Here is a 124,860-nt window from a genome sequence, read left to right as displayed (position 1 = left end):
CCTCAAGTTTGTAGTAGTCAGATGCTGTAAGAATATCACACATAAACAGGACTTTATAGATCTATACAGCATGGAAACTGGCCCTTCGGCACACTGAGTCCCCCACCAACCAGCGATCACCCTGTGCACAAGCACTATCCTAGAGACAATTCACAATTTTATAGAAGCTAATTAGCCTACAAACCTGTACGTCTTTGTAGTGTGGGAGAAAACCAAAACACCCGGTTAAAACCTGTGCGGTCATGGGAAGAATACTCAAACTGCAGATGCTGATTCACAAAATAGGACACAAAGTGCTGGAGTAACTCAGCGGATCAGGCAGCATCTCTAGAGAACATGGACAGGTGGTGTTTCGGGGGTGGGGGGCCTTTCTTCAGACCGATTCAGTGAGTAGTTAAAAGCCAGTGGTTCCAGGGACGCTGTTGATTTCACGAAAGATTATTGTGATTACGTTTTCTGTTTACAATCTTAGAATATCCAGAATCACTTAAACCACTGGATCTTAAACCAACAGTATTTTGTTCCATGCATTGAGGTTAATTATATACCATAAGAGAATGGATAATGTGAAATAATTCATGTTGTTCCAATTGATGGTACAACACAAGTTGTAATCATGTGTAGTTACATCCTTTTATTTTGATAAGATAGTCATTGTAGAATAATTTATGAGGATAGAAAACTGACACAAGATAGTTTCATTTGGACCATAAAAAATCTTTAATTTCTTTCAATCGCATATGTGAAACTATGTTTATATCATGGTTAATATTTTTCAAAAACTATTGTTCCAGGACTAATCTTTTGGACACATTGTGATATTTTTTGTTTAATTAAAGAGGGATCACATACCACGGGAAGTTTCACAACTCATGTTTGACAGGCTATTTAATTGGAGACACAAGAAACTGCAGATGCTGGAATCTTGAGCAAAACACAAATTGTTAGAGGAACAGCATGTCAGGCAACATCTGGGGAGGGAATGGACAGGAAATGTTTCAGGTCGAGACTCTTCTTCAATCTGAAGAAGGGTCCAGACCTGAAACATTGTTTGTCCGTTCCTTCCACAGATGCTGCCTGACCTGCTGAGTTCCACCAACACTTTGTGTTTGGATGGTAACTTAGTTATCTCATCAAAGATACGATCAAACAGGCAACACTTTGCATTGTTTCGAAAACTTTGGGATATTACAATTTATATAGTCTACCTGTGACCCCAGTTGTGCCAAAAGAGATGGTAGACTACAATATCACAAATCCCCAGAACTGAATTAAAGCTGGGTTTAGAATATTGTAATTTTTTTTCACAGTAACTGTATACTTGGTAGTATTTATCTGTTCAGTATTTATTATGAATGATGATGCAGACATTTGATGTATTTATTGTGGTTTGTTGCAACAGTATATTGCAAATTCAAATTTTACTGTATTTTTTTGTTGCTAGAACATTAGTGCTAATTGTTACAGCTGTACTGTATTATATGAGCTTTGGTTCTCTGATGTCTATTTGTTTGTATTCCAGCTATTGCAAGGTGCAGGCTTGATATTTGTCCAATTAACTTGCATCTTTGGGGCCTGTAAAAATTGGACAAAATGTATTGTTTCGGAAGTTTGTTGTCTTCTTTGCACAAACAGATGTTGCTTATAGATGGTCAGAATGTGAAAATTCTATGTTTTAATTATTCCACATTGCTGTAGGAAATGAGGCCAAAATACAGTACTGAATGAATTTCCATCATCCCCATCTGGTCTGGTGCTGTGCTTTTTTTTTTAACATTGATTTATGCACAAGCACATTCTCGGTGTTCATGGACATGTGTAGCATTGAAGCACAAGGAACTACAGATATTGGAGCCTTTGGCAAAACATAAGGGAACACAGTGGGTCAGGCCTGTGGATGTGGAGGGAAAGGACACGCAACATTTTGGGTCAGAATCTGAAGAAGGGTCCTGATCGGAAATGCCACCCGTCCATTTCTACCTCAGACGCTGGCTGACCTGCTAAGTTCTTCCAGCACCTTGTGTTTTGTACATGTAGATAATCTTAAGCTTTATATATTAAGGATGCAGCCAGTGCTCTCTCCTCTCTGAATTGCCTTCCACTAATGTTGTGAAATAGAGTTATAGAGTCATACAGCATGGAAACAGGCTCTCCATTCCAAATCATCCATGGCAACTAAGATGCCCCATTTAAACAATCCCCACTTGGCCCATATCACTCTAAACCTTTCCTATTTCCTATCCATGTACCTATCCATTTGTCTTTTAAATGTTGTTACAGTTCCTGCCTCAACTACCTCCTCTGGCAGTTCATCCCCAATAGCTGTGTTTAAAATTTTGCCCCTCGGGTTCCTATTAATCTTTCCCCTCTTCCTCTCACCTTAAACCTATATCCCCTGGTCTGGATTCCCCTACTCTGGGTAAAAGACTTTGTGCATTCGCCATGTCTATTCCCCTCATGATTTTATACACCTCTATAAGATCACCCCTCAGCCTCCTGCACTCCAAGAAATAAAGTCCCAGCCTGCCCAACCTCTCTCTCTCTATAGCTCAGCCCCTCGAGTCCTGGCAACATTCTCTGCACTCTTTTTAGCTTAATGGCATTCTCCCTATAGCAGGGTGACCAAAACTGAACACAATACTCCAAATGTAGCCTCAGTAAGATCTTGTACAACTAGAAAATGTCCCAACCTGAAACATCACCAATCCTTTTACCCCCAGAGATGCTGCTTGACCCGTTGTGTTACTCCAGGATTTTGTGTCTATCTTTTCTATACTCTATACCCCGACTGATGATGTCACATAACAATGTATCCATACAAATTCACCTTGACTTATCAAGTAGGTTTATTTTAAACACAAGAACCAGAGGTCTTTAACCTCTTATTGTTTTCCAGTATGTCATGAGTTTATAACTAATCTATAACCCAATTCCATAAATACAATTTTGCCTATTATTCCTATATTTTAATCACCAAAGACCTATCAATTTCAGTGACAGCATTATTTAGAGTGAAGAGGGGATTATATCAGTAAGCAATGTTATCTCCCAGAGGGAATCCAAAAGTCTGGAATCATTTGTATACAGAACTGTTTGGTTGCCCGAATCGTTTAAGGCCCAACTCTACTTTTTTGGGTAGGTTTAGTTCTGGTTGAGTTCAGAGGCACCTCACTCAGTGCCACCAATGCTTTACACAGTTATGAGTTTGGTTTAGTTTAGAGATACAGTGTGCAAACCAGGCCCTTCGGCCCACCATGTCCACACCAACCAGTGATCCCTGTACACTAGTTCTATCCTACACACCAGGGATAATTCACAGAAGCCAATTAACCTACAAACCTGCAAGATTTATGGCATGTGGGAGAATACTGGAGCACGTGGTCACGGGGGGAACGTACAAACTCTGTACAGACAACATTCCTAGTCAGGATCAAATCCAGGTCTCTGGCATTATGAGGTAGCAGCTCTGCGGCTGTGTCACTGTCCTGCCCAGTCTCAGGTCATTCAGTCCAAGACATCAAACATGGTTTCTCTCTACCGTATCAGTAGCATCTTCAGACTCAAAACGTTGATCAAATCAATCTATAGTCATAGACACAGCGCTGTACAGCACAGAAACAGGCCTATCGGCCCACCTTGTCCTTGCCGACCAAGTTGGCATGCTGGGCTAGTCCAATTTGCCTACATTTGGTCCATATAACTCTAAAACCTTCCCATCTAAGTGTATTTTAAAAGTTGTAATTGTATCCGTTTCTATAGCTTCCCATGGGCAGCTCATTCCAGATATGGACCACCCTCTGTGAAAAACTTGCCACTGAGATCCCTCTTAAATCTCTCCCCTCAAGCCTAAACCCTCTAGTTTTAGAACCCCTCTACCTGAAGATATTTGGTTATCTTCAACAAATAATTCAATTACAAACTGAAACTATTAATGAATCCTTGTTCATCCAAGAAAGGAACACTGAATAAAAATTAAGCCTATTTTTTAACATAACTTGTACATTTACCGACTGAAACAGTGCCAATAATTATGCCTTACTTCAGAAAAATCTTCACAAACAGAAATTAAGAACTTTTAAGTGATCATACACAAATTATCAAATTTGTATATAAAGCAATCAGTTTTAACCTCGAGTTCTTGGAATAACATTAATATAATACAGCAACTTTTAAACTGGGACACAGAGTGATGCAGCAGTAGAGTTGCTGCCTTAAAGCGTCACAGATCCGGGTTCAATCCTGACTACAGATGCTGTCTGTTTGAAGTTTGTATATTCTCTATGTGACCACATGGGTTTTCTCCAGGTGCTCTGGTTTCATCCCACACTCCAAAGACGTACAGGTTTGTAGGTTAATTGGCTTTGGTAAAATTATAAATTTTCTCTAGTGTGTAGGATAGTGCTAGTGTACTGGGTGATCGCTGGTCGGCATGGACTCGGTGGGCGGAACGGCAGGTTTCCACGTTATATCTCTGAAGCCTGCAAGGAACTGCAGATGCTGGAATCTTGCATGGTCTGAAAAGAACACCACCTATCTGTGTCCTCCAGAGATGCTGCCTGACCCGCTGAGTTACTCTAGCACTTGCTGTTCTAAGCTTTTATATGGGACCCACATTATAAAGGCATCAATGTGTTGCAGTGTGCAAATTAACATCACAGCACTTCCAAAACACAAATCCAGCACTTAGCTGAAAAAAAAACTTCCTTTGGATGTTAGTACCCGCTTGCGAGTTGAAAGACTTGCCTTCAACAACCAACTGCAAACATGGCGATCTACAAATTGGGGGGAAAGGGACAATATTATGTCTAGCTAGTTACAATTTTCAGAGCTTCGAATGATCTCTCAATCCCCACAAAAATAACAGCTATTTTTTGTAGCAATACAAGAAACTGCGGATGGTGGAATCTTGAGCAAAAGTGCTGGAGAAACATTAATGGGGCCACATTTGGAGTATTGTGTTCAGTTTTGGTAACCCTGCTATAGGAAGGATGCCATTAAGCTAGAAAGAGTGCAGAGAAGATTTACCTGGATGTAACCAGGACCTGAGCTATAGGGAGAAGTTGGGCAAGCTTGGACTTTATCTCTTGGAGCACAGGAGGCTGAGGGTGATATTATAGACATGTATAGGATCATGAGGGGAATGGATAAGGTGATTGCACCTGTAGTCAGGACCGTAGTAAGATATTTTACCTAAGGTAGGGGAACTGAGAACCAGAGGACACAGGTTTAAGCTGAGGGGAAAGATTTAATAGGAATCTGAAGGGCAACATTTTCACACAGTGGGTATATGCAACAAGCTGGAGGTGGAGGTAGCAGAGGCAGGTACTATAACAACGTTTAAAAGACATGTGGTCAGGAAAGGTTTAGTGGGATATTGGCAACTGTGACTAGTGTAGATGGGGGGGGCATCTTGGTTGGCATGGATGATTTGGGTCTACGGGCCTGTTTCCATGCTGTATATAACAGCAGGTCAGACAGCATCCATGCAAGGCATGTTTTAGGTTCTTTAGACTATTTTATATTATTCTCCTGTGAAGTTAGGGGCGACCGGCTGAATAGTTTTCTCGTTGGTACTGGTGGGATGTACAGATCATAAGTGGTTGCAGGATTGTATATTTGCAACACATTTGACAAGAATGTACGCAGAGAAAGAGTGCTTTTCAAAAGAAAATCAGTTATAACCATATAACAATTACAGCACGGAAACAGGCCATCTCGGCCCTACAAGTCCGTGCCGACACAACTTTCTTTCCCTTAGTCCCACCTGCCTGCACTCATACCATAACCCTCCATTCCCTTCTCATCCATATGCCTATCCAATTTATTTTTAAATGATACCAACGAATCTGCCTCCACCACTTCCACTGGAAGCTCATTCCACACCGCTACCACTCTCTGAGTAAAGAAGTTCCCCCTCATTTTACCCCTAAACTTCTGTCCCTTAATTCTGAAGTCATGTCCTCTTGTTTGAATCTTCCCTATTCTCAAAGGGAAAAGCTTGTCCACATCAACTCTGTCTATTCCTCTCATCATTTTAAAGACCTCTATCAAGTCCCCCCTTAACCTTCTGCGCTCCAGAGAATAAAGACCTAACTTATTCAACCTATCTCTGTAACTTAGTTGTTGAAACCCAGGCAACATTCTAGTAAATCTCCTCTGTACTCTCTCTATTTTGTTGACATCCTTCCTATAATTGGGCGACCAAAATTGTACACCATACTCCAGATTTGGTCTCACCAATGCCTTGTACAATTTTAACATTACATCCCAGCTTCTATACTCAATGCTCTGATTTATAAAGGCTAGCATACCAAAAGCTTTCTTTACCACCCTATCTATATGAGATTCCACCTTTCAAGGAACTATGCACGGTTATTCCCAGATCCCTCTGTTCAACTGTATTCTTCAATTCCCTACCATTTACCATGTACGTCCTATTTTGATTTGTCCTGCCAAGGTGTAGCACCTCACATTTATCAGCATTAAACTCCATCTGCCATCTTTCAGCCCATTTTTCCAAATGGCCCAAATCTGTAGACTTTGGAAATCCTCTTCATTATCCACAACACCCCCTATTTTGGAATATAGTTAGAAGCTGCTTTGTGCAGCAAGAGAGAAGTGGACCCATAAAGCTGGAGTAACTCAGCGGGCCAGGCAACATCTCTGGAGAGAAGGAATGGGTGACGTCTCAGGTCGAGACCCTTCAAACTAGTCAGGGGAAAGGGATACAAGATAAATAGACAGTGATGGGTATTAGTCAATCAGCAAATACTCAATTGGCTGCAGATCCAAAGGTAGGTTTCCCACAAATAGACATCCTCTTTTATCTCACCCCGTTTCCAGCGGGATCCGGCCAATTCTACAAATTCCATAAATAGCTCAATCACTTTGCAAAACGTTTATAAAACATAAGCAGTATTTTCTTCAATCCACAGAGATGGATGACCCATGAGAGAGAAAGAACTGCAGATGCTGGAATCTAGAACAAAACACAAAGTGCTGGAGGAACTCAGCGGGTCAGGCAGAATCTGGAGGGAATGGACAGACGACATTTTGGGTCTGATCCTTATTCAGTCTGGGAGAGGAGAAGTTTAAAAGCAGGCATACTTTGAGGAGGTTTCACGGTGGAGAAGTTGAGAAGATTTATTCAATACAAGTGAAGCTCCACAACAGTGTGAGTGATGGGGGTTATCGCCTCTCGGTAGCTTTTATTTTGCCTTTGGAAAGATGTACCAAAGCAAAATTAAACAGGTTATACAGTCAAAGAGCACGGAAACAAGCCCTTTGGACCAAGAGGGCCCATTTACGCTGGTCCCACCTGCCCCTGTTTGGCATATATTGTACTAAACCTTTATCTATTTACCTGTCCAAGTGTCTTTTAAATGGTCTCAGCAAATTGCACAAATCCCCAGGTCCATGCCTCTGCCAAGCCTTTGCCTGATCCTTGGTGCTGCCGCTAACTCACTGCATAGCAGTGGGACATTGATAGAACATGGAACAGTACAACACAGGAACAGGCCCTTAAGCCCACAATATATACGCCAAACACAATGCCAAGTTAGAAAGAAGGAGGAATTTCTTTAGTCGGAGGCTGGTGAATCTGTGGAATTAATTGTAGGCCACGCCAGGTATAGGTTGAAAGGTTATAGGGAGAAGGCAGGAGAATAGGGATGAGAGGGAAAGATAGATCAGCCATGGTTGAATGGCAGAGTAGACTCAATGGGCCGAAAGGCCCAATTCCTCTCGTATTACGAAGTAGAATTGATCTCATCTGCCTGAACATGATCCATATCCCTCTATTCCCTGCAATTCCATGTGCCTATCCAAAAGACTCTTAAACGCCACTATCCCATCTGCCTCCAACACCACCCTTGGCAGTGAAATCCAGGCACCCATCACTCTGTGTAAAAAGGACAGCCCTGAACATCTCCATTTAAACTTTCCCTCTCAGTTATCAGGTGAGAAGTGTGGCATATTCAGTGTCCGTGGATGATGTAAATCCATTTAACCAGCATTGTGAACTATCTTTAATCGGACTTTATTGGACTTTATCTTGCACTAAACATTATATCCTTTATCTATAGTGTCCTATATCTGAACACTGTGGGTGGCTTGATTGTAATTACGTATAGTATTTTCGCTGTCTGGATAGCACAAAACAAAAAGCTAACACTGACAATTACCAATTTTTATTGGAGCAGAGTTTGGAAAAATATTATAAATATGACTTGACATTACATGAAATTAATTTGATTACCCCTGCACAAAAGATCCTTAGAACCAAATTTCCTGACATATAAACACATTTCAATCTCAAAAATTGTCAAACTTCAAGATGAGATAGCAGCAATAAACCAACCCTTGGCACATATTAAAGAAATGTCGTCACAGCAATAAAGATGAAAAAATGGATGGTCTAAGAAAGTGAGATACCTCACAATCCTCTTTCTGTACTTTCTTTTTATAAATACAGCTCTTTGCAATTTTAATGAAAGGAAAAACAATCTTCCCAATACATGCCGAAATCACTCCCCAAAATATATACCACAGTAAAATCCTCAAGTAAATTATTCTTCAAAAATAAGCAGAATTTATTCTGCTGATCATTCACCCGTTAAAATGTTACCAGCATACACAATCACCAACTCTATAAAATAAAATCTCACGTACTCCAAATTCATCGTTGAGTATTGGAATAATACAAAATATAAATTGATTAAACAAACGTCCATTGCTGTAAGATATCGGAAGGTTACCTTAACACCGTCTAACACATTCAAGTGCAATTTGCTTTATTACAAACTTTAAAAATGTCTCAAAAATATTTCCATTGCATAAACTTGCATGTTTTTGGCCTTTCAAGACTGTGCAAAAAATTTCCTGATGCAATAATTTGGACTTGAGCTTCATTGCTTCAGGGCCGACGTTGCCTGTTAGCTAAAGATCCACTGTTGGTGTTGATCGGAAGGATCGCATGGAACCAAGTTGGGGTGTTTACCTCTTGCCGTTAAACACTTATTTGAAACTCGATTTACAAGATGCTTATCCTGTAACACAAAACAACGCGTGAAAGATAAACCTGCAATATCATTTTATTATTAATCGTGATAACTGTCTTTGGAAACCCAACACATTCTGAACCAATGTCCACGCAAGTACATCTTAGCGATTTTAATAGTGCCATCAGGAATGAATATTGAAATATTTTACTTTGTTAACTCATGCGGAATTAGACAATTCACAAGATATTTCAGTCGAGTATAGGCATTCCTATTGAAGAAGCGCGGTGGTGGAGGTGGTAGTGCCATTTAAGAGGCTTTTAGATAAACACATGGATGGTCATACACAGCATCTTCACCTGGCATTTCCACAAAGAGTCATGGCACTGGGACCACCGTCAATGTTGCTCCCAGTTTGATCTCTGGTCTCTCCCTTGTACACTGATCCCATAGATGAATGCCAGTCGTGCTTAGACTTCCATTCCTCAACTTCTCAGTCATTGAGTGTGGAAACATCCCCTTCGGGCCAACTTTGCCACGCCAACCAACATGCCCGATCTACTACTAGTCCCACCTGCCTGCATTGGGACCATATTCCTACAAACCTATCCTATGCATGTACCTATCCAGATGTTTCTTAAACATTGTGATAGTCCCTGCCTCAACTACCTCCTCCGGCAGCTCGTTCCACATACGCGTCACCCTTTGTGTAAAAAGGGTTCCCTTCAGGTTCCTACTAAATCTTTCCCCTCTCACCTTAAACCTATGTTTGGTTCTTGATCCCCCTCCTCTGGGCAAGAGACTGCATTCACCATATCTATTCCCATCATGATCTTATACACCTCTATAAGGTCACCCCTCAGCCTCCTGCACTCCAAGGAATAGAGTCACAGCCTTCTCAATCTCTCCCGATAGCTCAGACCCCCCCCCCCCCCCCCCCCCCCCCCCCCCCCCCCCCCCCCCCCAAGTCCTGGCCACATCCTCGTATATTTTCTCTGCACCTTTTACAACTTGCTTTCGAGATCCAATTGTTTCATGTTAATTCCAGCCTTAAATGTAAATAGCCTACACTTACACTTATCTAGGACATAAGAGAGAGTTAGATAGAGCTCCAGGGGCTAGTGGAGTCAAGGGATATGGGGAGAAGGCAGGCATGGGTTATTGATTGGGGACGATCAGCCATGATCACAATGAATGGCGGTGCTGGCTCGAAGGGCTGAATGGCCTCCTCCTGCATCTATTTTCTATGTTTCTATAAGCAGGGTTGTGGAGTCGGAGTCGTTGAGTCGGAGCGGTTTTGCTGCTGCTGGAGTCGGAGTCAGTAAAAAATTCCCAACTCCGACCTCAACATAAATTGCAGAGAATTACAATTTGTAATCATGTATTGTCTTTCTGCACACTGGTTAGCACGCAACAAAAGCTTTTCACTGTACCTTGGTACACATGACAATAAACTAAGTGGTGAAGGTGATCAATGCGAGTTCGGTAATGGATGTTGTCTACATGGATCTTATTAAGGCATTTGATAAGGTTTCCCATGGTAGACTGATCCAGAAGATTAAGATGCATAACATACTGACATGGTTGTAAGGAATCATAACTGGCTTATTGATAGAAGATAAAAGGTTGCGGTTGAAGAACAATATTCAGGCTGGGGTTTTGAGACCAGTGGAGTTCCACAGGGATCTGCACTGAGACCTCTGTAATATACAAAGGACTTGGACATTAATGTGGATGGTTAGTTAGTAGGTTTGCAGACGGCACCAAAGCTGATGAATTGATCAAGTGGGGTAGACCATCTAAGTATACAGTGGGACATGGATCAGCTACAGAAATTGGTGGATAAATGGCAGAGTATAATCTGAGCAAGTGTGAGGTGTTGAATGTAGGGAGATGGAATGTAAGGGGGATGACTTAATGACAAGATCCCCAACAACCCTGATGTATGGAGGGATCTTGGGGTCCAAGTTCTTTGGTTCTTGAAAGTGGCAATGCAGGTAGATTAGTAAAGAAGGCATATGGCAAATTGCCTTCATTGGTCAGGGCATTGAGTTTAAGAGTGGGGAAGTCATATTGCAGATTTATAGGACTTCAATTACTCCACATTTGAAGTATTGTCTGCAGTTCTGATCACCCATTACAGTAAGGGTATGATGCTTTGGAGAGGGTGCAGAAGTGGTTTACCAGATTGTTGCCTGGAACAGAAGGTAATAGCTATCAGGAGAGGTCGGGCAAACTTGGATTGTTTTCTCTGGAGCATCAGATGTTGAAGGGAGATCTCAAAGTATACAACGTTGAGAGACGTAGATAGGGTAGACAGTCAAACCCTTTTACTAGGGTACAAGCGTCAAATACATAAGCGTAAGATGAAACCAGGAAAGTTTGAAGGAGCCAAGTGGGGCAATGAATTTTTAGTGGGTACTAGTTTGCACTGCCAGTGGTGGCTGGCATTTGGTGGTATTTGAGAATTACAGATACACACATGGATAGGCAGGGGATGGAGGGATATGAATCACATGCAGGCAGAAATTTGTTTAACTTGACATCATGTTTGACATAGACATTGTGGGCTAAAGAGCTTTTTTCCTTTGCTGCACTATTTTATGTTCTGTGAAAAGAGGTCTTTGACTAAGCTTTGCCGAGTACTATGCAACCTCTGGGGCTACTCCAGTTTCTTCATTTTTGTTCTGGATTCTGTTTGCCTGCTTTTGTTCTATCTCGAGGAGTGGATTAATTGTTATCGTGCTTGACCTCTATGGTGATAGTTGTTTCTAGGAACTTTGTACAGAATTTTGTACATTGTGCACCAAACCACAACAGGCCAGTCATTTTAAACTTTTTTGTGGAAGCTATTAGTAATCATCCAAATTACTGCTAATTTTATCTGGGATAAATTTGGATTAGTTTAGAGATACAACATGCAAAAGGGGCACATCGTGCCACTGATTCCATGCCAATCATTGATTACTTAATCACACCATTCTGTTATCCCATGTGTCCATCCTACATGCTTGAGGCAATTTAGAACCCTATAAACCCACACCTCTTTTGGATGAGAGAGAAAACGCGTGGAGCCAGAGGAAACCCACACATTCACATGTAGAACGTGCGAACTCCACACCACATCTGACGTTAGGATTGAACCTGTGCCTCTGGCGCTGCGCCACTTTAAAGGAGTCAAAGTCATGGATGATTAAAGAGCGCACTTGATGTGGCGTAGACGAAAATGCTGGAGAAACTCAGAGGGTGAGGCAGCATCTATGGAGGGAAGGAAATAGGCAACGTTTCGTGTCAAAACCCTTCTTCAGACTGATATAACATGATGTGGCGTGTTGACGTTTAAGGTGCCAAATAAGAGCGTTGTACGCAAGCTTTAAGCATACCAAGTGAAATACAAAGTGGCAGTATAAATATATAATTGGTTCAAATGGAAAAAAATCATGCTGAACATTTGCAGTTGGATCTGAAGGAAGGTGGCTTGGCAGAATATAATTTAGAGTTAACATGGTGACAGAAAAGGACAACCCCAGGAATAAAAATTGAGATAAGACCTGTTTAGGCTGGTCCTGACGATTAATTCAAATGGGATCCATAGTGACTTGGTAAATTGGGTCCAATACCGACTTAGTCATTCGGCCCATCATGTCAACTCTGCCATTCAATCATGGCTGATATATCTCTCCCTCTGAACCCCATTCTTGGTTCTTCCCCTGCCTTCTCCCCATAACCTCTGTCACCCATTGTCTATTGTCACCCATATTAATCTATCTCTGCCTTAAATATATCCACTGACTTTGCATCCACAGACTCCTGTGGCAAATAATTCCACAGATTCACCACCCACTGACCTAAGAAATTCCTCCTCATCTCCTTCCTAAAATAATGTCCTTTAATTCTGAGGCTATGACCTCTAGCCCTAAACTTTCTCACTAATGGAAACATTCTCTCCACATCCACTCTATCCAAGCCTTTCACTATTCTATATGTTTCAATGAGGTCCCCCCCTCATTCTTCTAAACTCCAGTGAGTACAGGCCTAGTGCCATCAAACACTTATCATTTGTTAACCTACTCATTCCTGGGATCATTCATGTAAACCTCCTCTGGACCCTCTCCAGAGCCAGCATCCTTCCTCAGATATGGTGCCCAAAACAGCTCACAATATTCCAAATGTGGCCTGACCAGCGCCTTATAGAGCCTCAGCATTACATCCCTGTTTTGATAGAAGCCTTTCGAAATAAATGCCAGTATTGTGCTTTCTTTCTTCACTATCGATTCGACTTACAGATTAACATTTTGGGAATCCTGCACCAGCACTTCCAAGTCCCTTTGTACCTCTGAAGCTTCCCAAACCTCTGGCTTCCCACTAATTTTTACCATGTTCTCTTTTAATTTTATATACTGTCCTTGACATTTCTTGTCAGCCACGGTCGCCTCTTTCTCCCCCTGGAATCTTACTTCCTCTTTGGAATGAAAAGATACTGCATCTTCTGAATTATTCCCAGAAATTCCTGCCATTGCTGTTCCACCATCATCCCTGTTAGGGTCCCTTTCCAGTCAATTTTTGGCCAGCTCCTCTCTGAAGAAGGGTCGAAACCCTTCGTCAGACTGATTCAATAGTCCTCTTTGTTCAGCTGCAATACTGACATGAAATGAAATTGGTGGATTTTGAATTGAGGGGTGGTGCAAGGACAAAGCAGAATATAGATCAGTTACAGATATGGGTGGAGAAATGGCAGAGTGTGGGATATTGCATTTTGGGAGATCAAATACAAGGAATATAGTAAATGGCTGGGCTCTTTGGGACATTGATGTACAAAGGGATCTTTGGGTGCATGTCCATAGTTCAATGAAAATAGCAACGCTAGTAATGAATGAGGTAAAGAATACGGCATGCTTGCCTTCATCGGTCAGGGCATTGAGTATACAAGTTAGCAAATTGTGTAGCAGCTGTGCAAAACGTTTTGGTTCTGTAACATTTGGGGTATTCTGTCCAATTGTTGCCACAATATAGGCAAGGTGTAGAAATTTCAGAGAAGGTGCATAAGGGGTTTACCAGAATGTTTTTTGAAGAAAAAGACATGCAGTGATGAGTAACTAGGCAGATCAGACAGGATCCCCCCCACCCATATTTTCTACTGCTCGTTGACCACTTTCTTTCTTAGACTCACTGCTATGGCCACGTGTCCTTTGTCAAAAATATAATCATAATTTCCCTAGTCCTTGCCTTTCATTCCACTAGCTTCCACATTCAGCATACCCTTTATCTCTTCTGTCAACTACAACACAATCCCACAACCATCCACACACTTCTGCCCACCATTCTGCAGTGACTACTCTTTCCATAACTGCTTAACCTGTTCACCATCCTGTTGGTGCTTAACCTGTTCACCATCCTGTTGGCACTTTCTCTGCTGGAGGGCAACACTTATAACCATATAACCATATAACAATTACAGCACGGAAACAGGCCATCTCGGCCCTACAAGTCCGTGCCAAACAATTTTTTTTTTTCCCTTAGTCCCACCTGCCTGCACTCATACCATAACCCTCCATTCCCTTCTCATCCATATGTCTATCCAATTTAGTTTTAAATGATACCAATGAACCTGCCTCCACCACTTCCACTGGAAGCTCATTCCACACCGCTACCACTCTCTGAGTAAAGAAGTTCCCCCTCATATTACCCCTAAACTTCTGTCCCTTAATTCTGAAGTCATGTCCTCTTGTTTGAGGGAAAAGCTTGTCCACATCAACTCTGTCTATCCCTCTCATCATTTTAAAGACCTCTATCAAGTCCCCCCTTAACCTTCTGCGCTCCAGAGAATAAAGACCTAACTTATTCAACCTATCTCTGTAACTTAGTTGTTGAAACCCAGGCAACATTCTAGCAAATCTCCTCTGTACTCTCTCTATTTTGTTGACATCCTTCCTATAATTGGGCGGCCAAAATTGTACACCATACTCCAGATTTGGTCTCACCAATGCCTTGTACAATTTTAACATTACATCCCAGCTTCTATACTTGTTCCTAAATATCTTCCCTCATCACCTTTCAGGGACCAAAGCTGCTCTTCCAGGTTAGGTAAAGATTCACGTGCATCTCCTACACCCTTGAGCACTGCATCCAATGCTGTTGATGTAGCCTCCTCAAAGATTCCAAATGCAGCAGAGGCGACTGGTTTGCAGAGCATCTGAGCTCTGTCCACAATAGCAATCCTGAGATCCTGGCTACATGCTATTCCAACTTCCATTCTCATTTCCACACTGACTTGTCCGGCTTCAGCCTTTTTCACTACCAGAGTAAAGCTCAACACAAACTGAAAGAATAATACCTGGTGGAGGGAATTGAGATGGAGAGGGCATAGGTTTAAGGTAGGAGGGGAATGTTGAGGTAAATGAGGCAAGCCCAATAACACCATTTAAGGGACATTTCAAAAGATGGATAGGAAAGGTTTGGGAAGGATATGGAACATCTTGGTCAGTATGGATGAGTTGCACCGAATGGCCTGTTCCTGTGCTGCATGGTTCTGACTTACACAGTAGATTAGGTCATCTATTACCCAATAGTACAAACATTGAGTAAGGTAAACCTCACCGCTTGTTCCCCTCTCTCCTCTTGCTCCTCTCATTTTTATTCCCTTTCCCATTAAACCCCCCCTCATCTGCATGACAAATGTTCTTATCTCACCAACTCTAGTTTTAATCCATCTCCTACCGACAATCTCCACTCATAGAAACATAGAAAATAGGTGCAGGAGTATGCATTCTCACTTTGAGCCAGTACCGCCATTCAATAAGATCATAGCTGATCATCCAACATCAGAACCCTGTTCCTGCTTTCTTCCCATATCCCTGAATTCCGTTAGCCCGAAGAGCTACATCTAACTCACTACATCCAGTGAATTGGCCTGCAATGTCTTCTGTGGCAGAGAATTCCACAGATGCACAACTCTTGAGTGTAAAAGTTTTTCCTCATCTCCGTTCTAAATGGCCTACCCCTCATTCTTACTCACTGTGCCCCCTCCCCTATATGGCACCATGTACCCTTCATCTCTCCCTCAATAGTTCCCATTTATTACTATCCTTATCAGATTCTCAGATTTCGGCTTTTCTGTCCCCACTCATTGCCCTCCAGTCATTGTCTCCACCTTTACCTTCCCCTTCCCACACTTGGCTCCATCTATCTTCTTCCTTCTCTCCAGAGATGCTGCCTGTTAGTAACAGGGGTTATGGCTCCGCAGTCGGAGTCAGAGTTGGATACACAAGGAATCAAGGAGTCGGAGTCGGGTGCTTTGGGTATCGACTCCACACCCTGGACATGTTCATATGTTATAGGAGCAGAAGTAGGCCATTCAGCCCATCAAGTCTACTCAGCCATTCAATCATGGGTGATCTATCTTTCCCTCTCAACCCCATTCCCCTGCCTTCTCCCCATAACTGTGACACCCTAACTAATTAAGAGTCTGTCAATCTCCACTTTAATGATAACTAATGACGGCCTCCACCACCATCTGTGCCAATGAATTCCACAGATTCATCATAGGTTTGCTGCGTAATAATCTTCAACATCATTTAAAAGTACAGAACGTTTGAGTTACTGTGTGAGTTGATTACCTGGCTTTCCCAAATCTGCTCTTCTGAGGCAGCGCTGTTTGCACCTTTGTAAGTACATTGCTTAAGATAAGCAATGTTGTCTAAGTTATGAACACATAATTCCTTCCGGATATTATGACGAAGTTCATGCCATGAGCTATATTCAAAGTACTGAAAAGAATAACAAGTCAATGAGTGTACATTCATTAAGTAATTGAAGATAAGCTAAGCTATCTTGCAGCACCCGAGTCAGGATCGAACCCGTGTCTCTGGCTCTGTGAGGCAGCGGGTCTACCCACTGTGCTGTTCTTGGAAATCAAGCTTGATAATTGGCATAGGAATCACCAACATGGATGTGATTAATGGGGGAGCTCGGTTGATGGGATACATTTTGCTCAGGAGCAAAATAGAAGATGATGATCATCTTTGCTCTGCATTATAGGGCAGCACGGTGACGCAGTGGTAGAGATGCTGCCTTACTGTGCCTGAGACCTGGGTCCAATTCTGACTACTGGTGCTGTCTGTGAGGAGTTTGTATTCTCCCTGTGACTGCGTGGGTTGTCTCCGGGTGCTCCGGCTTCCTCCCACATCGTGAAGATGTGCAGGTTTGCAGTTTATTTGCATCTCTGTGAATTGCCCCTAGTGTACAGGGTAGGACAGGATAATGGTTGGTTGGCGCAGACTCTGTGGGCTGTGAAAGGTCAAATGGCAATCACAAAATAATAAAATGAAATCGAAAGGGTAAGAGGACGTGTTTATCTGCTGTGGGGTGGGATTGAGCTACGTTTCTGTTCATCTGTGTCTTTGGGAGGTGCGTGATTTATAATTTAATAATAAGACCATTCTGAAGAAGAAATAATGCTTAAGTGTTGCAACGGTAAACAACACATCATAGGGAGATTCTGTATATAAGGAACATATGACTCTTTGTTCAGTGAGCAATCTGCTAGATTGCTCCCAGCGATCACTGTATTTAAAACTTTTAAATAAATCTTGATTGTCTTGCCTGATCTTTGTTAGGTGTTTTCTTTAACAGCCAAGGGGCCTGTTTCAACACTGTAGCTCTAAAAACAAAGACTTAAATTAAATCTCTGGATCACCATCTCCTTCACGTTTTGGTTTCTAAGAATTTGTCTTTCCTCTAAAGGCTCATGATCTAATAACGCTGCATTACACTCTTTCACACTTTTCCTGCCCAACTGCCTTACTTCTTTTGCAGAAAGGAAAAAGCTTGAGAAAAAGGTTTCAAATCGAAATCGCAAAAATATCTGAACAACAAGCCCAGCATGATTGAGGCAAGTATAAAAATAAGATTTAAAAGAAACTTGGACATGGATAGGAGAGGTTGAGAGGGATATGGGCCAAATGCAGGCAGGTGGGACTAGTGTAGACGGAGCATGCTGGTTAGCGTGGATGTGTTAGGATGAGGGCTTGTTTCCATGCTGTGCTTCTAAAGATGTCTTGCAGTTTTATTCCCAGTCTCAAATGCATTACCAAAATTAGTATTATTATTTAAAATGTGAGTAATTTTGAGCATTGGGAATAGATGTAGTCACAGCTCAACTTGTCTCAGCACATTTCCAACTGGGAGTGTACCTTGAGATCATTTGAAAAGTAATCTGAAACAAATCTGAAACAAATTTGCAATTTGGCTGCCAAATTATTATTAACCTGATATTCTGGAGATTATCCAAATGTGGTTTTTCCAAAGCTACCCATCACTGAATCAATGCAAGCAAAAACACAAAGTGCTGGAAGAACTCAATGGGTCAGGCAGCATCTATGGAGGGAACGGACAGGCAACGGTTTGAGTCAGGACCTTTCTTCAAACTGAAGCAAAATATTCATCATTCAGTCTTGAAACATCACCTAGTGATCAGTTTCAAGAAGGGTCCCAATCCAAAACGTCACCTGTCCATGTGGAGTTACTCCAGCACTTTGTGTCTTGTTCTGTAAACCAGCATCTGCAGTTCCTTGTTTCTATATTAAACGGGCATGATGTTCTTACCTGGTTTCCACCAAGACCATGGCATGTGTACATTATTAGGGGCTCTGCACCCACGTTATTTTCCCCAACGTCAAGACAAGTCCCGGAACCAACATTTCTAATCTGAAATTGAAGGTGGGAAACAAGAAGTCAGTGTGGAACTGCGCTACATTTTGATCGACTGAACACATTTTGTAAAATAATTTTTAGATTAATAGAACAGGGCGTTTAATTCAAAAGGATAAATATTAACCATTTTAGAATATCTTAGATTTCAGTTGGACATTTAATTGAAATTATTGCAACTATAAAGCTAGGATGCAATTATGAGTGTACTGTAAAAGGTTTTCAAATTGGGAAGATGGAAATATTTGGTTTTGTTTAGAGATACAGCGTCGAAGCAGGCTCCTTGGCACACCAGTACACGCCAACCAGCGATAACCCATTCACACTAGTTGGCTATACTGCTACACACTAGGAACAATTTACAGAAGCCTATTAACCTGCAAACCTGCATGTCTTTGGAATATAGGAGAAAACTAAAGCACCCAGAGAAAACCTATGCGGTCACCAGGGAGTACGTGCAAATTCCATACAGACAGCACTCGAGGTCAGGATCGAACCAGGGTGTCTGGCACTGTGAGGTAGTAACTACCACTGCAATACTGTGCAATGATTTAAAGAAATTCCAATTCTCAGGTGTCCAAACTGCAAACAAACTGGCCAGAGTGATAATTGTTGTGGAATGGAACATTTATTTGCTGTATGTTTAGAATTACTATTACAACACAAATGACATGCTATAACACCAGAATAAGTTCTCAACCAAGAAAACCAAACCCAACGCCCAAAGTAGTATCGAAACTGCTTAGACACAGTTATGCAATGGGACAAAAACTAACTCCATATTCAGTAATAAGCGCTCTCCATGTTGACAAACACACAAACCAAATGTTTAACCATGAAACCCAATCCCAATGCCCATGAGAATCTAAAATGCCTTTATACACTTAAACCATGGGACAGCAAAAACTAGGCATGTAGGTGCCAGTATATCATTGTGGTTATCAAACCGGCAGTTTCATTCACTGGAGTTTCCGTGAGTTACACCCATGACACCTCGGGAAGGCTCAACAATTAGTTGTGGCGTCCCAGAATCACCCCCTCAATATATGGTCTCACCACCCATGCTTACCAGTATGCACTACTGAGCAGCTATGTAAATATCTACTCAGTAAAACAAATTATAGAGGATTGATTCAACACTCAAACAAATGCTAAACACCCGTGTCTTGTCTTACACTTAGCATAGAAAAAAGTACTTACTGCACCGAAGTGTTGAGGATATAACTCAGGGGTAAATACCTCTGGATAAACATTCGTGAGATACCAAGTGAAGTTCTTACATTGCAAACGTTGCTTCACCTCCAACCTTTTGGTAATGTCTCCGTAAGAATTCTGTTTAAAAATAATTAGATACTATGACCATTTTTACTCGTATCGCCATACCAATCTTCCCGCCTTGGCCCTCCTCCATTGCCAGGGTGAGGCTACACACCAACTGGGAGAACAGCACCTCATATTCCTCTTGAGTAGCTTATAACCCAGCGGTATGAACATTGAATTCTCCAATTTTAGGAAACCTCTAACTAGCTCACTTCACACCTCCCCCACTTGCTAACCCACAACCAACATAGACTCGGTGACAGTTTCACTGGACACTTACACATGGCCTGCTGGATCTCCCAATTGCCAACCATTGTAACTCCCCTTCTCATTCCCACACTGACCTTTCTGTCCTGGGCCTCCTCCATTGCCAGAACGAGGCCACATGCAAACTGGAGGAACAGCACCTCACATTCCGCTTGGATAGCTTACAAGCCAGCGGCATGAACGTTAAGCAAACAAACCCAACAAAGTGTTGTAGTAACTTAGCAGGCAGCAACTCTGGAGAACATGGGCAGATGATGTTTCAAATGCAGGTAGGTGGGGCTAGTGTAGATGGGGCATGTTGCTTGTTGTGGGTAAATTAGGCTGAAGGGCCTGTTTCCATGCTGTATGACTCCAACTATCAATCCCCCCTCTGGCTTCACATTTTACAATCCTTCTCATCACCAACTCCTCTCCCCCCCCCTACCTGTATCATCTTCTCACCAACCAGACTTTGTCCCACTGCCACCCCCTCCCCCGTCGCGCTTACAAAGCTCTCAATCGCACCTACCGCTTGAAATATATGCAGTGCCTCACGGTTGCGTCTGTAAAAGATCTGCTTGTACTCCCCCATCCACACCTCTGCCAGTCGCACCAGGTTGCGGGCAATCACTTGATTACCTTTGGGGAAGGAGTGGGGGCTTTTTGAGCGAAAGACATGACCCACGACAGCACACGGCAGTATCTCTAACTGCCCGCCACACAGCCAGACCTGTTATTGAAACAGAAATTGATAGGCACCCACATCTTTAGACTTCAGAGATACAGCGCGGAAACAGGCCCTTCGGCCCACCAAGTCTGAGCCAACCAGTGATCAACCCGTACATTAGCACTTTCCTACACACTAGGGACAATTTACAATTTTACCAAAACCAATTAATCTATAAACCTGTACGTGCTCACGCGGTCACAGGGAGAACATGCAATCTCATACAGATAGCACCTCTAGTGAGGATTGCACCTGGGTCTCTGGTGATATAGGGCAACAACTTTACCACTGCGCCACTACAAAATTATTATATATTAGATAAAAGATAGACACAAAGTGCTGGAGTAACTCAGCAGGTCAGGATGATTGAAAGATTGTGTGTGGATTACTTTGGGCCCATAAATGTACATTAATGAAGACGCAAGGAACAGCAGATACTGGAATCTTCAGCTATACAAAAAGTGCTGGAGTAACTCAGCGGGTCAGGAAGTACCTCTGGAGAACATGTATTGGTGACGTTTTGGGTCGGGACCCTTCAGACCTGAAGAGTCACCTATCCATGTTTCCTAGAGATGCTGCCTGACCCGTTGAGTTACTCAAGTATTTTATGTCTACCTTTGGCATAAACCAGCATCTGCAGTTCCCTTCAATTACTTTTGTATAAAGCTTAGTTGGATGTTCTCGATTAGTTAATGATAGTTCTCGACTAGTTAACCTTTGACTGACCAAGCAGAGTGGGTGAGTATGGAAAACACCACGTCATAAACGTAGAAGAGACACAATATTGAACAAGATTAAACAGTGAAGTGACAGAAACTCTTTCCAATCATCCATATAAAATGCCTGATTTTAAACGTCCATGTTCCCAGATTTACAGAAAGTACATAATACAGCAGCTATTTAAATGGAATGGCCTTACGAGGCTTCGAAATACTCCAACTTGGGTGTCATATGCATAACCAATTAACAAACATAAACCAATCACTTACCCTGAAAGACATTTCTATGTTCTCACCACCCCATATTTCCATCTGGTCATCGTAGGTGCCTAGATATTCAAAGTATTTCTTGGAGATGGCAAACAGCCCACCAGCAAATGTTGGCGATCTGTGGAGCGAGAGAAAGTAACAATATCAGTGCGAAGAATTGATGGGGCTGGGTTAATAAAATAAGGCCGTTAACTTCTGGGGAACAGGTCTGCTAAACACAGTGACAATGAACAGCTGTGAGCTCAAGGTTGCAACTGCAAGGGTGCTTGGTATGACCTAATCACCCTATGTAGATAAGGAAGCCTGTTGTTCAGCAGTGTGCTCTGTGTGAAAGTGTTAGTTGAATGTCCTGTGTCGTTTGCCTGCTAGTGATATTCAGTCTTTAGTCCTTTAGTTGTAACTGATAGTGTCTTCGTTTTGTTAGTTATGATATGCTCAGTTTTCAGTTCGGATCTGCAGGTATTTTACTGTTTTGCTCTGATGACTAAGCGGAAGCTCAGAGGGGACCGTGCCTTTGCTGTGTCGGCACCCAAATTATGGAACGATCTGCCTCTCCACATTAAACAGGCCTCTTCTCTGTCTGTTTTTAAATCATTTCTTAAAACCCATCTCTTCTCCATGGCCTTTGATACCCAGTAAGATGTTGACTTTATTTACTTGATTTAATTTCTTATTTTGATTGCTTTATTGCATGGTTATTATTTTTACTCATGTTTTATGTCTTTTAATTTATTGTTGTATTTCATATGTAATTTTTGCGCTTTATGTGAGCTGTTATGTTCTGTTATGTTGTCTGTTTATGATGTCTTCTTTATTCTTCTGTACAGCACTTTGATCAACATTGGTTGTCTTAAAGTGCTTAACAAATAAAGTTGGATTGGATTGATGTCGGCCGTATAACCATTGTGAGTAAAACGGTTTAAATGTTACTACTCAACCCGGCAAATCGTTAAGAATTCAGTGATCCTACGATATTGTATGTTTCACGTATCACAAAAAGAGTGATACAGCAGTGGCCTAAGGAGGCCAAGGGTCTAACTCAGGATGGCCTTGACCCAGTGGATTGGAACATGTTCAAGCCCAATTCAGTGAGCTGATCTTTATTAACCAAGGAATTGTACTTATGCATAATGATAGTCTTGCTGTGCTGTACGCAAAAAAAGTATTTCACTGTACCTTGATACACAGAGCATGGAAACAAGGCCCTTCGGCCCAACTTGCCCATACTGACCAACATGCCCCATCCACACTGGTCCCACCTGCCTGCATTGGACCATACCCCTCTAAACCTATCCTATCCTTGTACCCATCTAAATAGTTTTTTTAAACATGGTTAAAGTACCTGCCTCAACTACATCCTCCGGCAGGTAGTTCCATACACCCAGCACCCTTTGTGTAAAAAAAATTGCCCCTCAGATTCTTATTAGATCTTTCCCACCTTAAACGTATATCCTCTGGTTCACAATTCCCCTACTCTGGGCAAAAGATTCTGTACATTTACGTTATCTATTTCCCTCGTGATTTTATATAAACATCTATAAGATTACCCCTCAGCTTCTAGCACTCCAAGGAATGAAGTCCTAGCCTGCCCAACCTTACCCTATAGCTCAGGAGACTTTGAAGGTATGAGATGGGAATTTGCTCGGATAGGCTAGTAAATTATACTTAAAGGGTTGACGGTGGAGATGCAATGGCAAAGATTTAAAGACCGCATGGATGAACTCCAAAAATTGTTCATCCGTCTGGCGAAAAAATAAAGCGGGGAAGACGGCTCAACCGTGGATAACGAGGGAAATCAAGGATACGATAAGGCATATAAATTGGCCAGAGAGAGCAGCAAACCGGAGGACTGGGAGAAATTTAGAAGTCAACAGAGGAGGACAAAGGGGTTAATTAAGAGGGGGGGGGGGGGGAAGAGCATGAAAGAAAGCTTGCGGGGAATATAAAAACAGACTATAGAAGCTTCTTTAGATATGTAAAAAAGGAAAAGATTAGTGAAATCAAATGTAGGTCCCTTACAATTAGAGACAGGCAAATTTATAATGGGAAACAAGGAAATGGCAGAATAGTTAAACGAGTACTTTGGTTCTGTCTTCACTAAGGAAGACACAAACAATCTTCCAGAAATATTAGGGGACCGAGGATCTAGTAGGAGGGATGAACTGGAATCCACATTAGTCAGAAAATGGTGTTAGGTAAACTGTTGGGACTGAAAGCAAAGAAATCCCCAGGGTCCGATGGTCTGCATCAAGAGTACTCAAGGACATGGGCCTACAAATCGTGGAAGCATTGGTGATCATTTTCAAATGTTCTCTCAACTCTGGATCAGTTCCTGTGGACTGGAGGGTAGCCAATGTAACTCCACTATTTAAGAAAGGAGGGAGAGAGAAAACGGGGAATTATAGACCAGTTAACCATACATCGGTAATGGGGAAGATGCTTGGCAAGGTCCCACATAAGAGATTAGTGTGCAAAGTTAGAGCACATGGTATTGGGGGTATGGTATTGACATGGATAGAGAACTGGTTGGCAGACGGGAAACAAAGAGTAGGAATTAACGTGTCCTTTTCAGAATGGCAGGCAGTGACTAGTGGGGTGCCACAAGGCTCGGTGCTGGGACCCCAGCTGTTTACAATATATATTAACGATTTAGACGAGGGAATTAAATATGACATCTCCAAGTTTGCGGATGATGCAAAGTTGGATGGCAGTGTGAGCTGCGATGAGGATGTTATCTATGAGGCTGCAGGATGACTTGAGTAGGTTGGGTAAGTGGGCAGATGCATGGCAGATGCAGTACAATGTGGATAAATATGAGACTATCCACTTTTGTGGCAAGAACACGAAGGCAGATTATAATCTGAATGGTGTCAGATTAGGAGAAGGGGAGGTGCAATGAGACCTGGGTGCCTTTGTACATCAGTCACTGAAAGTTAGCATGCAGATACAGCGGGCAGTGAAGAAAGCTAATGGCTTGTTGGACTTCATAGCGAGGGGATTTGAGTTTAGGAGCAAAGAAGTCCTTCTGCAGTTGTACAGGGCCCTGGTGAGACCGCTCCTGGAGTATTGTGTGCAATTCTGGTCTCCTAATTTGAGGGTGGACATTATTGCTATTGAGGGAGTGCAGCATAGTTTCACCAGGTTAATTCCCAGGATGGCGGGACTGACATATGATGAAAGAATGGGTCGACTGGGCTTGTATTCACTGGAATATAGAAGGATGAGAGGGTATCTTATAGAAACATATAACATTCTTAAAGGATTTGACAGGCTAGATGCAGGAAAAATGTTCCCAATGTTGGGGGGAGTCCAGAACCAAGGGTCACAGTTTAAGAATAATGGGTAAACCATTTAGGATTGAGATGAGGAAACATTTCTTCACCCAGAGAGTTGTGAATCTGTGAAATTCTCTGCCGCAGAAGGCAGTGGAGCCAATTCACTAAATGTTTTCAAGAGAGATTTAGATTTAGCTCTTAGGGCGAAAGGAATCAAGGGATATTGGAAAAAACAGGAACAAGGTACTGATTTTAGACGATCAGCCATGATCAAATTATTTGGCTGGCTCAAAGGGCCGAATCACCTACTTCTGCACCTATTTTTTTCTGTTTCTAGGCCCTGGAGACCTGAATAAGGAAACCACTAAACCATTGAAAAGTAAATTGAGAAGATAAAATATGAGAAAGACAATGAAGACCCATTTCCATCTGGCTGTAACCAGTGGTATTGGTCTAAATAAATTGATAAAGTAGTAACAAAAACCCTCAGTCTATATTAGATCGGACTTTACTGGACTTTACCATGCACTAAACGTTACTCCCTTTACCCAGTATCTGTACACTGTGGATGACTCGATTGTAATCATGTAGTCTTTCTGCAACAAAAAGCGTCTCACTGCACCTCAGTACACGTGACAATAATAAACTAAACTAAACAACGTTCAAAATTAGGATTCTACCTGCATGGACATATCCATAACCTCCTTTATTTCAGAAATTGTTTGTCATGTAATTATTGCACTGTGCTCCTAGAATAAATTAAGATTGAAAAAAGGCACCAATCTGTTGGAATAACTAAGCAGGACGGGCAGCCTTCTGGAGTCAATCTAGAATTCCACAACTTCAGAAACACGGATCTGCAGATGCTGGTTAATAAAATAAAGACACAAAATGCTGGAGTAACTCAGCGGATCAGGCAGCATCTCTGGAGAACATGGATAGATCAAGACCTTTCTTCACACCGATTAAAGGGAATCATGTGAATAAAGTAAGAAATGCTGGAGTAGAGGTGTAGAAGAGTGGAGCGATTGTAATGGGTGATAGCAGATCTACTTCTGTGACTAGCACACAGGCTGCTGCCTTGCTTAGGTGCCATCTGGAAAATGGAAAATTTTGGAAAATGTAAACTTACTTTATTGGATATGTTTCATCTCTTCTCCGTTTTATCTCGTGGTCAGGAAGGCTTTCCCAGCCGAAGGACAAACTCCAATCAAAGTTACCCCTGACGTGATGGCTTCCATATGGATTGGGTTTTGATATCGCAAAAGTCTTCATATCAATGCTGGTGATATCAGGGCTTACCACAGCAGTGTGGTTCTCAGCAATCCTGCTCAGTAATGGCTCCAGCCAACCATTGAAGCATTCACCTGGGGGAAGAAACATCTTGAATAGAAAAAGGGGCAGCACCTTGGCGCAGCGGTAGTGTTGCTGCCTTACAGCACCAGAGATCCGGCTTCAATCCTGACTACAGGTGTCGTCATTACGGACCGCGTAGGTTTTCTCCGGGTGCTCCAGTTTCCTCCCTTATCCCAAGACATACAGGTTTGTAGGTTGAATGGCTTCGGTAAAAATAGAATATTATCAATGGGCTGAAGGGTCTTTCTCCGCTATGTATCTCCAGACTAACCCAAGCTAAGATAAACTAAAAACAAGGAATTAGTAATTGCTAATTTATACCAAAGAGAGATACAGCGTGAAAACAGGTCCTTCGGCCCACCAAGTCTATGCCGACCAACGATCACCCGCACATTAGGTCTATCCTACACACTAAGGACAATTTCCAGAAGGAAATTAACCTACAAACACACACATCTTTGGGATGTGGGAGAAAACCAGAGCATCCCAAGAAGCCCCACGGGGTCACAGGGAGAACGTGCAAACTCTGTACAGAAAGCACCAGTAGTCAGGATCAACCCCGCGTCTTGGGTGCTGCAAGGCAGCAACTCTATTACTGTGCCACTTGGCTGCCCTTTCAATAGCTTCCAAAAGCCGGTAAACTTACAGTGGGCATCCAAGAAGGTCAGGACCTCTCCCACGGCCACAGAGGCTCCCAGCAATCTTGCAGTGATTAACCCCTTCCTTTCCAATTGGCGAACAACTTTCACAATTTGAAATGGCTTCACATAGTTATCCAATTCTTCTTTTAAGTAATCTGCATACAGAAATATTTTGTTAACTTACAGTTCAACTGCAACTATTTCAATGAGCATCCGCTGGAATAAAAGCTAAGGAATTAGTGACAGTAAAAGTCATTTATTCTATCTGCAAAGTTGTACCTTTCTCAACCCAAGTACAATCAAATTAATTTAAATCAATATATTTCCAAGATATTATTCATTATGATATTGTTCATTGATTTAATTGCTCATTGTAATCAGAATAGTGACAGAATCATAGTTATAATGGGCTTCGGTAAAATTGTACCCCGTGTGCAGGATACGGGAGTTGCTGGTTGACGTGGACACGGTGTTTCTACACTGTATTGATTAATACTGACATGTCACAGAGAAAGTCTTTGTTTTGCAAATGCAAAATATGCAAGGAGTCACCACGAATAGGGCGTTGACAAAGCTACAAATGTGTTCATTATAGTCCCTAACAGTCCTTCTGTTCTCAAAGACCACATCACGCCAGATCTCTCTTTGTTCTCGACCGACCTCTGGCACTCACCACAGTGTATCACTAAAGTTGAAATAATTGGTAATAAAACTCGGACTCACCGTCTGTGCTTGCATCATCGACCAGTATTACCTCCTTTAGAAACTGAGCGGGCGATGTGTGCATGACACTAAAGACTGTTCGCAGTAGGGTCGACCAAGCCTCGTTGTGGAACACGATAATGACACTCGTGGTGGGCAAGGATGGGCATCGTGTGAACTTCTGCTCAATGCATCTGGGGAAGAAATAAAACACACCCAGAACGGATCTTACCGAGATGAAAAACTGGTATGTTCAAACTTTAGAGACTTTAAAGATACCAACATGAAAACTGGCCCTTCAGCCCACCAAGTCTGCGCCAACCAGAGATCACGAGCATTATCCTACACACCGGGGACAATTTGACAATTAACCTACAAAACATCTTTGGAGTGTGGGAGGAAACCAGAGCACCTGGAGAAAACCCACACGGTCACAGGGAGAGCATACAAACTCCATACAGACAACACTTGTGGTCAGAATCAAACCCGGGACTGGAGCTGTAAGGCAGCAACTCTACCAATGCGCTATTGTGCCACCAATGTTTGTTAAAGATGCACTAAGCAATTTTTTTAATTCTACACAGAGTGCGGTGGGTGCCAGGAATGCGCTACTAGGGGTGAGGGTGGAAGCAGATACAATAGTGGTGTTTAGGAGGCTTTTTGATAGACGCATAGATATTCCATCCTATCAACAAATAGAGAGCAGTTCAGAACTACTAGTCTAACTCATTGGAGATCCTCGGACTATCTGTAATCGGAATTTATCTTGCACTAAATGTTATGGCGTATCTAAATGGCGTCAGGTTGGGAAAAGGGGAAGTACAACGGGATCTGGAGGTCCATATTAATCAGTCAATAAAAGTAAGCATGCAGGTACAGCAGGCAATGAAGAAAGCGAATGGCATGTTGGCCTTTACAACAAGAGAAATCGAATATAGGAGCAAAGAGGTCCTTCTGCAGTTGTACCGAGCCCTAGTGAGACCACACCTGGAGTATTGTGTGCAGTTTTGGTCCCCTAATTTGAGGAAGGACATTCTTGCTATTGAGGGAGTGCAGCGTTGGTTTACAAGGTTAATTCCTGGGATGGCGGGACTGTCATATGCTGAGAGAATGGAGCAGCTGGGTTTGTACACTCTGGAGTTTAGAAGGATGAGAGCGGATCTCATTGAAACATATAAGATTGTTACCTAGAGGCAGGAAACGCGTTCCCGATGTTGGGGGTGTCCAGAACCAGGGGCCACAGTTTAAGAATAAGGAGTAAGCCATTTAGAACGGAGACGAGGAAACACTTTTTCTCACAGAGAGTGGTGAGTCTTGGAATTCTCTGCCTCAGAGGAGGCAGGTTCTCTGGATGCTTTCAAGAGAGAGTTAGATAGGGCTCTTAAAAATAGCGGAGTCAGGGGATATGGGGAGAAGGCAGGAACGGGGTACTGATTGGGGATGATCAGCCAAATGGCCTACTCCTGCACCGATTGTCTATTGTCTATTGTTATTCCCTTTATCATGCATCTGTACACTTTGGACAGCTTGATTGTAATTGTGTATAGTTTTTCTGCTAACTGGATAGCACACAAAAGCTTTTCACTGCACCTTGGTACACACGATAAAAAAACTAAATTAGAGTGATGCAGCACAGAAAGCGGGCCCTTCAGCCCAACTCGCCAATGCTGACCAAGATGGACCATTTAAGCTAGTTCCATGTGATAGACACAAAGTCCAGGAGTAACAGCGGGTCAGGCAGATTGATTAACCTCTGTAAATTCTCCCCTCCGTGTAGGGATGAGAACATGGGACAGCATAGAACAAGTGTGAACATGTGACCGATGGTCGGTGTGGACTTAGTGGGCTGAAGGGCCTATTCCCATGCTGAATTATTCAATCAAGCTGCCGACCAATCTTTACTCGCGGAAAATTTTTCAGCATGATGAGGCCGCAAGTATGCGGGAACTTCTCTCGAGCATGAAGTGTCGACCATGCTGCTAGTTTGTGGTGAGCGCAAACTATTTCTAAACTCGCAAATTAGGTCGCCATAGTGGGACAGGCCTTTAAGAGAGTTATTTTTGAATATTGGAAAAGTGGAGACTTCACTAGACTGAGTAAAGGAAAGCAAAACACAATGGACAAAGTAATCGTACTCAGGTGGCCGGGTGTCGGGTCCAAGGTCTCGGTGTAGGGAGATGCGGTCACTTGCAAACTGGTTGAAGCAGTGTTTGGTGTCTCCTCGATCCTTTTCCTTCTGCTCCTCTGGAGTCAGGTTGTCAGTGAGGTAGGGGTTGCCGCCGGCTCCCGGCTCGTTCGGGTCCTGGTGCGGCCGTTCCATGAACGGCTTCAGTTCTGCCACTGTGAAGTGGCCGGGCAAGCAGAGTTTGCCCAGGTGGGTGGGCATCTGCTCCCTGACCGGCGCTCCGATCTGCATTCGCGGGATTGCCTCCTTGATGTTATTGACTGCCCCCATCATGATGTCCAGCACCTTGTCTTTTCTCACCACCATCTCCCTCAGCCACGGCTCCTGGGTCGCCGTGCCCACCATCTCCCTTTGCATCAAAAATAAAAATGTGATGAACACCAGGGCTGCAAGAACCACCTTCCAGTACAAGGAGCGCCGTCGTAAAAGCTTTCGAATCGCACTCATCATTCCACTTTAAAATTCACTCCAAAATCCCAGCCTTAAGACTTAGACAAAAATCCAGCTGCCAGAGACGCGGAGTCCACAGAAATGTTCATGAAGCGATGAATGCTTCAAATCTGAAACATAAAACGTCAAAGCATATGACAGGCACAATTCATTCCCATTGACGGAAATCTGTTCCCTAATTTTACACTACAATGTTAAACTACAATGCAAGCCACAAATGCTGGAAATTCACTGGTGAAACAGACCAATGAAAAGGAGATGCAGGGAACTGCAGATGCCGGAGTCTTGAGCAAAACACAGAGTGCTGGAGGGCAGCACAGCGGTAGAGTTGCTGCCTTACAGCGCCAGAGACCCAGGTAGTGTCGGAGTTTGCACGTTCTCCCTGTGACCGTGTGGGTTTTCTCCATGTCCTCCAGTTTCCCAAAGTTGTACAGGGTTGAAGGTTAATTGGCCCACTTTAAATTGTCCCTAGTGTGTGGGATAGAACTAGTGTACAGGTAACTAAACCCAACTCAGCGGGTCAGGCAGCATTTGTGGAGAGAATAGACAAACGACGTTTCGGGTTGGGACACTTCTCCAGACTGATTGGTGGGAGGTCTGGAGCAGCTCATCAGTATCTGCAGAGTAAAAAACAAGGAACTGCAGATGCTGGTTTACAACAAAAAAGACAAAGTGCTGGAGTAACTCATCGGGACAGGCAGCATCTCTGGAGAAGATGGATAGTTGACTTTTCAGGTCGGGAGAGTGGCAGGCAGAGGCCCCAGCAAGGAAAGAGTTATTCAAGGGAGAGTTAGATTTAGTTCTTAGAGGAATCAAGGGATATGTGGAGAAAGCAGGAGCAGGTACTGATTCTGGATTATCAGCCATGAGTATATTGAATGGTGGTGCAGGCTCGAAGAGCCAAATGGCCTACTCCTGCACCTATTTTCTATGTTTCTTTGAAAGGGTGTCACTGGACCTGAAGTGACAGAAGAACAACATGTCAGGCAGGATTGATTCATATTGCTTCCTCCCCATAGAATACATAAAACAGTACAGCACAAGAAAAGACAACCCTCAACGTCTGTGCTAAACATGATACCATCTATTATGAACATAACATGAACATACTCCATATCCCTATATTCCCTGCATATCCAGGTGCCTATCCCAAAGTTTTTTTTAAACACCACCACCATCCCCACTACCCTCAGTGTAAAAATAAACTTACCCTGCACATCTCCTTTGAACTTTGCCCCTCACTCCTTAAAGCTGTGCTCGCTAGTCTTTGAACGGCACATTGCTGCCTGAGCTGCAAGAGATGTAGTATATTTGATAGGGTTCTCTAGTAAATGCAACAAAACTATTCTTAATTGTACTATTAAGATTCAATTTCTTTACGTATTCAATTCAATTACGTAAATACAGGTACCTGCATTGAAAAACAAAATCATAAATTTGGCACCAAACCCCCTACAAACTAAATGACCAGTGCATTTTCGCAATAAACATTTGACTAATGTGACTCCTGTTGCGTGTTCATTCATACATTATTTAAGGTAGAAAGCCAGTGGTGTTATACAGCAACAACGTAAATGCAACTTCACTCATGCTTTTAGAACGCACAACTTCTTCAGGCCAACTTGAAATGACATTCCCAAACAATAATGTGGAGATTGGTCAAGGGCAATCGTCATTCAGCCTGTATTGTTTTGATCAGGACAAAAGAAAAGTGTTAATTGTTCACACTATAACGTGAGGTTCTGGAACTCTAATACTTTGGGCGCAAGAATTCAACCAACAGGTCCTTTGCTTTGCTCATAGTGGCACTGGGCCTTTACTCACTGGCGATTAGATGGATGAAGAGAGGATATTTTCACTTGTGGTGGAATTTAGGACCAGAAAGCACCACCTCAGAATAAAAGGACATACCTTTAGAAAGGAGATGAAGAGAAATCTCTTCAGTCAGAGGGTGGAATTCATTGGCACAGACAGCTGTAGAGGCCAAGTAATTTCTAAGGTGGAGATTGAAAGATTCTTGATTAGTACAGAGAGGGGGTGCCAGAGGTTATGAGAAGGCAGGAGAATGGGGTTGAGAGGGAAAGATAGATCAGCCATGATTGAATGGCAGAGTAGACGAAGGGCCGAATGGCCCAAGTTGCTCCTATAACATGAATAATTGTACTGGACCAGATGTGCTGAAGGGCCTGTTTCCATGCTGTTCGATTCTATGAGAATTTAGTTTGATGTGGGAGGGAACGTATGGGAAGGAAAATCAAATGGGGCATGTAGCAAATTTATTCTTAGGTGAACAAGCAAATATAGTTAGCATTAGATTTTATGCAGAAACAAGGAAGTGCAGATGATGGTTTACAAACAAAAACCACACAAAGTGCTGAAGTCACTCAGCAGGTCAGGAGACACATCTGGAGAACACAGACAAGTGATGTTGCAGGTCGGAATCCTTCTTCAGACCGTCTAAAGAAGGGTCCCGATCCGAAACTTCATCTATCCATGTTCTCCAGAGATGTTGCCTGACCCGCTGACTCACCCCAGCTCTTTGTCTTTTTTTGTAAGACTTTAAATCCTATTATTTATTTGAAGCTGACATCTCTTAGTGCAGGTGCAAGCCCCCTCAAAGTTCAATTTTATATTTCTCCATTATTTCGAGAGGCTTTCTGAGTGCTTTGTTATATGAACAAAGTCCATATTGGAGATATAAATCTACAGCTCAACTTTCCTGTTTCTATATTCAGCCGACACACTCTTGACACAGCAGGCTGAGTTAAAATTCCAAGAACAAAGTTTGTTCATTGAACAAAAGAAGAAAAAAAAAGCTTCAAACTATCACATAAATCAAGTTGACACTATTTTTTTACACATTTATTCTGCTATGTACTTTCCTCCAAATTAAAGCACTACAAACATATCTTGGACAAATTGGCCGGTGTCTGGGACATGTTGGCCAGTCGGTGTGGGCAAACTCGGCCGAAGGGCCTGTTTTCACTGTATCACTCTATGACAACCTGCTTTGTACGTTCAATCTCAAATGAATTTTTCAGGGAATAAGTCTTTGATAAAAGTGTATACAAAAGTGTAAGTGATTCTGCATTTCTTATTGTGCGCTATGAAACATTTTGGAACACAGATGATGGTCTGCTGACTTTAGTGTGAGCAGCAGGAATTACACAAGTCAGGACAATTGTCTTGGATTGAATCAGAAATGAGTCATACAGTCTGGAGATAGAGCCATCAGCTCAACTCGCCCATGCAGACGCGGGCAACAGTACATGGTGCAGTGCACTGCTAGAAACAAGGAACTCCAGAAACTGGTTTACAAAATAAGGACACAAACTCAGCAGGCCAGGCAGCATCTCTGGAGAAAGACACAAAATACCAGAGTAACTCAGCAGGTCAGGCAGCATCTCTGAAGAAAAGGAGCAATTCATACATTCATAAGTTATAGGAGCAAAATTGGGCTATTCAGCCCATCAAATCCACACTGCCATTCAATCGTGGCTGATCTATTTTTCCCTCTCAACCCCATTCTTCTGCCTTCTTCCCATGACCAATAACTATAGGTGACATTTCTGGTTGGAATCCTTGTTCAGACTGTACAGTCCACAGGATAAAGTTTGTGTATACCAATGCTCTATGGTGTACAATATACTATTTGATGAAAGTTTCCAAATAGGAATGTCGGCTTAATTGAAAACCATTTTTGACAGATGAAAGACAATTGTCTAAAACACCTTAGTGGGAAACTCACCTGTCACATATGACCTCGGCTATCAGCACATCTCCCCACAACCCCACCACCCAAACCTCCCTACCACCCCAACCTCCCCACACCTCCCCACCACCCACCTCCCACACCACCCACAACACCTCCCCCAATGAGTGCTTGCAGGCACCAGAAGTCACCTCAACTGAAAAACCTTCACCAAAAATGGACACAAAGTGCTGGAGTAACTCAGCGGGTCAGGCAGCATCGCTGGAGAACATGGTCAGGTGACGTTTTGGGTCAGGACCTTTCTTCAATCTAATACTGATGCTGCCTTGATGTTGGAGCTACACTCCAACATAATCACTTATAACATCCACGTCCTAAACCTGGTGCAAGTGTAATCAATATCGTGGAGACACAAGGAACTGCAAATGGTGAAATCTTGAGCAAAACACAAAGTAGTGGAGGAACTCAGCGGGTCAGGCAGCATCTGTGGAAGGGACTGACTCTGAAGAAGGGTCCTAACCAAAAATTGTGTCATTACAGCATGGGAACTGGAACTTTGGCCCAAGTTGTTCATGGCGACCCAATTGGCATACTGGACTAGACCCATTTGCTTACATTTAGTCCATATCCCTCTAAACTTTTCCTACCCTCAGCTATATTTAAGAGGGAGTTAGATGTGGGCCTTGTGGCTAAGGGGATCAGGGGGTATGGAGAGAAGGCAGGCACGGGATACTGAGTTGGATGATCAGCCATGATCATATTGAATGGCGGTGCAGGCTCGAAGGGCCGAATGGCCTACTCCTGCACCTAATTTCTATGTTTCTATGTTTCTAATAAAAGAACATCTTTAGAATGGGGATGAGGAGGAACCTTTATCCAGAAGCTAGTGAATCATTGCCACCGACGGTAGTGGAGGCCAAGTCATCATATATATTTTAAGTGGAGATTGACCGTTCTTGATTAGCAAGGGCGCAAAAGTTATGGGGAGAAGGCAGGAGAATGGGGTTGAGACGGAAAGGTAGATCAACCATGTTTGAATGGCGGAGTAGACTTGATGGACTGAATAGCCTCATTCTGCTCCTATGACTTAAGAACATATCTATATATCCAAATGTCTTTTAAAAGTCATAATTGTATTGCTTCTAAAGCTACCTTTGGCAGCTCATTCGAGATAGGGAGTACCCTCCGAGTGAAAAAAGTGCCCCTGAGATCCTTCTTAAATCACTCCCCTCTCACCTTAAGCCTGTGCCCTCTGGCTTTAGAATCCTTTACCTTGGTTGGTTAAAAAAAAAAGATTAAGAGCGTGTTGACGTGTGCCCACTGATGCTGCCCTTTTCACCCACCGAGTTCCTCCAGCACTTTGCTTCTTTTTTACAGATCAACAGCACGCATGAAGTCGCTGAGTTAGCACACGCACGAAGTTTGCTTTAGTAAAACAGCAGTAAAAGGCAGCCTACCTGAGGTGCTGGGTGTCCGGAGTTGGCCGCAAGGGTTGGGATGAGGGTCAGTAATCCCCGGGCCAGACTCGCTGTCCGGACAATGGGATGAGCCCAGAAGGAACCCCCAGCGGGGTTTCAATGGGTCGCCGTGTGTTGCAACGCTGGGATTATCCCCGCCTAAAGCAGATCATGAGGGAATCAGGGTCTATGCATTCACCGAGTGCAGGGTGAATCATCAAGAGTGTAACGATTGCCCGGAGAGAGGGAGAGGGAGCGCAGCCTTGTCCCGGGAGAGAAAGAGAGAGAGAGAGACCGCACCATTGCCCCGGGACAGGTAGCGCAGTGTCGTCCCGGGAAGGGGAGAGACAGGGGGAGGGAGGGGGCGCAGTGTCGTCCCGGGAGAGACGGCGGGAGCACAGTGTCGTCCCGGGAGAGAGAGGGAGACGGAGGGAGAGCAGCAGCGTTGCCCCGGGAGAGAGAGAAGGAGCGCCCGCCACCTTGGTCCAGGACTGACCCCGCTGGCTGTCCCGGGCTCGCTGCCACGCTGGGCGCCGGCTTCCGCTTGGGTGGAACAGGTGTGTACACCAGGTGAGCACGCATGCCCCGTGCAGTGGGGCAGGGCAGGGCAGGACCGGGTCGGGCCAGGTAGGATAGGGCAGGGGCGGGCAGGGCCAGGGAGTTAAAGGCGCCGCCTCCACTCTCTGCATTTGTCATTTTGCAAATACCACGGTTGAGAGAGCGACTGCTCCCCGTGTGTAGAAGCGCACAGGGCTGGAGTGGAGCAGAAGACACAAGGTGATGCAGAAACTCAGCGGGTCGGGCAGCGTCTGAGGGGATGCTTGTTGGCCCATTGCAGGAGGCATGTGGAGAGTGCAGCTATATCTTGATCCAGGGATAGGTTAGTTGTCTGGAGAAGGGTTTCGGCCCGAAACGTTGCCTATTTCCTTCGCTCCATAGATGCTGCTGCACCCGCTGAGTTTCTGTGTTCTGTGTTCCGAGGTACAGTAAAAAACTTGATGTAACAAAAAGGAACTGCAGATACTGCAGAACTGGTTTATACCAAAGATGGACTCAAAGTGCTGGAGTAACATAGAAACATAGAAATTAGGTGCAGGAGTAGGCCATTCGGCCCTTCGAGCCTGCACCGCCATTCAATATGATCATGGCTGATCATCCAACTCAGTATCCCGTACCTGCCTTCTCTCCATACCCCCTTAGCCACAAGGGCCACATCTAACTCCCTCTTAAATATAGCCAATGAACTGGCCTCAACTACCCTCTGTGGCAGAGAGTTCCAGAGATTCACCACTCTCTGTGTGAAAAAAGTTCATGGCTGATCAGTACCCCGTTCCATCTTTTCCCCCATGTCCCTTGATTCCCTTAGCCCTAAGAGCTAAATCTAACTCTTGAGAACATCCAATGAATTGGCCTCCACTGCCTTCTGTGATAGAGAATTCCACAGATTCAGAACTCTGGGTGAAAACGTTTTCCTCATCTTAATCCTAAATGGCCTGCCCCTTATTCTTAAACTGTGACCCCTGGTTCTGGACTCCCCCAACATCGGGGACATTTTTCCTGCATCTACCCTGTCCAATCCTCTAAGAATGTTATATGTTTCTATGATTCCCTCTCATCCTCCTAAATTCTAGTGAATACAAGCCCAGTCGAAACATTCTTTCATCATATGTCAGTTCCGCCACCCCGGGAATTAACCTGGTGAACCTACGCTGCACTCCCTCAATAGCAATAATGTCCTTCCTCAAATTATGAGACCAAAATTGCACGCAATACTCCAGGTGCGGTCTCACCAGGGCCCTGTACAAATGCAGTAGGACCTCCTTGCTCCTAAACTCAAATTCTCTCACAATGAAGGCCAACATGCCATTAGCTTTCTTCACTGCCTGTTGTACCTGCATGCTTACTTTCAGTGACTGATGTACAAGCACACCCAGGTCTCGTTGCACCTCCCCTTCTCCTAATCTGACACCATTCAGATAATAATCTGCCTTCCTGTTCTTGCCGCCAAAGTGGATGACCTCACATTTACCCACGTTATACTGCATCTGCCATGCATCTGCCCACTCACCCAACCTATCCTAGTCACCCTGCAGCCACTTAGCATCCTCCTCACACTGCTCCCCAGGTTTGGTTCATCCGCAAAAATATATTACATTTAATTCCCTCATCTAAATCGTTAATATATATTGTAAACTGGGATGCCAGCACTGAGCCGTGCGGCACCCCACTAATCACCGCACACCGAGCCTTGCAGCACCCCACTAGTCACTAACTCAGCGGATGAGGCAGCATCTCTGGAGAACATGGATAGTTGACGTTTCCGATCAGTGGCCCTTATTCAGACTGACCAGTCTGATTAATGATCTGATCAATATCGGATATTAATATGTAAGACTGATTAATCAAATTCAAATCTTAGGAGTGTGGAAGGAAACCGAGCACCCGGCGAAAACCCATGTGGTCGCAGGGAGAACGTACAAACTCGTACAGACAGCATGTGTAGTCAGGATTGAACCCGGATCTCTGGATCACACAATATCAACACCATTGGCCGATAATCATTCTTATATTAGTAAAGACTAAAATAATGACCGAACAAATGTTAACTCAATCTCACCATGAAAAATAATTATTTAATGATTATGTCCTAATTATTTATTTTCCATTCATTCTTCCAACAAAGTGTCATCAAATTTGTAAATGTGATGAAATCATGAGATTATTTGAACATTATCTTCAAATAGTAATCAGTAATAGTATTATGTAAGGCATAATTCAAATAGTAATATGTTAAGCATAATTTGAATTGCATGTGAATAATGCAGTTCATGTTAAGAACAATTTGCCTCCATTGTATGTATAATATTATACAATAGTGCAATAAAGAGACAATAATATTTACTCAGTGGGCAGAGAAAAGACCATGTCCGTGGAAAATGAGACCTGGAGAAATCTGTGCTTTATTTTATGAACTCCCATGAGATGAAACAACTCTAGACTAAGGGATAAATGGATGAACTGCCAGGCATGATATTTGGTCAGTTGATAAATGGGGTACGACAGGAAGGTACAAAGCAGAATGGTTGAAGATTAACCAAACAGGATCCAGGAAACGGACATTTTAACTCCCCTTCCCACACTGACCTTTTGTCCTGGGCCTCCTCCATTGCTGGAATGAGCCCACGTGCAAAATGGAGGAATAGTACCTCATATTTTGCTTACAACCCAGCGATATGAAAATTGATTTATCTAATTTCAAGTAATGCTTGCATTCCCTCTGCCTCCATCCTTCCCACACCCTAGACGTCCTGCTAGTTTCACTGTCCGTATCCGTTCATTATCACCACCTCCACAGACAACAATGGACCATTGTGGGCTCCTTGACCATCAGTACCGACTCCGATTTGTTCTGTACCTTCTCATTCCTCTATTTTTCCTGTCCCCTGATTGAATCTGAAGAAGGGTCTCGACCTGAAACGTCACTTATTATTTTTCTCCAGAGATGCTCCTTGACCGGCTGAGTTACTCCAGCATTTGTGTCTACCTTCGGTGTAGACCAGCAACTAAAATATCTTCCTACACATTAATTACTGGAGGCTTATCTGAATTAGAAATTAATTCAGTCCAACGATCAGAGCTTCAGAATAATAATTAATTAATTGCAACTAACAACAATGCAAAAAAAGGCAAAACCTATTCAGGGTGTCGTATTTTAATTCCCCGGCCCCATAGGAGAAGTACCCACGTCACCACAGCTAATTCTAATACAATACAGCAACACACGTGACAGTAATAAGAATAAACTTAATAAACTAAACCTCCTCTGCACCCTCTCCAAAGCTTCCATGTCCTTCCTGTAATGAAGTGTACATACTACTCCCAAAGTTCGATGGGACACATCTACAGACCACAAGTGTGACCAAGTTACGATTCAATCATTCTGGGAATCCTTAAGATGGCAGGCACTGCACATGTTAAAACAGCAGTACCTCACAGAAATTGCTGGTTTTAAGTTCAGAAATATTAGCAGCGCTCCTTCGTAAGGTGAGAGGGGCAATGTGTGGAGCAAGTTTTTAGTACAGAGAGTGATAGGTGCCTGCAACGCGCTGCTGGGGGTGGTGGTGGAGGAGGCAGATACAATTAGTGGTATTTAAGAGGCTTTTGGATAGGCACTTGGATATGGAGGAATATGGATTATGTGCAGGTTGATAAGAGTTGTTCTGGGCATCATTTTCAGCATGGTCATTGTGGGCTGAAGGGCCTGTTCTTGTGCTGTACTGTTCTATGTTCTATATTAATAACAAATTTTGTGTTTGTGAAGTACCCATTTCAAACAGGCCGTCATTCCTGGCAGTGGAGATTAGTTAAACTTGGCATCATGTTCAACATGGACATTGTGAGCGAAAGGCCGTGCTCCACTGCTGTACTGTTCTATGTTCTTAAGGAGTGATAATAAGAAAGCTATCAATATTTTCAAGAACTTGCAGTGCCTGGAATTTCTGAGGCTGATTATGATAAACTGGTGGTATCACCCCCAAGACAGATCCAATTAAATACCTTTCCCTTTTGCATTTCAATTGTAACCACCAGATGTTGCCCAAGAATTTGGCTTTGGATTTTGTTGAACTGAATCTTTGTTAAGTAATTCTTGAAACAGATAAGTGTAACATCGTACTTTGTCATTTGCAAAGCATCAATTAAAAGTCAAGACTGTTTTACTGTCATATGTACCCAAATAAAACAATGAGAATGCCACTTGAAGTAGCAGAACCGGTCTGCAAACACAGTACTCAATCGACACTACAATAAACAATCATAAACAAAAGTTAAATAAACAAAAGACCCGATATAGTGCAAAAAAAAGGCCAAAGTCCCCAGTGCAACCAAGGCAGTTCGTAACAACTTAGATGACAGATAAAATAGTGTCCAATTCTAAATTAATTTTCAACAGCTAACATTTGAGAGTATCATTTTTGCTTTAAAAAAAAACACTAAGCACCAAGCAAATGTTCCAATGGTTCAGTGGTATTTTATTGTCACATGTACCTTGGGACAGTGAGTTTCCTTTTTTGTATATCTATATAACTAAAAGTCTCATCTTGACCACTTCCTGTCTGCGGTGTATATTAGATTTTAGAAAAGACTCTACCATATATTGCTATGATTTTTGGCCATCTTACTCACAGTCCTCCTCCGCTGAGGCAGTCCCGAGGATTTTTCCGATCGATGAAAAATAAAAAAGTTATGAGTGTTTAAAAAATCTTGAGATCAGCTGATTGGTCCTCTCGTCTGTCAATCACCACGATGAAGGTGGTGGGGTGGGCAGGACTATAAAACCTCGGATGCCCGGACGTGAGTCAGTCACTCTGGAAGATCATGAGGGAAAGTCCACAACTGTGATTCTAAGCTGTGAATCAACTGAACTGTGAGTGCAATGTACTTGCAATAAACGATTTGTTAGCCCTTAATGACAATGCAATGAGTTGTTTGGCAATTTGGTGGACTAAAATGATGTGAAATTGAGTTTGGTGGCCCGTACTCTGCCTGAAATGCTGTGAAATTGAGTTTGGTGGCATGCATGGACCACCAGGGGCGCCGGGGAAATGGCCTGCCCAGCCGGCAGTCTGTTCGTTTTTTCAACTTTTTATTTTTAGCGTTTGTTTAAAGTTTGTTTTTATGTTCTTCAGTTTGTTTAATGTGGGTGGTTGGGGGCGGGGGGGAGGGGATCGGGGGAAAACTTTTTTTTCAAGACCTTCCCTTCCCGGAGATGTGATCATTTTCGGATCACATTCTCTGGGCTCTGCGGCCTACCATCGCTGGAGCTGGGAGCCGCCTCGGACTGTCGTGAGCCCCATCATGGGGCGTGGACTTACCATCGGAGCGGATCCCTTGCCTGGGATCGCTCCCACCGCGGACTTACCAACAAGGGCTCGAAGTCTCGGGAGAGGCTGAGTTGGGAGCTCCAACGCCGCAGAAGGTTCGTCCAGCCCCGACACGAGGTTTGATCGCCCGGTGCGGGGTAGCTGACGACCCCCCGATGCGGGAACTGAACACCTCGACGCGGAGGTCCCGGTAGTCAATACCGTCCCGTCAATGGAGGGGCTCGAGGCCCCCGACCAAAGAAGTACAAAGGAAGAGATTGGAACTTTATTTCGCCTGCCATCACAGTGAGGAATGTGTAGGAGTCACTGTGGTGGATGTTCATTTTAAATATGTTTTTGAATCTATTGCTTTTAATTGTATGACTAACCTGGCCACTGAAATTCCTCGTATGTTGCAAAACATACTTGGTGAATAAAATCTGATTCTGCACTCTGCCTGAAGTGCAGTGAAATTGAGTTTTGTGGCCTGCACTCCGCCTGAAAAGCTGTGAAATTGAATTCAGTGGCCTGCACTCCGCCTGAAATGCTGTGAAATTGAGTTTGGTGGCCTGCACTCTGCCTGAAATGCTGTGAAATTGCGTTTGGTGGCCTGCATTCTGTTTGAAATGCTATGGAATTGAATTTGGATGCCTACACTATGCTTGCAATGGAATTTCAAGGAATAGCCATGAGTGAACTGCCAGCCCACCAGCCCTGGGTGTCTGAGTTGCCAGCCCACCAGCCCTGAGTGACTGAGCTGCCATCCCACCAGCCCTGAGTGACTGAGCTGCCAGCCCAAGAATCCATTCAGCCCACAATGTCCATACTAGCCCTCTGGAAACCAGTCCCTTCGGCCCACACCACCCATACTAGCGCTCCAGAAAGCCCCCCTCCCCCTCAAACGGGTCCCACTTAGTCTAGTAGTTCAGTAAAAATCTTCCCAGACACAGGCATAATCACACCAAGCAAAGTTTTGAAAATCCCATTCTTCTGCTTTCTCCTCATAACCTTTGACACCCTTACTAATCCTAACAATCTTTGCTTTAAAAATACCCAATGACTTGGCCTCCATAGCCATCTGTGCAAATGAATTCTGCAGATTCACCACCCACTGGCTAAGGAAATTCCTCCTCATCTCCTTTCTAAAGCTACGCCCATTTATTCTGAAGCTGTGACCTCTGGTCCTAGACTCTCCCGCTACTGAAAACATAATTTCCACATCCAGTCTATCCAGGTCTTTCATTATTCGGTAAATTTCAATGAGATATCCGCTCATCCTTCTAAACTCCAGCAAGTACAGGCCCAGTGCCATCAAACACTCCTCATATGTCCCCGTTCCGATTATTTGACTTCAATTAGCAGCAAGCAAGGGGGAAAACGGAGCATTGTCGGTGATTGTATCCAAGCAACGATTTGGTGAAAGGGATGAATGTACAAGTCGATGACACTTGCATTCTGACACGTTGCTCTTCGGACAAATAAGGGCAACTCTTCAGGGCAAGAATAGTTTTAGATTGAAGAACCATGGGAAGAAAGAGAAGGGAGAGAGATAAATAGGAAGGCAGGTAGGGTAAAGAAGGGCATCCGGTCTGAGTGCAGGTAGATGGGACTAGGTGAGAGTAACTGTTCGGCACGGACTAGAAGGGCCGAGATGGCCTGTTTCCGTGCTGTAATTGCTATATGGTTTTATTGTGGCTGGGGAGTGAATTAGCTCGGGTGGCTGCCGCAGCGCTCCGGGCACGGAAAGCAGAACTGGCCGCCACTTCCGAGGAAGGAAGCAGCTCGGGTGACTGTGTGCAGCCGCCGGGACCCGACAGCAGAACCGGCTGCCACTTCAGCCCCTTCTGCTGGTCCCCGCTCACCTCTGGCAGTGCTCTCCGTCTGAACATCTCTCACCTGCCGCTCGCCGGCCAGCTTCCCGCAAATCCTTAAATTCCGACAGCGCGTTCACCGGACCAGTTGAGGTTACATGGCTGGGAATTTAAGGATTTGCGGGACGCGTTTGACATGAGCAAAGCCGGCGAGCGGCAGGTGAGAGGTGTTCAGACGGAGAGCACTGCCAGAGGTGAGCGGGGACCAGCAGAAGGCGCTGAAGTGGCGGCCGCTCGCAGTCACCCGAGCTGCTTCCTTCCCCGGGAGTGGCGGCCGGTTCTGCTGTCCGTGCCCGGAGCGCTGCAGCAGCGGTGAGTGAGTCTGATATGATCTCCAACCCCCTCCTTCTCAACACTCCTGCCCTCCCCGTATCTTTAACCCCTGGCACAGACTCTCCACACGCTGTGAAAGGAACTCTCCCTCCAATTGGTCCCTTGAATTAGTATTGTCATTCAATAAGATGACAACTGATTCAACGTCCCGGTGTGCTCCAGTTTTTCCCACCATCTCTCCTCCTGCCTTCATCCTCCGTCCCCCACCCATTCAGTAATTAAAAATTGAAGGAGATTTTGAAGCCTTGGGAAAATTGAATTGTTACTTATTTTTAATTCTTTACGGAGAGAAAAATCTGCACATGCGCGGTTTAACTTTTTTTTAAAGCCGACTGACTGCCTACCCTGAGAAATTATTCACGGCACGTGCCTGACACACACACACACACACACACACACACACACACACACACACACACACACACACCACACACACACACACACACACGCATATAGATACACGTTAAAAAAACGAACATAACAATAATAGTGCAAAGATACAAAACCAATGCCCCCAAGTCTACGTAGTTCAGAGCTTATTTGGAGGCTGCATTGTTTAATAGCTTGATGGCTGCAGAGAAGAAGCTGCTCCTGAACTTGGATGTTACAGTTTTCAGGCTCCTATAACTTATTTCCTATGGCAGGAGTGAAATGATAGTGTGGCCAGGGTGGTGTGGGTATCTGGAAGAGGAAAAAGTGTTGTGATGCAGTTTCAAGAGAAAGAAAACGTGCAAAATCTTTGGATGAGGTTGGAATTTAGTTAGTATCATGCAGCACAGAAAAAGGCCCTTTGGCCTTCCGAGTCTGTGCTGACTATCAAACATCCATAGACACAGTGCTGGAGTAACTCAGCGGGTCAGGCTGGAGAAAAGGAAAAGGTGACATTTCGGGTTGAAACCCTTCTTCAGAGTGATAGTCAGGGGAGAGGGAAACTAGAGGTATGAATAGATACAGAAGAGATATCTTCCCCATTTCCAAATTTCCTGAAACATTTAACCTTGACTGTCTGAATATACTCTGCCTACCTGACCTTTAAAAGACATTGGAACAGTTATGCAGGTAGGAAGGGTTTAGAGATATATGGGCTAAATGCAGGCAAATGGGACTAATGCAGTATGCCAACTTGGTCGGCACGGACAAGGTGGGCCGAAGAACCATTTTCCGTGCTGCAAGGCTCTATGACTATCAATTAGTAAGTAATGTGGGTTTATTTTTTTTTAAAGAAAATGTATATGTATATGCTGTCAGAAATCTTAATTATATTTGATAAACTATCTTTTAAAAACTTTAAATGCCAGTTCTAGCAAAGATTCTTGAACAAAATTGCTTTATTCCCAGCGATATTTTTAGATATTTTCCAAGCAAATTCATACGATCACAAGTGATCCTCATATAAAGCATTTTGTACCAGGAATTGATTGCAGGGCTCCCTTATCAACAAAAAGTTACACAGTCAAATCACATGACAACAGTTTGCCAACAAATGCCTGTTTCACTCTCTCTATTATGCGATCAAGGATAAAACAAATATAATTGCCTGCTGGAAAAAATATTTTATAATCTTAAAAATATACACAATTTAAAAATATATATCAATAGATTCTCTTATTACATTGTAAATAATGCACTCTATTAATAATCACAGAATCCTCACAATCCTGTCCTCATATTAATATCACTGCAAAAAATGAACAGTGATATTGAGTAACACAGGCCACACATGCATTTTCATAAGTGATTTAATAAATTGTCAAGTGTTTAATTGTCATATGTACCAGCAATGGAATTATGACATATACTTGCTGCAGCTTAACAGACCCCTGAACATAACACAAACAGATAATATGTAATAATACAATAAATTAATAATCAGTAAAACCAGGGAACCATAATACAGTAAAACCAAGCTCCACAGTGCATCCCCAAAACAGTTTTAATGTATGTATATTCCTCACTAATGAAATAATATAAATTGTGAAATAGAATTTGTTATTAACCATATAACCACATAACAATTACAGCACGGAAACAGGCCATCTCGGCCCTACAAGTCCGTGCCGAACAACTTTTTTCCCTTAGTCCCACCTGCCTGCACTCATACCATAACCCTCCATTCCCTTCTCATCCATATGCCTATCCAATTTATTTTTAAATGATACCAACGAACCTGCATCCACCACTTCCACTGGAAGCTCATTCCACACCGCTACCACTCTCTGAGTAAAGAAGTTCCCCCTCATGTTACCCCTAAACTTCTGTCCCTTAATTCTGAAGTCATGTCAGTTATTACTGAATTAATAAAAAGCAATCACTTTTTCCTTATCATTCTCTATATATTCAGCACTGTTCGATGTGTTTGCGAACAAATACTTCTTTCTGTTTGCTTTTTATGTGCCTTAAAATTTGCTTAAAAGTCTTCTACATAAACCCAATTATTTTCAAAAATAACCCTATTGTGTTGCAGAAGATTAATTAAACAAAAAGTAGTTTTTAATAAGCTGCTTGGCTTTTTGTTTGTGTGAGATGCTGCCTCACATCACCTTATTTAAACAGATAATTAAAACACCATGCTGTACTTCAGTCTGACGTGTTACAAATACATTTAACTTTGACTAATTTCTCAGGTTTTCTACATACACTTGTGGAACAAAGAATATTTCAAAGACTTACCAAACGTCTCTGCTAACTGAAGCACAGGTCAAATGTGCACACATTGTCAGAGCCAAACCAAGTCCGAACAAGGAAGACGAGGGGTGTAAAGACTGGAATGAGGCCACAGTTTATTAGGAGTTCCTGTTACCATCCCGCCCACATGTCGAGTTAAATCAAGAATCAACAGTCCCAGTGACTACTGCATGCCTCTTCTCCTCTTAGTGACTGGATCAAATGCAACAGACAAGTGGACTGGAGATAAATGCTTTTGCTGCTGTGTTTATGTGTTTACCTAAAATGGTAAATGTTGAATTAAGTAATGTGTCAAGAAAATAAAAAGGTTGACATGGTTATATCCCAAGCAAACCCAGCCCCATAATTTTACTGAACAAATAAAGCAAAAGACACAATGTGCTGGAGTAACTCAGTGGGTTAGGCCGCACTTCTGAAGAACATGGATAGGTGACGTTTTGGGTCAGACTGGGAGAGAGGAGGAGAACTTCAAAGTAGGCATAGTTTGATCGGATTTCTCAGTGGAACAGTAAAATGTAGAAACAAGGAACTGCAGATGCTAGTTTATAAAAAGGTTGAAGAAGGGTCCCAGTCCAGGTACCCTTCACCTATCCGTATTCTCCAGAGATGCTGCCTGACCCGCACTTACTCCAGCACTTTGTGTCCTATGTTGTAGACCAGCATCTGCTGTACCTTGTTCATAAGTCATAGAAGCAGAAACATAGAAAATAGGTGCACGAGTACGCCATTCGACCCTTCAAGCCAGCACCGCCATTCAATATGATCATGGCTGATCATTCAAAATCTGTATCACGTTTCTGCTTTCCCCCCCATATCCCTTGAAGTAGGCCATTCGGACAATCAGACTTGAATTGTTTCCTCGAAGGTTATTCCTGGGAGAGCTGTTGGAAGTATATAAAATTATGAGGCATAGATATACTTTGAAGGGTCTGTTCTTATGCTGTACTGCTCCATGTTCTAATGTACCAGGTGTCACGTGTACCAGGTGTACGCGGGCATGCATTTTCTGGTTTAGAATCTGGCAATACTAACCATTATCAACTTTGATTGATGTTCAACTGTGACAGTATTGTAAAATTAATAGTTGAGAAACTGGCCCTTCGTCCCACCGAGTCCATGGCGATCATTGATCACCCTTTTACTGTTCTATGTTTTCCCACTTTCGCTTCCACTCCCTATACATTAGGGGCAATTTACAGACAGCAAACCCGCATGTCTTTGGGACGTGGGAGGAAGCCGGAGCACCTGGGAGGAAACATACATGATCACATGGGGAGCGTGCAAACTCCACACAGCCAGCACCCAAGGTCAGGATCGAACCTGGATCTCTGGCACTGAGGCAGAAGCTCGGCCAGCTGCCTCACTGTGCTGCTCTTGGTGAATCTGGTTTGAATTAGGGCTTCAATATGATTGATTTTAATTATTAAAAAAAGTTTATACATCTTTCATCTACTTTCAAATTATATGTTTAAGATGCATGAGTTTTCCTCATATACATAATACATATATAAATATATTTGCAATAAAATAACAGGTTGCACTCAAACATGTTTAATTGAATCCACTGCCATGAGCCAAAGAAGGGAGTATTCTGGTTAACACTTTCACCAGAATAGTTCACAACAATCACAAGATGACCTAAAGGTTGAACTGATCATTAAACTCATAACTTAAATCCTTGAATACTTCCATCGTTAATATTTACGTTGAGATTCAGGGTGGAATTACAAACTGATAAAATTTTGCTTTTTTAAATTGATAGCAAATTACTGAGATTGTTATTCTTATTTATTTCCTTATCACACGCTCCTTTTAATTGCTTATTTCCTATTTGAAACAGTAATTCATTTAATGGTATTTTAGAAGCAGTGTATTCAATTGTGTATGTGCAGTGTTAAGTTACAATTCTGCAATAAATCTTGTGTACTTGGACCTACCATTCAGAAACGCTCACATTTATGCATGCCCGGCTTTTAACATTTGCTGCCAGAGCAGCAACCTCTTGGCTTCTTGTAAAACTCTCCGATCTGGAATGCGTAAACAATTGCTCAATTTACAAGGCATTGTCTTCTAACCACTTTTCACAAAAAGCCAGATTCACTTTGACCAGTCCAATATTCACAGTTAAATCAGCACACTTGAACAACTATTGAGTTTGTGCACAATCCAACAGGAAATTGCTGAATAATTGAATGTCAAAAGTCAAACATTTAAACTGACACTTTCAGCTACGATTTACAAGGATGTTGCCAGGACTGGGGAGCCTGAGCTATGGGGAGAGGTTGAACGGACTAGGACTTTATTCCTTGAAGCGCAGGTGGATGAGGGGCGATCTTATAGAGGTGTACAAAATCATGAGAGGAAAAGATTGGATGATGTACAGAGTCTCTTGCCCACAGTAGGGGAATCGAGAACCAGGACAGGTTTAAGGTGAGGGGGTAAGATTTAATAGGAACCCGAGGGGCAACTTTTTCACACAAAAGGTTGACGGGGAGGTAGTTGAGGCAGGAACTATTACAATGTTTAAGAAATATTTAAACAGATACATGGATAGGATAGGTTCAGAAGGATATGGGCCAAGCACAGGTAGGTGGTAATAGTGCAGTTGGGGTACGTTGGTTGGTGTGGGCAAGTTTCTGCATTTACAAGGTGGGTCCAGATCAGTGTTGGATCAATGGGATGTTCTGGGTGAGGAAATTTGGCAATGGAAATGTAATTTGATAAAGAGAAGGTGAAAGTTAGAATCCTGTCTTGCTGACAGTAATTATTAGCCTTAACCAAACAATCAAGGCAATAAAACATGAGCACCAGAGATTGATCAATTAATGTGCGAGGTATATCAAATGTGATTAACAAATGCTGTTTACAGCCCCGTCTTTCTTTGTGTGGTGGTTTGTGCTGCTGCCTAACAGCGCCAGAGACCCGGGTTTGATCCGGACTACGAGTGCTGCCTGTACGGAGATTGTACGTTCGCCCTGTGACCGCGTGGGTTTTCTCCAGGTACTCCAGTTTCCTCTCAGGCTCCAAAGACATTTAGGTTTGTAGGTTAATTGGCTTCGGTAAAAATTGTAAACTGTTACAAGTATAGGATAGTAAGTGTAGTGGGTGATAGGTTGTTGGCACGGACTCGGTGGGCCGAAGGGCCTGTTTATGCACTGTATCTCCAAAGTATAATCCCATTTCAAGTTTGAGTTGTTTCATTTTAATTTTGCTAGAATTTCACGAAGCCACACTTGGCCAAATACTGCTCTACATGTAGATGTGTATGTGAAGGCTGTATAACCTCACCCTGGCAGAAGGCACAGATGCTTGAAATTGTGCACCACCAGACTCGGGAACTGCTCTTTCCCCTCTGTTAGCAGGCTTCTGAACTTCCTTCCATAAGCTGTCTGATTCACCACTACCACATTGTGGAGATTGCTTGTTCCATACACCCACCACCCTCTGAGTGAAAACATTGCCCCTCAGGTTCCTATTAAATCTTTTCCCTCTCACCTTAAACCTGTGTCCTCTTCTTGATTCCCCTATCCTCTGAAAAAGACTGTGCATTCACCCTAAATAGGTCATAATTAATAGAAGCAGAATTAGGCCATTCGGCCCATTCTCCCATTCAATCATGGCTGATCTATCTCTCCCTCCTAACCTCATTCTCCTGCCTTCTCCCCATAACCCTTGACACCCGTACTAATCAAGAATCTACCCAACTCTGCCTTAAAAATATCCATTGATCTCCTCAACAGCCTTCTGTGGCAAAGAATTCCACAGATTCACCACCCTCTGACTAAATAAATTCCTTCTAAAGGAATGTCCTTTAATTCTGAGGCAGTGACCTCTAGTCCTAGACTCTTCTACTAGTGGAAACATCCTCTCCACATCCACCTTATCCAAGCCGTTCACTATTTTATACGTTTCAATGCAGTCCCCCCTCGTTCTTCTAAACTCCAGCAAGTACAGGCCCAGTGCTGTCAAACGCTCATCATAAGTTAACCCAGTCATTCCTGGGATCATTCTTGTAAACCTCCTCTGGACCCTCACCAAGGCCACCACTCAGATATGGCGCCCAAAATTGCTCACAATACTCCAAATGTGGCCTGACCAGCGCCTTATAGAGACTCAGCATTACATTGCTGTTTTTGGATTCTAGCCCTCATGAAATAAATGCGAGCATTGCACGTGCATTCTTTACTACCGATTCGACTTGCAGATTAATTTTTTGGGAATCCTGCACCAACACTCCCTAGTCCCTTTGAACCTTCAATTTCTGGATTCTCCCCATTTAGAAAATAGTCTACGCTTTTATTCCTGCTACCAAAATGCACGACTCCACGCCTATATTCCATCTGCCACTTCTCTGCCCACTCTCCCAACCTGTTCAAGTCCTTCTGCAGAGTCCCTGCTTTCTCTGCATTACCTGCCCTTCCACCTATTTTCATATCATCAGCAAACCTGGCCAAAAAGCCTTCAATCCCCTCATCCAAATCGTTATATACAAATAGACCTCAATATAAATCACAACAACAACAATGTTAAACAGATAGTTTAGTTTTGTCTTGGATTTAACATTTATTTACAGTGATCCACTACAAACACACATTGGAAATTAACTTTTATTTTTTTTAATTTAAATTGTAGGGTCCCAACCCAAACCATCACCTATCCATGTTCTCCAGAGATGCTGCCTGATCTGCTAAGTTACTCCAGCAGTTTGTGTCTTTTTTTGCAAACCGGCATCTGCAGTTCATTATTTCTTCATTTTGGAATATAACTTTTTCAGAATAGATTGAACATTTACCAAAAGCTCAAAGTAATAAAACACTAACACTAGAGAATAATAATTGATACATTTGTGCTTGAGATATGTAAAATGTAATGAACTGAGTCAAACGCTGACACCAAATGCAGGGTCTTGTAAGATAACTCAATAAGAAAATTACCAAAAATGAATTGTGTATGATAGTTAGTGACTATGCATAATTTCTATAAATACTAACATCATTAGATAACATTACTGTAAAAAAATCAAAATACAATATAAATTATTTTTTGAATTATAAAACATTGAAAATCTAAATTTTTTAAATTGTGAATTAGGATTTGCACATAATATAAAATTAACATGGCCAACATATGCTCCTATGAGCATCTTTTGGAAATGTGGGCAACACTAAGAGCGCAGAGCTGCCCGTGATTTATCAAGAATGTCTTTCCTCATCTTTGGATATTTGGGATGAGCTCTCAATACCTGCCAATGAAAACAAAAAGAAACAAGAGTTGGGTTACTTTGGTTACTTGGGCGACACGGTGGCGCAGCTGCAGAGTTGATGCCTTACAGTCCCAGAGACCCGGGTTCGATCCTGACTACGGGTGCTGTCTGCACGGAGTTCGTACACTCTCTCCTGTGTGAGTTTTCTCCAGCTTCCTCCCACATTCCAAAGAAGTACAGGTTTGTAGGTTAATTGGCTTTGGTAAAATTGTAAGTTGTCCCTAGTGCGTAGGCTAGTGCAGGGCTTGTTGGTTGGCGTAGACTCTGGGCTGAAGAGCCTGCTTCCGCACTGTATCTCTAAAGTAAACTAAACGCTTAGACATTAATTAATTAATTTATCTCCCTTGGTTGCATCATATTATAATTGTCATCAGTATATTCTTTGTGACATTACATATTGGTACTAATGTACCGTGGGGCGGCACAGTGGTAGATTTTTAGTTTTAGTTTAGCGATACAGTGTGGTAAGAGGCCCTTTGGCCCACCGAGTCCACGCGAAGCAGCGATCACCCATACACTAATTCTATCCTACACACTACGGACAATTTACAGAAGCCAGTGAACTTCCAAACATGTATGTCTTTGGGATGTGGGAGGAAACCAGGGCACCTGGAGAAAACCCACACGGCCACAGAAAAAACATGCAAACTCCATGGAGACAGCGCCCAAAGTCAGGATCTAACCCGGGTCTCTGGTACTGTAAGGCAGCAGTTCTACCAGCTGCACGACTGTGCCATCAAATGATTCTAGCATTAAAAACATATTCAACCATTGTACATAGATGTAGGGGAGTGGAAAAGGAATGTTTTGTTTTAATTAGTTGGAGTTATGAGGCTGTGGAAATGCACTGCTAGAATCGGTGACTGATGGCAAGACTATGCCTACATTTAAGCTCAGTTGAACAAAACACAAAATGTTGAAGGAGTTCAGCGTGTCAGGTAGCATCTGTGCGGGGAATGGACAGACGACGTTTTGGGTCAGGGCCTTTCTTCAGTCCGAAGAAGCAACCCAACCTGAATCATTGTCTGTCCATTCCTGACCCACTGAGTTTTTAAAGCACTTTTTTTTTGTTTTAACACAGACGGGTTATATTTAATTTGTCAACATTTCTACATTAAACTTTGCATTTAAAAATGTTACCTTATGACAAATGTCAATAGCATCAACATATCGTTTTGCCTTCAAGTAGTTAAAAGCCAGCTTGTACCCTATAAATGAATGGTATCAGTTTTGAGTTTGTTACACAACTATGCATTTTAAAATACACAATGTCTGTTTATGGTATATATTAATAAATTAGATCTTACCTATGGTTGGATTTGTCTGGTTGCAGTATTTCCAAGCCATCTCATAATTAAAGGCCGCATCTTTATAAGATTGTTCTTTCTCCATAATGTAACCCATGTATTCATAGGCCTTGCAACAAGACTAAGAAAACAAACAGCTGTTAATTCAAGAGCATAGAGTGTTTAATCATCACACTCGCCAGCAACAAACAATCAACTCAGGGCACTTTTTTAAAAGCAAAAAAAAAAAAATCAGTCTGGAGAAAAGTCCTAAACCGACATGTCGTCTGTCCATTCTCTCCACAGATGCTGCTAGACCTGCTAAGAGTTCTTCCGGCACTTTGTGTTTTGCTCAGAATTGCAGCATCTGCACTTCCTTATAGAGTCATACTGCACAGAACCTGGCCCTTCTGCCCAACTCGTCCTTGCTGATCACAATGTCTATCTACGATAGTCCCCACTTGCCCGTGTTTGGCCCATGTCCCTCTAAACCGTTCCTATCCATGTATCTGTCCAAATGTATTTTAAATGTTGTTATTGTATCCGCCTCAACTCTGACAGTTTGTTCTATATACCACCACCCATTATGAAAAAGTTGTCCCTCACGTTCCTGTTAAATCTCACCTTAAACCTACGTCCACTGGTTCTTGATTTTCCTGAGAAAAATACTCTGCTATTTTCTTCATGATCTTATACACTAACATTAAAAGCCTGTCCCACGGTACGAGTTCATTCCAAGAGCTCTCCCGGGTTTTAAAAAAATCAAACTCGTGGTAAGCATGGAGAATGAACGTAGCGGGCACGTCGGAGCTCGGGGACGTCTCTTAGTGCTAACGGCAGGTACTCGGGAAGACTCGCAAACGGCAGGTAGCACGGGAAGACTCGTGAACATTTTTCAACATGATGAAAAATGTCCACGAGAGGCCCGTGTACCGACGAGCGGCCATTACCGTAAATCTCCGAGTTCGAATCAGGTCAAAGTCGGGAGAACTCTTGGAATTAACTCGTACCGTGGGACAGGGCTTTTACCCTTCAGCTTCCTGCGCTCCAAGGAACAAAGTCCAAACCGGCACCCAACCTTTCCCTAGTCCAGGCAACATCATCGTAAATCTTCTCTACACTCTTTCCGGCTTAACGACACAATTCCTATAGCAGGTTGACCAAAACTGAAACAACAAATGAGGCTATAAGTCTCCAAAGAAAACCATATGTTCCCAGTGAGATCTACCAAACCTGAAATAATTGGAGGTGTCCTCTGTTAAATGTCTGGCACTACACTGGCAGATGACACTACAGAATCTAGACAAGATCTACCTCATAGGAGACCTTTGAACTATCTTTAATCAGACTTCAACATTACATCTTGCACTAAATATTGTACCCGTTATTCTTTATCTGTGCACTCTGGTTAGCGTGATTGTAATCATGCATACATTTTTCATTGACTGGATAGCATGCAAACAAAAGCTTTTCACTGTACACATGATGGTAAATTAAACCAAATGAATGGACCTACCCAAGGATAGATACAAAGTGCTGGAGTAACTCAGCGGGTCAGGCAGCATTCTCTGGAGAAAAAGGAAGGGTCATGTTTCGGGTTGGGACCCTTCTTCAGACTGAGGAAGGGTTCCGATCCAAAACATTGCTTATCCATGTTCCCCAGAGATGCTGTTTTGGGTCTATCTTTGATATAAACCAGTTATTTGTTTCAAAAGAACGTTACTAACCTTATTGTGGCGCAGGCAGCGTTTGAGCAGTTCTAAAGCCATGTCAAACTTGCCAGACTGAATGTAAACATCTGCCAGGAGCAGCCAACTCTTTTCCAGCTCCTCAGCATCCATCGCATTCCAGTTTAACTTTGCAATGCGCTTCAGCTGGTTTCTTGCACGAGGAGTCTGCTTCAAAATCATGTAGGCTGTGGCCATTCCAAACAGCGCAGGGATGTGGTCCTTCTGAATGAAGAGTCACGAGTGGTTTATTGTCATATGTCCCGAAATGTAACAATGAAATTCTCACGCAGCAGCAACAGATATGGGATCATATTACTCTGTAAACACCATATAGCACACAGCAAAGTGTAGACGGAGTCATTGGTGGGGCTGTCTGGTCCATGGGATGGACTGGGCTACATTTAGAACTCTGCATTTTATTCATTTCTCTAATTAACCTATCTAGTGGCATGTGTTCAGATTCAGATTCAGATTCAGATTCAATTTAATTGTCATTGTCAGTGTACAGTACAGAGACAACGAAATGCATTGTCGGGATGTAGGAGGAAACCGGAGCACCAGGGAGGAAACTCTAGAGTGTTTAATTCTAATATGCGGTGACAAGGCAAGAATTAAATTGACACCGTCACAGGGAGATCGTGACAAACTCCATAAGGACAGCAGCCAGTCTGTAGCAGCATCTTGCACTGTGAGTCAGTGGTTCTACCGGCTGCAACACTGTGCCACTATAACAATGCAAGGAACCATCTCAAATTATACTAAAATGCACAAATTTAGAACATCAAAAATAGCTTTCACATGGGCTGCACAGTAGCGCAACGGTAACGTTGCTGCCTTATTGCAGCAGAGATCCCGGTTTGATCTTGTATCTATCCATAATTATCTTGGGTATATCACAGACTAACCTCAGCAGTTGCTATTTCTGTGAAGACATTGAGGGCCTGCTCCACATTAGCTTTCTGCTTTGTTGCCATGAGGCAGCAACTTTCCATGATACGGAGCTGGGTGTGACCTTGAATTGTCTGGGGTTTGAGTTCCTTCAGAAGCTTCTCTGCTGTCATGACAGCCAGCTGCTCCGACTCCTGTTTCTCAGTTGAGTTTCTATTAGCAACAGAAACATGTCAGAGTCACACAGCGTGGAAACAGGGATCTCCAGTCCAACGCCCACTCCGACCAACGTGTCCCATCTACAATAGTCCCACCAGCCTGCATTTGGCCCATATCCTTCCAAACCTGTCCTATCCATGTACCTGTCTAAATGCTGCTTACGCCTTGTAATGGTGCCTGCCTCAACTACTTCCTCCAGCAGCTTGTTCTTACACCCACCACCCTTGGTGTAAAAACATTAAAAAAAGTGTGTGAGACATCAGAAGCTTTCTCGTTCAATCTTAATTTCTTGTTCATGTCAGAATTTATCCTACTTCAGAGTTGCACAGCAATTTTGAATTTCAAATATTACTCCAATTATTTGTTTCTGGTTTGTATATGCAAGGTATCAAATGTATGCAAGGTACCATATCTTGGTAAATTATAGAGACCTCATATTCTGCTTGGGTATTTTATAATTCAACATTAATTTCTCTAATTTTAATTAATATCCCCATCCCCTTTTGCCACCTTCTCTTTCCTGTGCCCCCTCACCCTTTTCTCCTGTTATGCCCACCTCCTCTCCCCACCTTTTCAACCTATTTGCCTCCCTCAGGCTTTACATTTCACTCCCCATCTTCTCTCCTTATCTTCCACCCGTTTGTCTTTTTTCACTTCTAGTGTTTGTCACTTACTACACTGCCAAACACTCCCCTCTCCTCACTTGTATCACTGTTGCTGGCTTTGATCTGTCTTTTTGCATATCTTTCATTCATTTGTTTTATGTACCTTTTCTGTGTGATTATCTGTGGAATTCTCTACTTCAGATTAAAAGTAAATCGGATTAATCTCTAGTACCTCAACTACATTTAATCAGAATTATTCTCACCGCACATCTGCATCCAGGTTCTCGAAGACTTCTCCTCCTATGGTGTCATTATCTGGATTCATGCAAATCTCTATCATATTATAAACTGCATTTTGCCCCCAATCATTATCCTTACGAGCTTTATTGAAGCGTCGGAGTGCATCGTTTGGCTCCCCAGTGACCCTGGAAAAATTAAACATATTTAAAAATATCCCTTTCTTATGATGGCATATTTCATTATAACAGTGGGAGTGGATATGGAAGGCATGTTTACTTTACAACTGTACAACTTGTCCCCCTTCTGTTGTGGGGTAGACCGACTCCCCCTTCCCCCCTCTCCATTCCTGGAGTTTCCACTCGTCACTTTAATTTCATATTTCAAGTATCCTGTTGCGTTTTATGACTGTTGGAAGACCTATTTCCCACCTGGGATAAATAGTTCTATCGTATCGTATCATACAAATCTCAGCATACAATTATACTACCACTTTGTTCCTCAAAGCAAATTAATTCTAATTTAAGGTATACGTGAATAACTGCAGATGTAGGTTAATACACAAAAGGGCAGAAAGTGATGGAGTAACACAGCAAATCAGACAGCATCCTGTAGTAGGGTCTCAACTCAAAATGCCACCTATCCATGTTGAAGGGTCTTCATCTCTTGAAGGGTCTCGACCCGAAACGCTACCTTTTCCATGTTCTCTGGAGATGTTGCCCAATTAGCTTAGTTACTCCAGCACTTTGTGTCCAATTCTAATATAACATTGAGATATTGCATTAAATTATATCTTGTAGTACCAGCATGTTTGAAATTTGATTTGGATCATGTAGCTGTCACATCTTCAGTTTACAAATTGTTCCCACTTGATTTTGTACCTAAGAGGATCTCCCACAATAATTGGATTTAATATTATAAACTTTATAATTGTATAACTTCATTTTTTCCATAAGCATTCACAAAAAGGACGTGAAATTACTTTTTGTTCCCACAGGTTAAAAGGGATATCTATTGAAAGAGACAGCAAATCCTGAAGTTAAATTAAAAGAGTCATCAGAGAGTCAGGCAGCATTTGTGGAGGGAATGGGTTGGGACACTTCTTATACCAGTATCTGCCGTTTCCGATATCTCCACCAGAGGGTAGTGTTATGTCAGTTCCAGTCACACGTCAGTGTTATGGCCCTGTCCCACTGTACGAGCTAATTCAAGAACTCTCCCGAGTTTAAAAAAAATCAAACTCTTGGAAGCACGTAGAATGTACGTTGCGGGTACGTCTGTTAGCGGCACGTAACGCTAACGGCAGGTACTCGGGAAACACGGTAAGCTCGGGAAGACTCGTGAAGATTTTTCAACATGTTGAAAAATGTCCACGAAAGCCCCAAGTACCTACGAGCAGCTATTACCGTAACTCTCCGAGTTCGAATCAGAGGAAACTCGGGAGAACTCTTGAATTAGCTCGTACAGTGGGACAGCCCCATTAGGAAACTGATGGGGTGAAAGATTGCAACTTTCACGTGGTCTGCCCTGTTTCGACGAATGCAATCAACCCGTCGTGCACAATCAAATAGAACAAGTTGTCCGACATCTTTAGGCTGTGCACATCATAGGCAAGAAGAAGAAGGAAACTGATGAGGGTCTCGACCCAAAACATCACTTATTCCTTTTCTTCAGAGATGCTGCCTGGCCTGCTGAGTTACGTTAGCATTTTGTGTCCTATCTTTGATGCTGTACATTTACGCCTTGGCCTATGCAATCTCTCAGTTGCTAAACATTTCAACTCCCCTTTCCATTCCCATACTGACCTTTCTGTCCTAGGCCTCCTCCACTGTCAATGAGGCTACACAAATTGGAGGAACAGCACCATATTTTGCTTGGGTAACTTGCAGCCCAGCGGTATTAATGTTGATTTCTCTAATTTCAAGTAACTCTTGCATTCTATCCCCCCCCCCCACACACACACACTCTCTCTCTCTCTCCCTCCCTAGTTGTCCTACTAGGGCCACTGTTCGCAACTTTATGTCCCTGTCATTCGCACATCTTCCGCAGCCAGCAATGGGCCATTATGGACTCAACCCTTCCTGTGGTCATCTGTTGCTAGGTCTGTTTTGTCTGTCCTTCTCTATCTTTCAGCGTGAAGAAGAGTTCTGACCCGAAACGTCACCTATCCCTTTTCACCAGAGGCCCGCTGAGTTACTCTAGGATTTTGTATCTATTTTCAGTATAAACCAGCATCTGCACTTCTTTCTTACATGTCACAGTATTATGTATGACGAAGAGTCCTCACCTAAAACGTCACCTATCCATATTCTCCCGAGATGCTGCCTAACCCGCTGAGTTACTCCAGCACTTTGTGTCCTTATTTTGCAGTGTTAGATAAACTAGGATCAGGACAAAGAATATAATTTGTCCACTGCTAGCTCATCATTGGGGAGCAAAGGTGTCATAAATTTAGATATCCAGCTTCTACCCCAAGTATGATTGGTCAATGAATTAGGAATATATAACAATGATGAAAAACAATGAAAGAGTTGACACATAAGGCTGGAACCATGTTGTAAAACAGAGTGATATTTTAGTCAACTTTATAGACAATAGATAATAGACAATAGGTGCAGGAGTATGCCATTCGGCCCTTCGAGCCAGCACCGCCATTCAATGTGATCATGGCTGATCATCCACAATCAGTGCCCCGTTCCTGCCTTCTCTCCATATCCCTTAATTCCGCTATCCCTAAGAGCTCTATCTAACTCTTGAAAGCATCCAGAGAATCAGCCTCCACCGCCCTCTGAGGCACACACTCACAACTCTCTGTGTGAAAAAGTTTTTCTTCATCTCCATTCTAAATGGCTTACCACTTATTCTTAAACTATGGCCCCTGGTTCTGGACTCTCGCAATATTGGGACCATGTGTCCTGCCTCTAGCATGTCCAAACCCTTAATACTCCCTTGCTCTCCCTTGTCCATTATCCTGGTAACATCCTCAAAAAAATCCAGAAGATTAGCCAAGTATGATTTCCCCTTCGTAAATCCATGCTGACTCGGACCGATCTTGCTATTGCTATCAATAGACAAAAGGTGGACTTCCGTAGGATCATGCCAAGATGGCCTGTTTCCATGTGCTGTAATTGTCCCTTGATATCCAGGTTCCATATGCAGTTTCCACAGACTCACAACTCTCTGGTGACTCAAAATGGCTTACCTTCCTGTGGCCGCTCATCTCCAGCATTGCTAGGTCTGTTTTGTCTGTCCTTCTCTATCTTTCAGCGTGAAGAAGAGGTCTCCTCGCCCTCTGATGCAGAGAATTCCACAGACCTCTGACCCGAAACGTCACCTATCCCTTTTTCTAGAGCCATGTCACCAGAGGCCCAACTGAGTGAATCTCTTCAGGATTCCTCTGTATCTCAGGGAGATTTTGTGTTCAGTGAAACGGATCCAAAGCATCTGCAACTCATCTTTCTTGTTCCCCATGTCACAGTATCTTCATGGGTCCATTTGACCTTAGAGTTTTTTCCTCACATACCTAAAACGTCACCTCCTTTATCCATATTCTCCCCCGAGATTTTTAGCTTCTGTTGCTCTAAAAGTTACCCAATCCTCTGCTGATCTTTGCTTACTCCAGCACTTTGTCAGCCCACGGTCCTACTATTTTGCAATGTGTTGTAGATAAAAATACCTAGTTGTTTCCACCGACAGCCCTCCTAGGACAAAGAATCCTCCCTCATGGCTTCATAGTTTGTCCACTGCTAGATTAAAACTCATCATTGGGGAGCAAAGGTGTTGCATAACATTTAGATTCTCCACAAGCTGCTCTACCCACAGAGGCACTCCATTTTCTTGGGGTCCAGTTCCAACCCGATTTTCCCAGGAATAAAATATAACAACCATAGCATTATTCGAAACAACAATGAACTCTTGATTCAACTTGACACTATATCCAAGCTACTGTTTGGGAGCCTTTAGATACCCCATGTGGAGTTACCCTTACAATCCCTCAGTTCTATCCAAACTGACTCTATTCCTGATTCTATGTCAACTGAATTTAATAGACAATAGAGCTAATAGACAATAGGTATTCAGTTCCCAGCTCCTCTTGCAGCAGCAGTAATTGAACCCCTCACAACAAACTTTGCATACAACACTTTGACTTCGGTAGTATGCCATTCGGCCCTTCGAGCCAGCACCGCCATTCAATGTGATCATGGCTGATCATCCACAATCAGTTTGCCCCGTTACCTGCCTTCTCTCCAATATCCCTTAATTCCTTCTCGCTATCCCCCAAGGGAGCTTTTCTATCTAACTCTTCCCCTTTAGCATCCATCTTCATACTCAGCTTCCAATCCCTCCCCCACACTGAGGCACCCACATGTGTAGCACTCGCAACTCCCGCTGTGAGATCAAAAAATATTTTCCGTATTTATGATAAGAAACACTAAGTGCTGGAGTAACTCAGTGGGTCAGGCAGCATCTCTGGAGAATGTGAACAGGTGATGTTTAGAGTCAGGACCCTACTGCAGACTGAAGAAGTCTTATTGAGGTGTATAAAAATCACGAGTGAAATCGATTCAATGCCAGCATCTCTTACTGCGGATGAGGATGAAAAATATATATATATATATATATATTTTCCTCATGAGGGTTAATTTTTTACGGAGGGTGGTGAAACCTGGAAAAAGATTTCCCCTGTAACAACTTAACAACTTTTAAAGACATTTAGACAGGTTAAACAGAGGGATGTGGGCAACTTATAGAAACATAGAAAATAGGTGCAGGATTAGGCCATTCGGCCCTTAGAGCCTGACCGCCATTCAATATGATCATGGCTGATCATCCAACTCAGTATCCTGTACCTGCCTTCTCTCCATACCCCCTGATCCCTTTAGCCACAAGGGCCACATTTAACTCCCTCTTAAATATAGCATGGCCTAAACCTTCTGGGCACGAAGGACCCCACTCTCTGATTTTTCTGCGCTGTATGATTTCCCCCCTATAACTACCCCTTGATTTCCCAGCGGGAACAATCTTCCTGCCTAGCCTCCACTTGGATAAATGGGAAAAGGACCTGATTCTGCGCTGTATGATTCTATAACTACGATTTCAGCCTCTGCCTCACTTGTGAAAATAAAGCTCTAATTTGCTCTTTTGTCGGCAATGCACTAACTCAACACATTGAGATTCCCTGATCTTTCCAGAGTAATACCATAGGTGTTTTAAGGGCCTGTCCCACTTTCACGACCTCTGCGGAGTTTGCCCTTGACTCATACTCGCAGCATGGTCGTCACAAGGTCCTAGGAGGTCGTAGGTAGGTTGTGATGCTAGTCATAGGTACTCGTGGCATCAAGTAGGTCAGGGCTTTTTTCTAGCCTGATGAAAAATGTCCACGAGTAAAAAAGGTTGTGAATTAGGTCGTGAAAGTGGGACAGGCCCTTTAATCATCAAGCCTTCAGTAGTTACTTATTCTCTCATAATTCATATTATTAAAGGATAACTTACCAGAGGTACAATCCTTTGCAATAATTGAAGCCAGGCTCAGAGTTTGGTCTTGGAGTGTGTTTTTCAGCCATATCAAGGAACCTTGGAACATCTTCTAGTTTTCCAGCTCTCCGCAACAAATCAATCAAGCGTGCCAATGTGATAAAGTTATCTGTAAAAAAATTGCATGAATGCTATGTGTAGGCAGGGCCGGCCTTAGGAAGTGCGGGGCCCAATTGGGAAAAGTTTTCGTAGAAATATATACATAAATAATTATGATTGAGTCATGTGTCAGGAGTAACATGACAATTCGGGGAGAGTTCCTTTCACAGCGTGTGGGGAGTCTAGCCAGGGGCAAAGTTGAGGGAAGGAGCGATGAGAAGGAGGGGTTCTGGTTCATGCCAGTAACACTCACTCACCGCTACCGCGGCGTTCCGGGCGCCACCGCGTTGTGGCCGGGGAGAGAAGCAGCTTGCGTGGCTACGAGTGGCCTCCATGACCGGACAGCGGAACCGACCGCCATCTCAACGCCTTCTGCCGGCCCACTCACCTCTGGCAGTGCTCTCTGCCTGAACAGTGAGGGGACCAGCTCAAGAGCAAAGATCATAGAGTGGAGTGGGTCAGCGGGTGATGGATAACATCACAGCAGGCGGTGGAGCTTACTCCTGTGTCAGCGCGAACAAGGGATCAATTGAGGTTACATGCAGCGACTCTGGAGAGAAGACCCTTCTTTAGACTGAACTGAACTCTCGTCGATGAGAGTATTTGTGATTATCTGAAGAAGGGTCTCGACCCGAACCGCAACCCTCTCCCCAGAGCCCCTGCCTGTCCCGCTGAGCCACCACAGACAGGGAGTTGAAGGTAGACACAGGGGGGGTCCACCTTCAACTTCAGTGCCAAACAAAAAACACAGAGTGCTGGAGGAACTCAGCGGGTAAGGCAGCACCCGCGGAGGGAACACATCACATATTAGGAGCCGCCACGGGCCAGGACTCTCCCCCCCCCCCCCCCCCCCCCCCCCCCCCCCCCCCCCCCCACAGAAAGGAACCGCAGATGCAGCCATCACCGCAAAACGTCTAAGAATTAACTAGGTGCTGGAAAATCGAAAGTAGACAAAAATGCTAGAGTAACTCAGCGGGAGCGGGTGTGAGGCAGCATCTATGGAGCGAAGGAAATAGCCAACGTTTCGGGCCGGGTCTAAAGAAGGGTTTCGACCCGAAATGTTGCATATTTCCTTTGCTCCATAGAGAGGGGGAATGCAGGGAGTCTTCTCCACCAAGCAAGGCACACTACTCTCTCCCCTCCGCCCTCACCCCCCTTCCTTCCCTCATCCTCCCCCCCTCTCTAAAGAAGGAGGCAAGGGGAGGGGGAGGAAGGTAGGAAGAGGGAGATCTAAAGGGTAACTGGTTTTGGTCTCCAATCACCTCACAAAGGGCAGCCAACAGTGGTGGTGAAGCAGAAGGGAGAACTCTCTCTCTCCTGCCCCCTTCCCTGCACCCCCCTCTCTCTCTCCAACTCTCCCTCCTTCCTCTCTCTCTCTTCTCCAATATCCCCCTCTCTCTCCCCCCCATCTCTCTCTCCCCCTTCCTCTCTCTTCTCTCTCCAATTCTCTCTCTCTCTCTTCCTCTACCTCCCCCCTCCTCCCACTCCTCTCCCCCAGCCACGTTTATATCTACAGTTCACTCCACGAGTGTGTGTGTGTGAGAGCCGAGCAGTGTTTCTCATTCTTACTCTGCTCCGTGAGCTGCTCGTATTGACAGTGATCGTTTCCACCTCTTAACTGAAAACGAGTGGTTTGTAAACTGAAAATCCCCCCTCTGTCTCTCCACGCCCCCCCCCCACCCACACACACACACACACACACACACACACACACACACACACAGACACACACACACACAGCACACACACACACACACACAGATACACACACACACAGACACACAGAAACACACAGACATACACAGACACACAGAGTCACAGACACACAGACAGACAGACACCAATGTTAACACAGACTCAAACCTCCAACCAGGTCTGCTGTTGTACGGCACAGACAGACAACACAACCTTAACCCAGACCCCAAACCCACTGCAACCAGAGTTTCTGCTGTTCTGCACCCACTGAGTTTCGACAGCTTTTTTGTGTAACCCCAACCCCCCCCCCACTGCCCGCCTGCCCGTTTCTCCCGCTTTAGCGTTCACCATGCTGAGTTTCTCCAGCTCTGCACCTGCTGCTGAGTTTTCCAGTTTCTCCAGCTTTTTTGTTGTAGACTCCCACTTCCCCTCCCCCCCCCCCCGGGTCCCCGGCGGCACGGCGGCATCACACAATATAAACGCATTTACGGAGGACTACTTAGAAACATAGAAATTAGGTGCAGGAGTAGGCCATTCGGTCCTTCGAGCCTGCACCGCCATTCAATATGATCATGGCTGATCATCCAACTCAGTATCCCGTGCCTGCCTTCTTTCCATACCCCCTGATCCCCTTACCCACAAGGGCCACATCTAACTCCCTCTTAAATATAGCCACTGGCCTCAACTACCCCCTGTGGCAGAGAGTTCCAGAGATTCACCACTCTCTGTGTGAAAAAAGTTCTGCTCATCTCGGTTTTAAAGGATTTCCCCCTTATCCTTAAGCTGTGACCCCTTGTCCTGGACTTCCCTGACATCGGGAACAATCTTCCTGCATCTAGCCTGTCCAACCTCTTAAGAATTTTACTTGCTAACTACTGCCTGTTTACAAGTGTTACAGCAGCAGTTAACACATCGTTTGTTATCCATGTTCGTTTTGTAAAATAATCCGTATGGCGAATTAAAAAAAAATCTTTATTTAACATGGCAAATTTGTATTTCCATATGAAATACGGAAATTTAACGCGGTGCCCCCATTGGGCGCGGGGCCCAATTTGGAAAAATCGGTCCAATCGACCTAGGGCCAGCCCTGTGTGTAGGAAGGAACTGCAGATGCTGATTTATGCCCAAGATAGACACAAAGTGCTGAAATAACTCAGCAGGTCAGGAAACATCTCTGGAGAAAAAGGACAGGTGATGATTTCCGTTCAGGACATCTGAAGAAAGGTTCCGACCCAAAACGTCACCCATCATTTTTCCCCAGAGATGCTGCCTGACTCGCTGAGTTACTCCAGCTCTTACACAAATGCTAGTTGTCATATCTTGATACACTATCCCAATAGGAAAGAGTCAGACAGAAGTGATTTAAAATATAATCCGAGGAGTATTTGCTCAGAAAGCACAGTACCATTTGACAAGATGGTATCAGGGGCGGCACTGTAGCGCAACAGGTAGAGTTGCTGCCTCATAGCACCAGAGACCCAGGTTCGATCCTGATCTTGAGTGCTGTCTGTGTGGAGTTTGCATGTTCTTCCTGTGACTGCATGGGTTTCCTCTGGGTGCTTCGGTTTCCTCCCAAATCCTAAAGACGTGTGGGTTTGTTGGTAAATTGGCCCTCTGTAAATTGCCCCTAATCTGTAAGCAGTGGATGCGAAAGTGGGATAGCATAGAACTAGTGTCAACGGGTGATCGATGGTCAGCATGGATCTTATATTAGCTCGATCTTCCTTGGGATTAACTGAATGAGTATAGTTGCATCTGATCCATGAAATAAAGTGTTTCATTGTTACAGTCCTCAATACTGCCACTGTTCCATTTGGCACAGCCATAGCAATGATGACCAGACACTTAAAGTTGCATACTACTCCAAACTTGGAACATACATTAAGGAACATACAAAGTTCATTCCTACTCTTTGCCTCTATACCTACTTCCTTGGCCAAGTTTATGCTGGTTGGGTCAGAAATATTTGATCTCATACTGTGGCATTGGTTATGACGCCAGATCAGTAGGGTGAGCTCACCCGATTGGCTTTATTACCAGCGATAAACAAGAGGGTTTAGAATTATCTCCACAGCTTCCTCTCTCCTCTCTCCCCAGGTCCTTCAGGGTTTCTAAGGGGTAGGTCTGTCGGATTGGGTTAATTGGTCCAATAACTCTAATTGGACTTGGCTGTGGCTCGCTTGCCTGTGGCCGGGATCAGGAATGGTAAATAACGACTGTTTTGAAGATATATCCATTTTTAGCTAAATAATAATACTGACTTTACAAGAGGTAATCTATTCAGAATAGTAAACTGCAATATTTACCTGGTTTGCGCTCCAACAGTTGTTGAAAGTGAAATACTGCTTGGTCAAAATCCTGCTTTCTAAACATCAAATCAGCCATCATCTGCAACATGAACATGATTCAAATTAGAATAAATGTTACATAGGTATCTAACAAGACTGGCAATTAAATGTTTTAACACATTTGCCAGTAATTTCCTCAAATAGAATGATGACTGGACATTTCATGAAAATAGTACAGCTTTAAGACTTTACAGATATCATCTGTTGTTTTGATGCCAATTTCCTCTCTGTACCTCAGCAGTCATGAAACCAGATGTTCTCTCTTCAGAAAGATTTGCGTTTTTAGTTCAGAGAGGATTTATGATGTTAAGGGCTATAGGGATAGGTTAGGCAAGGATTTTATTCCTCAGAATAGATAGGGTGAGCAGAGTCAGACAAAAATGCTGGAAACTATGGAGTGAAGGTTTCGGGTCGAGATGTTCTTCAGACTGATGTGGGGGTGGGGGAGAAAAAGATTTGCGGAGACAGTGAGATTTTTAGTTCAGACTACCTGAAATTGGAGAATTGTAATTGTAATTGTAATTGTAAATCTTTATTGTCATTTCCTGAGTATTCGCATACCCAGGGATAGGTTGCTCAACCAGTGTCCATTCAGTTTGCAAGGAATTTGAAAAAATACATGTCGTGAACAAATTTAATACTCTACTAAACATTCAACAGCCGTTCCGAGGCAGCGGCACAACAGTGGCTCTGCATGTGGGGTTTGTGCGCGATACTTGGCAGGGGGCAAAGTCCATTTAACAGTCTTATAGCCTGTGGGAGAAGCTGAGGATATCCTGCTGGTTTTGCAGCTAATGTCCTGTACCTCTTCCCAGAGGGAGGATGGAGAAAATGTCATGCGATGGGTGGTAAGGGTCTTTGATGATGGAGATGGCTCTGTTGATACATCTCTTCTTGTATATGTCCCAGAAGGAAGGGGAGTGGAGCACCAATAATCACTATCTGTCCAGTTGGTGCCGTTCGTACGCCTTGCAGCTCCCGAACCAGGAAGTGATGCCGTTGTCGGTGCTCTCGACAGATAAAAAGTCCGTAGGTGTGTGGTGGGGAGGCTGCTTTACTAGTCTTCGGAGAGGGTGAAGTGTGGGGACCAGAGCTGGGGTTGGCCGTGGAGTCAGGTCATCAGACAGATGTAGTCCTAAGAACTTTATGCTGCTGACCCTTTCCACATCAGCTCCGTCGATGTGCAGAGGTGTATGGTGATGTTTCCCCGCCCTGCTGAAGTCAACCACCATCTCCTTAGTTTTTCCCACGTTAAGAATGAGGTTGTGGGATTTGCACCAACCTGTGAGCAGCTGTATCCTGTACGCCGAGCTGAGGAAGGGGAGGGATGAAGTTGATCTAGGAGTACAGTCGTGTGTCAGCAGACTAAACAGAAGGGGGGCTTAGCAAGGACTACCTGAAATTGGAGAAGTCATTTATCAGCAAACTACCGCTAGGGGTACAGTCGTGTAAACTACTAAACAGAAGCAAAATATGAGGTGCTGCTCCTCCAATTTGCGGTGCTCACCAATGGAGGAGGCCCAGGACAGAAAGGACTGTCGGATTTGGAAGAAAGGGAGGAGGAGTTGAAGTGCTGAGCATCAACCCCCAATCAGCTTGGTTTCTCCGAACTGTGCGGCGGGCGATTGGGCGAAAGCGATCGCCAAGCCTGCGCTTGGTCCTCACCGAGGTATAGATCGAGATGACACCTACGAGGTTCAGTGGATGCAATAGACTGCGGTTGATCGGTTGGCTCTGTAGGCGAACTGCAGTGGGTCTAGGTCGGCAGGTAGACTATTTTTGATGTGCTGCATAACTAGTCGCTCAAAACACTTCATTACAATGGACAGAAAGGTCGGATTCGGAATGGGAGGAGGAGTTGAAGTGCTGAGCCGCCGGGAGATCAGGTTGGTTAATGCGAACTGTGCGGAGGCGTTGGGCGAAGCGATCGCCAAGCCTGCGCTTGGTCTCACCTAGAGCAGCTGACACCTAGAGCAGCGGATGCAATAGATGAGGTTGGAGGAGGTGCAGGTGAACCTCTACCTCACCTGGAAAGACTGCTTGGGTTCTTGGATAGAGTCGAGGGGGGGGGGTAAAGCCACAAGTGTAGCATTTCCTGCGGTTGCAAGGGAAAGTACCAGGGGAGGGGGTGGTTTGGGTGGGAAGGGATAAATTGACCAAGGAGTTACGGAGGGAGCAGTCTCTGTAGAAAGCCGAAAGGGTAGGGGATGGGAAGATGTGGCCAGTGGTGGGATCCCGTTGGAGGTGGCGAAAATGTCACAGGATTATCTGTTGTATGTGACGTTTGGTAGGGTGGTAGGTGAGGACAAGGGGGACTCAGTCCTTGTTACGAGTGGGGGTAATCCTTCGACATTTTCGCCACCTCCAACGAGATCCCACCACATGCCACATCTTCCCATCTCCTCCCTCTTTCCAGGTGAGGCAGAGGTTTACCTACACCTCCAACCTCATCTATTGCAACCTCATCATATTTTGCTTCAGTAGTTTCTACAGCATTTGTGTCTACCTTCGATTTTTTTCAGCATCTCAATCAATATCAGTTTTATTCGCCACTTGCACATAAAGTGCAAGTGAAATGAATTTGCCAGCAGCGGTACAATGAAAAAGAACACACAAAAACACAATAAAAAATGTTAACATCATTCATCACTGTGGTGGAAGGCACAAAATTTGGCCAGTTCTCCTCCATCTGCATTTCTTTCTTAAACGAGTCCTATACCCAGATCTGCGAATCAAAAAACTGAGGTGAGAGGCAAAAGATTTAATAGGAACATGAAGAAAAACATTTTTATTTAGAGGTGGTGAGTATATGGAACAAACAGAGGAGGTATTTGAGGCAGGTGCTATAGCAGCATTGGTCGACATAGATGAGTTTATGTGATAGACCAACGCAAAGTGGTGCATAATTGTGAAGTGGAAGGAAAATGATACATGGTTTACAAATTTTTTTACAAATAAAAAACTGAAAAGTGTGGCGTGCAAAAGTATTCAGCCCCCTTTACTCTGATACCCCTAAATAAAATCCAGTGCAACCAATTGCCTTCAGAAGTCACCTAATTAGTAAATAGAGTCCACTTGTGTGTAATCTAATCTCAGTATAAATACAGCTGTTCTGCGAAGGCCTCAGAGGTTTGTTAGATAACATTATTGAACAAACAGCATCATGAAGCCCAAGGAACACACTAGAAAGGCCAGGGATAAAGTTGTGGAGAAGTTTAAAGCAGGGTTAGGTTATAAAAAAATATCCCAAGCTTTGAACATCTCACGGAGCACTGTTCAATCCATCATCCGAAAATGGAAACAGTATGGCACAACTGCAAACCTACCAAGACATGGCCATCCACCTAAACTGACAGGCCGGGCAAGGAAAGCATTGATCAAAGAAGCAGCCAAGAGGCCCATGGTAACTCTGGAGGAGCTGCAGAGATCCACAGCTCAGGTGGGAGAATCTGTCCACAGAACAACTATTAGTTGTGCACTCCACAAATCGGGCCTTTATGGAAGAGTGGCAAGAAGAAAGCCATTGTTGAAAAAAAGCCATAAGAAGTCCCGTTTGCAGTTTGCCACAAGCCATGTGGGGGACACAGCAAACATGTGGAGGAAGGTGCTCTGGTCAGATGAGACCAAAATTGAAGTTTTTGGCCTAAATGCAAAACGCTATATGTGGCGGAAAACTAACACTGCACATCACCCTGAACACACCATCCCCACTGTGAAGCATGGTGGTGGCAGCATCATGCTGTGGGGATGCTTTTCTTCAGCAGGGACAGGGAAGCTGGTCAGAGTTGATGGGAAGATGGATGGAGCAAAATACAGGGCAATCTTGGAATAAAACCTGTTAGAGTCTGCAAAAGACTTGAGACTGGGGCGGAGGTTCACCTTCCAGCAGGACAACAGCCCTAAACATAGAGCCAGAGCTACAATGGAATGGTTTAGATCAAAGCATATTAATGTGTTAGAATGGCCCAGTCAAAGTCCAGACCTAAATCCAATTGAGAATCTCTGGCAAGACTTGAAAATTGCTGTTCACAAACGCTCTCCATCCAATCTGACTGAGTTTGAGCTATTTTGCAAAGAAGAATGGGCAAAAATTTCAGTCTCTAGATGTGCAAAGCTGGTAGAGACATACCCCAAGAGATTTGCAGCTGTAATTGCAGCGAAAGGTGGTTCTACAAAGTAATGACTCAGGGGGGCTGAATACTTTTGCACGCCACACATTTCAGTTTTTTATTTGTAAAAAAATTGGTGAAAACCATGTATCATTTTCCTTCCACTTCACAATTATGCACCACTTTGTGTTGGTCTATCACATAAAATCCCAATAAAATAAATACATTTACGTTTGTGGTTGTAACGTGACAAGATGTGGAAAAGTTCAAGGGGTATGAATACTTTTGCAAGCCACTGTATTTAATTCCGTCTGCTCATTGTGACTATTGACTCGGGTTCTGGAAACGTAATTCACTTTAAGTGGACACTTTAATCTGACTATCTGGGTGGAAATTTGTCAGTTATCTTAAGTGCACTTCTCAATTAGCTTCACCAATTTATAAACATTTTAGACTATAAAGTCAACTGTAAATGCAGAATTATTGATGGAAATAATCAGAGGGTCAGAAGATCAGAGGGTATGGAGAGAAGGCAGGTACGGGATACTGAGTTGGATGATCAGCCATGATCATATTGAATGGCGGTGCAGGCTCGAAGGGCCGAATGGCCTACTCCTGCACCTAATTTCTATGTTTCTATGAAATTGAACTTTTTTTGTAACGTCTAGATAGTTGAATGATCAGCATTTTTTGAAGCCTTGTCATTTGGTATATATTTATTATTATAACGTACTAAGGTACAGTGAAAGGCTTTGTTTTGCATGCCAACCATTAAAACCAGATAATATTCTTCTTCTTAAGCCCTTTGCTCCTCTAGGGAGCATAGGCCATTGACAAATGTCCTCCACCCCTCTCAGTTGTTGGCAGTTCTTTCGCCATCTCCCCAGTTGAGCCCACTCTCAGACATTTCTGTCTGGACACCTCTTCTCCAGCTGTTCCTGGGGCAACCTCTTTTCCTTTTACCTTGGGGGTTCCATTTCAGGTCTTGCCGGGTGATGTTTATGGCAGGTTTCCTGAGGGTGTGTCCAATCCAACTCCATTTTCTCCTTCGAATTTGTAAGTCAATGGGCTCCTGGCTTGTTCTTTTCCACAGGTCCACATTGCTTACTTTGTCTCTCCACCAGATGTTAAGTATTCTCCTAAGGCAGGTGTTAAGGGCCTGTCCCACGAGCATGCGGCAAGCGCAACCTAAAGGACCGGTGCCACCAGCATGCGCCTGCATGTGGCAAGCGCGACCAAACCAGAAGCGGGAGCCGCGCGGAGGTCGAGTGAGTGACACGGCGTCGAGGCGGCTGCGTATGCCCGTCGAGGCGGTGTGTACGGTGTCGAGGCCGCTGCGGGCCGTTGCCGCACGGAATTTTTAAACACGGTCAGTTTTTCGGAGCCCTACCCGATGTCGGGACCAGCTCTGCACAACTCCATGCGGCTCCGCCGATCGATGTGGGTCCGGCCCCGCGAGGCCGTACGGCTCAAGCAACCACATTAGGTCACACTTGCAGCATGCAGGCGCATGCTGGTGGGACATGCCCTTTAAGTCGCGCTTGTCGCATGGAGTCGCATGCTCGTGGGACAGGCCCTTAAATGAATGTTTGCAGCCTGTTTGTAGTGTGTTTTGTTGTAATACATCTCTGATCCATACAGCATCACCTGTTGCACATTTGAATTAAAGATGCGTATTTTGGTGTTGATTGCGATGTGTTTTGAGCTCCAGATCTACCTGAGCATGTTAAACACCACCCTAGCCTTATTGATTCTACTTCTTATGTCTGCCTCTGCCCCTCCGGTGATGTCCTCAACACTGCCTAGGTTTGTGAATGTTTCTACCTCCTCCAGAGCAGTGCTGTGCATAAGGATAGGGTTGCTGGTTTTGGAGTGGATCCTCATCACCTGTGTCTTTACTGTATTGGGTGTAGGACCAAGTTTTGTTGCAGCTTGTGAGAGTCTGTCCGTCTTCTCCTGCATTTGTATCTGTGTGTGTGAAAGGAGAGCTATGTCGTCTGCAAAGTCAAGATCATCTAGCTGCTCCCACATTGTCCACTGAATTCCATTTCTTTTCCCTTGTTTCCATCATGATCCAGTCAATTGCCAGGAGGAACAGGAATGGTGACAATAGACATCCCTGCTTGATGCCCGTCCTGACACTAAAGCTCTGAGAGAGATGGCCTGCATGCATAACTTTGCATGAGGTTTCATCATACAAGTTCCTGATTAAGTTTATGATCTTGATGGGAATTCCATAGTGGTCTATTAGACGCCAGAGTGTTGTCCTGTCTAAGCTGTCAAACACTTTCTCAAAGTCGATGAAGTTGATGTACAGGGACGTGTTCCATTCAATAGACTGCTCAATGATGATGCGTAATGTTGCTATGTGGTCTGTGCATGAGCGATCCTTCCTGAATCCTGCTTGCTGGTCCCATAGCCTCTTGTCTACAGCTTCCTGAAGACAGTTGAGGATGACCCGTTTGAGAATTTTACTGGGTACAGAAAATAGGGTGATCCCTCGATAGTTGTTGCATTTTCTTAGGTCACCTTTATGTTCTTCTTCCCAAATTCTCCCAATGAAGCCATAGAGCATGTTTGTTGATGAATCTATATCTACTTTCAGGGTTTCAGGTGGAATATTGTCAGGGCCAGCAGCTGTGCCAGTTTCCTGTTGCTTGATTGCAGTCTTTATCTCGGATTTTGTTGGTCTGTCACACTTAATTTGTAGTGGTATCCTGGCTTTGGGAATGTGTGTCTGTACAGCCGGTGGTGGCCTGTTTAAGACTTCTTTGAAATGTTCTACCCATCTGTCGAGCTGCGCCTCCTGGGTTGAAAGCAGTTGACCGTTCTTGTCTGTAATTGGTTTATTACTACGCAGATATGTCCTAGACAATTTCCCTGTGATGGTATATAACTCCCTCATGTTCATTTGAGTCGTTGCAATTTCTCCCTCTTTGGCTAGCACTCTCCACCTGTGTTCTCTTGTCCCTCCTGATGTTCTTCCACATTTCTTTGTGGCATCTGTTGTACTCCTTTTGGACCAAAGCCTTTTCAGCTCTTGTTCTTGAGTTGTTCACATTCTCCTTTAACTTCCTCCTCTGTCGGATTGTGTTGAGGGTACTTCTCAATTAGCTTCACGAATTTATAAACATTTTAGACAATAAAGTCAACTGCATATGCAGAATTATTGATGGAAATTGAAAATTGTTATGTAACTTCTAGTTCGTAGAATGATCAGCATTATTTGAAGCCTTATCGTTTGGTATAGATTTATTATTATAACGTACTGAGGTACAGTGAAAGGTTTTGTTTTGCATGCTAACAAATAAAACCAGATAATACTATTCATAACTACTAGCAAGTCAAACTCAAGTACAGGCACAAAGTGCAGGAGTAACACAGCGGGTCAGGCAGCATCTCTGGAGAACATGGTTCACGACATTTTCGGTCGGGACCCTTCTTCAGACCTGAAACGTCACCCATCCATACTCTCAGAGATGCTGCCTGAGCTGCTGAGTTACTCCAGTACTTTGTCTCTTTTTGTAAACCAGCATCTGCAGTTCCTTGTATCCACATCAAACTCTAGCACAACCGGTAGAGCAAAGGGGTAGATACTGAGTGCAAGCTATATGTGTGTGCTTCATGAAATGGAAGTTGAAAAAATATTGTCCTTTTTGTATTACCTTTTTTTCCACATAGATTTGAAAGAGCGAACTTTAATCCCATATCCCAGAAAATTTGATAATGATTTGTGAATACTATAAGGGTGAATTTCTGTTACCTGAACCGTCAAAACACGAGGGCTACCTGTAGTCCACATTTCATGTGCCAATGGCAGCATTAATTTGAGTTGAGTTAAGGGGCTGTCCCACTGCGGCGACCTAATCTGCGAGTTTAGAAGAGGTTGCCCTCGACTCAAACTCGCAGCATGGTCGACACGTGGTCCTATGAGGTCACTGGAACTCTCCTTCATGCTCGAGGGAAGTTCACGATACTCGCGGCCTCCGTGAGTAAAAATTGGTCGGCATGGTTCTTTTTAACTCGTAGTGCAGTGGAGTGGGGTTGCTATTTAGTTACAGGCAGTCGAGGGCAGCCGTAGGCAATCTCCTTCGCTGACCGGGCATTTTAATTGGCTGATTGGAATTTTCAGGACCAAGGAAAACCGACCGGTAGGTAAAATGCCCACTAAACATTATTAAACGTTGTCTGACTTCTTAAAAGTGTCTCCGCTCCTTCTCCCCCTCTCTCCCCTTCCCCCCCCCTCCGCGTTCTCTAAAGGACTTACAGTAAACTGTGCAGCCGTCTTTTACCTTCCTCTTCATCGAGGATGTGAATTTCAGACAGCGCTTCCCCGCTTTCCCTGGCCCCCGTCTTTGCGGTGTGAGTGTGTGTGTGTGTGTGTGTGTGTGTGTGTGTGTGTGTGTGTGTGTGTGTGTGTGTGTGTGTGTGTGTGTGTGTGTGTGTGTGTGTGTGTCGTGTGTGTGTGTGTGTGTGTGTGTGTGTGTGTGTGTGTGTGTGTGTGTGTGTGTGTGTGTGTGTCGATCGATCCAGCTCGCGGTTTCATCGCTGACGGTCGATTCAGCTTGAGGTTTTCCAGGCGAGTGCCCGTGAGCTTACAGGCTGAAGACACTCTTCTGAACTCTCTGACTAGGTCGTCGCAGTGGGACAGCCCCTTTATGCTTGTATTTCTACTTACCATGGTAGCTGCATCATTGTCTTGGTCACTCTTCAGCAGGATAGCACACTGATGTTGGCAGGCATCAATATCATCTTGAGCAAGGTATAAACGAGCAAGCTCCAGCATCACCTATATCAGAAAGAAACAGAAAATCAGCAGGTCAAAGTATTTGATGGATTGAAACAGCATAGAATAGGGCTTTTGGCCCACGGGAGTCCACACCAGCCATTGATCACCCGTTCACACTAGTTCTATGTTATCCCAACCATTGCAACGCTCTCTACACACTAGGAACAATTTACAGAGGCCATTTAACCTACAAATCTCAGACTTTACTTTAGAGATACAGCGCGGAAACAGGTCTATCTGGCCACTGAGTCCACACCGATCAGCAATCCCCGTACACGAGAACTATCCTACACACTCGGGGCAATTTACAATTTTACCGCAGCCAATCAGCCTACCAACCTGTACGTCTTTGGGAAGTGGGAGGAAGCTGAAGCACCCAGAGGAAAGCCACGCAGTCACTGGGAGAACTTGCCAACACCACGCAGACAGTACCCAACATCAGGATCGAACCCGGGTCTCTGGTGCCGTGAGCACCAGCTCTACCAGCTGTGCTTCTTTCTCATCACACCTTCCCCCATTGTTGAAGTAATTTCATTTTAAATTAACAAGGCAGCCACCACCACTCTCCCCATCTCTACCTTGACTTCCCAAGTTTCAGGGATTGTTACTGTTGTGCCTCAACTAGCTACACCACTGTGCCACACTTTGCCAATCTGTAAGGAAAAAAATAAGGCAATACATGCAGAATTTAAGTGCTTGCTTCTAAAAACAGCAGATTGAATGACTGTTTAAAGTCAAAGAGAAAGTATCCTTTATTGTCATTCAGACCATTTGGTCTGAACGAAATTTTGTTGCCTTGCAGTCATACATATAATAAAATAACAAAACACACAATAAACACAAATTTAACCCACCACAGTGAGTTCACCAGGCACCTTCGACCTTTCTATCCTGGGCCTCCTCCATGGCCAGAGTGAGGGCCACCGTAAATTGGAAAAGAAGCACCTCGTATTTCGCTTGGGCAGTTTACTAATTTCTAATTTTCGCTGGTCCTTACTTTCCCCTCCTCTTCTCAGCTCTCCCTCAGCCCACTGGCTCCACCTCTTCCTTTCTTCTTCCCGCCCTCCCCCACCCACCCTCACATCAGATTGAATGACTGGTTTTCCAAACATTCTCCAGTGTTGAACGCAGATTCAGTAATGTGCAGGACCGCCATGTTTTTCCAAAACGCCACCGAAATTAAAGGAGAAAAAACATATCAATAAACCATGTTTAATTTAGTTTTGGTTATTGTCACTTGTACCGAAGTACAGTGAAAAGCTTTTTTGATGCATGCTATCCTGTCAGGTGTACATGATTACAATCGAGCTGTCCATAATGTACGGACACAGGCAGCCCAGCACTATAAAGACAAGGGATGAAACTCACTACCGCAGCAAACAGGAAGGTAGCATAGTCATTAAATTATTAAACCAATAAATGAGAAGCATGCACGGTGGATCAGGAAACACAATTTGAAATTACCTCAAAGCAACTGGGGAATTTAAATGCAATTCGTGAAATAAATTATGGAACGTAACATTAGAAATGACCACAAAACGACCAATTTGTTGTAAAGCCCTTTATTGTTCATTAACTTGCTTTCTCGCAAATAGTCAGCCAAGCTTTTCCGGCATTGTCTGTATGCGAGTCCAGACCACAGCAATGTGATTGAATCTTTACTTTCCGAAATAGCCTGGCAAAGCACTCACTTCAAAGTCAATTAAGGATCAGGAATGTCCTACCCTATCAAATAAGTCCAAAACTTGTGAGTCTTGAGGATGCATGCAATATTATTTTAATGCTCATTTTTGGATTTGCTCCGATTCTCCCCTCCTTTTAGTTTAGTTTAGGAATACAGCGTGGAAACAGACCCTTCAGCCCATCAAGTCCACGCTGACCAACAATCACCTGTACACTAGTTCTACCATACACACTGGGAAACATTTACAATTAACCTGCAAACCTGCACGCTTTTGGAATGTGGGAGGAAACCAAAGCACCCGGCGAAAACCCAGGTGGTCACAGGAAGAACATGTAAATTCCACAGACAGCATCCAAGGTCAGAATCGAACCAAGGTCTTTGGCGCTGTAAGGCAGCAACTCTACCGCTGCATCACTGTGCTGCCCTTTCCTTGCTTACATTTTCAGAACTGGGAAAATGAGAAAACAAGTTTGTTTTTTAAAACTATAGGGAGGGCAGGGATGAGATGGATATTACCAAGGTGAAGCTATATTTTCCAAGATGATTATCATGTTTTTGAAGCTATCTGATTAATAGAATAATGAGGGTGGTTACAGAAGGCAAAAAACTAATAAAGGGGCATGTGAAACTATAAATGTAGATCAATGTTGAGGTTTGTGTTGTGCAGTGGTGGCACAGCAGTAGAGTTGCTGCATTACAGCGCCAGAGACAAAGATTCGATCCTGCTCTCGGGTGCCGGCTGTATGGAGTTTGTGTATTCTCCCTATGATTACATGGGTTTTCTCTGTGTGCTCCGTGTGTTTCCTCCCATATGCCAAAGATGTACAGATTTGCAAGTTAATTGGCTTCTGTTAATTGTCCCTGAAGTATAGGATAGCAGTAGTGTACGGGTGATCAGTATCGTTGACGGTTAGGCAGCATGGGCTCAGTGGGCCGAAAGGCCTGTTTCCACAGTGTCTCTAAAGTTTAAAGTCAGTGTTCTGATTGTTAAGATGAAGCTGTTCCAGAACATGGAAGTCATGGTTCAGGAAGCATAGGCTCCAATATCTTGGTCGCAGCGAGATGAGAGCGTGGCAAGGATGGTGTGGGTCTTTGATGATGCTTGCTGCCATCTTGAGGCCTGTAGATCCCTTCGATGGCGGGGAGGGCAGTACCTGTGATGGACCACCAGTGTCTACCGCTCTCTGCGATCTTAAAGCAAAACTTAACTCTAAACTAATTTCGAAGCTGCAGCACTAACCTTGTGATCATTTTCATTGTAGACTAGAGCTTCTTTGTAGAATTTAATTGCTTTCTCATACTCCCGCTGTTCTGTAGCAAGCTTCGCCACTTCTGCACAAATTTCTGCAGCAAGTTGTTTCTGGGCAGGGACTGCATCAGTCTGTTCCAAATGCACACGTTTCAATACTTGAGCCTGGACTTCTCGTGCCTGAAACAAAATAAGGCCAGTGGCAATTGCCATATTTTAAAAACACATAAAATATTAATAAGCTATGTAATAATTACGTTGATCAATAATAATATGCATGGTCAGAACAACTCTGAAATATTTAGTGATGATTTACCAAAAACCTAAAAGGAAGAATATAAATAAAGCAAAATCATTTTTCATAAAAATAATTTTCACAAAATGGACGTATTACAAGCAAGTTGGGCAATTAATTTCATGCAACCTTTGCAAACAGAATTTGAAGAAGTAAAAATTTTCAAAGATATATCTTTCCATATTCAAGCAAAAAATAAAAACCTATTCACCCTCTGCAATGAAAGGATAGCATCCTCAGTCTTCTTCTTCTTGCTATATATTTTTGCGAGCAGCATTAAATAGCGTGCATCTTCCATCAACGTTTGAAGATCATTTACTGGAAAAAATTAGAAAGGAAAACAGGATTATTGTAACGCAGGTTGAGGCCACCTGTCCCATTGAATCAATGCTGGGTAATCAAGTTAGTCCCAATCACTATATCCAAAGAAGGTGATATTTTACAAATATCAAATGGCACTCACGTAAGTTCAAACACAAGGAACTGCTGGTTTACAAAATCATATACGTTTTTCAAATTTTGCCGTTTTGGTAAAATTATGGCTTTCCTCCCATATCCCAAAGATGTGCAGGTCTGTAATTTAATTGGCCTCTGCAAATCCCCCCTAATGTGTAGGGAGTGGATGAGAAAGTGGGATACCATTGAATTAGTGTGATGGTCGGCGTTGATTCGGTGGGCCGTAGGACCGGTTTCCATGCTGTCTCTTTCAATCAATCAATTTACAACATGCAGGGGCGGCACTGTGGCACAGTGGTAGAGTTGCTGCCTCACAGTGCCAGACACTAGGGTTCCAAAGATGTACATTTACAGGTTAATTAGCGTGTGCAGATAGTTCCTTGTATGTGGGATAGGACTAGTGTACGGGTGATTGCTGGACTGCATGGACACAGTGGGCTGACGGGCATGTTTCCACGAAACAAATATACTTTTATTTATAAAATAACAAAAGTAGACAATTCACACTTGTATTAAAAAAAGTCCTACCATGGTCATGTTCTAATGAGTGCAGTAGATTTTTTTCTGCTTTCTCATACTGTCGAAGCTTAAATAGGAGCTCAGCCAGGTCATACCGAAGAAAATTCTGCTGGCCGCTCTTCAGTGCTGTTTCATAATAATTAATTGCCTACGAGGGAAAAATATGAATTTCAGAGATTAAAACAACTCTGCTGCCATTAATATTGTAAAAAACATAGAAGAGAAAATTAATTTCTTAATTAATACCCCACTATTTCCTCCCTCCCTCCCTCTCCTCCCCAGATAGCATGACATATAAGCTAATTAAGTCATGGGAGCAGAATTAAACCGTTCGGCCCATTGAGTCTACTCCGCCATTCAATCATGGCTGATCCATATTTCCTTTTCCATCCCATTCTCCTGCCTTCTCGTCCTAACCTACGGCACCCTTATTAATCAAGAACCTATCGATCTCCGCTTTAAAAAAATCCCCTAAGACTCGGCCTCCACAGCTGTCTGTGGCAATTAATTCCACAGATTCACCACCCTCTGATTAAATACATTTCTCCTCATCTCCTTTCCTTACATCCTTTTATTCTGAGGCTGTGCGCTCTGGTCCTAGACTCTTGCACTACTGGAAACATCTTGTCCACATCCACTCTATCTAGGCCTTTCACTGGTGTCGGGTTCCACAGAAGATGGAAACAATGCCACAACCAATTCTTTCTTTGCAATCAATACACAATACAATAATTGTCAGGAAACACATCTGATATTAGTTTTGATGTACCTTGTCAGGACCTTCCTCACTCTTTAATCCTTAGTGAGGTCAGTTGAGAATACCCATTACATTCACCAGTTTACCTGCCTTTCTCCACTATTAAGATAATCTCCACTATTAAGATTAAGATAAGATCACGGTTGATCTTTTATTTCAACACTGTTTGACTGTATAAGCGCACGTCTTCATGTCCTTAAATCTCTATCTCGCTATATTAAATTTAGAATAGCTAAAATCGAGTCAAGTCAAGTCAGTTTGAAGAAGGGTTCCAACCCAAAACATCATCTGTCCATTCCCTCCACAGATGCTGCCTGACCCACTGATCTCCTCCAGCACTATGTACATTGCCCAATATTCTAGCAACTGCAGTTTCTTGTATCTCCAACTCGAGGTAAGGCGAGTTTATTGATATATCAAGGAACTGCAGATGCTGGTTTATACTAAATGCTGTGTTCTGCCTCTCCTCTTCCCCAGCTTTCTTTCGACAATCAGCCTGACCCGCAACGTCACCTATCTATGTTCTGCAGGGATACTGCTTGACCTGATGAGTTACTCCCACATTTTGTGTCTACTTTTGAGTTTATTATCATATGCACAAGTATGGTAAGGTACAATGAAAACAAGGATTTTAAAAACTGATTGCAATCTGGTCTTTTCACTTAAATATAAAAAAACTCAATGAATGAAGATTGACTCATCTTGAATAAATAATCCTAAAATGTGCCACATATTGCACAATTTTCCACAGAAACAATCAAAAATATTAACTGTAAAACAAAAGATTTATTAGGCAGCTTTGAGTCTAATAGAGAAATAGACCTTAGCATAATTATGTGTTTTAATAAGAGCTTTTCCAATCTTGCTAGCCAGAGTTCCATCTCTTGGATTTTTCTTTAGTGCTTGTTCGTATATATCAATGGCCTTTTCTGGCTGCAATGGAATTAAGAGTTGAGTAACAATGACTGCCATTTATACTTCACATTTAATGTTGCAAAACACCATCCCAAGAGACTGAAGAAGGGTAAAATGCAAGAACACCATCATCTTCATGGGACATAATTACGGTTTGGCTAACTTATCAAATTTCCAATATTTAAGTTGAGGCAAGAATCTTTTACTGAAACACTGACATTGCAAGCATGCACATATACTCAATGCTATTTTGTATTTAAAAACAGATTCATTGATTGACCGGGGACATTTCAAAATAAAATTTATGTGAAAATTTAAACAAACGACTTACCTCTTGAATATTCATATACGCATCGCCCAACAAAAGGAAGGTGTGAGGTCCAGGCAATTTGTCGATTAAGTCCCTGAAGAAAAATGTAAAATGATACATATAATTCCCGGACAATTCCTGGACCCCCCTCTGCAAATGTATTTTCGACATCTTGACCCAGAGACCACAATCTGGGAGGATAGGTGATAAAACATCCTCCACGATAACTTCCACGTCGGTGCCCTGCAAGAGTGCATTTTAAGCATCTTACTATCCTCGTAGACTTACGACTGTGTGCCTAAATTCTGTGCATAAGTTTGCAAGAGACATTCTCTCTTGTGCCTGATGTACTCATGTATAGTATGATTTGCCTGGTTAGCACTTAAAATAAAGCTTTACATTGTATCTTGGCACAGTGGGAGTTTGGGATCAGAGGGCTCAGCCTCAGAATAATTGAAGGCGAGGAATTTATTTCTTTAGCCAGATGGTGGTGAATCTGTAGAATTCATTGCCACAGCCGGCTGTGGAGGCCAAGTCATTTGGTATTTTCAAAGCAGAGATTGACAGGTACTTAATAAGTAAGGGTGTCAATGGTTGTGGGAAGAAAGCAGGAGACTGGGGTTGAGAGGGAAAGCTAGATCTGCCATGATCGAATTGCGGAGCGGATGGTGGGCCAAATGGCCTAATTCTGCTCTTATTATGTATGAATGCCAATATCAATATCAATCGCTGCATTACGATTTGATAAAATTGTGATTAATCCTGCCCCTCATCCATTTCGTTTATATAATTAATTAGTTATCTCATAGTAAACAATTTCCTAGGAAACAGCGATCATAGAATTTCAAATTTCATATTGAGGGTGGGAAACATGGACATGAAACTCGTGTCCTGACCTCAAAAGCAATAAGCGAGTTCGGTATTCCTAAAAACACAAGGAATCATGGGATTTGTCAAAGGTCACAAGCGATAAAAATTGCCACGGCATGGACATAGACCTGCGCCTCATCTGCAGCCAGGATCGATCCCGGGGTCTCCGGCGCCGCAATCGCTGCCGAACCGCCACTGGACCATCCCCATCCCCTCCCGAGTGACTATGTCCTATGACAGGTCTATGTCCATGCTGCGGCAAGGCTGCCAAGAGTGTTTTTCACTTGTGACCTATGAACTGGGCATGCTCAGTCGGAATACTGAACTCGCTTATTACAATATGTTGGTTAAAGTGAACTGGGATAACAGATTACATGGAAACATGGTGGATCAGCTGTCACACATGCTTATTTCATAAACCTCACCAATGGTATACTCCTTTGACAAATAATAGTTTTACAGGGATACACCATCAGTAACTAACCAAGGAAGTTACGAATAATATCAAATTAAAATTAAAGTATAGAATATTGTGAAGATCAGTACCAGCCCAGAGGGTTAGAGATTTTTTTTTTAATCCAGTAAAGGATGACTAAAATAAGGGGGGAAAAGATGAAGTATCAACATATATTAGAAAACCTATCTATCTATATCTATCTATACATAACTAAAACTCTTTTGTTATATTCCGGGTTTGCGTTGTTTTTACATTTGCGCAAAAGCAGTACACGATAACGCTACGATTTTTCGCCACCTTACTTGCCATTCTCCTGTGCTGCAAGTGCAACAGGTTTTGTTCCGATCGGTGGTATATTTCAAAAGTTACTAAGGTTTAAAAATCTTAAACACCGCGCATGCATGGATTGTTCTCCTCTCCTGTTAGTCACCACTAGGACGGCGACGCCCCTTCCTGCACCATCGCCGCACTAATTGGCAGCATCTGCTGTCAGTCACCGGCAGCGCCCGCCTCTGCCCGGTGTTGCCCACCGCCAATTCAGGTTGGTGCGGCTTCCGGTCAAGGCAACCTCCAGTCAGAGGAGCGGCAACCTCGAGATCCTGGGGAGGTGAGGAGGTAAAGTGGGAGAATTGAAGGATAGGAGGGGGTAGGTAGGGAGGGAGGGAGGGGGAGGGAGGGGTATAGTGGGGGAGGTGAGGAGGGAGTCTGGGGGGATTAAGAGAGTGGGGGTATGGAGGGAATGGGAGGGGAAAGTGGGGGAGGTGAGGAGGGAGTGTGGGGGAGGAGGGGGGTAGGGAGGGGAGAGGAGTTATGGAGGGAGTGACTGGGGGTAGGGGAAAGGAGAGGTGAGGGAGGGATTGGGGGTGGGTAGGAGGAGAGGGAAAAGAAGAGAGAGGAGGTGAGGAGGGAGAGTGGGGGAGGAGGGGGAATAGAGGGAGAGGAAGGCAGTGGGGGAGGTGAGGAGGGATAGTGGGGGGGAAGGGGGAGTTGCGGAGGTGGGGGATAGAAGGAGGTAGGGAGGGGAGAGGCGTTATGGAGGGAGGGAGGGAGTGACTGAGTGAGGATAGGGGAAAGGAGAGGGAGGGAGAGATTGGGGGAGGGGACGAGAGGAAAAAGAAGAGGGAGGGTGAAGAGGAGGGGGAGAGAGTTCTGGGGATGAGGAGAAATGATCCGCGCCTGCACAGTTGGGGGCTATGGGTGAGTGGTGGAATATTGCATTGGGGGAACCAGGCCTCCTGTGTGACAGGGACCCAACGGGTCCCACTTAGTCTAGTATTTTTTTTTAAAGTATCTCCAGGAATACAAAAACCAAGTGGCTAAAGTAAACCATGAGTGCTGGACAAGGTCAATGGGTCAGGCAGCATCTCTGGAAGGAATGGACAGGCAATGTTTCAGGTTGAGACCCCTCTTCATTCCAAAGAAGGATTCTGACCCGAAGTGTCATCTGTCCAATCTTCCAACAGGTGCTTCCTAACCCACTGTGTTACTCCAGTGCTTTCTGTTTTGCGCAATATTCCAGCATCTGCAGTCACTTGTGTCTTAGCTAAAGTAAACGTTAGTTGCTTATAGGATGAGAGTGAGGAATTAATAATGGGGAAATATAAAACTGACAGATTCTAAAGATCGACATTGGAACGGTGTTCATGGCAGAAGACACTGCAAACACCTCATAAACACCTCTAATGTGACATGCATGTATATTAATCATGTTCAGCTAAGGGACAATAAACGTGAATAATTTGCAGCATTTGTTTGTTGAGCTTGGAGTTCAGTTATTATATTACAATTTGTTCATTGTTCATAGATTTGGGTATAATGATAGAAAAAAATTGTGATAAATGTAGCTTAATTTTAATAGCAACTTTTTGTCACCAAAAAAGAACTGGTTATGACTACGGTTTCTTCCCGCTGTTTTTCGGCAACTCGCCAATTAGAGAGTGGCCCTGAACTTCCATCTACCTCACTGGAGACGGTCAAACTATCTTTAATCGGACTTTACTAGATTTTATATCTTGCACTAAACATTGTTCCCTTTATCCTGTATTGTACACTGTGGATGGCTTGATTGTAATCATGTAAATTCTTTTCGCTGTAGCATGTAAGAATTATTTTTTCCTTCCACTGTACTTGTACATGTAACAATAAACTAAACCACTGACAGAATGACTTAAATTTATGTGCACATACAAGTAAGCTAAAAAGGTTTTTCACTGTGACAATAATAATAAACAAAACTAAACTATGGTTAAATACGAATTCAGCTTTGAAGTGAGTTCCATCTTCAGTATATTAGAACCAAATAAATAATGTTCACGGTATGCAACAAAGAGTTTGCACCTGTAACAGCTTGCGTACAACTGCTTGTCTTTCCTCTGATCGAGGTAAATAGCTGCCATCTTCTCTTTTGCTTGAATAAAGTAAGGCTGTTCAGGTGTGACATTTCGAAGCATGCTAAGTGCCAGCTCTATATCCCCACGTACAACGGCAAGGTCTGCATTAGCTATTGTGACTCTTAATTCTTCAGAGGTGCCAGTAAATTCATTGATAGCATCTTGCATCACCTTGGCAGCTTCATGCTACAGAAACAGAAAATAAGTATTTTTATTGCTATAAAAATATCATCATATAATTGTATATACCATTTGACAATAGACAATAGGTGCAGGAGTAGGCCAATCGGCCCTTCAAGCCAGCACCGCCATTCAATGTGATCATGGCTGATCATCCCCAATCAGTACCCCGTTCCTGCCTTTTCCCCATATCCCCTGACTCCACTATCTTTAAGAGCCCTGTCTAGCTCTCTCATGAAAGTATCCAGAGAATCGGCCTCCACCACCCTCTGAGGCAGAGAATTCCACAGACTCACAACTCTCTGGGTGAAAAATTGTTTCCTCAACTCCGCTCTAATTGGCTTACCCCTTATTCTTAAACTGTGGCCCCTGGTTCTGGACTCCCCCAACATTCAGAACATGTTTCCTGCCTCTAGCGTGTCCAAACCCTTAATAATCTTATATGTTTCAATAAGATTCCTTCTCATCCTTCTCAATTCCAGAGTATGCAAGCCCAGCCGCTCCTTTCTCTCAGCATATGACAGTCCTGCCATCCCGGGAATTAATTTTGTGAACCTACGCTGCACTCCCTCGATAGCAAGAATGTCCTTCCTCAAATTTGGAGACCAAAACTGCACACAATACTCCAGGTGAGGTCTCATTAGGGCCCTGTACAAATGCAGAAGGACCTCGTTGCTCCTATACTCAACTCCTCATGTTATGAAGGCCAACATGCCATTTGCTTTCTTCACTGCCTGCTGTACCTGCATGCTTACTTTCATAGACTGATGAACATGGATCCCCAGATCCCATTTAGATAATAATCTGCCTTCCCGTTTTTGCTACCAAAGTGGATAACCTCACATTTATCCACATTAAACTGCATCTGCCATGCATCTGCCCACTCACCCAACCTGTCCAAGTCACCTTGCATTCTCACAGCATCCTCCTCACTGTTCACACTGCCACCCTTTTTTGTGTCATCTGCAAATTTGCTAATGTTATTTGTAATCCCTTCATCTAAATCATTAATATATATTGTAAATAGCTGCGGTCCCAGCACCGGGCCTTGCGGTACCCCACTAGTTACTGCCTGCCATTCTGAAATGGACCCGTTAATCCCTACTCTGTTTCCTGTCTGCCAACCAATTTTCTATCCATGTCCGCACTCTACCCCCAATACCATGTGCCTTCATTATCAAATGCTTTCTGATTGTGGAAAAACAGCAAGCAACTTGTATTTTATGCAAAGGCTGGTAGGAAATCTGTAGGAAATGCTTCACTGCTTATGAATAATAATACTGTTTTTATACAGCTGCAGTAAAACTCTGTTATGCTCTTGTGCGCTCGGGACTGATGATGCTAGATTAAGGCCCTACAGCGGGTAGGTAAGCGAGCGGATCAAGCACAGCCTGCGGCAGCTGCACGGTGCGGCGGTGGAAGGAGCCGACGGCATCGTGCTGGGCCAGGCTGACCCCTACTTCATTGATCCAGTGCCGCCAGGACACCGGGCCTTAAAGTGAGAAAATAAGAAATCGCTTTTCAAAGACTTGAAAGTTGCAAGATTGCGCCAGAACATGGCAACTATGTGTGCTGTTCCAGAAGAGGATCTATTGTATTCACAAATAGTATGATTTGACTGTATAGCAAGCTCTTCACTGCATCTCTGTACACATGACAATAAACCATTGAACCATTAAATGATTTTATAGACTATCAGATGTTATTCCATTAATAGTCCAACACATATTTAATTTACAATCATTTTCAATGCTCCAGAACAGAATCATATTTTTTCCAGAGAACATGGTAAGTTTAAAGGGAATAGGAGAACATGAATAGGTAACATTCTGGGTCGGGACCCATCTTCAGACTGATTGTGGTTGGGGAAAGAAAGCTGGAATGCCTCAACCTTTTGTCTCCTTTTTACCTCTGGTCTTTGTCCACCCATCTGCCAATCAAACCCTCCCTTCACCTGTATCCACCTATCATTCGTCAAGCTTTGTCCTGCTGCTCCTCTCTTCCAGCTTTCTTCCCCCTACTCCATCAGACTGAAGAAGGGTCCCGACCAAAACTTCAACTATTAGCAAGGAACTGTGGATACTGGGGCCCCAGTGAGAAGAAAGGTAGCAAAGGAATCAGAACATAGTGAGTGGGATGGGTGTGCAGGAACAGAGGCCTCAACAAGGGATGGGCAACATGGGAACAAGGTCCCAATGTGTCAGAAGAACCAAGGGCATGGTGTGTTGGTAGAGAGAGCAGGAGCTGGGAGCTGGTGAGTGGATGAGGGAGAAGATAAGGATGACCTATATGCCCAATGCTGGAGCAATGGGAATTCTGATGTCAGATGGAGGATTATTGGTGTTTTACTGTATAATTGAATTTTACTGAGAATAGAGTTTTAATGAATGCACAGTCTTTTACCCAGGGTCGAGGAATCAAAATGCAGAGGATATAGATTTAGGGTGCGAGGAACCTGAAGATCAATTATTTCACTCATAAAGTGGGTATGTGGAACGAGATGCCAGAGGAGGTAGTTGAGGCAGGTACTATAGCAGCTTTTAAAAGTCACTTGGACTGTTACATGGGTAGGATGGGTTTATGTTAAGTTTATTATTGTCACGTACCGAGGTACAGTGAAAAGCTTTGTTTTGCATGCAATCCAATCAGACACTACTATACATGAATACAATCACATTAAACCCAAGTGCAACAAATAAAGCAAAGATACAGGTTGCAGAATATGGTTCTCAACATTGTGGTGCACCATTTCCAAAGACAAAGTCCAATGTCTGTAACGGAATAGAGGTGAAATGAACTGAACCGAGCTAATGGAAGGACCGTTGAACTGAACTGAGCTAATGGAAGGACCATTCAGAAGCCTGATAGCACAGAAAAAAACCAGTTCCAGTCTGGTGGTGTGCGTTTTCAAGTTTCTGTACCTTCTGCCAGACGTGAGTGGGGGAGAAGCTGTTCATGAGTTCTGTGCATAGGAAGAGTTTAGAGGGATATGGGCCAAATGCAGGCAAATGGCCATAGCTTAGCTGGGGCATCTGGTCGCTATGGATGAGTTGGGCCGAAGAGCCTGTTTCTGTGCTGTCTGACTATGACTAACTTGGGGTAAGAACAAAGGTTAGGTTTTATCATATTTCCAGAACATCTATCTGAAATTACAATTTGCTTGAATCCAAATCGTACTTAAATTGTAAAAACTGCAATCATTATTCTGCTTTAGGTAGAAAGTACTTCTGTATTACCTGTTCTCCGATGCTACAATGGGCATCTGCCAGCTCCAGGAAAATGGAAACACGATCGGCTGCACTAAACTCAACGATTTTGCTTTTAGATTTGGATGCACTTCCAGGTTTTTTCATCGCAGGTAAACCTGTAGCGATCTGCAAGGTCTTAATCGCTTCCTGAACATCCCCCATTTTCTTCTGAGTCTGGGCTTTAATCAAATGGTACAGAGGATGCTCCCGAACCTGGAAAGTAAATTCATTAAAATTATGGAAACAAGATCAAGGTTTCGAATTGCTTTTGTCTTATTTATTCACCTTTCTCCCAGTGTCAAATGTGACTAATGGGCCTGTCCCACTTAGGTGACTACAGGAGACTATGCAGTCGCCAAATGTTCACAGGTGGTTGCCCGGGAGTCACCTTCATGGTCGTGAGTAGTTCCCGCATTCTCGGAACTAGTCGCGGCATCATTCTGGTCGGCCAGAATGAAGCCGCCATGGAGAATAGCAAGAATTCTTGTGCCGTAGGTGCAGTGTTAGTGGGTCGCCAGGAGGTCGTAAGTTCTCGTAGGTTGTAGCCGGTGCTGATCGGTGAATTTCATTGGCTCATTGGGAAAAAAAATGGAAACAGTAGTTTTCAGAACCAAGGATAATCTTAATGTCCGCCAAGCTTCACAGCCATGTATCTCTGGCTTCTTAAAAGTTGTCTCCATTCCTTCTACCCACCCTGTCTCCCCCTTCTCCACCCCTCTTTTAAAGGACTTAAGTGACCCTTCCCGTACACTGTGCTTTCACCGTTTTAATTACCACGCCAACCTTCCTGTTCATCGTGGTATGTGCCTGTATCACATTGGCTTTGCACTGTGTGAGGGAAATGGAAGGAATCGATGTGTGTGTGTGTTCCACTCTGACAGTCGCCGTTCCAGTCGCCGTTTTTTCAACGACCTGCTGCGACTTGACATTCGCCGACAGCCGCCTGAAAAATCGCCTAAGTGGGACAGGCCATTTAGACATTGAGACACCTTTCTCCGAGAGGTGGAAATGTCAAATATTAGAGGGCATATCTTTAAGGTGAGAGGGGCAAAATTTAAAGGAGATGCGCAGGGCAAGGTTTTTTTGCACAGAGGATGGTGGGTGCCTGGAACACACTGCCGGGGGTGGTGGTGGAGGCAGATAGGATAGAAGCATTTAAGAGGCTTTGCATTGGTACATGGATATGCAGGAAGTGGAGGGAAATGGATCACATGCAGATCGAGGAAATTAGTTTAACTTGGCATCATGTTCAGCACGGACCTTGCGGACTGTAGGATCTGTTCCTGTGCTGTACTGTTCTATGTTCAGGGACTGGAAATTGGAATAAAAAGAGGCATCACTTCTAGATTTCTGTAAAGGTCCGAATATTAAAAACATGATTTGGAAATTAAAGAAAGTTTAAAATTTCACTTGACAATATGCTGACCTCATAGTGTGCTTCTGATATATCACAAGACCTGATAGAAGTATATAAAATGATGGGGGGCAAATAGAATAACAAATCAGGACTTTTTTCCCCCAGTGGAAATGACAAAGACTAGAGACATGGGAAAGTTTAAAGGAGATGCGCAGGTCAAGTTTTTATAACCAGCTCTAGGTGGGTGCCTGGAACGCATTGCTTGACGTGGTGGTGGAGACAAATATGATAGTGGTGTTTAAGAGGCTTTTAGATAGGCACATAGACATGCAGAAAATGGAGGGATATGAATCATGTGCAGGCAGAGGAGAATAGTTTAACTTGGCACCATAACCGGCAGGGATATTGTGGCCTATTCCTGTGCTGAACTGTTCTATGTTTTGGACGCTATTACTTACTTCAAAATTATAACTCAAACACATTTCTAGGGAATGTGAGCAGAGTTTGAAATTTTCTTGAGACAAGTGAACTTGGGCCATCAGGAGATGGGCATTTGCAGATGAAGGATTCTGTTCTAAACAATGTTGCAGATTGAGCTGGGCGGCATCAACATCACCTGTTAAAGAACAAAGCAGAAAAGCTGTACGTTTAAATCCACTGCTTCCTGCAGCATTTTCAGTTTGTAATCAGTTAAGAATATTGTCAAAACATTTCCCAAAGGGCCTGTCCCACTTGGCGATTTTTTCGGCGACTGCCGGTGTCATATCAGGGTCGGCAAAAGATTTTGAACATTTCAAAATCCAGCGGCGACAAAAAAAATGTTGCGACACTTGAAAAAACACCGCGCGTCATATGTCATCACACCGCATCACTGCCGTGTCAATTTTTCGGTGACCTGATACGTCAGTCAATGATGCCGGCAGTCGCCGAAAAAAATCACAAAGTGGGACAGGCCCTTTGGTCTATTATTTCATCTATTCATTCAAGTCAACTTTACATACAGTTCATTTGCCTTAGAGGTTTGGGCAACACAGTGGCGCAGTGGAAGACCTGCTGCCTCGCAGTGCCAGAGACCCGGGTTCGATCCTGACTACAGGTGCCGACTGTATGGAGTTTGTACGCTCTCCCTGTGGCTGCGTAGGTATTCAGCGGGCTCTGGCTGGGCCATTCAAGGACATTCACAAACTTGTCACAAAACCACTCCTGCATTGTCTTGACTGTGTGCTTCAGGTCGTTGTCCTGTTGGAAGGTGAACCTCCACCCCAGTCCAGAACATTCTGGAGCAGGTTTTCATCAAAGATCTCTCTGTACTTTGCTCCGTTCATCTTTCCCTCGATCCTGACTAGTCTCTCAGTTCCTGCCGTTGAAAAGCATCCCAACAGCATGATGCTGCCACCACCATGCTTCACTGTCAGTATGGTATTGGTCAGGTGATGAGCGGTGCATGGTTTCCTCCAGACGTGACGCTTGGCATTCAGGCCAAAGAGTTCAATCTTGGTTTCATCAGACCAGAGAATCTTGTTTCTCATGGTCTGAGCGTCTTTGGCCTGAATGCCAAGCGTCACGTCTGGAGGAAACCAGGCACCGCTCATCACCTGGCCACCTTGGCTCGCCTTCCATCAGGACAACAACCCTAAGCACAGTCAAGACAATGCAGGAGTGGCTTTGTGACAAGTTTGTGAATGTCCTTGAGTGGCCCAGCCAGAGCCCGGACTTGAACCTGATCGAACATCTTTGGAGGGACCTGAAAAAAGCTGTGCATCGACGCATTCTCCATGGATGCTGCCTGACCCACTGAGTTACTCAAGCATTTTGAGTCTTTCCTTGATAAACCAGCAACCACAGTTCCTCGTTTCCATTTTTTTTCTGCAGATCATGATTGGGTAATGATATCAGAAATAATTCACAATACACTGTATTTATATTTTCCCTCCCAACACAGAGAGAAGAATAGTTGCAATATTAAAAGACCCCCCATGTTTTACACACCACTGCAGAAGCAGGTTCCCAGTGAGCCGCGACCATATCTCAACAACAGGCATGGCTCGCGCTATGGAACCAGGAACTTGCTGGAGTCGTCTGTGGCTTGTCTCCAGCTTGACCCCAAAGACTGGGAACATGGGCGGAGGGTGAAGGGAGTCGGTGACGGACGCTGGATAAAGGCAGTTTTCAAGATGGCGGCGGACAGAGGAGAGGAGAGGATTGGTGTTACCAGGACAATGGGCCTTTAAGGCCAAGATATGACTGTACTCTTAAGAAATTTGAAACTTTGTGAGTGGCAGAACCATGGCAACTCTTTGTGTACCCTCTGTGAAGTCTATTATTACACTACAATCATTGCACTTTGTACTTATTTGTGATTGTGCTTATCTATAGTATGATTATACTGGAATGTATGCAAAACAAACAATTTCGCAGAACCTCAGTACATAACTACATGTGACAATAAAGTATGTTCAACATCATGAAATACCTGCCAAGTACTTGACCCTGGCCATTAAAAAGGCAGCCTCCAATAATCCTGGCACTGTCTTCACAATAGTCTCCAGCACGGATGCACATTGTTTCAGCAATGGAGAGAGAGGTTGGCCAGGAGATGCAGGCTGAAAGAAGATGAGACTATCATGACTAAAGACAACCTGAGTATATCAAGTTTACATTGTTTTTCACTTAAATATATCGAACAATTTCAAAGCAAAACATTTAAAGAACTACTGAGATAACTTTAAAACGTATGCAGGGTTTATGTCTTCAGAGATGCTCAACAGATTTTTTTAAACATTTGTTTTTAAAGAATTAGATCTAATAACTGTACAAGTCAGCAGGAATGTTAGAAAAATAACTACTTTTCCACATCACCTCCACTGACCCACTACTCCAGCCAATTACATTTATACAGTGCTCTTTCTGTAGAGAATAAGGAGTCGGTACACTTATCAATCAAAAATTAAGCTACACTTATCAATATTTTGTTTCCATCAATATACCCAACATTGGGGATACTTAAGCGTAAAATAATGATACTACAACTCTAAAAAAGTATCAACAAATAAATGTTCTAATTCATTAATTTACATTTTCCTTAAGCTAAGCACAATTAATAAACATATATGTCACGTTAGAGGTGCCAGTACTGTCACAAATAAAGCAGTGAATTTACATGTGGAAAGTATGTCCTAAAAGTAACTAATGTTGGAAGGAATCAACAAATCAAATATATTTAAAAACTTTTGAAAGTTTATCACCCTAAAACTTGCTGCCATATTTCTGCAACTTGATGACTATTACCACCATTTTCTGTTCTTTGCTGAAATTTCCAAAGTATATAGTATTTTGCTTCTTCATGAGTAAGATCAATTTATTCCAGCGTATATTTGTGTGTTTATATTTAGGTATCCAGATATGAATGGAGGATTAAGGCACATTCTTTCTGGCGATTATTGTTATGCAGACTGCCCCAGTTTCCAACTGCTGCAACAATACAAAGTAGCACTGCTGTAGTTTCCCAAGGCCATGCATCTTTGTTAATAACTATCTTTTTGCTCCTTGGCAACTTTAAACACAAAGCACACATCAAAAATAAGTTTAAATAACTGATACTTCCACTAGTAAAAGCATTTGTACTAATTGTTTAATCATTAGATTAGTTTTTAGTTTAGAGATACGGTGTGGAAACAGGCCCTTTAGCCCACCGAGGCCGCGCTGATCAGCAATCACCCTATACACTAGCACTAGGGACAATTTATAATTTTTACTGAAGCCAATTAACCTACAAATCTGTACGTCTTTGGAGTGTAGAAGGAAACCAGAGCACCCGAAGAAAACTCACAGTCACGGGGACCACGTACAAACTCTGTACAGACAGCATTCGTAGTCAGGATCGAACCCGGGTCTCTGCCACTGTAAGGCAGCAACACTACTACTGCGCCACCGTAACGCCCCCAAACAGTTTGAGCCTTTCCTTAGTAAACAAGCATCTGCAGTTCCTTGTTTCTACATTTTGACTGTTTGGCTGTGTGGAGTTTGTCTTTCCTTTTCCACAAAAATGATGTTCGTTATGCTTCCAAGTATACTTCTGTGAATATTAAATTAAGGTTTTTACCTGCGTGGGACAGAAGGCGAGGTATTCATGAATTATTTCTAATAAAAAGTCAGGATTTAATTTTTCATAGTAGTGAATTCCAAGTGGCAGGCCTTGCAGTGAAGAAAAATGGGTGTCAACAGCATCGTTCAACAAATTAATAACTTCATCTTGTCTTTTGTGCTTTTTCACTGCCAAAACCGCACACAAATACGACAATTCCTGGGAAGAAAAAAAGGTTGGTTTATTGTTTATGCAGAAAATTACTTCTAGAAGCCAGGATTTCCAATCAGTTATTAACTCGGTGCACACTTTGATGAAGGGATGCGAGCGACCAAGCATGAAGCCAGCCCCCACCCATCAGCTTTTTAAATAGATAGACACAAAATGCTGGATTAACTCAGTGGGTCAGGCAGCATCTCTGGAGAAAAGAAATAGGTGACGGATGTTTTGGCTCGAGTCCCTTCTTCAGGCTCTAAATGAGACAGACTTAGAGTCTGAAGAAGGGTCTCGACTCGAAATGTCGGTCATCTATTCCTTTCCCCCAGAGATGCTGCCTGATCCACTGAATTACTTTGTGTCTATCTTCGGTGTAAACCGCATTTGCTGTTCCTTCCTACAGCTTTTTTTTTAGCATAGAGATACAGCATGGAAACAGGCCCCTGGGCCCACCAGGTCCGCACTGATCACCAAACACCCGTACAAGAGTTTTATCCTGCATACTGGGGACAATTTTAACCCACAAACCCGCTCGTCTTTGAAATGTGGGAGGAAACCAGAGCATCTGGAGAAAACCCATGCGGTCACGGGGAGAACATACAAACTCCATACAGACAGAATCAGGAGTCAAGATCAAACCCAGGTCTCTGGTGCTGTCGGGCAGCAACTCTACCGCTGTGCCACTGTGCTGCCCCAATAGGTATTCAATATTATTTGGCTATGTGGAATTTGAAAATACATTTGCAATGCGTTCACTCATGTCTACTCATGCACGTATGGTTCAGACTTTGCAAATGGAACAAACACCATTCTTTCAAATGGCAGTCTGCTTTGCTCCCCAAAATATTCAGGGCCATTGTCAGGGCTCCAACCCTTGAGGGCAGTCTCCATTAAGCCAAAACACAACTAAAAGTGTTGTGTGCTGCTGCTTGAATTTAAATAGCTTTCAATGAGACAATGGAAGAACATAGACTGCTCTTTCCACCCACCCCTTATCTGCTGGATTCTTACAATGCATACTCCTCTCTATCAATGACCATTTTGTCAAGATGTAACAGCATGCAGCATGACATTTTACCTGCTGCAGACCCATGTACTCATTATTAAACTGCTCTAGTTTGTGTCTATCGCTGCAGTCTTGGGAGTTAGCAGTTGCATTAGTGTCACCGTCAGACAATTTATTGCTCATCTTTGAAGCCCTTCAAAAATGGGATGGCGAGCCACTTATTTGAACTAATGCCGTCTGCCCATTGAAGTTTATCTCACAGTGTTATTATTTATTCATATTTCAGGATCTGGCCAACAACAGTAAGACCAGTACTTATTATCCACCCCCAAACGTCCTTGAAGAGGAAATGGTAACCATATTTTGTCACGGTTCCTATGATATGGTTGGGAAAGGAGTGCATAGATTTAGACATAGGAATGGAAATGTATTTTCAAGTCAGGGTAATGCAGGACCTGGGAGGGATTTTGTAGGTGGTAGAGTCCCAACATTTTGCTGCAAAATATTTTGTTGGTGGTATGCAGACAACAGCCTCGATGCAGAGATGGAGGGAATGAATGTTTAGTGTGGTGGACAAAGTGACAATCAAGCAGACACAAAGTACTGGAATAACTCAGCAGGTCAGGCAGAATTTCTAGAGAATATGGACTTTTCAGGTCAGCTCAATGGCGCAGTGATAGGGTTGCTGCCTCACAGCACCAGACACCCAGGTTAGATCCTGACTACGGGTGCTGTCTGCATGGAGTTTGTACATTCTCCCTGTACGTTTTCCCTGGGTGCTTTGGTTTCCTCCTACATACAAAGCTATACAGGCTTCGGTAAAATTGTATATTGAGCCTAATGTGTAGGATAGTGCTAGTGTATGGGGTGATCGCTGGTCGGCATGTACTCATGGGCCGAAGGGACTGTTTCCACGTGCTCTCTCTAAAGTGAAGTCTCAAGGGTCGCGACGCTTCTTCCAACTGATTGTCCTACGTGTGTGAGGAGGAGGGGGGGGTGGAGGGGAGGGGAAAGGGAGATGTTCGTAGAAGTTGCCTAAAATTGGAGAATTCATTGTTCATACCGCTGGGATGTAAGCTGTCAAGCGAAAGCTAAGGTGCTGTTCGTCCAGTTTGTGTGTGACCTCACTCTGGCAATGCGAGGTCCAGGACAGAAAGGTCAATGTGGGAATGGGAACGGGAGTTAAAATGGTTAGCAACCGGGAGATTTAGTCGGCCTTCGCGGACCAAGTGCAAGGATTGGCGAAACATTTTACATTTTGATAATCAAGCATGCTGTCTTGTCCTGGAATGCAACAAGCTTCTCGCGTTGGTTTGGCTACTATCATCTAGACATAATGATATCAACCCAGCCATGCTGAAGGAATAACGATATATTTCTTAGACAACGTCTCGAGTAAGGTGAAGATACTTTTATAATATGGAATTCATTGCCACAGATGGTGGAGGTCAAGTCATTGGGTATTTTTAAAGTGGAGATTGATAAGTTACGGGAGAAGGCAGGAGAATGGGGTTGCGAGGAAAAAATAGATCAGCCATGATTGAATGGCAGAGCAAACTCCACTGGTCTAATGGCCTAATTCTGCTCCTATGTCTTATGAACGTGGTTGGGGAAGTAGGATCCCGACCTGAAACATCGCCTATCGATGCCTTTCAGAGAGAGATGCTGCCTGACTCGCTGAGTTCCTCCAGCAATTTGTGCTTTGGGATAATAATAATAATAATAATAATAATACATTTTATTTATTGGGCGCCTTTCAGACATCTCAAGGACACCTTACATAGGTTAACAGGAAATATAAACATATAATCAGAATAAAACAAATAATAAAGACATCACAGAAACACAAATTAAAAACAGAATTCAGTCCAAAAACAAAAATCAAAAACACAATGTGAAGAGAGAGCAGCGGCAGTTAAAGCGCGCCAGCGTCCACTCTCCCTTCACGGCAGCCATCTTGGACAAAGACTAACAGGATTACCTTACAGACAAAAAATCATCCCCCCACAATGGACACCACTGTGGGGGAAGGCACAATGTCCAGTCCCTATCCCAAGTTCACCCCAAAGTCAGGCCTATTGAGGCCACCGCAATTGCCTCTACGGAGGCCCGATGTTCCTGGCCGTTCTCACCGGGTGGTCTTGCCCCGGCGTCGGGAGAGTCCTCTCAGCGGCTGGGCCACCTGGAACGGCCGCTATCTAGCTGGAGACCGCGGCTTCCGAAGCCGACAAGGCCGCGCCGGTTTGGAGCTCCCAGACTCCCAATGTTGAAATCGACGCCGCCCACTCCGCTCCGCAGACCCACAGCCCGGAGGTGTTGAACACGACGGTCTCAGTTCACCAGAGCTCCAACACGTCGATCCAGCGCGGCGACCCAGGCAAGGCATCGCCCGCTCCGCTCCGCGATAGCGCTCCAGCGCTGTGCCGCCACCGAGGCCGAGGTGCTGGGCGGTCCCCGCCAGGAAACGGCGCTCCAAGCCCGCTGGTAGGCCACGAGGACGGGTCGACGGGCAGCCCGGAGAAAAAGCTGCCTCACCGACCAGGTAAGGACCTAGAAATAAAATTAACCCCTACCCCCCACAATAAAAAGCCCATATCTCCAATGGACAAAAAACAGGACTCACTAAAAACTTTAAAAAAAGCAAATTAAAACGGATGGCTGCTGGCTAACAGCCGTTCTCCAAGATGGCCCCTCCCCCTTGATAGATTTCTAATTCACGGTGCTGTATATTTGGAAGCAAAACCTGCAGGTGACTGTAATGGAAGAGTTAAAGCAGGCTTTTCAGCTAAAATGGTTGCCTGTTAATAGTCCCTATGTCGAGCAAACGGGTTCGCTTAGAAAAAAATTGGGCTCACATAGAGGAATAAGTAAATCATGAGATAGACACAAAATCATGAGGCCTTAAATCACGCAGCCTATGAGGAGATTCAGATTATGCAGCTGCAAAAACATAAAGAGATAAAATGAGCTTGTTTCGCTTCTTAAAGATAAGCAGGACAGGCTTGTTGCCTGCAGTAATGAATAACGTCTGTTTCCATCATTTAGGAAAACACCTCAGTTTAAAATAGATGATGAGAAGAACTTTTTTCACACAGAGAGTGGTGAATCTCTAGAACTCTCTGCCACAGAGGGTTGTTGAGGCCAGTTCATTGGCTATATTTAAGAGGGAGTTAGATGTGGCCCTTGTGGCTAAGGGGATCAGCCATGATCATATTGAATGGCGGTGCAGGCTCGAAGGGCCGTATGGCCTACTCCTGCACCTAATTTCTATGTTTCTATGTTTCTATGATTGTTGTTTGTAGATTAGGAGGAATACGCAAGCTAATTGATTATATTACTGCATGCTACAAGCAAGTTCACTGGACCTGTCCTCGTCCGGGATCTGGAAAGGCGCCAGTCTGAAGAAGGGTCTCTACCCGAAACGTCACCCATTCCTTTTCTCCTGAGATGCTGTGTGACTTGCTAAGTTCCTCCAGCTTTTTGTGTCTACCTTAGGTTTAGGTTCCAAGGTACAGTGAGAAGGTTGTGTGCTTGCTTTCCAGTTAGCGGAAAAACAATACCTGATTAGGTTTAGGTTTATTAATTTGATAGTTTAGATGCACATACAGAGATACAGCGTGGAAACAGACCCTTCGACCCACCGTGCCTACCAGCGATGACCTCATACATTAACACTGTCCTACACACTAGGGTCAATTTACAATTTTACCAAAGCCAATTAACCTACAAAACTGGACATCTTGGGAGTGTGGGAGGAAACCAGAGCACCCGGAGAAAACCCATGCGGTCACAGGGACAACGTCCAAACTCCGCACAGACAGCACCCACAGTCAGGGTTGAACCCAGGTCTCTGGCGCTGTAAGGCAGCAATTCTACCGCTGTGCCACAGAAACCCTCCCACCTCTTTCTCCCCATCTCTCCCCCCCCCCCCCCCCCCCCCCCCACCACCGTCCCTTTCCTCCCCTGTGCCACACCTGAACTCCCACTTATTTCTCTCCTGCCACTTTCCACCCTTGGCTTTACAATCTGAAACTCTTCAAACCTATCTCACACCTTTCTTTCTTACCTCTTGATTTTGTTCCAACCATCTGCCTATTATAACCCCCCCTCCGTCACCTGCTTTGACCTATTACCTGACATGCTTTGTCCTGTCTCCCTTTTTCCAGCTCTCTTCTTCCCCACCCCCTCACAATCAGTGTGCAGGACTTGACCCAAAACGTCACCTATTGATGTTCTCCAGGGATGCTGCCTGACCCCCTGAGTTACTCCAGCACTGTGTCGTTTTTTTTTAAATGTATGGACAGATATGGAAAGGAAGGGATTGGGGGATAGGGTCAAATGCAGGCAAATGGGACAAGCCCAATATGCCAACTTGGTTAGCATGAACTAGATGTGCCAAAAGCCCTGCCTCTGTATTATACAGCTCTATGGCTCTATGATGGAGATGGGTTTGATTTGAAGTAAGTTCATGTAAATTTCTAACCCCTTTGCTTCCTTTCAAACTCCTTTCTTATCTTTCAAAGCCTTTCTCACGAATCACTAGTGATCAGAATATATAGAAATTTGTAGATTTAGTTTTAGATACTAGGTTATTCCTTTTGTTAAAGTAGTTTGCAGAAATGAATCAGTCTAAATACTTGAAATTAAGTGAAACAAAATCAAAAACACCCTTACCGCAGATTTTCCAATAGATTGTTGTATTTCATTAAGAAAGTCCAGTTGTTGCTCTGCATCTTCTAGCTGTCCTTTGATTAGTTGGCATCTTATAATGCCTGCAATTGTGACGAGCAATGAAAAATAATCTTCTAGTCAAATAAAGGATTTCCCATTTACACGTACCCATAAAATGACCAGTTTGCTGTGTGTGTGTGTGTGTATGTGTATGTGCGTGTGCGTGTGTGTGTGTGTGTGTGTGTGTGTGTGTGTGTGTGTGTGTGTGTGTGTGTGTGTGTGTGTGTGTGTGTGTGTGTGTGTGTGTGTGTCTCAAACTCCACGCAAACTGCTCGGCCACCCTGCAACCCAACTCTCCCTCCCTCCCTCCGCCCACTCCAGCTCAGCCGCCGCTTGGCTGTCCCCGTCCTGCCCACCCGTTGCTGCCGCTCGACCCGTCCCCTCCCTGCCTACGCGCCTATCTGCCTGCCTGCTCGCTGCTGCCCACGGGCCGGGATGGAGTCGGTGTTTGTCACGGTGGGCACCAGGAGTTTCGACAAGCTGGTGGAGAAGATCTCCTCCAAGAGGGCCATGAGGGTGAGTTACCACAGCGGTGGCGGAGGAGACGGACGGTCGCAGCCATTCACCAGGGGGGACGGGTAGACGGGACGGTCATTCCCGCAGGGGGCGGGCAGGGGAGAGGGGTGAGTGAGGGAGAGAGAGACGTGACCGGGTCTCCACTGAACCCCCCCTCCCCCGTGGCCGCCGCTGGTGGTGGGGGAGATGGTAGACAAGTTACTGTGGGGAGGGGAGAGAGGAGTTTGTGAGTGAGGTGGGAGAGGCCGCCGTGCAGAAGGGGCGTCACCGTCCCAGCCGTGGCGTGGACTGACAGGAGAGGAGACCAATCTGGTGGGTGGGGAGGGGCAGGGCGGTTGGGGTGGGGGGGAGGGGCAGGGCAGTTGCGGTGAGAGGGGGAGGGGGGTGGGGGGTGTGAGGGGGAGGGGCGGTCGGTGCGCTGGAGTTCCCCTCCCTTCTGGAGTGGCCCGTCCTGCCTTGCGAGTGCATTGTGACGTCACTCGGATTTTTTTTCCCGAAATGGGTGAGTTTGAAGAAATCGGACTGCTTTTAAAATTTCAAGGATTAATAACTTCGGAAATATAGGAAATGAGACGGGAAGATGTTTATCGCCACCACAGGAAAAATGTGAGTAGGATGTGTGAAAATGGGAAGGCTGTGGCCGAGCATTTGGAAGAAGAAAGGAATTAACCAGATTGACACAGAGACACATCGTGGGCACAAACAAGATGAAGACTTTTAGTTATATAGAGATAGATGTTTTTATACAAGGAGTGATGTGTGCCATAGAACGTGCTGCCGGGGGTAGTGATGGAGGCAGATACGATAGAGGCATTTAAGAGGCTTTTAGATAGGCACATGAATATGCAGGGAACGGAGGAATCACATGCAGGTAGATGCAATTAGTTAAACTTGGCTTCATGTTTGGCATGGACACCAAAGGGCCAGTTCCTGTGCTGTACTAGGTTCTATGTCTTCACTTTCCCCAAGCACAACCTCACACACGCAAAAGAAAAGGTAATTTCGCAAAAAATGCAGGTGAAAAGAATCATACCCGTTACTGCAGGGATACTAGTTTCATCCAGTGACATTGCTGTTTTGTACCATCTCACTGCTTCTTTCATTTTTCCTTGTAATATCATCTGATAGCCAAGCTCATTTGCAATCTCCGCATTATCCGAGGACATGCTGAACGCTCTTTCAACCAAGGTGTACGTCTGTTGAAGGATGATCTGGTTTCGCCCACACTGTATTAACGTAATTTGATGAACAATTGTCAAACTTGATTAATTACAGTAATTCACATATTAGTTTTGTATTTTCTCGGATGAATGTGTTATTTTAGCAACCATGTACTACATTAGTACTACATTATTGACCACACAGTCCATATTTAATACAAGTAGTTCTGTTATAATATGATAGTTGCATTGCTAAGACACCTCGTGTAAAATAAAATTACTTTATAAAAACAATTGTGTCAATGGGGGAATGTGGGTTGGGGGCTAGAGAGTTTCAGACTTGCAAGAAAGTTAATTTTTCCTTAAGGATTTTCAAAAATAAAGGTCATTTCAAAAGCAATAACTAAAGATTGCATGTTACTTTGTTTAATACTGTACCTTGGCACAAGTGTCAATAGAAGCAACCGCTTATCATTTACAAAGGCCTGTTAAATTAGCAGCTGTGTTCTTATAGCCCATGGCATCTGAATGCTGCGGGAAGTAAGATGGAAACAGTTTTTTGCCCTAGACAGGTCCACCACTGATTTTCCGGCACCCTTAGTTCCAGAGCCATTCTGGACTGTCCATTTTGCTGGGAAGCCAAGATACTTGCCCGCAAAGTTGGCATTGGAAGTCGGCTATGGAAAATGATCTGCTGGCTATGGCTGGTCCGGAAATCCAGAACCCCGGCAACAGGGGACAAATTCCACCGCCGATCGGGTGCAGAGGTCCCGATGAGGTCGAGATCATCCGCCTCACCTGGCCTAGGCGCCACAATTATGAGGGAATTCCAGAGGAATTGCAAGTGCATTCTTGTAATTTTGTCCGGATTAAAGGAGGTGCCGGACACTAGTTGCCAGAAAATCAGTGGTGGACCTGCACTGTTTAAATTCAGGACAACTTTTTTTTTTGCTGCATGTCAATTTCCAAAGTAACTTTTAAGTGTTTCTGTCATTCCCTGGGCTTTTTAAAGCTCATCTATTCGCTCAAAAATTAAAACAATTGGGGAAAGAAATCTCAAAACAAATATATTAATATGCTTACCATTCTGCTGAAAACCAACGCCACGTTGAAGAAAACATAAGGATTGTGAGGTTCAAGGCGATCCAGTACACTGATTAGATCACCAAGTCGATTGCCAGCCTGAAAAAGATCATAACAATTATGAATTTTTATTCACAGACTTCTGAATTGCAACACCTGGGAAAATCTGTGCTTACACACTATTATATTTAAAATTTAACGTTCGCCTCAAGCGCCATAAAATAATTGGCAATGCTTGGTTTAGTTTAGAGATACAGCATGGAAAGGGGCCTTTCGGACCACTGAGACCACGCCGACCATCGATCGCACCCGTTCACACCAGTTCTGTTATCCCACTTTCTCATCCCTACACACTAGGCACTAGGGGCAATTTACAGAGGCAAATTAACCTACAAACCCACATGTCTTTGGGATGTGGGCAGTGCTTGCTCAAAGGGCCGAATGGCCTCCTTCAGCACCTATTTTCTATGTTTCTATGAAACCAAAGCACTCGGAAACCCACGCAGTCACAGAGAGAATGTGCAAACTCCACACAGACAGCAACCGATGTCAGGATCGAGCGTGTGTCACTGGCGCTGTAAGACCTTCTTTGTCCTCCCGCGGTCGATTCATCCGTTGACAAGACGATCTTGACTCCTGTAGCAGGCGGTCTGGCCCTCCTCGTCGGGGCGATCAAGCTCCCGCATCGGGAGGATCTCAGCTCCCCCGCACCGGGCGATCGGACCTCGGGTCGAGACTAGTCGAACCTCCTGCGACTTTGGAGCCACCCGTCATCAGCCTCTACCAGAGACTGCGAGCTCCTCAATGGTAAGTCCACAGCCTTGCGGTGGGGCTCAAAGTCAGTCTCCATCTCCATGGTGTTAGGCCACAGAGTGACTGGAGACATGATCAGCAAAAAAAAATCGCATCTCCAGCAAGGTAAGAGATCGAGAAAAAGGTTTTCCCCGACCCCGACCCCTCCCACATAAAACAAACCAAAGAACATTAACACATACTTTTTAAAACACACTAAAAATAACAAAAAAGACGAAAAGACAGACAGACCGTAGGCGAGGCTTCTATTGCTGATGGTGCCACCGGTGTGAGGGCCTTCGAACAATTGATATTATGGATTCTTACTTTGGAATCACCCCAAGGCGTTCGAGAAGAATCGGGCCAGTCAACTTGTCAGACCACGACTTCACTGATGACATCGTCCCGCTGTCAGACCAGATTAGGGAGGCAAAGGAGCTGCTCGGCAGGGTCGAGATGGAGTGCAAGAAAGTGGGTCTCCACCTGGTGGCCATGAGCCTCTCAAGACCAGTGGCGGTGCATCTCTCAAGAGAGTGAAGGACCAAGTAACTGGGAGCGAGGTTGCAGAGCTCGGAGAATTACATCAAGGTCCGGAAAGCGCTCACATGGAAAGCCTTCAATAACATGGGAAATCTGGACGTCTCGGATGTCTAAGGGTCGCAAGCTGAGATTCTTCCATGCAACTGTAGAGATCATATTATTGTACGGGTGTGAGGCATGGAGTCTCACTCGAGCACTGTCCAAGTCTCTCGATGTTACCTACACCCGAATGCTCAGAAAAGTTCAAAATGTCAGTTGGAGGGACCACATCACCAATGCCCTGCTCTATGGGGAGAATCCACCTCTGACCGAGAAGATCAGGTCGAGAAGGATGAGGCTCGCTGGTCACTGCCACCCCCACCCAGAAATGCCAGCAAACAAGGCTGTGCTGTGGGAACCGACCCATGGAAGAGGTGCCCGGGACCCCAAACAAGATGATGCTGAAGACGTTGATGGAAGACGCATGGAAGACAAAAGAGGAGCTTGCCAGCTGCATGGAGGACAGAGATGTGTGGTGCGACCATCACCGTGCCCGTCGGAAACCAGCACCACTGCGTCGCTAATGTTTTCAACGATGATGATGATTACTTTGGAATTGATGCAGATTTTCAAACTTGGCACGAGATGCATGTCGGGTATCTCCACAATAATGTATTCAATTCACAAACTTTAAGACCAACATTCTTATCCAGTGGGAGAAAAATGTTTCCAACAAACATACATATTTTATACTGCAAAAACTGGGTTTAAAACATTAATGTATGGTTTGCTGAAATAGGACGGGAATGCTGTTTTGAATTTTGCTACGAATGAGAAATGTGAATAGACTTAATAAAAATACAGCAATTTGTACTAGTAGCAAGTGATGAGATGATCAGTGTAGGTATGATTAATTATTATAACTTTCTTACCTCTTTAATATTTCCCTCTCTGCACAATAAATGGACAGCCAACATCTTTAGTGCTTCAAAATTATTACTCTCCTTCTCCAACACTCTGCAATAGATTTCAAAATACATTTTAAATTACAATTAAATAAATTGAATCTTAATCTTAATTTCACCAAATTTTTGAGAAATATTTCACGATAAATTGCACATACAGAGATATTACATTTACAGTTCATCAGAGTGAAAGCAGCCTATTTTGGAAACAGCCTATATGCATAAGCAATCACATTTACAACACATCTGTTTTTAATGAAGGTGGAGATCAACATTTCCTGCATCTTTCCCATTTGCATTTTGCAATTCAATTAATTTTATTTATATTTTTGTTCTCTAAACTTATGGGTACCACAAAATCCCCAGCAAAGGATTCTACTCCTGCTCCTGCTATAAAGGAGAAGCCATTGGCAAACCGTTTCTGAAGAAGCAAGGGGAACCTACTATGAGTGTGCTCTTACAACAATAAACATATTCATTTGTTTTAGCTAAAATTTCAAACACTGGAGAATTTTTAAACATAGACTCAACTAGTTTCACTTTTATTAGGCTTCTAAGTACCATTCTCACACAAACAATGTTGTACCATCAATACCCTAATCTCACTTTATTTCTATCTGCCTGAATCCTGGCGATGAACAGACAGGAAGCTGAACAACTCTGGCCTCAGGTGAGTATGAGAACATAGCTTGTTGAGACCCTAGGTGAGATCTTCCTTCACTTTTTACTTCCTTCTCCTGTACTATTATTGTTTGTTTGTTTTATAGTTTATATATATTACTGAACTTTTTTCATTGTTATTTATTATGGTGTTTACAGAGTACTATGTTTACATATCTTCTGTGCTCCTACAAGTAAGAATTTCATTGTTCCATTTATGGACAGATGACAATAAAACAACCTTCACTCTTTCTCCACATCAGAATATCAGGCATCAAACACCCAGGCAGTCTCTTTCCTGCTATCTTAACACAGGACCAGTGCCATAAATAGACTGGACTTGCTTAGTCAGGGAATCACCAAAAAAGAAGCAAAGCAGGAGTAGGCTGTAGGTTGTGGGGGCGGAGGGGGGGGGGGGGGGGGGGGGGGGGGGGGTTTGGAGGGGGTGGGGAGGGGTTGGGGGGGGGGGGGGGGGGGTGTGTGTGGGGCAGGGGGGTGTGTGTGTGGGCGGGGAGTGGTTGTGTGGGTGAGATGGGGGGGGGGGGGGGGATGAGGGGGAGAGTAAGCTCGGAGAAAAGATGGGGAAAGAGCCATGGGGGAGAGCCACGCGGATTTTAAGATTTTTAATCCTCGCTAACTTTTATGGCATTCAACCGATCGGAACGAAACTTGGTACACTCGCAGCACAGGAGATCGGTGAGTGAACTGGAGAAAAATCGTAGTGCTATCGCGAAACATTTTTGTGCAAATAAAAGGACCGTCAAACCAGAAGATAACCAGATCATAGTTTTAGTTATGTTTAGATAGGTAGATTATCTTGCTTGGCACTTTATGAAAAGTGTTCTGAAAGTCCAAATATTACTTCCTCCCCATCTATCCTGCTACTTTCCACCACAAAGCAGTCAAAGATTTGTCAAACATGATTTCACTTTTATAAATCCCAGTTGCATCTGTTCAATTATATGAGTGTGCCATTTCCTTATAAATCCTCATATTTTCGTATTTGCACGCCAGCAATAATGTCCTCCCTCAAATTAGGAGACCAAAATTGCACACAATACTCCAGGTGTCATCTCACCCGGGCCCTGTACAACTGCAGTAGGACATCTTTGCTCCTAAACTCAAATCCTCTCGCAACGGCCAACATTAGCTTTCTTCACTGCCTGCTGTACCTGCATGCTAACTTTCAGTGACTGATGTACAAGAACATCCAGGTCTCGTTGCACCTCTCCTATTCCTAATCTGACACCATTCAGATAATAATCTACTTTCCTATTCTTGTCACCAAAGTGGATAACCTCACATTTATCCACATTACATTTAGAGGGATGTGGGCCAAACGCAGGCAGATGGGACTAGTGTAGCTGGGACATGTTGGCTGGTGTGGGAAAATTGGGCCAAAAGGTCTGTTTCCACGCTGTATCACTCCATGACTCTAGGCTGCACTAGATGCATGCAAAGAACTTGTTATCATATTGCACGTATTCTGACCTGGAAATGACAGCTACAGTACAACTATAGTCTGAGATTCTCCGTTGGTTATACACGGGCTACTTTCTGGTCTATTATAACTGCAACCATAGTCATGCACAGATAAAGTTTAACAGAACAAAGCACAAAATGCTGGAGGAACTCAGCGGGGAAGGCACATCTGTGGAGGGTTGACAAAAATAGCTGGAGCAACTCAGCGGGACAGGCAGCATCTCTGGAAAGAAGGAATGGGTGACGTTTCGGGTCGAGACCCTTCTTCAGACTGGTTTTCAACCCGAAATATCACCCATTCCTTCTCTCCAGAGATGCTGCCTGTCCCTCTGAGTTACTCCAGCTTTTTGCGTCTATCTTCGGTTTAAACCAGCATCTGCAGTTCCTTCCTACCCATCTGTGGAGGGAATGGACAGGTGACCCGTTGGGGTCAGGACCGTTAAAGAAAACTTTAAAACACAACAGTTTTCTTTAACAGGACCCTTCTTCACACTCTTCACTACAACACTTAGTGCTCATTTTGTGCACAGACGCTGCCTGACCACTGAGATACTACAGCACTTTGTTCAAGATTCCAGCATCTGTAGTTGCTTGAAACTAACATTTAACAGAAATGCTGTTATGTTAATTGAACATCTTTACCTGTGGACTGTCTCAATTGTCTGTTCCCAATCCTGCAAGGCTAGTTGTAGCTCTATCTTCTTTACAAAAGCAGGCAGGAAGCCAGGAAAATGAACTATTATTTGGTTTACCATTTCCAAAGCCCCTGAGAAGTTCTGTCGCATCTCAAAGTACTGTGCCTATTGACAAGAAATAATATTCTGAAGTCACAAGTAAGCAAATGGAATAACTCCATGCCTTAACTGCTTCATACTTTTAGGGTGGATAGTTTTAGTCACCATCAAATCTTAGAAAATAGCTGAATATTATCATGAACTTAGTTTAGAGATACAGCATGGATACAAGACCTTCTGCCTACTGAGTCCACACCGACCTTCAATCACTCGTTCACACCAGTTCTATATAATCCCACATTCTCAGCACTCTCTGCACACTCGGGGTAATATATGGAGGCCAATTAACGTACAAATCTGCATGTCTTTGGTTTATGGAAGGAAACCGGAGCACCCGGAGAAAACCCAACTCTACATAGAAAGCACCCAAGGTCAGGATTGAACCCGGGTCTCTGGAGCTGTGAGATAACAGCTCTACCAGCTACATCACTGTGCCTTCCCTTAATGATGACAATCGTCATTTCATAACAACTTTACAATATGAATAAACCCAGTGCACAGAAATTTTTTCAACCTCGAATCCAAAGTGGCAGCATCTTATTCTACATTATTTAGATGATTAGAAATCGATGGACTCCCAGAACAGGAAGTGATTTTTATGCAATAATGTGGTCTACTTTTTGTTGCATCTTCCTCGTCAATTGTGTTGGTGCACTTGGTATTGACTGAGCCCAAACAGGTTACAAAAATGGAGGTACACAGCCAACTTTAGTTCCATTAAATTAAGTGTCTGTTGATAATAGGCACTAAAAGAGCGTTATAGCCCAAAGAATGTAAGTTTGTTTGAATGCACTGAACAATAAAAATCATGATTCCAGGAAGGAATTGTGACAGGGAAAGAGACAAAGAAGGCATACAAAGGAGGGAAAAAAAGACATTTCAAAGGAAACGATTTCCTTTGTTGGGTTTTCGTTGAGAGAAAATTGAATAACCTAATATAATGAGATTGTTTGTGTAATTTGATTTGAGGAACCTATTAACTGTTCCTTTACTTCTCTAGAGAACATGGATCGGGAATGTTTCAGGTCAGGACCACCCCTGATCCATGAGTTATTCCAGCACTTTGTGTTTGCAGTTCCTTGTTTCCACATATAACTGTTTCGTTATCTTTTACTGTGAACATACTGTCAAAAGCAATGTGAAATGCACTCTGATTAAATTAATGGGCTACTTTTTTTGGGTTATGATTTATTCAAGCTGAGATATTGACACGGTTAGCTACTTGATCAATGAGATATGTAAAAGGTTGCTGAGGGAAGGGAGGAAATTGCAGGCACCCCGATCATAATTTTCCAAACATCTAAAGATTCTGACAGAGGTGTTTTTTTGATGAAGTTTGGAAAGAGATGCTGCAACAAATATGATATGAAAAGGCATTTGTAAAGGTGCACCCAATTAGTTTGTCATCAAGTCTGAAGGCCATGGAATAAAAGGAACTGTAACAGTACGGATACAAACTTGCCAAAGTAACAGAACTTCATTATAGAGTCATAGAGTGATACAGTGTGGAAACAGGCCCTGAGGCCCAACTTGCCCACACCAGCCAACATGTCCCACCTAGTCCACCTACACTAGTCCCACCTGCCTGTGTTTGGTCCATATCCCTCCAAACCTGTCCTATCCATGTACTTGTCTAACTGTTTTTTTAAACGTTGGGATAGTCTCTACCTCGACTACCTCCTCTGGCAGCTTGTTCCACACACACACCATTCTTTATGTGAAAAAGTTACCCCTCAGATTCGTATTAAATTTTTCCCCTTCACCTTAAACCTATATCCTCTGGTCCTCGATTCACCAACACTGGGCAAGAGACCGTGCCTCTACCCGATTTATTTCTCTCAAGATTTTATACACCTCTATAAGATCACCCCTCATCCTCCTGCGCTCCAAGGAATACAGTCCTAGCCTACTTAACCTCTCCCTTTAGCTCAGACCTTCAACTCCTGACACCATCCTCGTAAGTCTTCTCTGTACCCTTTCCAGCTTGACAACATCTTTCCTATAATATGGTGCCCAGAACCGAACACAATACTCTAAATGCGGTCTCACAAATGTCTTATACAACTGCAACATGACCTCCCAACATCTATACGTGATACTCTGACTGATGATGTGCCAAAAGCCTTTTTGACTACCTTATCTATGTGTGACTCGATCTTCAAGGAGCCATGCACCTGCACTCCTAGATCCAAATTTGTACAAATTGGTATATTTCTTGAATCAAGGGAAATTTGTGGTGGAGTTCACTGGGGGCTGATATTAGCATTGTTCTCTTAACATATTAATGATTTTGACGTGGGGTATAGCATACAATTTCCACATATGCACATGACTTTGAATCCTAGTGAACTGTAACGATAGCAGTGGACTTCAGGAAGAGGTAGGATGGTGAAATGGTTGGATAGAAAATGTGCCTGGAACATGCTGCCAGGGGTAGTGGTGGAGGCAGATATGATAATCACATTGAAGAAACTTTTGGATAGGCACATGGTTATATGGGGAATGGTGGGATATGGAGGAATGGGCTTGCATATGAAGTCCATAATTCCCTCAAAGTGGCAACATTACTAGATAGGAGGGGCAAAGTTCAAAGGAGATGTATCGGAGAAAACTTCGTGCCTGTTACATGCTATCAAGGGCGGTAGTGGAGGCAGATAAGAGTGCTGTTTAAGAGATTTTTATATAAGCATATGCAAGGAATGGAGGGATATGGATTATGTGCAGGCAGATAAGTTGGCATCATGTTTGGCACAGACATTGTGAGCCGAACGTTCCTGTGCTGCAGAGGACATAGATTTGAGGTGCAAGGGGAAAGATTTAATAGAAACCTGAGGGTGGTGGGTATACGGAACAGGCCGCGAGAGGAGATAATTAAGCAGGTACAATAACAACATTTAACAGATATTTAGACAGGTACATGGATAGAAAAGGTTTAGAAGCATATGCCAAATACAGGCAATTAGTATGTAATAAAAAGGAATTGCAGATGCTGGTTTATACGAAAGGTAGGCATAAAATGCTGGAGTAACTCAGCGGGTCAGGCAGCACCTCTAGAGAACATGGATAGGTGACATTTCAGGTCGGGAGAAGAGTCCCAACCCAAAACATCACCTATCTATCTTCTTCAGAGATGCTGCCTGACCCGGCATTATTCCAGCATTTTGTCTCTATCGCAGGCAAATAGGACTGGCTTAGATGGCGCATCCTGGTCGGTATGAGCGAGTTGGTCCTAAGGGCCTGTATTCATGCTGTATGACTCCACAACTCTAATTTCATTATTTTATTTCTATAGTATCTCTTAACCCCAGTTTTTAAACTCACTTTCCCCATCATGGCAAATATATCATTTCCATCCTGGATTCCTTCATCAAGGTATTTTATGGCCTTTTTAGCATTTGCGTCTCTCCCACTGGTTAGATCAATCCATCCTTTCAAGATTAGACCCTGGTAAAAAAGGTACATAGAATAATAATGATCACATGGCCAAATGGAGGAATGTGCAAGGCAACATCCTGTAACCATAACAGTTTAGAGGGAATCTGGATGAAAAGGATAACGAGTAGAAATTTGATTTGTCATACCATGCATGAAACACCCAGCTATGGGAAAGTCAGAATCTTGACAACACGAAGGGTCAGATTTAAAAAAAAACAGTGCTCGAGTAACTCAGTGGGTCCAGCAGCATCTATGGAGAACATGGATAGGTGATTTGAAGAGATTTCAAAGTGTCTGAAGAAGTATACCGACCCAAAACACAATCTATCCATGTCCTCCAGAGATGCTGCTTAACCAACTGAGTTACTCCAGCATTTTGTGCCTTTTTCTGTAAACCAGCATCTGCGGTTCCTTGTGTTTACAAAGAGTCAGATCTTTTGCTGCCATAAAGACTGGAAAACACTGCTTCTTCCAGAGGCACGAGGAACTGCAGATGCTGGAATCATGAGCAAAATACAGTGCTGGAGGAACTTAGCCGGTCAGGCAGCATCTGTGCAGGGAATGGACAGGAGCTCTTCCGATTGATCCTGACCTGTAACATCTCAGTCTGAAGCATGGTCCCGATCCACAACGTCATCTGTCCATTCCTTCCACAGTTACTGCCTGACCGCTGAGTTCCTCCAGCACTTGCCCTGCTTCTTCCAGCATGGTCCAGGGTGCTGATTCAGCTTAGAGCTGGATGCTTGCTCATCATTGTGGCCCACTGCAGTCAGCGTCTTTTACAACACAACTGCCCCCCTGCATGGGTACAGCAACTTTGACAGCTGCCAAGAGTCCGTCCTCATTCTCACCCTTACGTCTTAGCTGGTCGTTGCAGAATAACCCTCCAGGTTTCATCCCCCTTCGCCACATTTTCCTGTGGTTTACAAATTATTCTCCCATACATGTCTGTCAACTACCCTTTGATTCTTTCGTCACACCTATAATAAGAGGTAATTTCACAGTTTCCAATTAACATGCTGCCACATGTGTAGTGTGTGGCTGGAAACCAGAGCATCCAGAGAAATCCACAAGGAGAATGTGCAAACTCCACACAGAAAGCACCTGAGGTCAGGATCAAACCCTGATGCCTGAAAACATGAGGCATCAGCACTAACCGTGCTACTGTGCGATCATGTCATAATATTTTATCAATGAAAAGAAAAATTCATATTATAATTCCTGTTTCTAAATTGAAGAATTATCGAAAAAAATACACCTACAGAGAATATATAGCAAGTATACCGACCTTTCGTGATCCACTCGAAACCTTGATCATTCTGTCAACATATTCGCGAGCTTTGTCGTGACGCCCAATATGCCAAAGAAAGAGACTAGCAAAATACAATGCCATCTGCCCTGCAGTCTTCCGGTTCTCTTTGAGTTTGTTATCCAGTTCTTGAATGGTGTCACGATCTTTTATCAAGGCAAAATGTTAGTATATAAAATTATGAGAGGATTAGATAGGGTAGCCAGTCAGAACCTTTTTCCCCGGGGTGGAAATGTCCAACACATAACTTTATGGTGAGAGGGCAAAAGTTTAATGGAGATGTGTGGCGCAAGTTTTTTTTACACAGAGCGGAACGCCTTGCCATGGGGTGGTGGTGGCGGGCAATACGATAGTGGCGTTTAAGAGGCTTTTAGATAGGCACATGAGTGTGCAGGGAATAAAGGGATATGGATCATGTACAAGTAGATGAGATCAGTTTAGCTAGGCATCATGTTCGGCAGAAACATTGTGGGCCACAGAGCCCGTTCCTGTGCTGCACCTATGCTCTGCCAGCTGTGCCACTTTTCTCCTTGGCTGCATTGGTTGGAAAATATGCTTACCTGGAGCTGAACATTTTTTATGAGCATAGATTAAAGCCATGGTGGTGCAGAGTGAAACATCCTGCTTCTCCCTAACAACCTCAAGTTCACGGATAGCTTCTTGAATGCGATCTACATACACAAAATAGAGACAATTTAGAAATTATATAATTTGTCTCGTTATTATTTAATCTATGAATGTTATGAAAGTGCATTTGATATTTTCACTACACTACATTACCTTCCATAAGTATCCCATAAGCACGGAAGAATAGGAACACCGCATCATTGCCATATTTTTTCATACCCACATCTGCAGCAATCTGGATATGATTAAAGTAATTTTTTTGGCAGTAGTAGTTTATTAGTGCCTGCAAATTCAAAATAGTAAAATAAATGTACTTAATTCAACTTTACCTAATCTTCCACAAGCCACCAATTCCTCCATAGCCCATCCTTTTCAGGTGGCATTTTTCTTTCATTTGATTGAACAAATCTACCTTCATAGAAGGTCAGAGGCTGTTATAATCTATGATTCCACCCACAGCATGTTGCAGCAAAACATTAAGATTGATTGAAAGCATGGAAACCGGCCCTTTGGCTCACCGTCACACACCCCGGGGCTTGAGACACAGTTTCTCCACACACCCACTCCCCCCCAAAAAAAACCCCAATTCGCCACAAGGCCAGTCCCTTTCCACCCCCCACTCACATCCAGATATCTTTGCTCACATCAGGGCTTGGAACAGATTCTTCCCACTCGCCCTGGGGACATATCCCCCAAAACCCCCCACTATCCCGAGATAGATCATGCCATGCTCTACTCCCCCCCGGGGACAGACCCCTCACCCTGGCCCGGACGCAGATCCCCTCTTCACTTTACCTGGTCACATACCCCTCTCTTCTCACCTCCCTCCACAGGCCTTGACACTGACACACAGATCTACCCCCTCCCTCTCTCACCAGGGTGGCCGGGTCCTGCTCCGCCATTGCCGCTGCACCGGCCCGGGGTTGCTCCCAGTCACAGGCCCGGGGCTGGTGCTGTGGTCGGGGGTCGGTGACTAAAGCTCGCGCTGCTGCGGGTCGCTCGGGGGCGCCTCGAGGCGGCGGGTAACGGCGGGGGGGGGGGGGGGGGGGGGTGATGTGACGCGGAGGAGACCCGGGGACTGAAGCTCGTCGCCGTCGCCGCCGCCGCCCGTCTCCCTGGTAACCGCCGGCCGCCGAGCCATCGATCGATCGGTGGGCGGGTCGGGGCCGCTCCGCTCATCGACTGCTCCGGGTCCGCACCGGGCGGAGAGACCCACACCCGGAGAGACCCCCACACCCGGAGAGACCCCCACACCCGGAGTCACCCCCACACCCGGAGTCACACCCGGAGAGACCCCCACACCCGGAGAGACCCCTACACCCGGAGAGACCCCCACACCCCGGAGAGACCCCTACACCCGGAGTCACACCCGGAGAGACCCCCACACCCGAGTCACACCCGGAGAGACCCCCACACCCGGAGTCACACCCCGGAGACCCCCCCACACCCGGAGAGACCCCCCACACCCGGAGTCACACCCGGAGTCACCCCCCACACCCGGAGTCACCCCCACACACCGGGAGAGACCCCACACACCGGAGTCACACCCGGAGTCACCCCCACACCCGGAGAGACCCCCACACCCGGAGTCACCCCCACACCCGGAGAGACCCCCACACCGGAGTCACACCCGGAGTCACCCCCACACCCCTGAGAGACCCCACACCCGGAGTCACACCCCGGAGAGACCCCCACACCCGGAGAGACCCCACACCCGGAGTCACACCCGGAGAGACCCCCACACCCGGAGAGACCCCACACCCGGAGTCACACCCGGAGAGACCCCCACACCCGGAGAGACCCCCACACCCGGAGAGACCCCCACACCCCGGAGAGACCCCTACACCCGGAGAGAGACACCTACACCCGGAGAGACCCCCACACCCGGAGAGACCCCCACCCCGGAGTCACACCCGGAGAGACCCCTACACCCGGAGAGACCCCCACACCCGGAGAGACCCCCCCACACCCGGAGAGTCCCCACACACACCCGGAGAGACCCCTACACCCAGAGAGACCCCTACACCCGGAGAGACCCCTACACCCGGAGTCACCCCCACACCCGGAGAGACCCCTACACCTGGAGAGACCCCCACACCGGAGCCACCCCTACCCACACCCGGAGTCACCCCTACCCACACCCGGACCCACCATTACCCACACCCGGACTCACCCCTACACCCGGACTCACCCCTACACCCGGACTCACCCCTACACCCGGAGTCATCCCAACACCCGGAGTCACCCCTACCTGTACACGGAATCACCCCTACCCCCATCCGGAGACACCCCGACCCACACCCGGAGTGACCCTTGCACCCGGTGTGACCCCCCTCTCACACCCAAAGTCACACCCACACCTGGAATCACCCCCAGTCAGCACTAGGAGTCTTCCCACCATCTACACCCAAATGCACACACTCTCCCAACAACGACACCCACACCCGGATCTCATCCTGACATTGGAGTCACCACCCGCATCTGGAGTCACTCCTTGCCCACACAAGGAGTCACTACCTCCCCCAAAACCTGGAGTCACCTCCACACCTGGAGTAACATCACCAACACCCAGATCTCACCCCCCTCCCCCTACCACCAAACAGCTGGAATCACCCCTCCAACATCAAAAGTCATCCCACCAACACCTGATCTCCCCCTCCACGCCTGGATCTCACCCCAAAACCCAGAGAGGTAAGTCTTCTATCAACTATGATGGAAGGGAAGGTGTAGCCCAGACGTGAAGGGGATGTCAGGAGCCCTGGTTGGACAGTGTTCTCATCTGAACAAATGTGCCAGAACTGCAAGAATTGGATTATGGAATAGGTTATAAGATACAAATTAGTATTAGTATTTGATTAGTACAGGTGCCAGAGGTTATGGGGAGAAGGCAGGAGAAGGGGGTTAGGAGAGAGTGATAGAACAAAATGACTGAATGGCGGAGTAGACGATGGGCCGAATGGCCTAATTCTACTCCTATTAGACTTATGACAAAGTATTGGAGTAACTCAGCAGGTCAGGTAGCTCTGGAGAAATGGATGGGACATTTTGGGTCAGGACCCTCCAGATCTCACCCCCCCTCCCCCTACCTCCAAACAGCTGGAGTCATCCCTCCAACATCAAAAGTCAACATATCAGGATGTATCACAGCTTGGTTTGGGAACAGCTCCATCCAAGACCGCAAGAAATTGCAGCGACTGTGGACGCAGACCAGAACATCACACAAACCAATCGCCTATTGAAGATAGACACAAAATGCTGGAGTAACTCAGCGGAACAGGCAGCATCTCTGGAGAGAAGGAATGGATGACGTATCAGGTCGAGACCCTTCTTCAGAGTTGCCCCCTGGCCACTCGCTCCCATCAGGCAATGGGTACATAAAACGCACAGCTCCAGATTCAGAGGCAATTTCTTCCCAGCTGTTATCAGGCAACTGAATCATCCTACCATATCTACCTCATTGGTGACCCTCGGACTTTCCTTGATCGGACTTTGTTGGCTTTAGCTTGCACTAAACGTTATTCCCTTGTTCTGTATTGTAATGTACTATAACACACTGTAAATACACTGTGCACTGCATGGCTCGATTGTAATCATGTATTGTCTTTCTATTGACTGGATAGCCGACAACAAAGAGCTTTTCACTGAATCTCGGTACACATGACAATAATCTAAACTGAACTGAATTTGATATACTTCTATCAGGTCTTCCCGAAACCCCTGGCATTCCAGAGAAAACAATCCAATTTGTCCAGCCTCTACCTGTAGCTAATAGCCTCTATTCCAGGCAGCATTCTGGTAAACCTGCTCTGCACCCTCTCAAAAGCCTCCACCTACTTCCTGCAATGGGGTGCAGGAAATGCACACAATACTCCAAATGCAACCTGATCAAAGTACTATAAAGTTGCATAATTACTTCCTGAACCTTAATACCCCCATAATAAACCCCTTGGGTAAATATATTACAAATGTAACCAATTTGCTTGTAATTTCCTTGAATTTCAAGTTTCAAGGTCTCAAGATTGAATACATCAACATTCAATTAAATATTCAATTATACAGCCCACTGTTTCTGAATGCTTGTTAATAATTAATATAGCAGTAGTTATTGTTATTTTCTGATTCATTGAGTATTATATGGTTATTATTTTCAAGACAGATCTGATCTGCAATGAAATCACCAAGGCCCCACAAGAGGGAGCCAAATGATCAAATGAACCCTATCAAAACTTAAAAAAACTGTCAGCAGCATTTAAAATGTAATCAAGCTAATCCTTCAATTAATCATTAATACAATGTTTTGTTAAATAGAAATGATGGAGCAATACCAATTTAGTTCAGTTTAATTTAGAATTACACCCCCTTAAGCCGACCATTGATAATACGTTCACACTAATTCTATGTTATCTCACTTTCTCATCCACTCCCTACACACTAGGAGCAATTTACAGTGGCCAATTAACGTACTAACCTGCACATGTTTGCATGTGTCTTGTGATGTGACATATATTCTTGATTAGCAAGGATGTCAGGGGTTATGGGGAGATAGCAGGAGAATGGGGTTGAAAGATAGATCACCCATGATTGAATGGCAGAGTAGACTTGATGGGTCAAATGGCCTAATTCTGCTCCTAGTACTTATGAATTTATACGTCACCCTTAATTAAGCTGATCAATTGTCCTGATTTCAACCCAGATAAAAACAAAGATTTTTTGTATTTTCAGCCGTTCATTTCAAACACACGTTTGAACAGCTAAATCCCCCAAGAATGCCAAACCTACAAAATAACATTGGTTGTCCCACGGAGTGGCACAGTGGCACAGCTGGTAGATCAGCTGCCTCACAACACCAGAGACCCAAGTTCGATCCTCACCTCGGTGTTGTCCGTGTGTGGAGTTTGCACGTTCTCTCTGTGACCACGTGGGTTTCCTTTGGTTGTTCCGGTTTCCTGCCACTTCCCAAAGAAATGCAGGTTTGTAGGTTAACAAACCTCTGTAAATTGCCCCCTAGTGTGTAGGTGAGGAGATGAGAAAATGTGATAGCATAGAACCAGTGTGAACAGGTGATTGATCGTTGTCACGGACCCAGTGGACCGAAGGACCTGATTCCATGCTGTATCACTAAAACTAACCCAAACTTGTTTGTAATTTCAGTGGCTGAGAAAATCTTCATTGTTATTATGTGGCCTAACATTGTAAAAGAAACCTGATTTATTTCAATGAGCGAGCCATGATTCATAAAGTTTAGATGAATTACTCATACAGCTCCATGCACAGGACAAAAAGTGAAATATTTTGGTAGCACTGGAGAGAGAAAGCCCTTAAGAATAAGAGAAAGTGTGGTCCATGCATTGTCTCACCAATGGGACAAAGCATTTTGAGATTAGATACAGACTTATCACCAAATGCACAGACAACATTCCATCTACTTCCTTAAAGGCTAAGGAAGTTTAGCATGTCCCCAACAACTCTCACCTTCGTCTTTTGTGTCCATCTTCCATGTTTCAAATGTTGACATCTTCCGGTGACAATCAGTGGGAGCCATCACTTGTTGCAATAGATGATGGTGGTAGCAGAATTAGGTCGTGGATATTTCCAGTTTCCAGCCCCACTACATGGACAGTTCTGCTATGGGGCCACAACTCTCGCCAACTTCTACTGACGCGCCGTGGAAAGCATTTTATTGGGATGAATCAGCATGATTTGGGAACAGCTCCAACCAAGACCACAAGAAATTGCAGAGAATTGTGGACGCAGCCCAGACCATCACATAAACCAACCTCCCTTCCATTGACTCCATCTACACTTCACTCTGCCTCAGCAAGGCCACCATCATAATCAAGGACGAGTCGCACCCCAGCAAATCCCTCTTCTCCCCTCTCCCATCAAGCGAGAGGTACAGAAGTTTGAAAACACACCTCCAGATTCAGGGACAATTTCTTCCCAGCTGATATCAGGCAACTGAACCATCCTACCAACAATTAGAGGGCAGTTTGAGCGACTACCTCATTGGAGAGCATTGGACAATCTTTGATCTTTTACTGGACTATCTTGCACTAAACATTATTCACATTATTTCATTTATCATGTATCTATACACTGTGGATGGCTCAATTGTATTAATGCATTGTCTTTCCACTGACTGGTTAGCACGCAACTAAAGCTTTTCACTGTACCGTTAAAAGCTTTTGTTGCGTGCTAACCAGCAAATGTGACAATAGACTAAACTAAACGACATTACACTTCATACTGCCTCAGAAAAGCAGCCAATATAACCAAAGACTTGTCCCACCCCAGTCATTCCTTCTCCCCACTCCCATCGGCAGAAGGTGCAGAAACATAGGACACAAAGTGCCAGAGTAACTCAGCGGGTAAGGCACCTTCTCTGGAGAACATGGATAGGTGATGTTTCGAGTTGGGACCATTCTTCAGACTTTGTAAGGAGGGGTGTAAGAAAGCTGAGAGAGAGAAGAGGTAGGACATAGCCTGGCAGGTAATAAAGCAGGAATCACAGATGGGGAGCCATGAGAGAGAGTCTCACAGAACTCCCACTGGAGAGAGGAGAAGAACTTTTACAAAGTAGGCCTACCTTGAGGAGATTTCGCAGTGGAGATGTCAAAATGTATAGAAAGGAACTTCCGGTATTGGTTTACCCAAAGGAACACAAAGTGCTGGAGTAACTCAGCAGGTCAGGCATCATCAAATGCGGGTCAGGCACTATCAGACTCAGGATCAGCTTCTTCTCCTCTGTTATCAGACTTCTGAACAGTCCTTCCATAAGCTAGGATACTATCCGATTCACCATCCTATTGCGGATATTGGACTTTGTCTGTGGAACTGATGCGCTACACTGCTGAGAACTATACTCTGCACTCTGTATCTTTCCCTTTACTTTACCTATTGTACCTGAGTTTCACTTGATTGTATTTATGTATGGTATTATCTAATCTCTTTAGATAGCATGCAAAACAAAGGTTTTCACTGTTCCTTGGTACACGTGACAATAATAAATGTTAACCTACCAATTCATGGGCGGCACAGTGGCACAGCAGTAGAGTTGCTGCCTTACGCGCCAGAGACCTGGGTTCGATCCTGACTATGGGTGCCTTCTTCATGGAGTTTGTTCATTTTCTCTAAGACCACGTAGGATTTCACCGGGTGCTCAGGTTTCCACCCAAACTTAAACGATATGCAGGTTTGTAGCTTAATTGGCTTTGGTAAATTGTAAATTGTCCTTAATATGTAGGATAGTGCTAGTGTATGGGGTGATCACTGATCATGGTGGGCTGAGGGGCCTGATCCAAACTGTATCTCTAATCTAATAAATTAAACTAAGTAGAAGGCATGTGATCAGTTACTGTGACATTGCCCTCCCTGCCTGTTGCTGTGTTTTATAGACCTTTGTCTTTGGTTGGTAAATACCCAATCTAGTGGTTTTATGCTAAAGCATCCCTCTTATTCAGTTAAAGCTTTAGTTTCCATGGTAACGGTTCCAGAAGAAAGCCAATCATTTCCAATTACTGCGCTCCTTGAGAGGCCTTCTGGGTGTCTTTTCCCAGGCTTTAACTATCTCCATCACATTACCTGATGCAACATTACCTCCCACAATATCGTCACTATATCCTTCAGTTGGTATATCTATCAGTTCGTCTTCTCACTCAGGCCCCTGGTTGCCATGGAGACAGCCTTGGGGGCCACTGTGGAATTCTCTGCCACAGAAGTGGAATTATCTGCCACAGAAGGCAGTGGAGACCAATTTACTGGATGTTTTCAAGAGTTAGATTTAGCTCTTTGGGCTAAAGGAATCAAGGGGTATGGGGAAACAAGCAGGAACAGGGTACTGATTTTAGATGATCAGTCATGATCATATTGAATGGCAGTGCTGGCTCAAATAGGCTACTCCTGCACCTATTTTTCTATGTTTCTAACCCTGCTGCCATAGAGACTATCCAGGAACTAGCTTCATTATCGCTAAATACATTAACACAAAGGCTACCGTGGCCCTATAGATCCTGTGGTGAGGGAGTTTTCACCATGTGAATGTTCTAGTGGGCTGGTTGTTTCTTATCCCAGACTGCTAAGCACAAACCAGTTGTGACTTATCCAATGATGCAGAAATTGACTTATGTGTTACAGTATCCTGCTCAATCCATCTCAAAGCAGCACAGGGGCGCAGTGGTAAAGTTGCTGCCTCACAGTGCCAGAGACCTGGGTTCGACCCTGAATACGGGTGCTGTCTGCAGGGAGTTTGTACGTTCTCCCTGTGACCGCGTGCATTTTCTCTGGGTGCTTCGGTTTCTCGCACTCCAGAGATGTACAGGTTTGTAGGTTAACTAGCTACTGTAAATTGTCCTTAATGTGTAGGATAGAACTCGTGTATGGGTCATCGATGGTCGGCATGGAGTCGGTAGGCTTGTTGGCAAGCTGTATCTTTAAACTAAACAAAATCATGATGGGCATGTATAAAGTGACAGTCTCAACTTACAGTCTTTCCCCCAGGGTAAAGGATTCTAGAATTAGAGGCACAGACTTAAGGGGAGAGATTTAAGAGGAACCTCAGGGGCAACCTTTTCACATAGAGGGCAATCCTTACGGCACCGCTGCATCACATGATTCCAAAAAGTCGATGAAAGGAGACCAACTCTTTGAGAATTGGTCATATTTATCTATTAGTCGGAGTCTCATTTCTGTATGTCCGTTTCTGGAAGGAGCTGCCAGTGGAAACTATAGAAGCAGAGTTTTAAAAGACATTTGGACAGGTATATGGATAGGCAGGGTTTAGAGGGCTGTTGGCCTAATGCAGACAAATGGGACTAGCCCAATATGCCAACTTGGTTGCATAGACAAGGTGGACAAAATGCCCTGTTTCCGTGCTGTACAGCTCTCTGTTTGTGAGGGTGCAAAGCTGGATGTTACATTACAATCCAAAAAGATATCGAATTAGGATCCAGTTACATTAAATCTCATGGGCAGGTGAAGAAGAAAAAAAGTAAAAAGTGTAATGGAAAGAAAGGCTAGATTCAGATGGCTAGAGAATAAAGGTTATGTTGCAATTCTACAAATTCCTTGTTAAGCTACCCATCAGGTGCTATGAGCAGTTTTAAGCACCACATCATGGAAAAAAATATATCAACCCTGATGGAAAAGGCAGCTTAGACTTACCAGAAAGATAGCTGGACTTCAAAGACTGAGTCACAAGGAGATATGTTGCAAACGTAAGGGCTGGTAGAACTACTGCCTCACAGTGTCACAGACCCAGTTCAATCCTAACCTTAGGTGCAGTCTGTTTGGAATCTGCGCATTTTCCCTGTGCCCGCAAAGTTTTCCTCCCACATCCCAAAAACTTGCGGGTTTGTAGGTTAATTGGCCCTCTGTAAATTGCCGAGTATAGGGAGAGGAAGCAAAATTGGGATAACAGAATTAGTGTGAACGGATGATCGATGGTCGGCATGGACTTGGTGGGCAAAAGGACCTGTTTCCTTGCTGCATTTCCCTATGAATGTATATTGTGTTCTCGGGAATGGTTTGATAATTTTCCAAATGCCAAGTGGAACTGATTAAATTGATGGATCTCACGGCCAAAGGACATCATCTAAAACTTAGAATGAAACCTTCAGGAGGGAAGTCAAACTTTTCTACAAGGTGGGTAGAAACCTGCCACTTAATTTCACAAACGATAACTTATGCCAGGTCAATTGTTAGTTTTAAATCTAATATTAATAAACATATGTTAATTCAAGTAAAAAAAAAATTAAAGTGCTGGAGTTACATAGCGGGTCAGGCAGAATCACTGGAGAACATGGATAGGTGACGTTTTGGGTTGTGACCATTCTTCAAAGTCTGAAGAAAGATCCCGACTGGAAATGTCACCTATCAATCTTCTTCTTGTGTATGGCGTGCAGAGCCTAAAGTTGTAGACACCAAAACACTACATCTATTTCTTTGCACATGTCAGGTTGATTGCATTAGTCAAAACAGGGTGGACCACGTGAAGGTTGTAAAGCAGCATCTGCAGTTCCATGTTAATCTCAGGAACAGCTTCTTCCACTCTGACTTGGATAATGATCTGGCTTCTGAGCAGTTCTAACATCAGCCAGGGTACAGTCCTGATTCACCTCTGCCCCATTACGGTTATTGGACTTTGTCCATGGAACCTGCTCTACAATGCTAAGAACTGTATTCTGCACTCTGTATCTTCCCCTTTGCTCTACCTATTGTACTTGAGTTTGACTTGATTGTGTTAATGTATAATATTATGTGATTTAATTTGATTGCATGCAAAACAAAGCTTTTCTTTGTACCTCGGCACACGTAACAATAATAAACCTACATCTAATTAAAATATTAAGTGTTATGGTGAAAATGCAGGTAATTGGGTCAGAATTAAACGTCAGCCATTACAACGCTGAATGCCAGAACTAGCTCAAATAGATAACTACCCTTCTTTCTTTTATTAGCTACTTCTCTGAACGCCTCTCCAATTGCTCCAGTGAATCTGGGATCCCATTCAAAATAATGCTGCCAAGTTTATCAGTAAGTCATGATCTATATTTGCAATGTGGACCTCCCCATTTAGGGATAAGGCATTTGGTCGTCCAAATAAGCAAGTTACTTTTAGCATGATTAGTTTAGATTAGAGATATAGCACAGAATCAGGCCCTTCAGCCCACCGAGTTCACACCGTCAGTGATCACCCAGTACACGAGCACCATCCTTCACACTTGGGACAATTTACAATTTTCCCAAAACCAATTAACCTACAAACCGATGGGCAGTCACGGGAACAACTTACAAACTCCGTACACTCGCAGTCAGGATTGAACCCGGGTCTCTAGTGCTGTAAAGCAGCAACTCTACCTCTGCACCACTGTGCTGCCCCAAAGTTTGCACCACCAGCAAACCATTTGTAGTTGAGGAAAGACACAAGGTGCTGGAGTAACTCAGCGGGTCAGGCAACATCTCTGGAGAACATGGATTTGTGACGTTTCGGGTCGGGGCCCTTCTTCGTTTCAAGTGGAATCAGTCTGAAGAAGGGTCTTGACCCGGAAACATCACCTATCCATATCCTCCATAGATGCTGCCTGACTCTCTGAGTTACTCCAGAACTTTGTGTTCAACACAAGATTCCAGCATCTGCAGTTCCTTGTGTCTAAAGTTTGTGAATATGGTGAGAAAATCCCCACCAACTTGCAAGATATGAAACTCAGGAGGCAAGTTAAGATCATAAATATTGGAAAATATTATTTTTTCCCCAAATTGTACTACAGGTATCTAAGTTTAACTTAGTTTAGATACAGCATGGAACAAGCTCTTTGGCCCACCGTGTCCATGCCGACCGTTGATCACTCGTTTACATTAAGTCTATGTTATCCCACATTCTGATCCACTCACTACACACTAAGCAATTTACAGAGGCCAATTATCCTACAAACCTGCTCGTCTTTGGGATGTAGAATTTAGCCCACGCGGTCACTGGG

At 44.0% G+C, this 124,860-nt stretch overlaps 2 protein-coding genes across 7 annotated transcripts; both read right to left on the bottom strand.

Moving 5' to 3' along the window:
- Window positions 1-8,173: 8,173 nt before the first annotated feature.
- LOC129698844 (polypeptide N-acetylgalactosaminyltransferase 3-like) lies at window positions 8,174-36,278 on the bottom strand. 5 transcript variants are annotated; one of them, XM_055638166.1, is made up of 13 exons: window positions 36,264-36,278; window positions 35,768-35,926; window positions 31,809-31,889; window positions 30,099-30,708; window positions 27,985-28,157; window positions 27,267-27,416; window positions 26,397-26,631; window positions 21,990-22,107; window positions 20,803-21,003; window positions 19,908-20,039; window positions 18,603-18,704; window positions 16,616-16,765; window positions 8,174-9,047 (listed from the first exon to the last, which is right to left on the bottom strand). In XM_055638166.1, the coding sequence occupies exons 4-13, from the start codon at window positions 30,596-30,598 to the stop codon at window positions 8,934-8,936; spliced, it is 1,875 nt and encodes a 624-aa protein (XP_055494141.1). In that variant the 5' UTR covers window positions 30,599-30,708; window positions 31,809-31,889; window positions 35,768-35,926; window positions 36,264-36,278; the 3' UTR covers window positions 8,174-8,933. The 5 variants fall into 5 exon arrangements, with proteins under 5 accessions (XP_055494141.1, XP_055494142.1, XP_055494140.1 ...); XM_055638167.1 differs by lacking the exon at window positions 36,264-36,278 and adding an exon at window positions 32,510-32,592 and having other exon boundaries at window positions 35,768-36,224; XM_055638165.1 differs by lacking the exon at window positions 36,264-36,278 and having other exon boundaries at window positions 35,768-36,224.
- A 14,763-nt stretch (window positions 36,279-51,041) lies between these two features.
- On the bottom strand, window positions 51,042-114,388 carry ttc21b (tetratricopeptide repeat domain 21B). 2 transcript variants are annotated; one of them, XM_055638163.1, is made up of 29 exons: window positions 114,262-114,388; window positions 113,540-113,669; window positions 113,320-113,430; window positions 112,739-112,905; window positions 111,337-111,459; window positions 107,864-108,021; window positions 105,047-105,131; window positions 102,804-102,902; window positions 101,594-101,786; window positions 99,988-100,085; window positions 94,110-94,310; window positions 92,481-92,610; window positions 90,466-90,623; window positions 88,639-88,863; window positions 85,170-85,408; window positions 81,527-81,599; window positions 81,103-81,213; window positions 79,533-79,671; window positions 78,760-78,866; window positions 78,245-78,433; window positions 75,210-75,320; window positions 66,381-66,462; window positions 62,239-62,389; window positions 56,772-56,933; window positions 55,702-55,897; window positions 54,794-55,018; window positions 53,088-53,208; window positions 52,921-52,988; window positions 51,042-51,759 (listed from the first exon to the last, which is right to left on the bottom strand). In XM_055638163.1, exons 1-29 carry the CDS (start codon window positions 114,286-114,288, stop codon window positions 51,682-51,684), a joined length of 3,957 nt encoding a protein of 1,318 aa, XP_055494138.1. In that variant the 5' UTR covers window positions 114,289-114,388; the 3' UTR covers window positions 51,042-51,681. The 2 variants fall into 2 exon arrangements, with proteins under 2 accessions (XP_055494138.1, XP_055494139.1); XM_055638164.1 differs by lacking the exons at window positions 107,864-108,021; window positions 112,739-112,905; window positions 113,320-113,430; window positions 113,540-113,669; window positions 114,262-114,388.
- Between the last annotated feature and the right edge of the window lie 10,472 nt (window positions 114,389-124,860).

The sequence above is a fragment of the Leucoraja erinacea genome, chromosome 7 (assembly GCF_028641065.1).
Source record: "Leucoraja erinacea ecotype New England chromosome 7, Leri_hhj_1, whole genome shotgun sequence".
Classification (NCBI taxonomy): domain Eukaryota; kingdom Metazoa; phylum Chordata; class Chondrichthyes; order Rajiformes; family Rajidae; genus Leucoraja; species Leucoraja erinaceus.
The sequence above is the reverse complement of the archived record's forward strand: the minus strand, read 5'-3'. Positions and strand labels throughout refer to the sequence as shown.

Excerpts from the sequence above, each read along its gene's own strand:
- ttc21b (XM_055638163.1), bottom strand. The coding sequence starts at position 114,288 with ATGGCGGAGCAGGACCCGGCCACCCTG. Across the intron at positions 111,460-112,738 it reads TTTCGAGTGGATCACGAAAG|GGTCTAATCTTGAAAGGATG; the intron begins GTCGGTATACTT and ends CTTTTTTACCAG. Across the intron at positions 90,624-92,480 it reads CAGGGTCAAGTACTTGGCAG|GTGATGTTGATGCCGCCCAG; the intron begins GTATTTCATGAT and ends GTTCTTTAACAG.
- LOC129698844 (XM_055638166.1), bottom strand. The coding sequence starts at position 30,598 with ATGATGAGTGCGATTCGAAAGCTTTTACGACGGCGCTCCTTGTACTGG. Across the intron at positions 28,158-30,098 it reads CCCGACACCCGGCCACCTGA|ATGCATTGAGCAGAAGTTCA; the intron begins GTACGATTACTT and ends TTTCTTCCCCAG. Across the intron at positions 27,417-27,984 it reads CGATGATGCAAGCACAGACG|ATTACTTAAAAGAAGAATTG; the intron begins GTGAGTCCGAGT and ends TTCTGTATGCAG.